The 116,492-nt window shown below is 35.1% G+C and overlaps 7 protein-coding genes and 2 long non-coding RNA genes across 11 annotated transcripts; 3 read left to right on the top strand and 6 right to left on the bottom strand.

Moving 5' to 3' along the window:
* Positions 1-605: 605 nt before the first annotated feature.
* On the bottom strand, positions 606-27,141 carry LOC136812837 (uncharacterized; the record flags this gene model as incomplete). Its single annotated transcript, XM_067069361.1, is given in 10 exon segments — positions 606-653; positions 3,388-3,497; positions 16,476-16,554; positions 18,122-18,214; positions 19,091-19,177; positions 19,767-19,831; positions 23,033-23,140; positions 24,072-24,163; positions 25,074-25,475; positions 25,814-27,141. Coding segments are annotated over 10 exon segments (2,402 nt in total), but the record flags the coding sequence as incomplete, so codon positions are not given.
* Positions 7,867-15,924, top strand: LOC136812832 (TNF receptor-associated factor family protein DDB_G0268444-like). Its single transcript, XM_067069356.1, has 7 exons — positions 7,867-8,106; positions 9,219-9,264; positions 10,554-10,661; positions 11,732-11,893; positions 13,026-13,103; positions 14,327-14,404; positions 14,646-15,924. The coding sequence occupies exons 1-7, from the start codon at positions 7,910-7,912 to the stop codon at positions 15,717-15,719; spliced, it is 1,743 nt and encodes a 580-aa protein (XP_066925457.1). The 5' UTR covers positions 7,867-7,909; the 3' UTR covers positions 15,720-15,924.
* Positions 27,142-35,844: 8,703 nt separating the features above from the next.
* Positions 35,845-42,212, top strand: LOC136812838 (putative GTP-binding protein 6). Its single transcript, XM_067069362.1, has 8 exons — positions 35,845-36,657; positions 37,360-37,415; positions 37,704-37,877; positions 38,611-38,703; positions 39,205-39,320; positions 39,899-40,041; positions 41,026-41,199; positions 41,984-42,212. The coding sequence occupies exons 1-8, from the start codon at positions 35,903-35,905 to the stop codon at positions 42,120-42,122; spliced, it is 1,650 nt and encodes a 549-aa protein (XP_066925463.1). The 5' UTR covers positions 35,845-35,902; the 3' UTR covers positions 42,123-42,212.
* Positions 42,213-44,366: 2,154 nt separating this feature from the next.
* On the bottom strand, positions 44,367-47,003 carry LOC136812833 (uncharacterized). Its single transcript, XM_067069357.1, has 3 exons — positions 46,860-47,003; positions 45,157-45,447; positions 44,367-44,771 (listed from the first exon to the last, which is right to left on the bottom strand). The coding sequence occupies exons 1-3, from the start codon at positions 46,985-46,987 to the stop codon at positions 44,621-44,623; spliced, it is 570 nt and encodes a 189-aa protein (XP_066925458.1). The 5' UTR covers positions 46,988-47,003; the 3' UTR covers positions 44,367-44,620.
* An 854-nt stretch (positions 47,004-47,857) lies between these two features.
* LOC136812835 (uncharacterized) lies at positions 47,858-51,196 on the bottom strand. The gene is made up of 4 exons (XM_067069360.1): positions 51,179-51,196; positions 49,692-49,831; positions 49,024-49,158; positions 47,858-48,437 (listed from the first exon to the last, which is right to left on the bottom strand). The coding sequence occupies exons 1-4, from the start codon at positions 51,194-51,196 to the stop codon at positions 47,858-47,860; spliced, it is 873 nt and encodes a 290-aa protein (XP_066925461.1).
* Positions 51,197-58,746: 7,550 nt separating this feature from the next.
* LOC136812839 (putative mediator of RNA polymerase II transcription subunit 29) lies at positions 58,747-63,121 on the bottom strand. 2 transcript variants are annotated; one of them, XM_067069363.1, is made up of 6 exons: positions 63,070-63,121; positions 62,234-62,296; positions 61,926-62,048; positions 60,696-60,854; positions 60,220-60,394; positions 58,747-59,828 (listed from the first exon to the last, which is right to left on the bottom strand). In XM_067069363.1, the coding sequence occupies exons 2-6, from the start codon at positions 62,249-62,251 to the stop codon at positions 58,819-58,821; spliced, it is 1,485 nt and encodes a 494-aa protein (XP_066925464.1). In that variant the 5' UTR covers positions 62,252-62,296; positions 63,070-63,121; the 3' UTR covers positions 58,747-58,818. The 2 variants fall into 2 exon arrangements, with proteins under 2 accessions (XP_066925464.1, XP_066925466.1); XM_067069365.1 differs by lacking the exons at positions 62,234-62,296; positions 63,070-63,121 and having other exon boundaries at positions 58,748-59,828; positions 60,696-61,252; positions 61,926-62,009.
* A 9,776-nt stretch (positions 63,122-72,897) lies between these two features.
* Positions 72,898-74,670, bottom strand: LOC136812841 (uncharacterized). Its single transcript, XR_010847403.1, has 2 exons — positions 74,584-74,670; positions 72,898-74,077 (listed from the first exon to the last, which is right to left on the bottom strand). It is a non-coding gene; the product is annotated as an uncharacterized lncRNA (long non-coding RNA).
* Positions 74,665-77,356, bottom strand: LOC136812840 (uncharacterized). The gene is made up of 5 exons (XR_010847402.1): positions 77,319-77,356; positions 76,719-76,809; positions 76,042-76,159; positions 75,068-75,248; positions 74,665-74,737 (listed from the first exon to the last, which is right to left on the bottom strand). It is a non-coding gene; the product is annotated as an uncharacterized lncRNA (long non-coding RNA).
* Positions 77,357-95,045: 17,689 nt separating this feature from the next.
* LOC136812834 (adipolin-like) lies at positions 95,046-106,884 on the top strand. 2 transcript variants are annotated; one of them, XM_067069358.1, is made up of 7 exons: positions 95,046-95,144; positions 98,682-98,798; positions 99,585-99,684; positions 101,029-101,186; positions 102,008-102,213; positions 103,160-103,235; positions 106,635-106,884. In XM_067069358.1, exons 1-7 carry the CDS (start codon positions 95,061-95,063, stop codon positions 106,728-106,730), a joined length of 837 nt encoding a protein of 278 aa, XP_066925459.1. In that variant the 5' UTR covers positions 95,046-95,060; the 3' UTR covers positions 106,731-106,884. The 2 variants fall into 2 exon arrangements, with proteins under 2 accessions (XP_066925459.1, XP_066925460.1); XM_067069359.1 differs by having other exon boundaries at positions 101,032-101,186.
* Positions 106,885-116,492: the final 9,608 nt, after the last annotated feature.

A 116,492-nucleotide genomic window follows, 5' to 3' on the forward strand; every position in this document is an offset into this window, starting at 1 on the left:
CCCAGACGGCACACAACGTCAAAACAAGGTCCATATAACATTCATAACGTCCAAATAACGTTATTAAACGTTAAAATAACGTTGTGTGCCAACTGGGAGTGGCAGTTAACGGGTTAAAAAGCCTAGAAGTGAGAAGTGAGAAGATTTTAGGTGTTCTTGGGAGTTTAGAATGTCAGGTAAGTTTTGGAATTGCAGATCACAATCAAAGGAACGATGGCCAAGTGGTCAAGGGCGTCAGCGATAGAAGCCAGAGGTTCACGGTTCGAATCTCCGTTCTTTGCAGTGTACCGTTCAGTTCAAAGATAGCCGGCTGACCATTGAGCCCGAAAGACTGCCTAAAAGTCCTAGATTACTGGGCTATCCACCTAAAATATCGACCCTATCAAATACACCTTTTCGACCGGAGCCGCCAATTGCCGCGCGGGCATTTTTATCACACTAAAACCGTCCAACTCCTTTTTTCGCACCTATAGCATAATAGAAAAATGTGTCAAAAAAGGACTGGGACGGTTTTAGTGGGATGAAGCGGACAAATAAATGCCCGCGCAGCAACTGGCAGCTACGATCGAAAAGGTGTATTTAGGATAGCTATCCAACACACTTACCATGGAGGTTTGCCCGTTGCCATCTCCATCACCGTGCATCCAACACTCCTGAAAATGATATGTTTAAGAGATAAGTATTTCTTCAGGTTTTTTACAGTGCCCGATGCATATGCAAAGCGATGTCATTCAAGAAGAATGTCGAAATCCTTTACACCTGACATCCCTCTACATGTGTTTAAAAGATATATGTTGAATTAAGTTTTATACTCTACCAAGCGAAGAGAATGTATAATTAAAAAAAACACACGGTAAGGTACTTGAAGTTTAGACCATGTTCACACGTTACTGTTCCGTTTCGCTCCAGTATGATTTTCGTTACGGATCGAGTGTGTTTATATTGGTTTCGGAACGTTTCGGAGCAAGAAAAAGGAGCAGTTACGTTCCGATGAAAAAAAGTGAAGCGAAACCGTTTCGATCTGTTTCGCTAATGTCTTCTTTTTTGACGTTTCGTTTCGGAACGGAACCGTAACGTCTGAACATGCTCTTAAAAAATGTTGTTGTAATCGTCAGATCTTTGGGGAGCGCCACCTCCCCCTCTTAATTCACGCAATTACGCATTTTTTTCGAAATTCACGCATTCACGCATTCTCGAGTTTCAAGCATACCCGATTTTTCAGAAAATCGGAAAATATTCTGGGAACATAGGGAAATTTGCACACAATTGATGTAAAAAAAATTTCACGTATTCACACACAAAATATCACAGATACACGATAACACCTTTCCCGAATTGTTTGGTATTTTTCGAAGGTCTTCAAGCCATATTCAAAACTATATATTTGTATTCCTCCTATAAAGACAAGCGCATGCTGAAAATTTGAGCTCAAAAGCTTTTTCCTATCAATTTTTATGACTGTTTTTGTTCACGGTAAAATCCCTCATAAAAATTAAAACCTACAGCCCGGCCTCGTTTCCATGTAATTCTATTGTTTATAAAGAAATTTCAAATCAAAATAACTCAAGAACCGGAAGTGCTTTTTTCATAATGCTTTTTTTATTTGTTGAGTTTTGCGACATACAATTTTATGAAACTAAATAGAAACATCCGAACACTAAAACTAAAAAATTCGAAAAGCCTAAATAACAATTCGAAAAAGGTGTATTCACGCAATCAAAAAGAAGATTTTCACGCTCACGACGCAAATTTTTCAATTGACGCATTCACGCATATCTATTGTTACTATTTTCACTCATTCACGCAACCGAAAAGACCCATTAAGACATTCACGCAAACCACTGGGGGGTCTGAAAATCAACAAGCAACATGCTGAATGGACCTACCTGTTGATCAAAATCAGAAAAAAATAGGACAAATAGCAAGGGAATAAGAAAGTGTAGTGAGCAGCTTGAATAGATACCGTGAGTATCAGAGCTCAAATTAGTCAAAAAAAGTCAAAAGAAAACAAACATTAGGCACTTTTCTACCCAAATTACCATTACATATTACCATTTTATATCACTATACAAAAAATAAGAAAAAAATACCAAGCCAATCTCGAGAAATGCTTATTTTCCCTAAATATGACAAAAGGGAATTTCCCCAAATAAGAAAATCCGATTTTTACGGCCAAAAATACACAAAGTCCAAAAATCCTTATTTTTAGGTAGTTTTTGGCCCAAATTTGCCCCCCAAATTTTTTTTTCAAAAATCGGGCTCCGTCACTTTTTAGGCATTGCTATTTTGTATCATTGTGCAAAAAAATTAAAAAAAACTAATGAGCCAATCCCGAGAAAAGCTGCTAACAGGAAAATGGTAAAAGGGAATTTCCCCAAAAAAAATTTTCCGAGAAAAATTACTTCTGCCACATTTTAGGGTACCTTTCACTCTATCTTTCTGCCAAAAATCAGGAAAAACTAATGAAGCAATTTTGCACCAAGTCCAAAAAACCTTATTTTTAGGTAGTTTTTGGCCCAAATTTGCGAAAATCCGTATTTGACGACGAAAAAAAAATTTTCCGAGAAAAATAACTTCAGCCACATTTTAGGGCACCTTGCACTCTATCTTTCTGCCATAAATCAGGAAAAACTAATGAAGCAATTTTGCACAAAGTCCAAAAAACCTTATTTTTAGGTAGTTTTTGGCCCAAATTTGCCCCCCAAAATTTTTTTTCAAAAATCGGGCTCCGTTACTTTTCAGGCATTGCTATTTTGTATCATTGTGCAAAAAATAAAAATAAACTAATGAGCCAATCCCGAGAAAAGCTTGTAACAGACGAACGGACAACGGTCAAATTAAAGGACCTCCCGGTAGGTCCAAAAAGAGTGGCATTCAAGCCGACTCTTAGATCTATTTACAATTCTGAAACACAAAACCCTTATCTGATATTCTGATATGTAATAGTTATCGGACAGTTGGGAGTACTATATGAGAAATATTTTACGAGTTCTGACATTTTTCCGTACAATATATACGATACCATAAAATATACGGAAAATCCAGAACGAGTAAAATATTTCCATATTGTACGAGCCAATGTCTGATAACTGGTTTATCGGTGACCCAAAAAATGCACTTTTTGTGTCGGAAATAAGCACTGTATACAACAGGGCACTTTTGTTTATAGCAAAGTGATATTAGATTGCTTCTACCGCTACAATGCAACAACATCTTTTCGTCAATTATTTTGTACAAATACAAGATATATTGTACTCTTTGTAACCAATCAGATTGCCGATATTCTTTGGATCGCCGATAAACACTTTTATTTAAAAACAAAACCTTTAAATGACCTGAACTAAGATTCCTGACTTTGATGAAATTGCAAGAAAGAGGACTTCTTACCAGATATCAGACTTGTGATTACATCCCGTTCCGCGAACTGTTTCAGGAGACATCCAGTACGGTGTCCCTTTGACTGACTTCAACAATACTGTTGATCCGACACTGATACTCTGTAATGGGAAAGAAAAAAATGAAATACTTTAAAATCTACGTCAAAATGTAAGTTGCTCGGATATAGTTCACTACATGACCCCCGGGTTGAAGTGGATTTTAATTGTGATACTGTAGATCTTTTGAATTTGTCAATAACCAAAATTTTTAATATACGTCAAAATATGTTGACAATTTTGGTTATTTCCACGTTTTTAGTAATTTTAAGGAAGTAAGTCTGCGACCGGAGTCGGAGGCGACCCGAAGGCTCCTCTTTCGATAGCTATCTACCCAAAGGTAAAGGGAGGGCGCCACACTTTCCCTGGATTACTCATCTTACCCGTGATCTTTCTGAGCATCAAGCAAAGAGGCATCAAGTACCATTTTGGGAATCTAAGATATGACCCGGCTGGGGGTTGAATCGACAACCTTGCGAACTGTAGCCGGATGCTCTACCATCGCACTACGGTCGCTAGAAATTTTAAGTTGGGGTGAGAAAGTCACGTTTGGGCTTTTTGTAAAATGTAATCGAATATTTCAATTTTGGAGGGGTTCATTGACTTCCAGGTTATATTCTGAGCCTTATTGTACAATTCTTGAACTTCTGGATCTTAAGTCTAATGTTAAAACTCAGAGTGAGAACTCTACGCTTTCAACCAAAGTTAGGGCGCTTCCAAATCGTTTGTGGCTATAACATTTCGTGGGAATTTCCCCTTTTTTTACTAAATATCTACCTTGATTGTAGTAGGAGTTTTTTTTCCGCTGTATTTTTCAAGAGCAAAAACCCTCTTACTGGCAAGACGGAAAATATAAATATACTTTTTTCGTTTTTATCAGTTTTAGTTATTTATATATCAATACTTTTCTACAATGAGAGATATTGCATATCTTCACTGTATAAATAAATAAAATTCTACAATCGCCTAAATCCTAAGCTTGGTCGGAATGGAACAGTCCCTCCAGCCACACAAGGCCTGCTCGTGTTCGCGAGAGACTATTCCATACCAGACCTTCCTCTTTCAAATTCATATTTTTGTTTCCAATCACTTGATCCAATAGAAATGTATTTATATTTAAACTGAACGGATTTCCATCTACATACGCAAAAGCTGATACGCTAACCCAGATGTCACACAACATTGTTTCAACGTTCATATAACGTTATATGGACGTTGTGAATGTTAGACGAACGTTGAAACAACATCGTGTGTCAGCTGGAAATATTGGGGAAAAGTAACAAATATAAATATTTCAAAAAAAGAAGTTTGAACGATCTTCAAAGACTCAGGGAGCAGAGTTAAAACTATTCCAAACTAATGCATTTCCCAATTGATACTGGTGTTAATCAAGCCCTTTTGGCTAGCCCTTGTGGTTAGACTGCAGTAAACAGCTTTGGATGGGTTCGGAAAGCACCCATAACCTCTTGGGAACTTGCTTTTGATCGATATTGAAGTATTTTGCAAATATTGCAGAAGTCTACAAACCTTTTTGTCCATGATTGTACGCTAAATACAGTTTTGGGGGAAAGTAACAAATATAAATATTTCAAAACGATTTTCAAAGACTCAGGGAGCAGTGTTAAAACTATTCCAAACTAATGCATTTCACAATAGTGAAAATGGCACAGACTGTCATAAACCCGTGCCACTGCTACCCCTGGCGATTCATCACTGCGAAACAGTGCAGTTTGCTATAAAATAAACCGTAGAACTACTCCCCTCCCTTTTTACCATAAAAAATTTAGCCCAAAACCCTGGGGGATAGGCATTTTTAAAGGTTGGGGGAATGTCAAGAAGGGGGGGTCATTTAAGAAGGGGGGATCAGACCCCTTTCCGCACTATGCCAATAGACTAGCGGTAAAAAGACCTAGTAAATGACCTACCGGGTGCACCAAAAAAAAGTATACAACTTTGTCGAGATATAGTGAGCTTCAGGATTTAATCTTTTTGTTCATTCTTTTTTTATCGTATAGAGGATGCTCTAACTTGAATTTTGAGCTATTATACATTAAATTTGAAAACGTAGTTCGAAAATTATTTTTAAAAAACTGACTTTTTTTTTAATGTCGAAATTTCAAAAAACCATCAAAAACAGCGAGCAAACTTTTCTCTTGACACTTACCTTGTTTACACATAAAAATACCAAAAAATACAACTTCATCAAAACTCGTCACGGAATTTAAGAATATGGTAAAACAACCTATTCCCATGTAAGATAATATTTTTGGAAAAGCTGAAAATTTTTTTTGGAAATCTCAAAGGTTTTGATGTTATGCTATGTGAGAAAATTTTTGAAAAAATAGATCACCATTCCTCGACCAGTTGTTCAAAGAACTTAGGTCTGCATTGAGTTTGATGGTGTTGGAAATGTTCATGACGTGCAAATAAGATGGGCAAACTGTTGGCAAAATATAAGATAAGAGAAAAAAGAATAAAAGAAACAATGAACTTGTTTTTTTATCATTTTGTCTTATTTATAGCGTGATTGCTGTTTTTAATGATTTTTTGAAATTTCAACATTGAAAAAAAGTTATTTTTTTGGAAATAACTTTCGAACTACTTTTTCAAATTTAATGTATAATAGCTCAAAATTCAAGTTAGAGCATCCTCTATACGATAAAAAAAGAATGAACAAAAAAATTAAATCCTGAAGCTCACTATATCTCGACAAAGTTGTATACTTTTTTTTGGTGCACCCGGTAGTTCTGCACTCTTGTATCCCGAATAGACGTCCCCCCCGTTTATTGTTTAGAGAAAAAGAATCCATCCCCCCGCTCTTATCAAGAACCCCCCCCCCCCCCCCGCTAATTGAATTCGAATAATTCAACATTTTATTACGGTATACATAACCCTTGAATTTGTTAAAATTTTCCGTTTTGGTTCTTATTTTACGTGTTCATATGTTAAAGTTTCTTTTTTGTTGTTGTTGAAATTGATTTAAGTTAAAAAAATCTGTCTTCAAATTACCCCCTCTTATTCCATCCCCCCGCTTATTAGAATTTAGAAAATTTTCCTACCCCCCCCCCGCGTCTATTGAGGTTGTTTTGATGTTTCTGTGCTAGCTCGGAATACAGGTATAAAGTGAAAAAAACGACATTGATGATTTTTTACAGGACACAACAACCACTGGGCTATAGAGGTTGTCCGGTAAAAAAGAAAATATTTCAAATAGATAAAAATCCCTAAATTCATTCATCTGTGGGACAATTTATTGATTCAATTTAAACCAATTAGGGCTTCAATTAGGGCTATATTTTTTGATATAGAAAGGATGCCTCTTAAGTTGTCCAAAAGTTTAAGAACGTGTTAAGAACATTTATAGACTTTGTAGACTCCATGCCATTTCATGAAAAATCGTACGTCTATGACTCAAAAACACTCAAAATTAAGAACATCTGAAGGCTTCAGAATATATTCTTATTAAAAATAGATAGGGAAGAAAAATGTAAGGTCAAATTCAGAAAAGATAAAAGGGTTGCCAAAAAGGAAGAAAAAATGTATTACGAAAGTTTTTTCAATAAGAACCAGTAAATTTAAGTTAAGGCTTGGCTGTTCTAAGTTTTCAGGCTTAAATGTTTTTACGATGTTCTTAATACGCTTAATCTTTTATTTAAAAACTTAAAATGGGTTTAATATTTATTAAAATCAGTACTTTCAAAGTGATCTCTGAAATCTGAGACTCAGGATTGTTCTTAATTTGTTCTTAGGTTTTGGCCAATCTTCAGCCTCTTATTTTTATAAAACTGTTCTTATAAAAAAGCGTGTCTTTCTGTAATCAGAAACTCTTTTAAATTGATGTTTATGTTGCCTCGAATTACTTGTTTGTTTTAAATCGTCAACACTTAAAAATCTTTGAAAAATTGATACAAAAACCTATCTATATGATGTTTTTTGTAATGCATGCATTAGTTTCATTTTAGCAGAGCTAGAAATTGGCTAGCGCTTACTCTTTTGTTCTTAATTGTAGTGGTGGGTGGAATGAGTAGGGTGGTTGGTACTCCGGAAGAAAATTCATAAAATTGGGGGTCCATTTTAAGTGATTTTGGAGTGATTTTTCCAAAAAACCCCTAGGGAAATGAAGGTTTTGACAGTTTTTCAGCAACATTTCATAAAATGTCGGGGCGGGGGGTCATTATAAAATGCTATTGGGGATGATTTTCCCGAAAATTTGCAAAGCAACCCCCCCCTTACAATTAAGCACAAAAGAGTATATTTTAAAAATCAACATCACATCAACTTCAGAAAACGTTCACGAATGTGTTAATTTTAATATTTCGACAAAAGAAACTTTCGCTAATTAGTTAAGCGCGGAACAAATTTTCGCGAATGTGCTTTGAATTCGCATAAATTGTAAATTCCCATCCTGTTATATGTTTCATTTTCTAGTTTAAGGTTACGAATAAAAGTAGATAACATAAAAAGCACGCATAAAAATGGCACAGAGGCAAGAAGAGCAACCAACCACAAAGCGAGGCTATGCATTTGATTTAGTAAAGAAAGATAATTCAACTGATCTAGAATGCACCATTTGTCAATTATTGTTACGTGATGCACACTCTACACCGTGTCATCACGCGTTTTGCCGTCTTTGTCTGACGCAATGGGAATCTGAGCTGGAGAAAAATAGCAGGTAAGTTCCCACTGATCTATATCAAAACTCTGGACTGGTTATATCCGCCATTTCTAATCGGAGTTTCTGTCAAATAGACCTTATCGGAGTTTTTGATTTTTCTAAAAAAGCGATGCACTGTGGAATTGTTTCGAGTGTATTACAATAGAATTCCCTCGAGGAATTCCTAAGAGATTTCTTTTGTAATACACTCGAAACAATTCTACAATGCATCGCTTTTTTGGAAAAGTCAAAAACTCCGATAAGGTCTATTCTTTTTCCGTCAGATTCGGGCAACATCAATATGGAGTGCTGCCACCATTAGAGTACACGTTTTTTTTAAGAAAAATAGTTTTACCAAGCAGCCTCAATGTTTCTTAAGAAATCGGCCTTTTGACCCTTAAATGTTTCTTACATGTTTCTAAACTTTTTGACATAACCAGTCTATTTTTCATGCAAAGAAAAAAAATTATTTTGATTTGGAAGGTTCTTAAAAAAAACCGAATTAACAAATGTTATTTTCTCATTCTCAGCCTCAGCATGTGTCATATATGTATCTTAGGTTTTATCTGAAAAAGCTAATTAAAATTCAGAAAACGCGTGTCAAACTAAAAATCAAAAACATTCAAACAGAGCGAGAAATCATTTTCACCAACTTAACTTAGGCATTCTGAGCCTCGTGTTTCTTAAAAGTGTGTTTCTTAAAAAAAACAAAAAACGTGTACCCTTTCAAAGGCTCCGATAAAAGACTTTGGTTACCTGGGAGAGAGTACCTCACAGAGAGTGAGTCCTAAAAAGCTGTCCCAGACGTTTGCCATAAGGGATGGAGGGTATTTTAGATGTTGTAAAGATTTTCTAAAGAACATCTCACGAGCCTCTATAGAACAATAGAACAAGAAAAAATACTGGCGAAAACAAATACCTATGGATTTGGTTAATCACCAAAATAGGATATTTATTTCGAGACAATTGACAAAAATGTCTTCATTATACAAATGTCGAGAAAAAGTTCTGAAATCAATAAAGGAAAGAACTAATTTCATTAAGAACATCCTAATACCTCACCCGTCAGCAATTATTTACTCCATAAATAAAGCTGTATCAATTGTATCATTTCATTTTATAATTTACAGACCGATAACATGCCCAAACTGCAATTCTGTATATGACCCGGAAAAGGTGAGGATTTATAGTTAGAGAATGAGACAAGTGATAAAAAACTCGTGTCTAACCTGTTAGAAGTAATTGGCTTTTCCAGAAAAAGATTTTATCCCCAATGTTGAGGATATTAATTTTTCGAAGTATTGAACCCCCTGAATATCCTACTTTATTAGTAAAGACCCCTGGATATCCGCTCTTAAAAATATGCTCAACCCCCTAGATATCCTCTCTTATAAAGATGCTTACCCCTGGATATCGTATTTTTTACTTGAAAAAAAAATACATTACCCCCTCGATATCCGCTCCCTTGTAGATATTTAACCCCCTGGATATCCACTTTTGAACAAAAATCGTTAAACCCCTGGATATCCGATATCCCCCGGGGGGGCAGCTGGGTAAAAGGACCGACAGGTATGTGCGGGCCCTAAGGGTACCTTTTCCAATATGTTTAAAATGCACTGTAAGGGTCGGAAAAACTAGAGATGCACTGTAAGGGTAGAAATTTCAGAAAATTCTTGAAAAATCTAGATATTTTGACCAAAAATGCTAAAATTTTGACCATTTTTTGCACGAAAGGGATCGAAAATTTGGGGGAAAATGCACTCTAAGGGTATGATTTTCACTGATTTTTGCTGCATTGTAGGGGTGCAATTTTAAAAGCCAATTTTTGGCCCGCACATACCGTCAGTCCGCAAACCCAGTGCCCCCCCGGGCGATATCCTCAACAGGGAGTGCACGGCTTATCCTTTGGATTATAGACAACCTCCTCGTTAAAAATTGCGTTCTGATTAAGATGTTTAATAAGGAGATTCTGGCAAATTTTTCTAAAGCTTTTACCTAGAATTTCACGAAATAACCTCATTGGCTACCTTGCGTATCACAGCCTAACCATGATATCACAGCGTAACCATGCTGTGAAAAAAAACAGCCATTCCATTTAACGCGCACTCAGCGAGACAACAAAAATAACCATGACACTTATCCAGGATCTTGGTTGAAGCCGTACCAATCAAATCATGAATAAGAAACGCAGATAAGATTCAGATAAGATTCACACTTTTTAATTTTAAGGCTTGGGGACGCGAGAAGTTTTTTTTCGCGTTGGTGCAATGCAACATGCTTCATCTTAAAAAAATTAAGCTTTATCGTAAAAAGGACCGATGCAAAATAGGGCAGACGTAAAGAGAGCCGACGTGAAAAGGGCCGATTAGGTATTTGATTCAAAGATTATTTCGAGGTTTAAATTACATTCTAACAGTCCTTCGTTCATTACGGAAAGCTTAACACCACTACTTCTAATTTTTCAGGTTTATTACATCGGAATGGTGGATAGGATGGTGAGAGCAAGCGTCGACGTAAAATGTAAACAACATGAAAGAGGATGTAAATGGGAAGGAAAAATCATCGACTATAAGGTACCACAGTCCTTATAAAAAGCAGTGGTCTCGAACCTTACTTATTGTTTGAATTTTTTCTTAGCTTTTCCTATGTTATTACCAAAAGATAAAAATCGATTTGCTCAGTTTTTGATCACATTACCAAGTACTAACAAATGTAAACAACATGAAATAGGATGTAAATGGGAAGGGAAAATCATCGACTATGAGGTACAGTTTTTACGTACCATATTACTACTCTCCGACCGTTTATTGAAAACTATGGTGTTCAAAAGGGGCGTTTATCCACCCCATTTTTCTTTTAATAACATTTGTGCTTCTCTCACTTTTAGGGGGAGGGGTGGGTCAAATAAAAAAGGGGAGATAACAACTTTTTGGTCTAAATATTTGTATTTTCTTTTACTGATTGAGACTGAAGATCACAATTATTTTTCAACTTTCAGAAATGGCAAAAAATCTGAGGTTTTTTAATTAGCATGATGCTTTTAGTATTAAATGGTTCCAGCCGTGAATCGCAGTAAATGGTGCGGGTTCACAACATTCTAAAAATAGGGGGATGGGTATATAGGGGGGGATTGAATAAAAATGGGGGGTGGGTTCAGACTGCACACTATGGTTACTTTAATACTACGTAAAATTCCAATAAAAAGACCCAAAACTCTAGATTTGAATAATATAATATAAGGGAAGTTTATACAGGCTAACTTGACTTACACGCTTTTTTTTCATAAGAATGGTGTAAATCCATTTTATCATGGATATTCTTAACTTTTTTGGGAAAATTATCCTAAAATATTCTTACAGCATTCTTAGGTTAGGATCCTAATTCAGACTAGATTTAACATTTAGTACATACGTTTCAAGCATAAAATGGCATTTTTGTGAAAGGAGTGAGCCTTACTTACAATTTATGAAAAATGCTCTAAAAAAAATGAAAAATGACATTCTTATAAACTTGAGTAGCAAAATTCCATGAAGGTTATATTCTTAGCGTATTCTTAATTTTTTGGTCATTTTCATCAAGGACATTCTTATAAAGTGTATTCTTATAAAAAAGGGCCGATAAGGTATTAATATCATTGTTTCAGGCCCATGAAGAAACATGTCAATATGTCATGGTGAAATGTAAAAATGATGGCTGCCATGAAGAAAGAATAAGAAAAAACATGAAAAGACATCAACAAAAATGCCAGTACATAATTAAGAACTGTGTCCATTGTGGAACTCAAAAGATGTTTATCGAGTTAAAGGTTTGATATGATGTAGACCATTTTTAAAATCTTATAATCTACGATTGAACCACACTCTTACAAGAAACCAGTGACCAACTTCGTCCCCGTGTATCCCGGGCTTTATTTACGTTACTGATTGACGCCAGAGAATACCCTGGTGTTGGCTGATGCGAGTTCCCCCTCTCAGAGGGGGAACTTCTCGAAACAATTCATGATATGCACCACTGCAATGACTTCACGAAATTATACAACTTTTCTGTTTTTGTTCCACCCAATACGTCACTTTTTCTATTGTTTAAGTGACGTATTGGGTGGAAAATTTAAAAAGTTTTCAGAAGACTCTCCAGTGGTGCACATCATAAATACGCCATAAAAAAATCTGACGTTACAAAACTACACTGCAATGCAATGGTTTCAAATCCGGGAACGAATGAAATCTAACGTTTTGTTTTTGAATTACGTAATCTTACGCGTTCGAAAACCAGCCAATGCCAGGGTATTATCTAGCGCTATCAGTAAGCATAAAAAAGCTGATAATACACAGGGAACCTCGAGGTTGAGCAGTGACCAGTATACTATTTTATCAGATCACCTTTTCCCTGATCTGTACAAGAGTGTATCTCACGTTTATCGCTTCGTATTACACTCTGTGCGCATTGTCTGTTTCATAGGAAAATTTCCCGTACGGAAACCTCTGCGACGAAGTATGATTTATATAAATAGTAAAACTTCTCTCGTCGTCTCCCTCTCTCATTAACACTCCATCGCAGCGGTCGGTTTAAAAAAATCTCAAATGAAAAAAGGCAATGACTGCCGTAGATACTGGGTTTGTGAAGAGACATCCCATTCCCAAGCATTGAACTCTTCTAAAGGATGGATTAAAACAAAGGTAGCGATCTGACGAGATTGTTCAGCCAATACACCTTTTCGATCGTAGTCGCGCGGTCAGACGCGTGCCACTTAACTATTTAATCATCCACCTAAACTTGATCCAATCCTTTTTTGACACATTTTTCTATTGTCTATAGGTGCGGAAAAAGGACTGGGACGGTATTAGTGGGATAAAGCGGACAAAAAAATACCCGCGCGGTAATTAGGGGCTATGGTCGAAAAGGCGTATTTATTCAAAATATTTTTCTCTTCTGTATAGGAGCATTATACAAATTGTCCAATGATGGAAATTACTTGTACAAATGACGAATGTGATGTTCAAGTACTTCGACACGAAGTAAGACATGTTATGTGATTAATTACCGAGTTTATGTATTTGCACTTTTGAGGACGGTAGAGTGACTGAAGCGATTTGGAAAAACCCGCAATTCCGCCCCGCAAAATCGAGGACGGTAAAAGTGCTGATTTACCGTCGTCCTCAGCTGGTCAGGATCTACTCAAATCAGAACCTTACCGTCTCCGTCGCTGAAAAACACACATACATAAACTCGCTATTCAGTCAAACAGGACTGCAGTATTGATTTCAAAGCCCCGAAGGGGCTAGATCCGAAAATCCTGGATGTGAAATGAAGCCACTTATTTCCCATCCTAAACACGTGACCCGTTTAGTTTTCACACGAAATGTTTAAATGCGGAGTAAATCTAAGGCTTCTCTTCTTCTTGCTTAAAATGTTGAGGTCAAAATTTCCTCTCTGGCACCTTAAGGGCTTCAAACTCAATGCTCAATAGCGTCTCTCATCATAGATAACATTTAAATTTAGAATAGTTTAAACGAACCAATCCTGTTGTCTTCCCTTAACCCTTTAATGGCCGATGACGAGATATATCGTCATCGCGTTCCATGCCAAAAATACTGATGCCGATGTAACTCGTCATTGCGTTCCTTGCCAAAAATACTGATGCCGATGTAACTCGTCATTGCGTTCCTTGCCAAAAATACTGATGCCGAGGTATATCGTCATCGCGTTCCGTATCAAAAATACTGATGAAGAGACATCTCGCATGTGCATTATGTTCCAAGTAGTCTCTCATCATAGAGAACATTTTAATTTAGAATAGTTTGAAGGAACCAATCCTGTTGTCTTCTCTTAACAAACATAGGCTGAAGAATGAATTGATAAAAAATATTTTTCTTTTTCTCAGAGCTCGTCTTTTAGACATGATTATCTGCAATTTCGGTCAAAATATATTGAGAATTTTGGTTAATTCCTCGTTTTTAGCAATTTAAAGTTCGGGCGAGAAAGTCGCTTTTGGTCTAATTGATAAATTTATTCAAATATTTCAATTCGGGAGGGGTTTATAGACTTCCAGGCTATATTCTGAGCCCTCTTGGACCATTCTTGGACTTTTGGATCCTCAGATACCTACCCTTCCAACCTAATTTAGAGCACTTCTAAATCGGGTTGTAAAATATCGTCGGAATTTCATTTTTTTCTCAAATATCATGGCCATGTGATTGTGATATGATTTAAAATATTATTTAAATCGGATATCTTTTAGATGCACATTCATCTTCGCCACCATTGTATTTTCCAAGAAATTCTTTGTGATTTCTCTGCAGTTGGTTGTCAACAAAAGGTAAAACCAAATTTCCATCAAACTATTTTTATGGCAGTTTAAAATTCAGCAACATTATTTCAAGAAAGTGAGATCAATCAATCTCGTTTGTTATTGAAATTATGAAGACATTCCTGTTAATTTTGATAAAAGAGAAAATACTTCGAACTTAATTTCACCAAACGAAGGGCTTCTTTTTACACTTAAAGCTGATAGGGCTTGTTTACGTTTTAAGTTAGAACTTGTTTTACCTACATTACAGGTGCCAAGGGGTCAAATGAAAGAGCACCTCAAAGAGAGTATACTCCAACACCAATTGTTAATGCTTGAAGACCACAAAAATGTCAAAGAAGAATTAGCTTCAAATGAGATTCAATCTAAGGAGCTAGAAACCATTTTGAAAGAAGAAAGAGATCGAAATAACACGATCAATCAGGAATTGCGTGAAGCTAATCGTAAAATTCAAAAATTAGAGGAGAAATTGAGCAAAATCGATGAAATAAAAATTGACCAAACTTTGAAAGGAGAAATAACGGAAAGAATCGTTGAAAGAGCTCATACATTCTGTAAAGTAATGTATAAGTATTCTTTTTCTTTGATTGATGTTTTGGCCTATTGGTTGAAACATGGATTCCAGAAAAAAGAAAACTCGCTTTCCTTTAAGCTTGCGGAGTTGGAGTTTGCACGCTTGATGAGCGAGCAAGAAAAGCTGATGCGCAAGAATGCCTTTGAGCCTGCTGAGAAAAAATATAAATTCATATCACATTATCACGAAATCTTCCATCGAGAAAGTCGGGTTAGTGATAGTGTAGCATTTAGAGAACACCATCACGACTTAGAAGCAATGTCAAAATATTTTATACGGTTCAAAGAAAACACATTGTATAAAGAAGGCAATGTATTTTACATGAAGTTCAGAGCGAATGAGCCCATCATGTATTTTGATGTCCATTGCGTTGATTTGGCAAAATTCGAAGACCAGAAAATAGAATCGAAAGATTATTATGACCAAAGCTGTGTCTTTGCCAGTGATAATGTTATTAACGTAGATGGAAGCATCTTTATGTACCATGAAAACATAAATCCAAAACATATGAGAATGACAGTTATCCATAAAGACCTCGTGCGGAATAGTCCACCTTTTATCAGTGTGGTTTCAAACTTCGAAGAAACTTGTACTGGAGTTCACAGTCATAAGTTGATGTATTTAGGCAGTGGTGATATCATAATTGCTTTATATCCCAAAGAAGAAAAGCCTGAAGACGACAAACCAAAAGCAAAATCTGCGCGGCAAGGTAGAATGAAAACAAACCCTCATAAAGGAGAGCTAATTTAACATGAGGTAGTTTTTAAGTAATTCACTTCTTTATGCATTGGTCTGATTACTCTAATGGAAGATTTATAATGTTTGAAAGCCCACATCAACGTGACATAACCTTGCTCTCATATAGTCTTCGAGCATTGCGCAGAACTCTATTTTATTATAACCATCAGTCTGTTTACTCCTAGAAGATTGTAAGTATTTAAGTATTTAACCTTTCCAGCGCGCAACTTTTTTGAAAAATGTGAAAATTTCTAACTTTTTTTTTTTAAATCAAAAATTTCAAATAGGCATAAACGCTTGTAGCTGGAGAGTTAGACAATGGTTTTGGTACCATCGAAAAGGTATTTTTGAACTCCTTCAGGAGTTAAAGCCCTAAGGCTATAAGACTCGGTACATTGACATACAGTAAACTCACTCTAGTTTCGCTCTGTTTGATACCTCTCTATTACTCGATTCTTTCTACAATTCGAACTAAAATATTGATCCCTTTAGCGGGAAAGTATTTTAAATTACTCTCCGCAATTCGAATCTTTCTCTAAATCGAAGAAAATATTTGGTCCCACAAAGATCGAATTAGAGAGAGCCAACTGTATTCAAATGCCTGCCGGGGTTGAAGGTCAAATGTCACTTATGTCAAGATTGCTCTAATGTTTTATTTAGATATTCCTGTGATTGGTTTTACATTTGTATATTAATTTTTATATTTCGTTTTTGTAATATTTTTATTTTTAAAGAATTGTTAAAACAAAACAAAAACAATAAACCTACCAATTCTTTTGCACACCCAAAATCGATGAGTTTGATATTTCCCTTCACTGTGATCAAAATATTTGCTCCCTTGATATCTCTGTAATGTAGGAAAAGAAACATGGTTTCCACACTGATATGAATTATTCAAGAAGACAGAAATTTTCGTAGAATTTGATAATTTTCGCGAAAATTACTCTTAATTCAAACCCGAATTTCGACCTAACAAAACATTAGGAGAACTAAAGAAGGTACAGACAACTTTCTCTAATTCGAACCTCTATTATTCGAATCTTTCCGTAATTCGAACTAAAATATTGATCCCCTCAGCTGGAAAGTGGTTTAAATCAGTCTCTGTAATTCGAATCATTCTCTAAATCGAAGAAAATTTTTGGTACTACAAAGATCAAATTAGACTTTATGTGACAAGACGAGGAGAGTTGTAATTTCGATGGATCATAGTCATTATAAAAACACTGGTCTAGAAGGCTTTTGTCACTTTTTATTGTTAAAAGATAGAGCTTACGTACTAAAATCGATTTATTTTGCAAATTTTTTGATCATGTGATTGGAAAATAGACCAATCCCAAGAGGAGATTTTGGTAACGTGATCAAAAAGTATGCAAATCGCAACTAACAAAAAGTAAAAACAATACATTGCCAGACGGGGTTTTTTTATAATGACTATGGATGGATTAGAAATCAGTGCCGTAGGAAGCATTTTGATATTAGGGGACATAAGTTCAACGACACCGTGAGGGGCAACCATGGTTTGGCCCGAGAGGGGGGATTTTGAAATCTAGAGCTCTAAATTGGCTAAAAACACACTCAAAAAACTAAAATATTTCGAATAAAGGCAAAATTTAAAGATAGAATACTCCATTTTATGAAAAAAAAACACGCTTAAAAAAATTATTGGGGGGCTAAGCACCCCCTAGTCCCCTGGTTACTACGGCACTGGAAATAAAAATTCTATCAATTACCCTGTAAACGACTGTATCATTTCAAACGTATCACAAAATACCATTGTGAGTTTATTCTGATTTTTGAAAAAAATAATTTTTTCTGCTCATTGACTATGGTCTCCCTAACGAAATCTTATTTCAAAACTCAGAGTTAAAACGCAGAGTTTAAAGTCAGAGTTAAAACCCAGAATTTAAACTCAGAGTTAAAAGTCATTATCATTTTAAACGTATCACAAAATAACATTGTGAGAAGTTCATTCTAATTTGTAAACTTTTTAAAAAAATTAACTTTTTCTGCTCAATGACTATACACCCCTATCTCACAGCCCCGGTGGAACTTTCTTCCTCAGTGGGGATAAAAATTCCTATTGAAATCCCAATGGGGATAGAAATTATATTGTTCAAAGGCTAAAAAATCAAGTGGGCAATTTTTAAACATATAACTTTGAGTGGGGATGAAATATGAGTCAATTTCCCAGTGGGGCTAAAATTCCAGGGTAGTTTCCTACCGGGACGAAATTTTTGCCAGATTTTCTAGTTGGGCTGGGGTCCCAGCAGTGGGTCTGTAATACACATGGGCGTGACTAAGGTCTCCTAACGACATCTTATTTCAAAACTCAGAGTTAAAATGAGTTAAAACCCAGAGTTTAAACTAAAGTAAGAGTCAAATCAAAAAATCAGAAAATTACAGTATGAACATACCGGTGAATGACACCAAACTTATGGAGATAATGAACTCCAGACATGATTTGTTGTGTGTATCGTTGGTAGATACTTTCGTTCAGTGCACCAAAACTGTAAACAGAAAAAAAAACAATAATGAAAAAGTTCCTTAAGGGAATTAATTTAGGCAATTTTGGGTGCCTACCGCAAAAATTAGCTCCACGAAATCCAATTTTTACTAAAAACCCTCAAAATCCCCTAGGAATATAAAAGAATTTCGACAAAAAGTTCGTGCAACCGAGAAAATTAGTTCCACAAAGTTGAACGAATTGATTTCCGTGAGCTTTAATTTTGCGAAATTTTCAGGATTTAGTATAAACAATAAAATGTTAACAATCATACTATTTTTATTTTTGTGAGTAACATTAGTTTTGTTTTATATCACATTGAGCCCATTTGTTTTCAAATTTCGAATTTTCAATCCCGAAAACTTAGTAGGGGAAATGTAATAAAATTTTTCAAAAGCTTGAACTTTTCTCGGGTAAAGATTAAAACCGGAGAAACATTTGCCTAAAGAAATGGCACCAAATTTCGGTATTCTTTAAAAATGCGTATTATTCCAATGAGTTATTTTTTTGACAGGAAAGGGTATTATTTATTGTCTCTCCTTGTGGTCTAAAAACGATACAGTACTATGATAACTATTTCTTCTATCAAAATTTAAGAAAAAGAATTTATAGCAATATTTTCCTGAAAAGGAAAAGAAACACTTACAGTTCACTCTCTCTTATTCGATTTTCAAGAAACCAAAAAGTTTTTTTCGAATTATAGAAAGATTCAAATTAGAATTACAGAGAATAATATGAACCGTTTTTCAACTGAGGGGACAAATATTTTAATTCAAGTTACAGAAAGATTCGAATAATAGAGGTTCGAATTAGAGAGAGTTGACAGTTCTATTGTACAATTGACTCTTAAAAGAACGAACGAATAAGAAAGCACACTTACTTCGATATAAGACCAGCAAGAGAACCACCAGCTATATATTCCATGAAAATATGAACGATATTATCATCTAACGATGTGCCAATGAACCTTTACATTGAGAAAGAAGTTTTGAAGACTACAGAGCATAATATATAATTAATTTAATACATCTATCCGCAGACACGTACTTTGTCTTTCCCAGGGCTCAGGTAAGCGAGAATAATCTGCTGTTGTCACCAGAGTGCTTAAAACACTAAGTGTTGTTGTTGAGCTTCGCATAATCGCTTGTGGTGAGCGGAGAAGCAGAGCTTGCTCCTCAACAGAGTCTATAGAGTGCTCAATTTGTTTAATATATTTACTGTATGAAATTCTAGTCTATTCCCTTTCTTTGTAAATACCATAAGGAAACCACTCTCAAGTAAATTATCTATGGTTGATTTCTCCACACGGTAACAAAAAAGAGTGAAAACTTAAAGCAAATAGATGTTTAAGTGGAAGTGCCTCCCCATCAAAACTAACTGTAACGCAGGGTTGTTTTGATTTCATTTTGAAATTATTATAAGAAAATTGACAAAGTTTGTAGTAAGTGAAGTAAATCTTTACAAATTTAATAAATTAAGAATTTTCCTAAGGTTTTCACAAACTTGGCATTTTAAACTGTGCTCCATAGTTTGTGAATGAATAAATGGTAACTTACTTTATAACATTAGGATGGCGAAGACTTTTCAAAATGTTAATTTCGTCCTGCAATTTCCTGAAGTTCTAGAGAAAGTAAAGGAAGCAATAGACATTTTCATAAATTACGTCATAAACATCACTTGCCTCGTATTCAAACAATTTAATGGTGATTATATCCCTTGAGACATTAAATGATTTTTCATATATAGAAAGTAGTTTTAATAAAGTCTGCTGGGAGTTAATCACCATGGCAATCATTTCAAAACGAGGCAAGTGATGTTCGTGACATAATATATGAAAAGGTCTATACGATCGGTATTAGTACCCATAGGCGTAGCGAGATACCCTGCAAAAGAGTGCAGACGTTTATGACATATTCATTATCTTTTGATGAAACAATGACAATAATTACATTGTCGTAAAAACCGCTTTCCCCGGGCCTCTCTCATCCATAAATTTTGCAGGCTATCTCGGTACGCCTATGAACCTGCTTCCACACAAGGACGTGTCGGTCGTGGTTGCAAAATAATAGCTAGTTTATGTATTTGTAGCTTTGAGGACGGTAAACTGGCAGAAGCGATTTGGAATAACCCGCAGTTCAGACCCACAAAAGCGAGGATGGTAAAAATGCTGTTCTACCGTCGTCCTCAGTAAGTCAGGATGTAGACAAACTAGAATCTTACCGTCTCCATCGCAGAAAAATATACGTACACAAACTAAAGTAAAGGGATCGAGAGAATTCACCAAGTCAGAATAAATTAGAATAATTCTAATAGTTTTTTTAACTACACCGAATTTTAATTTACATCGTTTTAAAAATCAACATAAAAGGGGTTGCGGAACGAGCGTTCTGTTTTCGCAAAGCGAAGAAATCTATCTCAAAATGTACTACTCCATTATTAATTAATGCAGAATTACAAAAAAAAGAAAAACTAATAGGACCTTACAATTCACGTTGAATTTATTGCCAGTGAGAATGTTTGAGAAATTAGAAATGTATGAAGACAGAGGTGTTCCAAAAGCACCTACCTGGGGGTATTTGAAAAGTCATTTGTACTCGATTTTGTGATACTTTTATAACAGCTTTAAAAAATCTTGCTGATCAAAATTACAAAAATATCTGCTCAATACAACTTTCCACAGGGTAAAATAACAAAAAATAATATCAAAAATAAAAACTAAAACTCTAAAAATCCGCATCATAGCTCATATTGAGAAGATTCTATACAAGGCTTTTGAACTAAAAATAATTTGATGTGTCTTAAAAAAAGCATCATGTAGTCTTTCTTTTGATTGTTTTGCCTTTGTAGTTTTTGAATATTCAAGGTTTAACAGTAAGTGAAAATACAGACCAGATATCAACCAGTCCCATGTTTCGACCAATCGTCCCAATTTAGAGCAGTTGACGGTATCAATAGTTTATACTGTAATTCAGTACATTTTCTAGTTTTCATACATTCATCAAATTCATGCAATCGAAAAAAACAAATCTTGCAATGACTTTTACCCATCTCTTGTATATAAACCTCTTGAAACATTATTAGATTGTAGTAAGGCAGCAATCATTGCATTCAAACATTCACAATTTACCCCTTTCTTGTGTTGCATTATACGTACATTATTATTGCATATCGAAATTGTATATATTGGACTAGGATCGAGAAAAAATACCATTATATGCTACAAATTTCCAACATGTTTCGGCCAGAGCTGTTTTCAAGGTATCAAATTGTATTTTATCGAATCTGGATGATGGGAATCGTGTAATGTGCTTGATCTCAAACCACAACAAAGTCCTTCTAACTTTATGTAGAATGATTAAAAAATCCTGAAAATATTGTGTCTCTTCGCCTCAACGAATATTACTGACCACAATCACCCAATATTCAATGTTCTTTGTAAAAGCATTACTCAAATTGTTAAACAACGGCAACGTGACAAAAAAATCATTGTTTGGCAACAATGCCCGCTGAATGTAAAATTTAACGATGACATTTCCAATAAAATTATAAAGTCTATAAAACGTTAAAATATTTCGAAATCCAAATGTTGTTTTAAATCTGACTTGACTGCTGTTTGGTTTGATTTGATCAAGTCATAAAAATAGTTTTTCGCTGAGATCAATTGATGTAATAGGAACGGTTACTCCAATCAAATTATCACAAAAATGTACCATGAAGTTTGAATGCCACAAGGTAAACAACCATCAGACCATTGTGACCATTTATCGAAAATTTTATTCAGCAGTTGACAGCCACCACATCAGCAAGTGGAGGGTAGGACAGATCTCACCTCCCAGAGGAAGTGGTAAAAAAACCTAGAATGATACTCGAGTAAAATTTCCAATAAGTGTGAACAGCAGCAACGTCATTTTACAAGCAAAGGATGCATCCAGTTGCTTAAAAAATTAGCAGGATTCTGCCTTGACAAAAATCGCCATCTTTGTTTATGTTTCGCAAGTGTGCAAAAGTTAGCAGCAACGACACAAAAACAGACATCTCGCACTTGATTGGATAGTCAAACTCGATATAATTTTAGTACTACTTTTACTTTTTTCAAAAGTATGTTTATTAAAAACAAAAAACTACAAAATCAGAACCAAAGTTTTAATAAATTTAATTTTCAATAAAATTACGAGGTAAATGCTTCTTTTCGCTGGCTAGACAGGTGCCATTCTTCAATACAGAGCAAAGTCCACATTTTTCGTTGGAGGTAGCAGTTTTGGGGACATGTTTTTGAACATATATACAAATTTACGCCCCGCGTACGCAGATCTTGCCAAAGGATGCTACACTCCCTATTCGGGCGCTTCGCGCCCTCAAAACGGTCGTTCCGCAAAAATGTTCTCATCGCTAACCGCACTTACGGTCAACAACCCAATAGTTGAAAAAAAAAACAATCAAAAGCGCAAAAATCCCAAAGATTCGGATAGTACAAAGCTGGCGTATAATCATCAGGGAAAAACCTTTTTGTTGATTATTTCACGCGGCCAGGTTCGTCTCTCGAGATTATTCGGAAATTTTCATTTTCAGCGCTAATGTTTTCATTTGATTGTTGAGGGAACTTTTGGACTGTTAGCCGAAGGTTTGGAATGCAGAACCGTCACTAGTAGGTCTAGGGCAAAGCTCTGGTGAGGGTTCAGAGGGAGAAAGCTCCAGAAAAGTTTTAGATATGTAGATGATATTAGTTATCCTGCTCGTGTCTTGTAAAGAACAAAAATTCAATCTTAGATTTAGTATTTTGGCCGGTTTACGGACAGTGGTTAGAAAAATCCCTGGTAACAACCTTTGCCGCATTTTTTGAATGATTGATGTCCACTTCTTTGACAGCAATCATTTGCCCAGTGTTGGTCAAACCTTGATAAACGATACCAAACGCACCACGATCGATGACCTAAATGTAAGAAAATAATAAGACGACTCTAAAAGCTGGTCTCCACTTTCATGCGGAATGGACGACAGTTTATTTCTTAACCTTTTTTGCCTAAAGAAAAGATTACATCATAAAAATATTTCGCGCGGACAAAAAAAAGTTGAAGGAAGTTCAACTTTTTTCAACCGTTACGTCAATTTTGACCAATGAAATTGCTTCATTTTTCTTTTGACCAATAGCGTCGAAGCTTTGCTCGAAAAAGTGCGATCGCAGCGCGCGTACGTATTCATGATATGCACCATTGCAATGTCTTCCATTCCACCCAATAGCTGATTGGTTGAAAGTGACGTATTGACTGATTTTACGTCACTTACAACCAATCAGCTATTGGGTCCGTGATGTAATGTCAGAAGACATTGCAGTGGTGCATATCATGAATAAGAGTGCTCTTTTCAAAAAAAAAAGATACCATTGCATTGATGTGATATAAAGTAACTATGTAACTTCACATGGAGTGTAATAAAAATAGAACATCACTCCACCACAGAGGCTAATAAAAAAACTGGTGAATAAATGTCTCAGACACAAAATGGTGCTAACCGTACCGTAACAAACCGTAATTCGAGATTTTTTCCAGCAAAGAAGAGTTCGGTACAGCATATCGAATACCTTATAAAACTAATACACAACTACTAAATTTGAGCCAATGTAATTTTCGTAAACCCTATCTTCTGCGATAGTAAATTGACGATTCTTTCTACCCGCGTTAATACTTGAGTAGCTGTATTCATGATATGCACCATTGCAATATCTTCCACGTACCCAACAGCTTTTTGGTTGCAAGTGACGTACTGACTAATTTTACGTCACTTGCAACCAATCATCTATTGGGTCCATGATGTAATCAGTAGTGCATATCATGAATAAGTGTAATAGGGTAAGCCGCTTTTACCTTTCCTTTTTGCCATTCTAGCACATTATCGACATCATCAGATCCATTAGATGAGCTACTATATAAACTCCTTGCTGTCGTCGGGGTTCTTCCTAAATAAAAAAATAAGGCATATATCATCATCGGTATGTTGATTAATAAGCTATTCGTTTTCTTTTATCTAAAAAATTTTAGGTGAAAACATGTATTCATGATATCTTAGCATGTTAAGCCTTCAGAGCCTCTAAAACAATAATTTTCTTAGAAAGTGCAGAGAGAAATACTCACAAAATGCTGAAAACAAAAGTATTAGGGGGGGATGTTAGGACTAATTTTTTAAGCCCATTTGTCAAAAGTTGCCATTGGGTATAAAAAGAAGAAAAATTCATGTAAAAACCCTGTGGAACTTTTTTCAAGGTTGCCACGGGTAGGGTGCCACCGCCGCTCCGCCAGCAAAATCGAAATTTCAAAAATTTTTAAAACATAGCGAAGTGACCCCTCATTTGAAAGGTATTTTCATGCTGATTAAGAAAATCAATATTGTAAGGGTGAAAGACACTCTCACAAGAAGTAACTTAAGAAAAACGATCAAAAAATTGCGTTTTTAGCAAAATCCTCAAAATTTTGCCAACTCTTGGAAATTACTTTTTGTGACAGTGTTATTCAACCTCATTATATTGATTTTCTTAACCAGCATGAAAATACCTTTCAAATGAGGGGTCACTTCACTATGTTTTGAAAATTTTTGAAATTTCGATTTTGCTGGCGGAGCCACAGAGGCACCCTGCCCGTGGCAACCTTGAAAAGGGTACCACAGGGTTTTAACATAATTTTTTCTTCTTTTTATACCCAAAGGCCATTTTTGCAAAATAACATCCCCCCCTAAAAGTATTTTAAGAAGACCATTTTTAGCCTTAAAATTCAAGTTAAGAACATCCTCGAAGGCTTCAAAAATTGCGGATGTTCTTATAAAAAAGATTTAAAGGTAAATTTTCAAGATAAAAAAAAATCCAATTTTCTAACCTAGAACACTTCTCACATATGGTCGATCCGTCAAAGTTCCATCTGAGGATGAACAAACAGTTGATTGGTTGATAGAGATTGATTCTAAGGAATTCAAACCACTGCCAGAACTGTTGGTCATTAAACCAGGTTGAAATGCAATATTGGTAATCTCTTGGAACTGGGAGTCTGAATCGTTATTGATTGTTGATTCAGTGTAGAAGACCGACTCTCCATCAGCTCCATTGGTGGAGTTATATTTTCGTTTGGTAGAATTGGTGGCTTGTGTTAGAAATATTGATTTTTCTTCAGATATGTGAGATAGGTCAGGTCTTAAACGTGCAATGCGGTTTGGAGCTGGGAATGATTCATTAGATTCGTCTATGGACAATGTATGATCCATGCTCTGAGCTAATTCATCCTCTAAAAAAATGTGATTTTTTTTGAAGGTAAACTTTTAAAGGAAATAACATTACGAGCCTTGCAAATAAAGTCAACATTACTAATAATAAATATTACAGTTATATTGAATTTTATTTAATTTCAACACGTAAAACTTTAATTCGATTGAAACGCCCAGTCAGTACACAGTATGAAGGATTGAATCATCTTTGCGAACACTTTTCCAATTTCTTCAACGTTTTAATCAAAAAAGTTGCTCGTAAAGAATTAACTTTGAAGCAATTACTAATTCTGAGGTGTATCAAGTTCTGCAAAACCTTAAGCTTACTTCTGGAATAATAATAAATACTTAGCCTTACCTACAAGGGAATCAGTAAATTTTGCATTTGTTATTTGATTAAAAGTATTGAACAGACCAACATTCTCTTTGGTGTGTCTAAGCTCTGCTAAAGCAGGAAATTGCAGATCTGTTGTGGGTGGTGGTTCAGCTTTCAAAACATTATCGTAAAACACTTCAATACTATCTTCCATGGAAAAATCACTATGTGATATATTGCTAGAAGTACCAGCTTGATTATTAGACTCTTTGTTTTGTTCATTAATAATACTATCGACATCTTTTAAAAGCATTTCAATATTATTATCTGAGATATCTGGTTCTTGATTTACATCGTCAGTAACCTTGTCTGCTGGTTCTGGTGGATCAATGTGTTTCTTCTTTCCTTTGTTTTTATTTTGTTTTGGTTGTTTAAGATTGTTATATGGTTTCTTGCTAGCTGAAACCTTCTTCTTATTTGGGTTTTTAGTTCTTGTAGGTTTATTTACAGTTGACTGTTTGTTACTAGTTTTAGTTTTGACTTTTTGTTTGGTAGCAAATTTATCATTGCATTTGGAAACAGTAGGAATCTTGTGTATAGGTGGTAAGCTTTTTGGTTCTATATTTTGCATGTGAGTCAAATTATTTGTTTTTTGATCTGCAAACATTTCTTCAATCTGACATTGATCAAAACTTGGTAGTTTTGGCAATCTGGCGTATGTACTACTCCAAACAGCATGAGGTGTTTGTTCTTTCTCTTTTTTATCATATTCAATTATAAGTTCTTTTAGTTCCTGGTGAGATTTATTGAAATGTGGAAACTTTGAAGCTGCAGAGATTAGATCAGGAGAACTGTATGATTTCTCTAGTTTCAAATTTTGTCGGTTTCTCAATAATAAGGCTGGTTTCGTTGAAGCGCTCTCTATTTTTGTAGCTGAAAATGGACGAGGTGAATTGAGACCCTTTGTAGCTCCTGTAGACACATTTTTAGAATTACACTTTTGCACGTTTGCATGATCTTTTTCAATGACCAGAGTAGAATCTTTTTGTTGATTTCTCAATTTTTGAAAATCCTCTTTAGTAAATGTTGCACTAAGGTCAGATTCCTTTTCATCTACTGCAGTTAATTTCCCTCTGGTAGAAGATGAGTCTTCAATTGAATTCGGCTGTTTGTTCTTTTCTGGTGAATCTGAAGCCTCGCATCCGTCCTTATCAAACAAGGGGATATAAATTGATGTTCCACCACTATGTTTCTTTTTCTCATATTTTTCCTTCTCCACTTTGGTTTCTTTGTTTATGATTTGCTCCAAATCGATAAAGAAAGCAGCTCCCTTTTCTGTTTTGAGAACGTTCTTTGACATTATTTCTATTTCTTCTGAAAAATTTATAGTTAAAATTTTCATAACAAGTGTAAAATTAAGCATAACTTTGACAAAATTGGAATTGTTAAGAATTGACTACCATAGCATTAACCCCCTAACATTTGGTGTAGTCATGTAGTTTGGAGGGTTACACCCAAAAAATTACGAACGAAACTGAACGAAAACTGGGAGCTAAAATACAGCCAAATATTTTGGGGGATCTGATATGTTTTTTTTCAGTTAAATTCAGTGACTTTTCAATTTGGTTTGGTGATCAAACACACCATCTGGCCTTTCAAATTTTTATATAAATAAAACTTTCTGCCCGCCGCCTAACCGCCTATCGCTTAATGGGATTAACAAATAATGAGTGTGTAACTTGCCGCGCGAGTGACTTCAAACGCTCCAATGTATTGCCACTAATTTGGTCTTCTTCGTTCCAGACATCCAGACGTTACTAATCGATAAAATTGATTATCGATTAAAATTGATAGCTTATCGATAATTAATCGATTGATTAAATATCGATTAAAAACGATATTTGATAGCTAATCAATACTCACAATTTTTTAGCACTCAATTAAATTATCACCATAGAATTTTTAATCAATAATATCAATTACAGTGTTAATAATTGCTAATATCGATCAATATTGATATAATCAATACCTCAACCCTATCAATTTTTAATCAATAATATCGAATGGATATCTAATTGATATAATCGATATCTTATATCATCTGATCGATATAATCGATACTCGATATAATGATTGATATAATTTTTTAGGTGCCAATTATTATTGATTGTTTTTAATCAATATTTAAAAGCCTACTCAGTGCAAAAGAGAAATCTTGTATTTTCTAATATGCAGTTCATTATCTCAAATCAAATGACTTTGGAGGTTCGGTGAAATGGTGGCCGAATAGACCTTTTTTCAAAGAGGCCACCCTGTTGAATAATTATGTAGTCCAGCAGAAAAACAATGATAAAACTATGCATAATTATTACAATATGCATGATACAGTAATTATGCATGGATCTATCATTGTTTTTATGGCTGGACTACATAATTATTCAACAGGACGTCCTCTTTGAAAAAAGGTCTATTGCCGTCCCATGTTTTGTCAGATACAGTCCCAAGTTTATAGTAGAGCAGTTGACAGTAGGTCAGAAGGTGGGTGTCTTTTTCAGTTTTAAAGGCAAAAGTCAGGAACAGCCAGCAGCGGAATTTTTCAAAATATATGTTCTATTTTTCCAGGCAGTTAGTCACACTAGGAAATTAAGCTTTCAGAAAAACAACATCAGTCATCTACAGGATACATTTCAACAACAAGGATGAGAGTTACCTGAATCAAGTTCGCAAGACAATATTAATTAAAACTTGAAAGTTGGAAACAAAATAAAACGTGCAGCAGCCAAAATCAACCAACCAAAATTTGTCATTCAATTCCCGAGACAGCGCTTTGATTTTTACAGTAAGTAAACAATTCCGCACATGTAAATGCCAGGTCATTGTTTGAGGTCCGGCAAAATTTCTGGGAGATAGCCTATCCGGCAGTGCGCGGATGTAGGTGGATTCCGCCTCCCCCGTAGATCTTTTTCTTGGGAAGTTGATCTTCAAATTAGTTTTCAAGGTTGGCTTGGCTCTAATTTTTTCATCTATGGCTCAAATTTAAGGCAATTTCCAGTATGGATTTCGTGTAACTAACGCCGAAGATCTTCGGCGTACAACTGAAACGTTTTTGGCGCATTGACGTAAGGGTACTTACAAAGATTGTTTGATTTTCAGTTGGCGTAAAGTAATAATTCCAGCTCGGCGTGAATGACTCCATAATCCATCGATTTTTAGCTTTCATTTGGCTAAATTTGCTTTCGCTTGTTTACGCTTGCGTCAATTTATTAATCATGTTGGTGCATGCACCTCTTTTCCCATCTTGCACCCCTATTGAAAAATTGAATGTTCGTACAAAAGAAATTTTGCTTGGCGTGAGGCTTGCTGTACGGAAAAATATCTTCGGCGCGAGATTTCGTGGAATCCATACTGGCAATTTCTCAAACATCAAAGTTTTTGAAAATGTTAATTTCATTAAAAAGCGCCGGGTTATTTTTTCATGAATCCCTTTAGAAGTTTTGCGGCTCATTTTTTTCCTTGAGACTGTTGAGAGTCAAGAAACGATATAGCGTTTTCGCAGCATTAATCTTTGATACTCATTTTGGGGGGACGCTATTAGTGTGACTAACTGCCAGGAGAGGAAATTTTGGAGTATAAAATCCAGGAAGCCAGCCTAGATAATCCAGGACCAAGTTTAACATAGAGCAGATGCTGCTTTCCAGAAAAATCTTGGCGTTCAATAAAATTACATAAGACTGTAAGAACAGATAATTTTTTCCAGTAGTCATGACTGATTTATAACCTAAGAACAGAATGTAAATTTCCAGGAGCCTGAATTTGTTCAAACTATAAAATCTATGTGCTTGTGCCTTTTAATAGGCCAGCACCATGCAGAATTACATTGGTCCTGTCTTTAAAAATAAAGGATCACCTCTGGATGTTTCTAACTACAGGCCTATATCTCTGCTTTCTAATATCGAAAAAATTTACGAGAAGGTAGCTTACTCTCGAGTAATAAATTTTCTAAATCGGTATAACCAGATTTACTCAAAACAATTTGGCTTTCGGAAAGCTCACTCAACCATTGATACCCTTATAAACATCACAGAGCGAATTAGAAACAAACTTGATAATAAAGAATTTGCCTGTGGCGTGTTTGTTGATCTCCAGAAGGCCTTTGACACTGTTGATCATGAAATTCTTCTTGCTAAATTAGATCACTACGGTATTCGTGGCATCGAAAATGCTTGGTTCAAGTCATATCTTTCTGACCGTTCTCAATTTGTCTCTCTATCTAATTCCAATTCTGAGCTTCTACCTATAAGACATGGTGTCCCTCAAGGCTCTGTCCTAGGGCCATTGCTCTTTCTACTCTACATCAATGATCTACATTCCTGTATTAAGACATCTGAAACCTACCACTTTGCAGACGACACTCATCTTCTTAACTTTTCTAGTACAGTATGGTCTTTGTGTGGACGAGTTAATGCAGATCTTAGGGTTTTGGTCAGCTGGCTCAAGGCCAACAAAATATCTCTCAATGCAAGTAAGACTGAATTTGTTATCTTTCGATCTCCTTGGAAGCGCCCTGATTGCATTCCCCGACTCAAGCTGGCCGGTCAAGTTCTAACACCCAGTAAGTGGGTTAAATATCTTGGAGTCTATCTTGATGAGCATCTTAACTGGAAGCAACATGTCTCGAACGTTGCTACTAAACTCCGCAGAGCAAACGGAGCTCTCTCAAAAATACGTCATTATGTTCCTACAAAAACCTTAGTCAATGTCTATCATGCAATTTTTGCCTCACATGCTAGATATGCTGCTCAAATCTGGGCTTTGCGTGACAATACAACAACCCACAGAATCCAAACTCTTCAAAATATTGCGGCCAGAATCATGACCTTCAATGGCCCTATGGTATCTGCCAATCCTCTTCTAGCTAATCTAGGACTTCTCAATATCTTTGATCAAGTCAAAGTTATGAACATTATGTATGTTCATAAATATTTCAACCAAAATCTTCCTCTGGAATCCCTAAACACTTTAAAATTCATGAAAACCCAACATGAGATTGGAACTAGAGATAAAATCATTGAATTAATTTTTCGACCCAATGTCAACACTAACTATGGATTGCACTCTTTCACAAGGATTTCCTCAAACCAATGGAATGAGCTTCAACGTATCTTTTCCGACGATAATCTTTCAGAACTTAAACTCAAAGAATTGAAAAATTTCTCTTTTGTTATCTGCATGAGCTTGTACGAGATTTAGAAATATTGTTATTATTATTATTATTATTATTATTTATTATTATTATTTTTTTTTTTTCTCAGATGTAACTGGTTTTATATTTATAAATCCTGTAGCTAATAAGGCTATTTTTTAAATGTAAATATCAAACAAAGTTTATAGTTTTTACGGTTATATATGTATATTTTTTCTTAGGTCGACCTCTGTATTTTTATTAGAATTAAGTTTCTAAAAGGGGTGTCCCTTCTACCTCACCTGGGTAGTAAATATATTCAAAATGTTCAAAATGTTCAAAATGTACAAGCATTTTCCTCGAGCAGACGACAGCAGCAGCCAGCGCGGTATTTTTTACCTGAATTTTCGAATCTTTCGAATGTTTACGTCTACCATCTTTGTTTGGGTAAGTTTCCAAGAATTTTCTAAAGCCGCGAGTACACTAGCTCATTGACCCACCATGGTTTTCAAGGCACTGGCTACACTTCAAAACTGTATACCGTACCGTACCCATAGACCTTTTTTCAAAGAGGCCACCCTGTTGAATAATTATGTAGTCCAGCAGAAAAACAATGGTAAAACCATGCATAATTATTACAATATGCATGATACAGTAATTATGCATGGCTCTAGCATTGTTTTTATGGCTGGACTACATAATTATTCAACAGGACGTCCTCTTTGAAAAAAGGTCTATTCTCCAAAGTCTAGTACCTACACTTTTTTGGTGATGCCACTTGTTTAAAGGTAATGTCTCTGTTTCTTCAAAAAATTTTCAGTAGAATTTCTCTTTTATGTGCGTACTGCTCTTCTAGCAGCTTGGCTTGGCAAAATTTTTCTCTTTTTTTTATGGGTATAAAATAAGCTCACATGTTCTTTTTTTTTAATGTCCCCTGCCAGAGGCAGGGGACAGACTGATGATCTGACAGCTGCTCTGACAGTTAGGCTAGGCTAGACTGCTTACCTCAGTTATAATATGTAAGTGCCGTAGTATAGTGGTAGTCGACCTTGCTTGGCTTCTGTGCAGGCGGCCAGGGTTCGATTCCCACTCACGGCAGTTCACTATATTTTAACATTTTTTATTATTTTTACTGTCTTACTGTCTTACTATTTATTACTATTCATTGTATAGCTATTTATTATTATATAATATTCTTCTTCCTTTTTATACTTTTTGGACCTACTTCCGGGTACCCCCGTGGAGGTCCTTTAAATTAACCCATGTCCGTCCGTCCGTTCGTTCATTCGTTCGTCTGTTGCCAGCTTTTCTCGGGATTGGCTCATTAGTTTATTCTGATTTTTTGCACAATGATGCAAAATGGCAATGCCCAAAATGTGACGGAGCCTGATTTTCGGAAAAAAAAATTTTCCTGCCGAAAATGCCGGAAATATGCCGGAAAAACTGGTTTTTTGGCACTTTCTCGAGATTTTATCATTAGTTTTTTCTGATTTTTTGCTCAAAGATGCGTATTAACAATGCCCAAAACATGGCCGAGTCCGATTTTTGAGAAAAAATTTTTTCCGGCCGAAAATATGCTGGAAATCGCCGTTTTTCTGGATTTTCATTGGACTTTTTCCTTATAATTGGTTGTTTTTTCATTCAAAATTATTATCAATAGCAATGCCCACCATCAAGCATGTTTCAATTTTCAATAAAATTGATTTTTGAAGCTGGAACTATTCAAAAATTGCCGGAACAACCTATTTTCGTCGGAAAGACAGTATTTCTTGAATTTCTTGAGCTGTACTTTATATTTTTTTATGAAATTTTGCACACTGATGCAAAATGACAATACCTAAAATGTGACGGAGCTCAATTTTCGAAAAACATTTTATTCCGGCCGAAAATGCCGGAAATATGCTGGAAAAACCGGTTTTTTGACATTTTCTCGAATTTTTATCCTGATTTTTTCTGATTTTTTGGAGAATGATGCGTATTCGCAATGCTCAAAACATGACCGAGTTCGACTTTTGAGAAAATGTTTTTTCCAGCCAAAAAAGCTGGAAATTTCCGTTTTTGCAGATTTTCCAGGGGGGGGTCAACATTTATAATACCAACCCATAGCCCAAAAACCTGACTTTTGGCCTTTTGAGCTAAGTTGACACCACCACCCCAAAATTGGTATCGATACCAACTTGAAAATCATAATTTTCAGAAAAAGGGGGGACCCACCCCCTTATTTTGGTATCGATACCAAGTTGAAAATCATAATTTTCAGAAAAAAGGGGGACCCACCCCCTTAAATTGGTATCGATACCAACATGACTTTTTGAATTTGACAAAATATCATGGGACCCACCCCATAATTTAGTACCAATACCAATCTGACAAATTTGAGTTTAAAGCTGTTTAAAGGGAACCCACCCCCTCCCACACAAACAGGGTACTAAGAGAAACTAAAAAAAAACTCATTTTTGAAATACTCTTTCTTCAACAAAACACAAGAAATGTCATATGCTAAAATAGAAAATGACTGAAAACTGACAATATAATAAAAACAAACCCAATGAAGCTAGCAAAATCAATCTGAATCAATATTATCTGAATATAATTGATGTGCAAAAACTAGGAGAAGCTATTATTAGTACATAGTTTTAGAACAGAATAGATTCACTCATTACCAAATGCTATCACAGAAAAAATGCTTTTGCTTCAGGCTTGATCAAAAATAAAACTTGAAAATATCGAAAAAGTCCAAAATAAACAAACTTCAAAGTCATTTAAACTTATTACTCATATACAGTCATTATACTCAAAAGCTAAAACAAATCCAATTGAAACCTGTTTAGACTGATATGTACCCCGGGGTATTTTCTAGCTATAAGGGCAAAAATTAGGAAAGTTTTGCTGTCATTTTGATATGGATACCAACTTTCTGAATCATATTATTTAAAAAAAGGGGTACCCACCCCCTATTTTGGTATCAATACCAACTGAGGATAACTCTTTTTCTAAAAAAAGGGGGACCCACCCCCATCAATACCAACTTGACTTTTCAGACTTTTAAAGGAAAAAAAGACACCACCACCCGGCTATGGGTCTGGTATCTGGATGTTGACCCCCCCCTGGATTTTCATGGGATTTTTCGTTTCATGTCTTTGCCAACAAAAACATCATTTATATATAAGAATGTCCACGATTAAGCATGGTTCAATTTTCAATGAATCTGATTTTGGTACAGGAACTTTCTAAAAATCGCCAGAACAGCCGAGAATCGCCAGATTCCATGAATTTTTAACATTGCGATAGCTTCTTTGATTTATACGCAGGCCCGGCGGAAGCGGGGAGACTGGGGAGACTTCAGCATCCCCATTTTTAAGCACATAAAGCCGGGCCTGTTACGGGTACCACTTTCAAAAAATCTCCAATCAAAGATGGTGGATATAGCTTTGTCCAGGAATATATATAAAAAGGTCAGTAGGTGATCGACAAAAAACTTTATACTAAATATACTCCATACGGAGCCATGGACATGTAATGACAGAATTTGTATGAATTGATAAACTTGATGGAATTATCAAAACAAATTTGTTGTCAAAGAGATTTAACAGTAAATGAAAATATAGGCTATCAATTTTCAGTCCCAGTCTGGAAATGGTGCACAATACGCATAGCTGTCAACTTCTCCTCACAAAAATGTGGGTGAGCTCCAAGTTGTAAAAATTTTCCCCACCAATTTTTCCAAATCAGAAAATAGGGAAATGTGGGAAATTTTTCCTGCGAAATCTGATCTTATCGGAAATTCTTTTCGGGAAATTGGGGAAAATCGGGAATGCGAATGGATGATTTTTATTGTTTTTTCCTTTTTTTGAAAGAAACTCTGAAATCACAGATGATTCTCCATCTGTTTGATCTTACTCTTATATAAAATTGATGATGTTGTTTAGTAATTTTTTTAAAGCAATAATAGAATTCATGGTCTTTCGACCGTAAAGTTTTTCAAAACAAAGTTTATTTTTTTAATTTGTTTTTATTTATTTATAGTCTACAACAAACCAATAAAATTTTTAAAAAGAAAAAAACTATATAACAACACAAACTCACAATCACAATGGTCTGCAGAATATAATACCCCAGAACATTGGTCTGCATTGTAGACAATTTTGAATTGAATTCTCAAACCTTAACCCTGGCCCTGAAACCTGAAACCTGTAACCTAAACCTGCATTTTGTACTAGCCGGACTTACCTCCTTTCTCTTTCCTATTTCAACAATCCAATGCCTTTCATAGTTGACATCTAAAACCTACAGAAGTATTCCCCATATATACAATGTTTATATCGAAATCTGTGATAAAAAGGTCTTTCTGCTCAGTGACTTCTATAGGTTCTCCATCAGAAGTCTTTTTTTTAATTTCATCCAATAAGATTGCCGCGTATGATGAAGGTTATTGACTGGCTCTAATTTGTAGTGGAAATGGCTTATCTGGCATTAATCTTATCTTATTTCAAACAATAGTGGGGAATTTGATGTGTGTGTAAGATTTTTAAATGATTGGGTGAAAGCACTTTACCTTCATTTGATTGGATACTTTTTTTTAACAATCACTCAGCAATCTTTTGATTGGACAAAATAAAACAAATCAATATTGCAGTGATTGGATGACAAAATATTTGACACTCACATGTGTCTGCAATCAATAGAGGGAGAGGTGTTTATTCGAAGCAGGCGTATTTATTTGAGGGGGCGTTTATTCATAGTAATACGGTATGCTTCTAACTTGTTTTACTTTTTTATTATGCAAACTTTGGTAGGCAGCTAAAAATGCTTCTCTTATAAGAAAAGGCTTAAAGAGTTGTTAATAAATGGGATCAATTTAACATTACTGAATAAGTTCTGATTCTTTAATTTTAGAAAAATCTTAAACTTGAAAAGCAAAAAGAAAATTGACAAAACTTTCTACTATAATGAGCACTTTGAGGCTATTTAAGCCCACTATCATGTTGCATGGCCAGCTCTGGCTGCGAACTTCTGTTACTATCAACCAACGATGTTGGATATCAATTTCAAAGCAATGTCTGAAAAAGCATAAACAACAGAAAAAGACACCTCCCAGTGTGGCTCACTTGAAAAGAGAAGCACCCTTTGTGTTCAGTGTTGTCAAGAAATTTCAAGGTAAAAATATAATGCAAATTGATGAGGAACCGATGCTGTTTCAACCTTTGTCTCGGGATATCAATCAAGACGATCTAATTGACAACCGATCGCAGCTTTTGAACGACTTGAAGATCAAACCAACGCATAAGAAAGAGACAGCTTTTATCATTCAACCTAATTTCAAATGGGGTAAAGGACGCTTCTTCACTAAGCTTTCAGATTCACGTTTATCAGAGGCTAAAGCTTTAGTTGAGAGCATCCAAAGCTGGGGGGTCCATGATTCATGTATAGAATCTGTTCACGAAAACAACCCAAAATTATTTTTTGGTTCTGGTAAAATTATTGAACTTTCCAAGAGAATCAGGACAATGATCAACGAAAATAATGTCACCATGGTCTTTTTGAATACTGGTAAACTTTCACAACGTCAAATCAAAGAACTAGAAGCAGCATGGGGATGTAAAGTCTTTGACCGATATCGTGTGGTGCTTGAATTGTTTAAAGAACGTGCATCAACAAGAGAAGCTAAATTGCAAGTACAACTTGCTGAAGTCCAATACCTTCGGTATGATGTTTCCAAAGTCATTTATCTTAGATTGGGGTTATTATAAGAATTCAGATTTTATTAAGTTATATTTCAAAAATCACCATGTAAAATACAATGTGTGTATTTTACATGTTGATTTTTGTAAACTTTGTGAATTTGCTCTACGAAGAGTATTGAGCACTCTTTGCTCAACAAACACATTAAAATTCAGATTTAGAAAGCTTCCATGTGTATTTCTGTTCTTTTACACTTTTTTCCTGTATAGTTCTCTTACTTATTTTTTTACCCTTTCTAGACAGTTCCAGGTATTAGGTCTTTTTCTTGGGTCACTAGGCTTTCCGATTCGCTACTGTCACTAGATACAAGAAGAAGCTGTAAAAGCGATTTTCTAAGAAAAATTAACAAGATAGGGTAGGTTCAGGAAGTGATATCCTCAGCTAATTGCCTTATTTTCAGTTATTTTATTCCTACCGGAAATTTGGGCATTTTGTGGCAAAATTTTAAATTTTGAATGGGAAAGCAACTTTCAACAAGAAAATCTCTTAAAAGAAGGCCTTTGAAGGCTTTCTTTTTGTATACTGCAGAAATATGGCATAAAAAATCGACACCTATACTCTTGTAAAAAGAATACATTAAAAGACTAACATCCTTGTTGCATTAGGTTTGCTGATCTATCGTTCCTCTTTTATATGCAAATGCAATGTCCTTTTCTCTTTTTAGGACTCATTTATCATCCAGTGATTTTGACTATGACCAGCAACGTGGTGGTGGCAAAGGTTAGTTGATACACCCTGGTAATAATTACATTAGAATCCCAAAATGCTACCATTTTTCATCTCTTCGAACCTCAACTTTGATTTCAAATATGGCTGAAGAAAATGAAAAAAAGTCGTCTGACCAAGTCTTACTGGTGATTTGAAAACATAATTCGCACTTTGCTTTTCATAATAATTCACAAAACTTACTTTTTGAAAAAGTGTCAGGTGACTTGTTCGGTGACCCTGTTTTTGTTATTTTCGACGTCTAGGCAGAAAAGTGAATGGCGTTATTTCTTATTTCCTTAGGCATGATGGGGAGTGGTCAAACTTACATGGAGAAAGCAAGGCGACAACTAACTGAAGCCGAAACTAAAATCAAGAAAGCGTTAGGCCACATCAAGCAACAAAGAAATCAAACCAAAACAGAGCGTGTGAGAAAAAGTATACCACAGATTGCTCTGGTTGGTTACACAAATGCAGGTAAAATTCGTAAATGTCTAAATAATACGTGTTACCCTCTGTCGGGGCGGAGATGGAAGTTTTACAAGCTCTTATTTGGTTTGGTTGGTTGTTAACCAGTAATAAAACAATTTGACTTTTTCTAAAGAACGCGTCATTTTTATTACTTCAAATGACCAATTATTAAAGTATCTTATAAAAACTCCATCTCATCTGCCTCTGTCGTTTGTTCCAATGGTTTAAAAGTCGCTCACTCGACATCTATTCTACTAAGAACCTAAGACAATTTATCTCTTTTTGAAAGTAGTTCGTTTTAATAATTCGATCTAACTGAATTTAATAGACGATTTTTTTTATTTTTTTTTCTTTTAAGAAACACACTTTTAAGAAACATGAGGCTCAGAATGCCTAAAAACTAAGAAACATCTAAGAAACATGCTGAGGCTGCAAAAAAAGTTTAGAAACAACATGTAAGAAACATTTAAAAGGCTCAAAAAGCCGATTTGTTTTAAGAAACATTGACTGAAGCTGCTTGATAACAACTAGTTTCTTAAAAAAAAAACGTGTAAATGACCAATCAAAATTTAAGTATATATTTCTTCTTTCCAATGAAAAAGGAACGGCTCTTTTGAAATCTTCAGACTTCGAGAAAATAAACTTTAAAGAAAGAGAGAAACTGTGGCGCACCCGGTATAAAAATGAATGTTTTTATTTGTTTGCTCGAAAGTTATTTATTTTGAATTTTTTATTCAAGGAAAGACAACGCTGGCAAAACTTTTATCCAAAGACGCTAAGATGCAGCCAGAAAATAGATTGTTTGCCACACTGGACACAACGGCTCATCAAGGTATGCCCACAAAACTACTCTGGTCTGAGTCCTTCCAAATAGTATCATTTATATTGTCTATTTTGCAAATTTACGCAATATTGGATGAGAAAGAAGTTTGGGTAATCTACCTTCTAAACTAGGAAAGAATTCGTTTGTGTTCTAATGGGATGCTTAAACACTATAAGCAAAATCTGCAACTAAATACTCTAATAGATATCATTTCCGTACAACTATTGGGGTGCATCAAAAACATGGGAGACTTTTTCAGGCTTAGAGCTGACTAGTCCGCCATTTTCTTTTCAATTCGGGTCGTTAACAGCGCGATTCGAATGTCTTAAAATTCGAATGTTTTTAAATCTAAGGTAAAATAGAAAACAACATAGTGGACTTGTGGACTCTAAAACAGGACACGCTGTCACGGAAAATTTGTGAGCAGTTAACTATCTAGTCTGTAAAATAATATGATATCTGTGACATTGTCTCAGTTCTTCCTCATTCTTGTTTGCTTTTTCTCCCCAGGAAAACTACCGAGCGGTATGAACGCTTTGTTTATCGATACCGTCGGTTTCATTTCTGACTTGCCACATGAATTGGTTGAGTCATTCGCTACAACTCTGGAAGACGTCAAAACGTCGGTGAGTTTTTAGTGGCTCTCAAGTGCATAATATCATGTTAATTTTGCCCAGTGATCTACGAAAAACTTTACACTCTCTAAAAAAGCGAATTTTGGGTCCAATTTGAAAAATAATAATCTCAAATTTAAAGTTAGAATGTATCTACATTGTAGATCTAAAAATTCCTACGTAATAGTAATGAGAATTTTGTTAAGACTGAAGATTTTAAAAGCTGTCCCAATTTTCTCGTGGGACTTCCGATATTTTGTATGCACCTGTATTACGTAACGCCCTCTCGTAATACTCTTTTTACTAGTTTTGTGATTTACGTCAATATATGCGTTGCTTGCGGTTTAAGGCGTTTTAAGCAAAAAACGTAAAAACGCGACCTTTTAAGGGAGTGAGCTTCAGCTACTTCCAAGTTTTTTTCGCAGGCGAGAGGGGATTTCAATAGCGACCAATCTGATTTGCTTGATATTGTTGTTGTTGTTGTTGCATGCTAATTTTACGCAAAAATAGGTTTCCAGAGGTTGAAGTCGTTTGACTGAGTGCACCCTCGTGTTGTGTGTCTGGTCTGATTAATATTTTTCTCTGTTCAGGATTTGATAATACACGTGTCAGATTGTTCACACCCAGAATTTGAGTTGCAGAAGAATACGGTGGAAGATGTACTGAAGAAGCTGAAATTATCTGAACACTTGCAAGATAATATGATCCACGTTCTGAACAAAGCTGATTTGAGGTATAGATCATATATAATCTGATGCAATAGGGTTTTTTTCCAGCCATCTTTTTCAAACTTGCTCAGAAATATAATTTAGGGGAGCAGCTATTTTCAACCTTCTTCCAAGATTTTCACGGAAATAATATATCCACGCCTTCTCGTTTTTGTCATTAAAGAGACTAGAATCTTTCATCTTCTAATGTCCTGGTATACTGTAAAATGGTTTTCTTTGTATCAAAATACAATCTACACAGGAAAAAATCCGTGAATCACATGCGTGTGAAAACCAATTTCCGAGCATGTGATCTTGCAAAAAATCACATGCGTGTGAAAATGTAATTCACAATCCATCTTTTCTCACTTGTTAAATTGAATAGAAGTGAGTTACTTTTAGGGTATTAAACCTCTCTCTCTAAGAAAGACAAACAATCCTATTTGTGATTTTAGATCTAGTCAGACACTCCATTTAAGTTGAGAAAAGATGGCTTGTGAATTGCATTTTCACACGCATGTGATTTTTTGTAAGATCACATGCTCGGAAATTGGTTTTCACACGCATGTGATTTCCATTCTTTTTCCTGTGCTAATTTAACCATATAATATCTTCATACAAAACGGCCGATAAAAAATTGCAATGCACCTATCAACCCTTAGCCGCGCGGTCGTTTTTTTAGCGTAATTAATTTATTATAAGGGAGTTTGACGTTAACTATATTGACGTTACTTTATCGCTTCAATAATAAGAAATTATCTTACATTTTTTACAAGAGCGCCCCTAAGTCTGTGTTTTCTTTTCCTTCTGTGTTTTGATACCGTCATTGGAAAGAATTTTCCATGCATTTTTGTTACCAGTCCCTGACCGCTTCGCTTAGGGTTGATAAGTGCTAGATCAATTTTTTGATCAATCTAAACAGGATCTGAAGCTAACCTTTTTAGGCAACTTATTTATCTCTGGAATTAATATCATTTTACCTTTCTATTACTTAACCTTTATCTCTGCAGAACAGCCGAGCAAGAATCATCCACCCTTGAGACAGACGATCGCCATCTCCTCCTCTCCGCCACCAGCGGTGAAGGTGCACCACAACTTCTAGATGCTATTCAACAAGGTTTATTGAAATCCACTGGACGTGGTCAATACCAAATCAACATTGACCAATCAGGTGAAGAGTTAAGGTGAGTTAGATTATTCAATCACTATATGAGTTTTTTATATGAGTCTTTGGAGTTCTTTTGTGTTAAGTTCTTCATGCGTCTCTGCGATGTATATAAAGTGACTTTCTGCATAATTATTCACCAACGTTTCAAGAATGTGTGCTAGATGTGTAAAATCCATTTGATTGGTATGTAGCTAGAAATCAAGTATTTCAGATTTAGTGTCCTTTGCCAGTTTGTAGTATACTCATTCACGAAATCTGGTGACTAAAATGTTTCGGCTAAATTCTTTAACATAACCATTTTGAAAGCTGGTTGACTGACTTTTCATTATCGGTCACTCAAACCGAACTCAGAATCTAGGCTGCACGCATTCCCTCTGATATATTTTGATATAGGGGATGCTTATCGTGTATAAAATTCCCGTCCTAAATTTGGGGTAGGCTGTTCCAATTTTTTTATACGGTTTAGAAATGCAATGATTGTATTAACCTCTAGCTATTCAAAACATTAATTCGAATTTAATGAAGTTTCAAGATCTCTCATATAAAACTTACTAATCAAGCTAATCAAGTTTCTAAAAGAACTCTATATCAAAAACATATCAGTGGGGATATTATTTTTTTTTTTTTTTTTTTTTTTTTAACATCTCTTTCATCACCAAAGATTTGGTATGACCTGTGATATGTGCAACCTAGAGCTAATCCTAATCAGGCACTGGAATAAATAAAATGTATTCTTTGGATATTGGTACAGACTTTCTCACAAAAATCTCAATTTTTGTCTCCCTTTTCCATCCTTTTAGCTTTCTCTACCGCCACGGAACTGTAGTCAGCGCAAAAGGACTGGATGACGGTACACTTGATGTGGTGACCATCTTGGATCAACCCAATCGTGGTCGATTTGAAAAGCATTTTCACGTTAAGCTGAAGAATGCAAATTGAGAGAGTAATTGAGATCAATACTGAACAATGTTCATTTTAAACTAACATTTAACAGCCTTTTTTCAGATGGATTCTGAAGAGGTCTGATGCTAGGAATAAATTTAGCAAATCGGTAATAAAATTGTCCTGGAATTGTCTGTAGAGTATAAAGTAGAGACATCTAGAGTAGACATCTATTAGTGGCCGTAGTGCAGTGGTGGAGCACCCGGCTACAGTGTCTACCCAGCTTCTAGGTCATGGGTTCAACCCTCGACAATGTTATACAAAAGACTTCGTACTTAGTACAAACTTGCTTCCTATGGAGCCACCTGGTGAAGAGAAGAATGGAGAGTAAGTGGGAGCAATCTAGGGAGAAAGAGTTGCGCCCAACTCTACCTTTGGGTAGATTAGCTATCGAAAGAGTCGGGTCGCCTCCGACTGCGGTCTCAGATTTTCTTACCAGAGACATCTATATCGGGCTTTTCCAGAAAAAAATCGTGCACGGATTTTCGTCTGTTGAGGAGGTCCGGTTTGGAATGCAGTGGAATTCCATAGGCGTAGACGAAAATCCGTCAAAAATAAGCGGAATTCCAAGGGGGTAATGATTGGAAATTTGTAAAAATTCGGAATTCCAGAGGGGTATGATCCTAAAATTATTTATTCCAAGGGGATAGGTCACAAAAGGTTGGACCTCCTCAACAGGGGGTGCACGGGTTTTTTTCTGGAAAAGCCCATTCCTGCATGTAAACAGATCCCATGTCTACGGAAATTTTCAAAATTCATTGCCGTCCTGCGCTACGTCATACGTAAGATACACTCGTGTACAAAGTACATCTATTCGTACAGTTGTACAGTTTTGAAGAAATCGCTAAATCGGTACATCTAGAGCCCATTTACATAAAGGACGGATAAACTTAAATGTTACCGAAATCAATGTATACCAAGTGTTTTGGTGGTAAAAGAGATTTCAACAAAAAAAAACTTTTCTGCAGTGAGACGTGCACAATAACGGGTTTCCCTCGAAGCCTTAAAAGGTCTTTAAAAACAAATTTTTCATGTAAATTTTGTAAATATTTTTGTATCTATAGAAATTATTTTTATCGAATTTTTACTCATATTTTTAAGCAACAGTGTTGAAGGAATATGCATCTTTTGGCTATGCTAACCGCATTCATATATTACAAACATCTTAGTAGGAAAAAAGAAACACATTTTTCAAAAATTGCATCATTGTTCACAGCATCTTAAAAAACCGGCCTCAAATTCTCTTACAGTTTGACTCATATAAACTTTGTTGAAATCAGGCACCCCTCATCCAGCCTCACCCCCAAAAGAGTTCACGTATAATTTTTAATAGAAACATCATTTGCAATACATTAGTTAAAGGTTTTTTTTTACATAAGTGTTCCCGTTTCATATCAGACACATATTTCATATCAGGACAGTGTCTTCTAATTGTTATATTGTGCTGACATAAACAAAAAATACTTTTCTCTTCCTATTTCTGACCAATCTTGCTCCACATATGTGTCAATTCAATGTGAAAAACATTGTGAATTAAAATTGATGAGTAAGCAAACGATATCACTCTTATTTAAAAACAAAACCTTTAACCCTTTAATAACTGAATAATTTTTTTTTTAGTAAAAAGAATATCAGAAATTAGATTATGAAGCAACAAATCGAACACGTACAAGACAGATCGGACGTGGCATAAAAACATTTCACCGAACCATGGTAAAACGCCATTGTTAACGACATAATGTGTACTGCTGCTGAAAGGTATGATTCACTCTTTATATTGCCTTTCCGTGTGTATTTTTTTTATTTAAAGGGCGTTATCACAAGGTTTAGCCCCAAAAAAGGCTAAAATTTCTCTTTTATCAAAAGTTTTATTTTTTCATTTTTTTATTTTTAATTACTTGAAAGGCCTACAAGTAATTTAAAAGATACTGAAGTTGAGTCAGTAGTTTAATTTCTCTACCACTAACTATAGTATTTATTGTCTAATGCTCGTCTAGCACAACGAAAAAGCCAGTCCCTAGGACTTAAAAAGTGGTACTCCTACCAATGTAGAGATGAGTCAGTTTCAGTGAAGAAACTCTGGTGAAGAAGAGAACCCCTGCTTTCGGGTAGTCAGCTATAAGAAGGGAAGATTTTAAAAGAAAGAGAGATGTGGTGATATTTTTGTTTTTTGGGTGGTTTTATATTTTATGTTAAAAAAGATATACTAAAACGTATATTATACTATTTACAATAGTCCAGATGAATTTAAAAATATTTATTTATTTACAAAATTTATAATATGTCAAATGTAAGGCATTCGTCAACAAAGTATGCATTACGAAAAAATAAAATCAGTCAGAAAAACAGTATATACAGTTCAAAAATTAAAATCCACGTGATAAAAATCATTTTTGTAAAAAAGTTTAAAAATCCATAAATAATTTGAAAAATATATCTAATTTGAAATTTCCATTTTAAAATGAAAATTTGTATACGTATAATAGATGGTCATTCTATAATAGATAGTCATACGAGATTGACCCAATAACAAGCAGAATGAGGTAAATCATCACAAAGATGTCGGTCCCAGTTAAAGGTGTTGATTCTGGAACAGTTCCTTGGGTTGGTCCTGGGACAGGTGGCGTTGTTGTGATCGATGTTACTCTGTAAAGGGTAAATAGAATTCATAAAAATCCATGTGTATCGATAATTTAAATCTGTACATAATTCAATGTTTGTACATAATCGAGCTTAAAAATTATTTTTCAATTCAAAATTCAAAATTCTTAAACTTTGCTGAACTTATATACACCTTAACTGCCATTAACTTAAATCCTAACTAGGATCGGCTCTGAGTCCATAGACTTTTGAAATTTCAAAAATCTGATACACCGTTCGTACATTGCAGCGAGAACCAATACTAGAATATTTTCAGGATTAAATTGGCTAATGCGCTTTATTATGTAAAAATACTGTTAAAAAAATCTTGCGACTCGTTTACAGACAACGTAAAGAAAAATTATAAAATTAAGTTATTAATCATAATTACCCATTATAGAAGTATTGAAACATCATATAACCAGAAGTCATCGCCAAAACCGTAGCAATTACCATGGAAACTCCAACCATGGCGTATTTCGCATATGTGCTACATAGGTGGTCTTTCGTTTTTAATTTCATATAAATGAGAGCAACAACTGTTGTCATAAAACATGTAACAGCGACACCAATCAGCACATTTAGAGTAAGCGGAAAAGCGTTGAGTGCAGGTTTTGGTAGAACTTTTGGTTGTACAGGTCTTGGATACCGTACGTAAGCTGAAATGTAGACCCATTCAAGCCTGAAAAATAGTAAAATAGATTTAATCGTTATTTTGAGACTATCAAGAATTGCAAAACAACTTTGTATTCATTACAGGAATGTTAAGTGGTGGAAAAACAGCTTTTCTGATTACTCAAAATTCAACGATAACTTCTATTGTTAAAACGTTGATTAAATGAAAGTCCAGAAAAGACGGCTTGCCATATTATAAATCGGACGGTTTCTTCATGATTTTACGATATAAGTGAAAATTTGATTTTCCTTTTTCGCCGATTACTAGTTCAATTTTTAAGAGTGATGAGAAATTTTTTTTCCAATGTACAGTATAGCAAAAGAAATTCTTAACGCAATGATATTAAATTGATTTTTGTAAAACTGTCAGAAATCGAGTAAAATCAAGATGAAGTTATAATTTTCTCGAGCTCTAGCTTTCGATGTAATGGTGCGGTCATGATGCGGTTATATCAGTAGAATCGCTAGGAAAGGTACCTTTTTGTATAGGTGAGGTGTACCCATAATATAAGCCCTAAAAGTTTGCGCATAATCAGGCCTGAAACAAAAGAACACGCTAATTATGTAGATATTTTAAAGCGACAACAAGGAGAAAACCTTTTAACTCGACATAAACTTTCATAAGGGCAAGAGACCTGGTATATGGTGAACCGTTTTTCCATTGTTTTCAAGAAACTGTTTTTCCATCTCTTTACATTCCTCTGGATTCATAATCTACTAACATTGAATTGAGGAGACCAATTTCTCTGATTTGAAGACAATTTAAGAAACACCATAACGCCCACATGGTTTTACCACCACACCACCACGCCCAATTAAAATAATTGACCAACTTAAAGTCCGTTAGAACTTTGGATAGCATTGTAGAGATCTCTTTCGATTAAATCTGACGTCATTTTATTTCAATTCAAGGACCACAGATATCAAATTTCGCTATACAAGTAGTTGATAGATCAGTGTGGGGGCCATATTAGTTGTAAAATGTTACGATACACCTTTTCCTACCCCTTGCACCATTGAGTTTAGAGAAGTTCCGACCCTTAAACTAAACGGACTGATTTTTCCACCCCTTACTGTACCAAAAAGGCACCTCTCTCTCCGTGGTTCTTATACTGTATGTTGTTTTTATCATCGAGTTCAAGCCCGAAGGGCTAGAGGTGAAACTTTCACCCATCTAAGGCAAGAGAAATTGAAGTCACTTATTTCCTATCCAAAACGCGCCGTAATCATGACGACAGATTGTACCTAGCGGTTTCTTTGTTTTGGAGAACTGCATTTTTTGAAATCTAGCTATAGATTTTAGTTTCAATCCGGCGTTAGTGTAAAAATTACGCGCGGGCGTTCTGGATGGGAAATAAGTGGTTTCATTTCCCATACTGGAGTATCACATCTAGCCCCTTGAAACTCAATGTTTCTTACCTCATTTCAATATATCCTGAATACAGGTAGACACATGTCACAACACTGGCAACCATAACTGCAGCAAGTAGAAAATCCATTCGACTTTTTTGAAGGTATTGGTAAAGTCTTTTTGATTCATCGCTCATTGCCTTTCTTGGAGAATTTCTATAAGATAAAATAGGAACTCAAATCACACACATAAGTCATTTTACCCACCTTGATTTTAATTTATTTTTTTTAATGGAAAATATTTCGCATAACACTTGCAAATATCTTTTCAACAATCACTAAATAGACCTTATCGGAGTTTTTAATTTTTCTAAAACAGCGATGCATTGTGGGATTGTTTATGGAGTTATTACAATAGAATTCCCTCGAAGAATTCCTAAGAGATTTCTATTGTAATACCCTCGAAACAATCCCACGATGCATCGCATTTTTTAGAAAAATTAAAAAGTCCGATAAGATCTATTGTTACAAAGTGAATTCTACCCATGTCATTTTTTTAATATTTTTTTATCAGGGAACAGCGCCTAAACATCTTACGTCACAGTGTGTCCCAGAAAAGCGGACAAATATTTATATAAAATAGAATCCTCATAATTAATGCCAAATTTTATGACTTGTATACTTTAAATCTCAAAAACCTACTCAATCATCTTGGGAATTGTGCGTCTATTGATTGAACGGACAATTGTAATCTTATTTCAATAGTCCTTTTCATAAATTACGTCACGAACATCACTTGCCTCGGTTTGAAATTATTGCCATGGTGATTTACTCCCAATGGATTTTATGACAACTACTTTCTATTCATAAAAAAATCATTTAATGTCTTAAGGGATATAATCACCATGGTAATTGTTTGAATACTGTACGAGGCTAGTGATGTTCGTGACGTAATTTTTGAAAAGGTCTATAATTCTCAGCCGAATTCAGATAATAACTTTGAGCAGTCAAACTTTATATAAAAATATGCAACCTGCATTATTTCTGGGGCACACTGTATATTGTTCTTACCTTATAGTCACTGCCGAAAACACACCATTATACAACATTGTTAACACCAAATAACCAAGAGCTCCAGGATAGAGAATGTAGTTAATTACAAACCACAGGATAACATTGACAATCGATGAAATGACCTCGAAGGCTTCACTGATTGTACTGGAAATGTTGTTGGATGTGTCTCCAATATGGTTTGATGTGTATTCCAATACTGACTCCTTTTTTGGTTCTGGTTGGTTGTGTCCAATGAGATTTGAAAAGAAGTGATCAATGATACTTTGATCAGGTTTTTGTTCTTGAGATGGTTTAATAGTTCCCAAGATCCAAGTGTAACCATTGGAAACAGAATCAAAAATGCTCTCTCCTTTTTCCAAATCAGCTTCTGGGGTTGCGATTGGATAAGTTTTGTGGTGGTCGCAAGCGGGAAAACCACAAAAGAGACAGTCCTCCGTCGGCGTTAAAACCTCCCACAAGATAGTCATCAGGGTGGAAGTATTTTGTTTCTCCTCGTGTTTTTGGATGAAGCTTCCTCGGTTTTCATTAATCGACGTGGATTCCACAGACATTGGAGACTTGGTTGGCCCGAAACTAAAAAGGGTTTACATACAGTATTTATAGCTGAGAAAAATATTTTCTTACTTGCCCAATGAATAGATCTAGAGAAGAATGTCTCGAAACCTTAGCCAAACATGATACCTGCAGTCCATGTAATGTTAAACTTCTAAGTCTTTAGGTCACTCGTTCATTTTTGGACACACGGGCAAGTCCTTGGGTATCCCAGCTGACACACAACGTTGTTTCAACGTTTATGTGATGTTCATAACGTCCATATAGGCCAATCTCCATAACTCGAAGAAATTCGCGTTCCCTGCGCATCTTCGAGTTATGGACACCCTAGGCGCAGTGGTATAGTGGTCATTGACCTTGGTTGCTGCACAGGTGACTGAGGTTCGATTCCCACTCGCAGTGGTTCACGGTGCAAGTAAATGAACCTTCGCCCGTCACTTCACTCATGCCATGTGAGGGCTTCTATTGGGTAGTCAGTCCAAGGTGCTGACGGGGCGCTCATTGAAAGTGGCTATAGTTAGGTAAATAGGCGTCAGAGCTTCCTGCAATTCCACCAAATAGAAATAGAAAACGTAAAAATAGTACAAATTTTAAACCCTCTACTCACCCAGAGTCTTGTCCATTTGCATTGGAACTGTCCAATGTTGCAGTGAAGGCGAGGTAACTCACAACACCAATCAAACATAAAGCAACCAAAACCAGCAAAATTGTTTGCAAAACTTTGTTGCCACTAAAGAAGCCCCTGAAAAGAAAAGATAAGGTTACATGATCTAAGCTAACGTACTTAACCCTTAGACGGCGAAAGGCGTATACATACGTCTTAAAAAAGGTCATTTTACCGATACAGTCTTTTGGTCATAACTCCTGACCACTTGAGATTCAGAGAAAAAAATCGCAACTTTTTGAAGCTGAGAGAAAGAGCTTTCCAACGATATCAGAGTTGATACCTGAATCATTTGTCCTGGTCAAGAAATGGCCTTTGAAAGAATAAATTTCCAGAAAAAAATGATAAACTTTTTGGCCTTTTTCAAAAAAATTAGCGGCCTGGAAAGGTTAATAATAAGTAAGTAAGTCTGCGACCGCAGTCGGACGCGATCCGAGATCCGAAGGCTCCTCTTTCGATGTTCGATAGCTATCTATCCGAAGGTAGGGAAGGCCGCCATTCTTTCTCCATTCTCCTTCTCTACCCCCCCCCCCTGACAATATATCCTCCACCCCACCCATTTACGGACATTCGATGCTAGAGACTGACTAACAGGTAAGAGGTTTAGTTACCTTGGCTTTGGTTCACAACCAACAGTGATATTTTTTAGAATCCCTGTACAATCACCATCATCTCCAGTGAGATGTCCATCTGCCTCCTTGGGTGGGATGACGTGCTCGCTGGCTTGGATAGAATTTGTTTGAATCAGATTCTAAATGAATAAAAGACATTTGTTTGAATCATTGCAACAAAACACCCCCAGCTGACACACAACGTTATTTCAATGTTCATCTAACGTTATATGGACGTTATGAACGTTAAATCCCGGGGGGGTACTAGGGCAAGATGGGTTACGGGGATGCTCCGCTGGTCAGGGTACCTTTTTTAACCTCCACGAGTCCCAGGTAGGGTCGCAAAAACACCAAAATAGAAAAATCAGTCCCTCGTAGGGTGCCTATTTTTGGAAAAATTTGGGGGAAAAGTAGAAAATTTGAGAACATTTTGGAATTTCAGTCCCATTCAGGGCCACTTTTTTCGCAAATTTCGAGTCCCCCGTAGGGTCCATTTTTCGAACCTCAGCGGAGCACCCCCGCCGGTCGACAAGGGTAGTACCCCCCCCCCCGGGCGTTAAATAAACGTTGAAACAACGTTGTGTGCCAGCTGGGCACCTGTTTTTCAGATTTCTTTTCAAATGTTTCCTCTTATATGATATCCCACTCCTTCTTATCTTTTCAACGACTGCAAAGCCGTAATTTCATTCGAATTATATCAAAATTGATTGCCCTTTTTGTCTCTGATTCAGATAATATTGAGACAGACAGATTAACTTACTTTTGGGACGCAGATTTAACTCTGTTACAAAAATTAAAAACATTCCAAATTAATACTGTAAAATATGGCCTAAAAGCAAGTCCATATCTTTAAAAAGAAGAATAAAGAGAGAAGGCTAGAATCGCTATTCTCGGCCGAATTTTAGACTCTAAAACACTAGAAATCTGTATATATTTTGAATAACACTATACTTTTACTTAAACTACTACAGATTACCGTATATGAAAGCTTACATGCTAAACTGAAAAACCTTTTTGGAGATTTTAGAAGCGTACACCAAGCTGGCACACAACGTTGTTTTAACGTTTATCTAACGTTCACAACATCCATATAACGTTAAATGAACGTTGAAACAATGTTGTGTGCCAGCTGGACAGAGATTATTTTTTACAATCTTCCACCGATATGTTACTTTGAATAACCGAAAAAATTTGAATGACAGAAAGCTCAAATTAAAGAATGTTGCCTTTGAAATAACCTATTCATACTTAACTGACCTTGAAGTGCATTTTGAAATTATTCAATTTAACCCAACTTATTTGCATTACATTACAAATTTATTACCATAATGAACTGCTAACATGATAAGTCGGACGACGAAGATAAATAACAAACAAGAAATTGTCGATACTTTTTTGTAAAACGAATGAAAGAATTGACGTCAAATAATTTTTGGAAATTATGTATTTGACGTCAATTTTAAACATCACTTTCTGAGATTAAATACGTCACCTGTCGTTGCCATAATTAAAAAACCATGCCTCAAAATTATTTCTTGTTCAGCTGGCACACAACGTTGTTTCAACATTACAAAGTTACAACGTTTTGTGCCAGCTGGTTGAGGAATAGGTGGTTTCTTGGTGTAGATAGGTGTTAAAAAAGTTATCCCGTCTTAGACGCATTTCCGTCATAGCGAACTATATAAAGACGCTTTTTTGTCTCAAAACTCTGCATAACATCCAAAGTTTTTCCGTCTCAGATGAAAACCTTACTTTGACCACCAATTTGTGCTTATTTGAATGATTCTAGATTAATTTCATTAGGTTTGGGTTATTATTTTCCAAAGTTTAGCTTATTTTGAATAGATTGAAGCTCATTTGATCGCGCATACCCTGAATATGTTAAGCGTTCTTATCGTAAAGACAGACTTTTTGCTTACTTTCGCCTTTATCATCGATAATTTTGTTCTTAATCAGGGCGTTGCTTCGTCTGGATATCAAGGCTTTAAACTTGTGTTACTTTAAGGGCAGAAACTTTCGCGGGCAGAAAGTTTCGCGTTTTTCGCGTTTTTTGCATTTTTTTGCGAAAGTTTCTGCCAGGTACAAAATTAAACAAGAAATTCGCGAAAGTTAATTTCGCGAAAAATGAAATTTTCCTAAAAATTTTCCAACGGTTCTGGTGGCTTGTCAGAAGACAACATGAGAGCGACTGTATTCACTTCATCGTAATTTTTTATTCACTTTCCCTAGCCATTCGCGAAAGTTACTGCTACTGAAATTGAACATTCACAAAAAACCGCGAAAGTTTCTTCCGTAAATTTTCTTCAAAAAGTAAAAATCACGAAACTTAAATCCGCGAAATTTCGCGACATTTCGGTCTCACGAAACTTTCTGCCCGCAAAAGTTTCTGCCCTTAAAGTATATTTTGATGATTTACCCTTTAACCCATATAAAATGTTGAATTTTAGTCCAACTTGACTCAACATTGTAGAGAGGGGATAGGGAGAGACGTGCCAGAAAAACAGTAGAATATGCAGAATTCCATTAAGTTTTGACCAGGGTTATACAATCAGTCACAAAATACTTGGCACAAAAGGGAAATTCACCGGGGTGTTTTGAAACCACAATCGATTTGTAAGTGCTCTAAAGTAGGTTCGAAGGGTAGAATTTTAAACTCTGAGTTTTAACGCTAGACTTAAGACTTAGGAGCTTAGGATGTGAGGATCCAAAAGTTCAAAAATGGTCCAGTAGGGCTTGAAATATAGCCTAGAAACCAATAAATCCCTCCCAGATCGAAATAATCGATGAAATCAAGTTGAAGGCCTGAAATTGACATTCTCGCTCGAACTTCAATTTTCGAAAAATCGTAAATTAGCCAAAAGTGCAGATATATTACGGCACTGATTGTAGGTAGACCAGGCCGTATAAACCAGAAACTATAAAATAAGAAAATAACTTACAGCTTGGATATCTAGGCTAGTCACTACCTGCCGGTACTAAGATGGGTATCCCTTTGTAATTTTTCGGTATTGGGAGTTCTCATAACTTGTGCATTTTCAATTTATGGAGACTCCACTATTTGGTTATTTACTAAAATCAGACCTACACAAGAGGTCGAGTATTTTTGCCATGTTAATCTTTTTGACCTATGTTTAAAAAGTTCTTAGCTTAGTGACTATAATTGATGAAATCTTGCTGGATTCGTTTACAAGAACCTTTTTAGTATTGGCGAACGCTCGTAGTATTTTTGTAGTATGATAGAAAAAATCCGTGAGAACTGTCTTGAAAAATTACGAAAAGTGCACAGTGAGTGTAAAGCAGTGTCGTAGGCAAGTTCTTTTAATAAGTAGCCTATAGCAGAAGAGATGACTTTTTTACGAGAATACTGGGTATGTAAAAAAGATATCTTGTCCTCGGGGCTTGGAAATTATCGAAAACGTTTTAAAATTATTTTTCTTGTTAGTGAAATTCCACGCGTAATTGATACGGTCTTCATCAACATTTCGTTAATCTGATATTGGGTCCGTCCCCCGAATTTCCTTTATTTTCGGAAAGTCAAAATTTTACTCAATTACAATCATAATCGAAGTTCAAATAGATATTAGATTTCAAAATTTGATTGTTTTTCTAATATTTTGATCCCTTTAAAGCCCTTGTTGACTCATCCGGAATAATTTTTTTGAGTGTATGTTAATTTAAGCCGTGTCTCCCCAAAAAATTGGATATCCGATACACACAGCATATTTTTTTAAATATTCTATTTTTTGAAAAATTACTTGAATAGGAATATTTTTTAGGCATATCTCAATAAAGTTATTTTGTGTTTTCAGCTTTTCACTAAACGAATATTTTTAGGGTTTTGTATTATGACGTCATATAAGTAATATCTCCCGCCATGTATTAGTCTCTGGAAAAAATTACTGAACCTTGAATTGAGCTCCAACAAATTATTGGTTAATCCATTGTATGGATACCATAAATTCTAAGTATTACTCAGCAGCTAAATTTCCTCCATTAATGAACAATTCTTTCGTCCGTTAGTAATTTTAACTGAGGACCTAGTTTAAAAAGATTTCGCAAGGCTAAAAAGATAGAACTTCCCAACAAACCTGAACATGGACTATTTTTGCGTTTTCACCTAAAAGCCGAGAATTGTGTTTGAAGGTGGCGCACGGTGGTTCTGAAAACATATCCTTAAATTTAAGTTTGCGACAGTATCGAAGTTATATCCTTGAGCAGTCTATACGTTATTTTTATAACAACATCCAAAAATTTTGAAGCCTTCGGATGCTCTTAACTTTTTGAGTTTCAAGCCTAAAAATGTTCTTATTATTTTCCCCATTTTTAATGTATTTTTGTCCATTTTCCTAAGAAATTGACTGTTCTTAACATTGTGGCCATCAAAACCTTATGTTCTTATATAGTTTATTCTTATAAAAACAATGTGTAGACGACTAATTCAGACATAGTAGAAATAAAGCAAAAAGTAATGGAGGGAACAAATTTAAGTTTATAGTTTAGTTCATACAGTTCATACAATTCCGTAACAATCATATAGGAAAATTTTGCGATTTTTATGACCCTAATTGGGACTGATTTTGACCAAATTTTGATCTTTCATGGAGAAAAAGGTTGAAATTTTTCTCTTTTACCGACCCTTAGTTGGACTGAAATTTAATTTTCTGTTTTTTCCAACCCTTACAGGGACTTTCAGGTCCCAAAAAGGCACCTTTACGGCACATACCCGTACCCTTCACTTGCCTAAGTACAATTTTTGGCCTCGAACTTCAAATAGGGATGGAATCAAAGTCAATTTTCCGATACTGTAAAAAAAAATTTTCACTGGAGACGAAATTTTGACCAAATATTCCAACTGAGCGCGGGGGTCACAGCGTACCGTTGACCAATGAGACAATCAAATGACTGTCTAAAAGCCCTAAATTGTTAGACTATCCACCTAGAAACACTCCCTTCTCACAGACCCGGTGGGATTCTTTCAACCAGTGGCTGTGGTATATAAAAATAACAGAATGAAACTCGATGGGGATTGATTTTCTCAAATATTTTAATGAATGAGGATTTCAATTCTTTTGTTTTCAAGTCAGAAAATTTAGTGCATAGTGGGGATGGAAAGAATAGTAAATATTTTGCAGTGAGGATTTGTTTATTTTCAGTGGAGAGAAGATAATTGGAGGTTAATTTTCCACCAGGGACGATATATTGGCCAATTTTTTAAGTGGGAAGGATTCCCAGTGGGTCTGTGGATCTGTGAGAAGGGGGTGTCTAGAACACCCACTCTGATTAGAGACACCTTAGTAATGACGAAGGAAGCTATCGGTCAACAAAGTTACAGTGGGTGTGAAAAAAAAACAATAAGACATGATTTGAAGAATGAAGAAATCTTTTAGTTGAAATGACGACTCTAATTTTTCATTCTACAATATTATTCTTATTTTTCTGTTCATGCCCTTAAAATACAATATAAATTAGACCCCATGCTCGATTCTCTGATGTTAATTCGTAATTTTTTTTGTAAAAGGTGTGAAAAATATTTTCCCGTGCATGTTTTTTAAATGTTTTCTTTAGGAGAATATCTTTACCACTAGATTGTTCATCGAGTTGGTTGAGTTTTTGTGTGGTCCAATACCCTTCAATGAAGCATTTCAAGAACAATTTCAAATTTCCGAGAAAAAAGTCTAATATAAAGTGCTATAAAACGAGCATATGACAGAATGCGATTGAGAAAAGCTTTAATTTTTTGTTTACTCCAGTCTACTTTGAATCGTTCAATCGTACGACCCAAACATTTATTTAAATTGCCAATAGCCGCACGGGCATTTTTTGTCCGTTTTACCACCCTAAAACCCTCGCAATCTTTTTTTCGCACCTAAAGACAATAGAAAAAAGTTTTCACTTTCATGTCGTGGGCCCTGAAGTCTAGAATTGAAAGACATGACGAGGCTTTGACCAATGACCGGAATTTCAGACCATCCTCGGCCCTTTTTTCAATATACTGCATTGAAAGCTAATTTCCCGTGTTTTCAATATACTGCATTGAAATAACATTAAGGCGGGATTACCATTGAAGTTTCAATATGTGACATTGAAATCCAATTTTCAATACACTACATTGAAATTGTAAGAAAGCGGGAATATGAATACTGTTATGATTTCAATATGTTGCATTGAAATCTAAACTTCAATATCTTACATTGAAACGATGGAAATGCGGAAACTACCAGGGCTCTGACCATAGTGAAAAAATCAGTTTTAAAATTTTATTGAAATATGTTTGTCTTTTGAACCTGGACATTTTCAACAAAAGGATTTATCATCAAAATACATTTTGATTAATTACCCAATGAATGTAATAAGGGTTTTAATGACAACAAACCCATTAAAAGACACAAAAACAACGTTGTTAAAACGTTAATTGCCTAATACGCACAAAAGTTGTTCCAAAATTTCAATACCAATAGTTTTTTCTTCGAATTTTTAGAAATGTGCTTAAATAGATAGTAGTAGATTAGTAGTAATTAATAGTAGATTAGGTCCAGCCGAGGGTCCAGCTATTTTTTTCTCAACGTAACTCGAGAAAAACGGTGCCAAAGTGACGTTTTCTCAGCAATGTTTGACATTGATTTTCTCAAGTTAGGTTAGGTTGAGAAATCGACCATATCCGTTTAAGTGGAGTATTTGTGTTTTAGCGACTTTAAAATTTCGTCAAATTTTGGGTCAATGCTTGTGACGTCAGTCTTTTCCCCATGAAAAAATTGCCTGACCTAATTTTTTTACTCCCTCTCAAAAAAGTTTCTAAATATACAGTATACATTCTTCTTTCGAATGAGCAAAAAAAATTCCACTCCGGAAATTGTTGTCACGGGTTTTAAAGAATGGCCCCCTGCTAAATATGAGCTATTCAAAACTTTTTGTAGAATTTTTCTGCGATGAGCTATTCAAAATTCTTTGTTTTTTTGCGATTCTTAAATTAAGATACTAATATTCACGCGGAGCCCATGTTTTGTCACTGGGTAAAATGCCCCTGAGAGGACCTTCGGCCCTATATTGTGACCATCGAGTCCAACACTGACCCTAACTGATAATAACCGAACCCCCTTATTAAACCTCATTAAAAAGATAAAGGTGACTTTTGGCGATCCGATATAACTTTGTCCCAAAATAATTACGCGCAATGTTTGAAGCTGCGTGAAAATTAGTACTGAATTTCTGAATGTCTTTCTCAGAGACGAGGCGTTCTTTCAAAGGGGGGATTTGTTTAAGGCGGACGTTTATTGAATCATTTTCACTTTGCGTGGGAAGTAGTGTTCATTTGAAGGGCATATTTAAAGTCGACTGTAACATTGTTTCTATAGGCATAACGCTTATATCATCCAGGGTCAAATTTTGAAAATTCTTAAGCATTGACTGTACATATACCTAATCAATACACAAATGCCCCGTGATTTCTTGTCATTTTAAGATCTGCCAGAAAAAAATTTACAGTTAATCAAAGTTTTGGAATATTTCCTTTACTTTCAGAAGAATAAGAAAATGAGGTGAGAGAAATAGTGCAGCAATGGTTATCAAGCGGACATTGTAAATTACCTTATCGGTCCTTTCTACGCCGGCCCTTACTACGCCACAGCCTCATTTTGGGCTCTATGCCAATTAAGGCCGTGAATAACGCCAGAACTTGTAGAAATCACTATTTAGACTCCAAAACAGTGAATATTGACTGAATTTGATATTAAAATGTCATTTTTCGGTAGTAAATTGTTGAAAATTTCATTGAAAATCACTGTTTTTCTTGAAATTTTGGACATGGAGTAAAAGAATGGATAATTTCTATCTTCTAATCATACCTAAATACCTTTAAATCGAGAAAAATTGGTCAAAAGTTAACGCCGCCTTTAAGTAAAAATTGCAAAGTTTTGGCCCTTTTGGCGCCGGCCCTTATTACGCCACGAGCCAAAAAATAACGCCAATAAAGGCCGGCGTAAAAAGGGCCGATAAGGTAGCGTGTACAAATGATAGATGATACATACTTATGTGGAAGGAAAAAGCAAAAAAAACTCTTTTCGTTGCAGCAAATTATTCGGATCAAAAAAATATTTACCACAATATTAAAAGTTTACAAGCACTAGAATGTTGATATAATAATATACTATACACTCCTAAACCAAAAATTATCTAGCCAAGGTTCTAAGCTAATAGTATTTAAAAGACGTATACTATCAGCTTAGTTGCAAAAAAACTCGGTAAAAACATGCTCGCCTTTGCCGAAGACTTTTCTTATTCCCAAGGCATTAAAAATGTTTTGTTATCAAAGTCCAAAATAACTACTCTTAGGTTCCAAATAAACGGGGGGCTAATTTCCGGGGGGGTTGGAAATTGTACTTCTGAAACCAAAAATAAGGTAAAATTAGGCTAAAATCAGGCTATTTAGAACATAATAAGGGGCCTTTTCTTTGAAAGCTGAAAATATTCTTAGAGATTAATAAACGGGGGGGGAGGGGGTGTTCTTATAAGGTCCGGGGGGGTTGGAAAATTTTTGAAAATACCAAAAGCATAAATTTTTCTTATGGACACCTTGTATAATATTTTTCTAGGTAAATTTACACCCAAGCGGTTAAGTTAAATCCCTGTGATTAATATTATCATAACAGACACAATAACAACATCATAGTGACGGGCGACCGTTGTTATTATTTAGTAATCTACGTAGAGTATCGTTAAAAAAGGGCCAGCATTTTTTTTATAAAACTAGTCTCTCAACTCTTTAAAACGATCTGCAAAATTTTAGTGGTTATTTTTTAGAACGTATAAATATTTCTTTCTTTGTTCTTGACCAATTTTGGTAGTTTTACAGCATACACGCCAGTACTCTTCAACTCTTTATTTGGACCGAAAGGGTGTTTAATTCTCCTCTTAGTTCTGTTCTTAAAATTTAGGCAAATTTGACCAATATATTCTTACAGATCAAACTCTATAAAAAAAGCTTGTAGGTAGCAAATGAGAGGTACCAAGGCCTAAAATCAACGACGATTAATTAAATCCGACATGTAGTTATTTTTACCAAATAACAATGGGTTATTTCTCGCTTTATTTCTAAAATATTTCTAAAATATTATTTTCCTTTGTTTCAATCTCAACGAGAGGACTGAGCACACTGCTCGAGTCTGGCCATCAAGGCAAGATGATCGATTAAAGGCACTTGGTGTCCCTCTTTAGACTTCTCCAGTTGGAAAAAAAAGAAGTCGTTTTGCTCTACTCCTCTTCTAACGATACTCGCATAGAACTGGTGTTGGCCGTCACTATAATGTCGATAAAGCCTATTTTCTCTATCGAAGCATTCGAAAAATTTACCATGAACACACTTTGTAGAGACCTTCTCCACACCAAAAACCCAATATTCATATGGGTTTTCCGTGTAGAGACCTACACACTTGCCAGCAAGGGACTTACGGTCACATACAGGAGCTGCTATAACTAATTCTACGTCTTCGTCTACTTTCTCCAAACCCGCCTGATTCTTCTTCTTCTTCCTCTTAGGATAATTCTTCTTGTTATTTTCCGGTTGTTTTTTTCGTTTCTTATCCGTTTCGCTTTCAATCTCGTTGTTTGCTGTCTCGTTAATTGGTGTTTCGTTGTTGGTAATCTCAATCCCGCTGTTTACTGTCCCGTTAATTGCTGTTTCGTTGCTGGTAATCTCTATCTCGTTGTTTGCTGTCTCGTTAATTGCTGTTTCGTTGCTGATAATCTCAATCTCGTTGTTTGCTGTCTCGTTAATTGCTGTTTCGTTGCTGGTAATCTCTATCTCGTTGTTTGCTGTCTCGTTAATTGCTGTTTCGTTGCTGATAATCTTAATCTCGTTGTTTGCTGTCTCGTTAATTGTTGTTTCGTTGCTGGTAATCTCAATCTCGTTGTTTGTTGTCTCGTTAATTGCTGTTTCGTTGCTGGTAATCTCAATCCCGCTGTTTGCTGTCCCGTTAATTGCTGTTTCGTTGCTGGTAATCTCAATCTCGTTGTTTGCTGTCTCGTTAATTGCTGTTTCGTTGCTGGTAATCTCAATCTCGTTAATTGCTGTTTCGTTGCTGGTAATCTCAATCTCGTTGTTTGCTGTCCCGTTGTTGGTTACTGTTTGTTGAGACTTGGACCCTAGAAATTCAATTAAAGGTATCAAGTAATTACCGTGCATCCCACCATCTCTTATCTAAACCGAAAGGAATTATAGCTAGTCTTACTGTAAAAATTTGACTTGTATGTTATTGCCATTTTTTCTGAAGTCATCTTTGTGAAAAATAAATTTCTCAGTTGTATAGAGCCCAAAATTATGAACACAAGACGTACTTCAAAGACTTTGATTATGAAAGACTAAGATTATGAAAATCGAAAACTAAATTTTGCACATATTAAACCATATAGAATTGCTCTTACCAGAGCCATGAGTAGAGTTTGACATCTGAAAAAGATATCACGGAACTCAAGGCTTGGTCCCTACTATATATAATATTATATATATATGTGATAGCAATAAAGAATAACTCACATTCAACAAAACGATCTTTTAGATAGGGAAGAAATTTTTTTCCTTCATTGTCTTCCTTCAAAAACCAGGAAAAGAAAGCGCCCTCTTCATTATGGTCGATCGAGTGACCGTTTCCATTCTTGGAAAGATAAACCACTAATCCATTTTGGTGGTGCTGTTCTTCTAAACCCATAAGCTATGAAAATAAATACCAATTATTACTATTTATTCTTCACCGATTAGCCCAGAACTAGTTAGATACCCTTGCGATGTTTGTAATTTGACGCCTGCCTCGCGTACATTAGTATATATAATCGCCTTATATCTCGTGATTTTTCAATCAATTTAATTAAAAACAAAAAAAATCACTCGTGCAATTATTTTCGAATTGCACTCGTTATCATGCGATTACATATATTAATGTACGCGAGGCAGGCTGAAACAAAAGTTGTTCAGAATTCATTAAAGCTTCATTAAAACATAATTTTTCTTCTTACCCTGCCATGAATTTTGTACCTCTCCGTTGTAAGACAGATCTTACCAACAGGCTTGTAATCGATGGCTGTTTTGCCAACTTTTTTCTGTTTCTTGCCACATTCATGGCACGTCATTTGGTTGCAAAATAGACTCGCACTGCAATCCTCATTTTGACATTCCTAAAAATAGAATTGAGTCTTTTTAATAAGGGTTACAAACAACAAACCGACAACAGTCCTCTTCGTATTTCTGAGACAAAAATGGAAAAAATTCCAAAAGATTTGAAAATTCTATAAAAAAACACCAAGAAAAAGTTTCAGAAATCAATGACATTTTTATTTAGCATCCCTTCAGTTTGGTACCCAGTCCTGTCAATTCAGGTCGGCATTAAACAGTGTAAAACTTAAAGCCGAACTAAAATGAAAAATTGGTCAGTCGGTCTGTCGGTCAATCAGTGAGTCAGTCAGTCAGTCATTCAACAAATAAACCAATCAATTCCTCATTCAGTCAGTCAGTCATTCAGTTCCATGCCATGCGTTTTAAGTTCAGTCCGTTGTTTGTCCGGATTAAGTGCAACCTAAGAAAAAATTAGCGACCAAAACTTTATATTTTATGAATCAGCTAGTACACGCTTTTTTATGAGAATAACTTCTGTAAGAATATCAGGGTGAAAATTGGCAAATCGAAAGAATATTCTGAGAAGTTTCACAGATTTTGATAATAATAAAGTCGTTTAAATATGGTAACAAAGATAAATGGTTTTTTATTCGATTTAAGCTGAAGGTTTAATAGGGTACAAATATAATTTTAGCACTCAATGTGCACTAAAAAGTTCCAAACTGTCAAAAAAGTCACTTCTCATGTTTTATACTACCTAATAAGTGTACCCCTCCCCTAATTAAACTTTCTTATTCCAACCCCCATCCGCTTATTACGTGTTGAGATTCTTTCCAACAAAAAAAGCGTGTAATCAATGAAAGCTTCTTGAACAAAATAAAAAACAAATTTCAAAACTTATTCTATTGTAGTACTTTGATTTTTATGCTGACAATCGTCATAAATGATTGAAATTGTCTCCTAATCCAAACACATGAACAACGACTAAATTATGTGATAGCCTCCAAAATGATTTGAAAATATCTCAAAATATCGAATCGAATATTTACTCCTTATTTCTTAGTCCTACGACGAAAATTGTCAACATAGCAGCTCAGCCAGCCCCAGCCAGACGATATATATTATAATTTAACCTTTTTTCGCACAGTGTACTCTACTGCAAGTTTTTTCTTTTCCTTTTGCTGCTTGAAGTTACAGCCAGGACACACAGCTTGGTTGGCTGACAAAAGCCGTATGCAGTCTTCATTTTGACATTTCTAAACATAAGTACAGTAGCTATGAATTCTTTGACCGTAAAATATATTTTAATTCGTTAAACGATTTCCCCTCCTTTAAAAAAGTTAAAAGGCCTTCAAATTTCTATAAAGGCTGAAATCTGTAATAGGTTTAAAACAAATATTAAAATCACTCTTGTAAGTGGAATATAAGTACAAAGACATACCTCTTTTTTGCCTGCCATTTTCTTCCGAATGATTTTAATATTTGTATCTGTTATTAGTTATTGCTAAAAGAAAAGAAAATAATAATGAATCATGTTTTTTGAAGATATTGCAATTTACTTTCTACCTTAAGGGGACTATTTTTTGCGCCCGGGGGGGGGGGCAGTCAGGCAAATTGACCAACGGGTATGTGCGGCGGTTAAGGGTATGTTTTTCAAAATATCAGAAATGCACTGTAAGGGTGGACTTTTGATAAATGCACTGTAAGGGTGGAAATTTAAGCAAATCTGAGAAAAATTGCAAATCTTTGCTCGAAAATCTTGGTTTTTTTTGCTAAAATTTGAAAAAATGCACTGTAAGGGTATGACTTTCACCGATTTTTTTTCTGCACTGTAAGGGTGCGATTCTTAAAGCCAATTTTTTCGCCGCACATACCGTCAGTTGGTAAACCCACTGCCCCCCCCCCCGGGTTTTTGCGGGAACTAAATTTTGCGGTTTTGGCGGATTTAGGCCCAAACCGTAAAATTAAGTTCCTGCAAAAAAATTCGAAAAACAAAGGTCCAATAATTCACAGTACGGCTCTAATTTTCTTTCAAGTGAGAAATCTGCAAAACTAAGTTCCCGCAAATATTAAATATTAAAACTTGAACCTGCTTGAACTGCGAACCGCAAAAATTAGTTCCCGCAAAAAAATAGTTCCCTTAAGGTATCTGAAAGCAAAATCGACGGTGACTGGATATCTGACTATTGTAATATCGTAAAAAGTGGATTATTTTGGCTTAGACTTTTTTCATTCACGAATCAATAATTTAGATTTTTCGCATAATAATACCCATACCTGTCTTTGCTAGCGATTTTAGATTTCCGTCTATCTTTTTCCGGGGGACATGCTTTAGACTCGCATCAATACTTTTTTCCTAAAACATGAGATTTTTGGTGTTTCTTGCCCCTGATTAGAACTCATGGCTAATATAAAATAACTAAATTTTAGCTTCTCGATGTGCACTAAGAAGTGTGTCAAACTCTCAAAAAGGTCATTTCTCATGGTTCTTATATTTGTATTAATGGCTCAACTCTGAAAATGTAAATAATATACGTTAAGGATATTTCACCCTCAATTTCGGCATTTTCTTACTGATACACAAAGTTAAAATTATGATCATATACTATCATGATGATGCATCCTTGACAAGTTTCTTAAGTCCACGATAGAAGGTCTTGTGTAAGGATTTACGTGGGTGCAACTTTGCAGTGCAGAAAAGAGGGCCTTATTTTTTTGTACAATGCTCTCTTGGTTGATTGAAATGACTTTTTTACCAGTGTAACCTATACCATATAGATCACTGAAACTGCTTCTCTAGGGTATCCATGAAATACCTCAGGTGGTGTATGTTTAACACATTGGATCAGCAAAGAAACAGATTGGGCCTCCCTTGTTTCAATACCCCTGTAGATCTTGTTTTCATTGCCAGTTATAAGAGAGCTGCATCCGAAATCAATCAACTTAAAGTTGAAATTCTGTTCCTAGATAGAACTAATAATATGTTATTTGGTTTGATATCCCCATGAAAAACATTGTTGTCATGGAGAAAGGAAACTGCATTAAGCAACTTATCTATGATTAAAAATGTGTTGGCATAGGAGATATCTTTCTTTCTTACATGATAGTCCAAAGTGTTTTTAGCAGCAAACTCTGACCCAAAGAAACTCGTAACAAGTCTGTGTGGTATTTCCATACAAACTCCCACCATGAAACAGAGATACAGAGATAATATTTAATTTGTACCCTTTATGTCAAACATTATATCCCTTATATCTAGGGGGGGCATTTTAAAAAACTTTTACACTCTCTATTACAAAGAAATGTAGAAGATTTGTGAAGTCTAGCATTGACTACAAAAAACAACATTGGCATTGTCTGATAAAAACATTGTTAGCAAGAGGGGGTTTTAATTTTATTCAGATTTTTAAAGGGATCATCATTTTCTGCACTTCTTATTAAAAAAAGAAGCAGGTCACATTAAAAAAAATCTCCTTAAAAGGTCAAAACTGAAAGTGTTCTGAAGCTAAATATTTTGAACCCAAATTTTTCCTGATTGGATTTCTTTGTTTAAAAAAAGATTTTCCATTTGATAAATTATATGTAGAACACTAGCTTTATGACCAAACGGATCATCATTTTGTTCATCTGTGAAAATTCCAGGACGTAAAAGAGTTTAACGCATTTTGTCAATTTTCTTTATTAAATCCAATAGTCAAAAGTAGGCAGATTTAGGGGGAAGGTCGTCCTAATTTTATTCAAACAAATGCTACTTTTTACAATGCTATTATCATAACTCTTTTCGAAAAGACCAGATGAATATTTTTTGTTTCTTGTTTCATGATCATAAAAATAAATTTCATAAATCAGAGAAATATAATAGAGTGGTGCTTTCTTGTGTGTCATTTTGGATTATATTTTCATCAAAAGATCCCAAAAAACCTATCTGAAGGCCTACATTTATGCCAACTACACATTTTTTATAAGCATAACACCTATAAGCATATCCAGGCTCAAATCTTGCAAAAACTTAGGTATTGCCTAAGCATATGCTAAGCCTCCCATTTTACAAAATTTCAAAGCATTTATTATCCCTCAAATTACAAAAAAACACCAATAATGCGCAAATAGCATAGGCATATTGGAGGCTCAAAAAAATAATTTTGCTAAGCATGAGGCATGCAAAAATTTACCCTATGCTTATAAAAAAATGTGTATCATTAGAGATTTAATAATAGTAGGGGCCACTATGTCGCGAAAAAGCTTCCCGTGTGCAGCAGCTTGTGCAAAGGGATTTTATGATTGAATATTGTTCCTTTAATGTAGAAGATCAAAATTTGAGAGGTGGGGCCGGGTGTTACCACCCGTTGCCATGGAAACTGACGTCATTGGTTACTATGGCAACCAAAATAAAAGGTCGTCAAAATTGAAAAATTTTTGTTTCATTCGAAAGAGCATGAAATACTGATAAAGAAAAAGGTCACAACCTATATCTGAAAATGAATATATCAGGAGATATAAAGGAAATAAGGTAAAATGACGTCATAAAACGATGACGTCATCGAAAAATAAAAATTTGCCAAAATTCAAAAAATTTTGGTTTTTTGGAAAGAATACCTTCCAGTGAACAAAAAATATTATTATGAAAAAGTCTGAAAATCCTTTTTAAGAAGTCTATGAGCAAAAATTGATATTTTTAAATTTTGCCTGTAATGTGCTTGGGCAAGCTCCAACCTTCGACAGGCAAAAAATGAAATTGTCAATTTTTGATCAATAGACTTTTTTTAACGAATTTTCAAACTTTTTCGTAATAATATTTTATGTTCACTGGAGGGCCTTCTTTTCAAAAAAACAAAAAATTTCGAATTTTGGCAAATTTTGATTTTTCGATGACGTCATCGTTTTATGACGTCATTTTGCCTTATTTCCTTTATATTTCCTAATATATTCATTTTCAGATATAGGTTGTGACCTTTTTCTTCATCAGTTTTTCATGCTCTTTCGAATGAAACAAAAATTTTTCAATTTTGACAACTTTTTATTTTGGTTGCCATAGTAACCAATGACGTCAGTTTCCATGGCAACGAGTAGTCACACCCGGCCCCACCTCTCAAATTTTGATCTTCTACATTCAAGGAACAATATTCAATCATAAAATCCCTTTGCACAAGCTGCTGCACACGGGAAGACATAGTGGCCTCTACTATAATCTTAACCTGGGATTTTCAGATATACAGATGATCTAACTTATATCTATAGATATAAAAATCAACTGGTAGTGTAGGAAACCAACCTTTATTTGAACGTTTCTTTAAATTGGTCTAATAAGCAGAACTATTTGAGTTTTTCTTCTCGATTTGTGGAAAAGCTTGTCTGACCAAAGACCCAAATGCTTTCGAAGATGTTTTTGGGAAAGTTTTGATAAAATCATTGTATATTTCGCTAATTTTCATCCTTGGTGAAGACAGGTCAATTTCGTAGTTATCTTTGTAAGCTAAAAAAAAACTTGAAAAGAATTCTTTTCACGACCACGAGGGCTTCTTTCCTTATAAATTAAAGTAACATAGTGAACAGCAAGTAAATCTTGTTGACAATAATAGTGTGGAAAACTTGAAAAGTGCATTAGTTAGTTAAAGGCTGAAAACCTCTTCCTTAGAAAATGTTTTATTAGTGGATGAATTTATACTTTCAAAAAGGGTAATTTTCATAACCTTACATGTTCTCTTTTTATTAGCATATAAAAATCCAAAAAATGTTACTTACAAAGAAGTGAATCAGGCTTAAAACTTGCTCAAATTTGCATATCAGAATTCTTGGCTAAGTTATAAAAATGAAACTAGGGAAAGAGGGAGTTAGTCAGAAAAAAACACACAGAAAAAACAAAATATCCCTACTAAAAATAAACTTAGGGTTGAGGTAATGCTTAGGATATGCTTAAATTTCCCATATCTGAACCTAGATGCTTATAATTGCAATGCTTATAAAGGAAAAAAATATGTAAATGAAAATTACACTCAGAATGTGAAAGTTCTTTTTCATGATAGTAAACAATATGCCTGATTTCTTAGTTACGAGTATGCTTACAATTTAAGTTCCAAATTTGAAACAGGACTGCCTTTATCTTCCCAGTAAAATGTGGCCATTTTTCATGCATGTTAGCATGGTGGGAGTCACATGGCCACTTAATAGCAAAATCTATACTGGAGCTGTCTATATTTGTAGACTATAGACCTTTTTTCAAAGAGGCCACCCTGTTGAATAATTATGTAGTCCAGCAGAAAACAATGATACACCAATGCATAATTATTACAATAAGCATGAAACAGTAATTATGCATTGTTTAGCATTGTTTGTATGGCTGGACTACATAATTATTCAACAGGGTTGCCTCTTTGAAAAAAGGTTTATTTACCGTGAGATTGGGTAACTTGCATCAGTCAGTCAGGCACATCCTGGAAAATGAACGGGGTATTTTTCACTTGTGATTGGTGGCAAATGCAAGGGGTCGAAAACAAAAGTGATGTAATAGTGCTGAATACCCCACGCAATTGAACCGGGTTTGAAATATTTTGCTTCATTTTAAAGAACTGCATAGATGAAATTTTTTTTCCATGGGTCAATTTTGTCTTCGAAGATTGAAGAAACTTTTAACGAAAAAATAAAGTTCCCAGTTTTCTTCCTTTTTTCCCATTTTCAGTTTGAAGTTCATTTTTATTCATTTTTACGCTTTTAGCCTGAGACGTCCTATCTCATTTACACTGGGTGACGAATACCCCATGCAAATGCTCACCCCGTTCATTTGCCAGGATGTGCCCGACTGTCAGTGGAGGCTAACATGCATAGCCCTCAAATGAATGACCTGGCTGGTCATTAAAATACAACTCGCAGCTCTACTCTACCATTTTTGTTTTGATATAACTTTGTATTTTAATGACAAGCCAGGTCTTTCATTTGAGCTATGCATGTTGGTTGGCAAGCGATATCATACTCCAGGGTGCATCGTCTCTTATTTTCCCCCTATTTTCTACTTTCCTATCTTCTATCCTGATTTTCTATCTTTCTGAAGTGTTTCTAACTGTTTTCTAAGTATTTTTCTGAAATTTGCCCGTATCGGTGAAACAGGTCTCCGACCCCAGCTCGAACCACCAAATGCAAGCAACCTTGATTTACAAACCCAATGCCTAATTGCTTGCGCCATCGAGGCACGACAGGAAGTTGTCATTCATTCACAATATAGCGTGTAATTTACAGACCTTAATTAAGAAAGTTCCAAACCCTACTGGCAGTTACATCAATATGCCTTCTTACCTGTCTTTAAAAATATAAATAAAAGTAATCACGGAAAAGGACGCGAAAAAAAAAGACATAAGTGTGAGAACAGAGTAATCAAACTCGTTAGAAAAAGTACCATTAGAAGTCATAAAAAATCAACCTGAATAAATGCAATCGAAATTCCAGAGAACTTCGTAATTCCCCAAACAATATTACATTACTATGTCAAACTCCCATCACATAAATTTTACAATTACGTCAGAGTAGACTACGCACGCCACCGAAGAGGTTTATTTGGAAAGGGTAATTATATTTTATTGTTCGCTTCTTTTTTAAAGATTCGCCGGGTTGGAAAAGTATGAATTTCTTTGTACATATTTTACCTACCCCAAATATTTAGGAGGCTGAGTTTTAAACGAATGGTCAAGTTGAATCGAACGATAAATGTATCAAGGTCTGTTTTATTTACCCCCTGGTGACTTAACAAAAGAGACTTAACTCAATGTTACAATCCAATTATTGAAAGTTTGTCTCGGCCTTTTTATAATGAGCGAGACATACGTTCTCTGATTACGAAATTTTCATATTGACATTTTCGAGGCATTTTGATGTAACTGACTGGTGCCCCTACAAGGATCCCTATGGGATCAAAACCAAAAAGGGGGCCTGCAAGCCTACAAGCCACTGGCCAAAATTCTACTTTTAACTGCCCAGCCCCCAGCCCAGGCCAGCCCAGCCTTGGCTTGCTTGGCCTACTACCCTACCTACCTGTACCCACCACACTACTGTTCAGACCCCCTTGAAAAGTTGGTCAATTCCCCTTTTTGTTTGGTTTAAAATTAGAATAGCCCAGAATATACCAATATTCCATAGACCAGCCACATTTCATCAGTACCTATGACCTATAACCAGGAAAACCATACCATACCAAACTGCCAACCACATGGACTTCGTTCGAAACGGCAAGTTTTGTAGACTAGGTACAAGTTTTGTCGACCTTTTGGAAAAAGGCCGATAAAGATTCCAAAAGGAAAATTAACTTCATATTAATTAAAAAAAAGAGTGCTGTATTCCAAGCTAGAACAGTATCGATTAAGTATCGGTCATATCGAGTGCAGTATCGATAAAGTATCGGTCAAAGGTCTACAGACCCGATGGAAGTCGCTCTGACTGCTGACACACCTCAAAATCAGTCGGCCTCAACTGTTGAAGCTCCGTATTTTGGAACATTGGAACCGACTTTTTATAGCATGAAAACGACTGGCTGCTACACCCCGGGGCTTCGGGGGGCAGGGGTTTCCCTAGACTTACCGACCTATCTATGCAAATGGAGGGTGGTAAAATCGTAGATCACTCTAAAAGGGTTTTTTGTAAAAAGCAGCTCAAATTCCATACCCTTTACGGCCCTTTACCTTGGCCACAGCCTAAACTTTTAGTTAAATAGTCCCATAAAAGGGTCACAAAATTTTTTTTAAATGTGATTTTTTTTTTCATTTCATCATTCCCTATCATTCTCTAAGGTCCCGAAAAAATTATTTATTATTATTGCTTGGATTTGGATGGCATGCATGCGTTATATATTAGAAAAAAATTAGTTCTCTTTGATGAAATTCGCTGCAATAAGATAAGATCGGTCAGGGGCAATAGTTTCCCGACCCCCGGGGGGTTACTTAACATTAACAAGCAAAATGGGTGCCGGGTATGTGCGAGCCATAAGGGTACCTTTTTTCGTGCCTCAAAAGTCTGTCAAAGGGGTTAAATTCATAAGTTAGTCTCTGAAAGGGTCCCAAAATCACGAAAACACGAAAATCGAAAATTTTTCTCTCAAAGGGTCACGAATCCCAGAAATTTTGACCAAAATTTAGTGAAAATGAAACTGAAAATGAAATGAAAATTTGGAAAAAATCTACCAAAATTAAGGAAAAAGTCTCTCAAAGGGTCCCAAAATCATCAAAATTTTGTCTCTCAAATAAAGTGTCGATTTTTGATTTTCGGCTCGGACATACCCCCGTCACCTCGCAACCCTAGTACCCCCCTCCCCGGGTCCTGACCTCTCCAGAGCGTTGCGTGTATCAGAAGAAAATTTCCACACGTTTTTGCCAAGAAAAGTATCATATTGTTGCATTGATTTAATGGAAGGTGCAGAGTCATATAGGCAGTACATAATTTTTTTCTATATGCCACTGCAGTAATTAATTTTATTGTAAATCACAAAAACATCGATAATAGAAAACAGTTCTTAAATATCCAAGTCATTTAGGATGAATTGATTACAAAATTTAGTTTTTCTCAAAGTTTTTATTGAAGGGAAATCTGTACTGATTTGTGCATCTTTCCCCTGTATGTAAATTGAATAGAAAAGAGCATATAGCAGAGTTAATGGGTAGGGCTTATTGTCCCCCTACACAATCTTGCGTGTGTTTTTGATTCTGCTTGAGTGGATGTTCATTCTTGTGTTTAAGGATTCTTAACTCCTGATGTAGATTAGACTAGAGTACTCTTTGAAATATTTTTACAACTTTTTAATGGGAGAACATCTTTCTTAATTGCATCTATAATTGCTTAGTTAATATTATCTCGGAGAAATTAAAATTCCATTAAATAAATCAAGGAAATCAAATAAAGAAGTTTGAGAAAATACCGTACAATCTTTTTCCGAGTCGTGCTTTTAGTTCTTCGCTACATAGGGCCATTTTCAAGTTCTTGAATGATTCGCCGATAGCGCTCTATATAGGAAGACAATATTTCGACGATTTCCATCGGGACTTAAATTTCGTGGATGACATGGATGACATCCGTGAAATCTGCGAAATTTATAATCCCCGCGCGGAAATTTATCCCATTTAAGTATGTGTCCAGGGTAAAAAGCAAGGTAGAGAGTTGATTTTCGTTACTTTTCGGCGCATAGTTCTATGTAGATGGTCCCATGAGCAGTTCAGTATTTTCTGCAAATACAGTTAGAGAAAATCTCGGAGAAAAAATGATAGAATTAACTAGTGTTTATCTAAGACAGCCCGTAGAAAAGTACAGTACAGTGGGAGTAGAGTCTCCGGCATAACTAACTCAAATAACCAGAGGGAAAAGGAAATTGTTCGAGTTAAAGAGACATTTCGAGTTTTAGAGGAGGTTTGTAAAATTCACATAATCTCCCCATTATTTGAAGACCCTGAGAAAAAAAAAACGTAAAAGTTGTCTCTCATCTCATGGCAAACAGTTGATCAATTTATGGAGGGTTTGAGTTATCACGGTTCCCAGCGAATTTTGTTCGAAAGAAGGAGGCATTCGAGTTATACAAACTTTTAGCTCTGTAATAAAAATCGGGAAGGACAAATAAATGATAAAGAAATGACTGGTGATGTCATTAAAAGGAATATCTACAGATCTAACGTTGGGGGGGATTGCGCTCTTCTAGAAAAAATTTGTTCATGGAGGATATTTCAGTTCGGGCGAGAACAGTGATTTCAGCCTTTCTACGTTAATTCATTGGCTATTTCCATAGTTCGAATCCCCTCTTTTTAGGGGGATGACACCTTCCAAAAAAATGAAGAAAGGATGAGGATCAGAAATTTTCATTCAAAAGCCCACCGTATTGTAGGTTATTTTCCAGAACTGTTACCTTATTTTCACTAAAACTCAAAGGTTGGAGGGATGCCAAGAAGGGGGGAATCAGACCACTTTCCGCACTATGATTTTGATTTGGACAAGTTTAATGGCTTCCAGGCTATATCAGCGTCATCATAAATCATCAAAAAGCAAAGTTCAGTCAGTAGTAGACTCTAGTCTAATTCTACCATTGTTGAGATCCTAGGTTGTAATATTTTATGCGAGGGCAATACCGTAAAATATTGACCAATGTCAAAAAGTATTGTCCCGAGCTTGCAAGGGCAATATGTTTGACAGAGCTCATATATTTTATGGTATTGTTCGGACAAACAGTATAATTGATTACGAGTTTATCCTTTTTGTTTATAAGTAACCGCCTTTTAAATTCACGACAATAAAAGTGGAAACTACTTCCTTTTCCAGGGAGTTTCTAAACATCGACCACGACCGGCGACTAGATAAATTTGGATTATCGAGTTTGTCTGCTCCTTCCACCGTAGACAACGTTTAAATAGAGTCCTCAGAATACCAAAAATGACCTTTGAAGTAACCAGTCATTTTCTTGACAAAGTGACACTATTTGACAAAAATATTGACAGGGTTATTAAGTATGATGTTTAAGCTTTGTTGCCAAAATATTTTAATTATGCTGAAATGAGATGCCTTTAGTATAAATAGATAGAACTTGTCGGTAGGAAAAAATTGGGAAGGCCTGTTTTAGAGATATAAATCTAATCAATTATTCTATTGTCTTTATGCTGACAAAATGATTAATTTCGACAGAAATAATAATCTGATGATGAAATGCAAAGCTTTTCAAACCAATTTCAAAATATTTTGTTCCATTAATTATTTTGATGCTGATAATTCAAAAGGATAGAAATTGACACCATAATCAAGCTCGTCAAAATGGTTGTTTTACGTATTTGGCATTTTGTTTTAAATAGATGAGACAGGGTCGAGCTTATGTACTCTTCAATATATATTCAAATGATTAGGAGAGACACTCTATGTTGGAGAAAGGAAAAACTTGATAACCCAAATTTATCTGGTCGCCGGTCGTGGTCGTCATTTCTTGTCGACGTTTAGAAACTCCCCCTTTCCATGCCTTTTTACTTAGAACAACGCAAACATTGACGTCACAGTCTGTCTACACCACAGATATCTTAAAACATTAGATAGAGTTTCGGTTTTCTGTGTATTATATAAGATATTTGGGGTCTATACCGTGGAATACAAATGACTCAAATGTTAAAGCTCAAGAGTTAAAACTATATATTTCAAACCATAAGTTACAGCAAATTCAAATTATTTGTGCTTTGCAAATTTGTATCAAATATTATGTCCACCATTATGTTAAAAGAAAATTACTGTATTTTCGGTACAGGGTATAAAATAATTGAAAAATTCATAATACAAAAACCATGAAAAACTTATTGGGGGATGCTTGTGGTATGTAAATGTTAGATTGCATCATTTTTCCTAAAGGCAACACCCGTTTGTGAGGGCAAATTTCGGTGTTCTTCATTTCGTTTCACAAAACTTTAGCAATTGTGCTTAAAGGTATGCCTAGCAGTCATGATCGATTTAAGTTTCAGCTTAATTATGCTTATAAAAGTTTCCTTACGAAAAAGAAAATGAGCACAGAAATAAATCAAGATTTAAATAAATTCTTGTTTTCTACTAAAAATCGATTAAAAAACCTGGATTAAGTCATACGCACACAAAAAGATCAAAATAATTATTTGCAAAAGGTTCTAAACCAGAAAGTTTGGATGAATTTACTATATTATGTAAAAATAAAGAAGTTATTGACATGTGAAGACTCCAATATTCACATATTGTTCCTTAAAGATTTCTCTCATAAATTCATCGAAGTGTTCAACCGGTACCATATAAACACATGCACCGTTAGGTGGGCTCGCGTGGGAATCGAAAAAAAAAAATCTTCATTACTTTCTCTGATGAATGCATAAGATTTCATTTGAAATCAAGACAAAAGTTAAAACTTTATCAGTGACACTTTGAGCTCGTCTCATAATAACCAGTTAAAGTGAAATCACGGTACATGCAGAGCTTCCGTTTCGACCACCGATTGCTCCTTGACTGAGATCGAAGGGCTACTAACATTTCCATCAATACTCATCAAACAATCATCTATGTTGAAATTGCTAGAGACCTCTACTGCCAGGTCTTTCAACATATCATGACTCAGCAGCGGAATTACCAAATCTTCTTGAGGAACAAAAGTTTCTTCTTCCACTTGTTGATTTTCATCGTCTTCAAAATTAATTCGAAATTCTATCGGAATCGAATGTCCGGCGTTAAAAATTGTGGAAAAATACTGAACACCGTCAGCGAGTTGATGTTGTGCAAAACTCAAGCGTCTTTTTGCCATAATAATTTCAACTGCATTATTCGATTCGGTCTCCTGGGGAAATATAAATTAGGAGGAAAAATGAATTACATACGATTAGTAGAGTCGATAAGGGTCGAATGGTTCAAATTGTGAATATTCTACCAAACAGATGTCATCCACCATTAGAAGATATGATTTAAAAGTGGTGCCAAAAACTTGGCGGCCCTAGTGACGTCATAGCAACGATTTTTGCGGTTTCCAAGCTAAATTTCCAACCCCAGGAAAACGTGAAATTCAAAGTCGCTAAAGCCTAAACACTTATACCATTCGAAAGCTCTCAAAAAAATATATAGAAGACTTTTCAGCGGATATCACCGAATTCTTGATGTAACTCGAGTAATTTGACGTTTCAAAGATCGATAAATCCATCACTTTCTACTTGGAATTTGACGTCAATTGACATAAAGTCACGTCTTTGACTTTAAGTTAGACTACCCTTTTTTTAATAAAAGTAACCTTGAACAAGATTAATTTAGAAGATATACATCCCCTATCACAAGACAAATTCTGATACTTACTATGATATATTCCAGTTCAGTAATTTTTGTTCGATAAAACGACAAATATCTATTCATGTCTCGTTTCAGCAGATCGAGTTCTTCTTCAGATCGAGTTCTTCTTCAGATCGTTTTATCTTCATGTACAGTTCAGCGAGTAATCTTTTATCTTCGGCTTCAAAAATCAAAAAAAGAAAATAATCACTGCTCTTAAAACATTGCTGTAAAAAACGTTTTACTGTAGATGATAAATGACTTTGATGCTTAAAAAAAGAAGTACTTCTTCCAAAATACTGAGATTTTCGAAATGAAATAACACTGAACACACTGAATGAATTACAATGAATAAACCCGTCTCTAAAATCGATCTCCCTATAGGTTAGATTCCAACACTTTAATCGGTAGAACTGATAGGCTGATAGTGAAGGTTTCCCAATTTACCGTATAGAGGCGTAGTAATAAATTGTTTAAGGAAGTTATCTTAAGTAACTCCTTAAAGTTTTACCTTGTAACCTTTAGTTGGTTTGATTGTAGATCCACGGAAAACTTCTTTGGTATATTTTAAGTTTTTCATTTTCATTGATCTTACTTCCTCTGGTGCATTCAAGTAGGACCAAATTCTTTTTGATAGCATTGGTGCACTTGCCAATTATGCATACGGTAAACGGATCTTCTTTTACATTTATCTAAAATGAAAGTAACATATCCTCATCACTCCCTGCTTTCTCGCTGGATAATTTCAAAATGGTCCCAGCCTAGTTTATTTCCAATATTGTTGACACTCTTATTACAATTTTCCACTAGCATGAGTTGGAGATTTTGAGTATGAATTGATACTCAATTTGCTTTGACCAGAAGCTCATCATAATTAAGATGGAGAAGATTTTGTTTAGCCCTAAGGGCTCTGTAATGAGTTCATTGAAAAGATTGTGGGTCATCTTACTGCAAAATATCCAAATGAGAGGGCAATACTTAAAAGTAGATAATATAAAACTATTAAATATTAAGTCTGCCTGCTCTTGGTTCAAATATGATCTAATTCTGAGAATAGTTTTAGTTTTTAAGAGGGTTTGTTAAACGGTTTAATACCTCCACGCTTTTTCAAAGTCGCTGACCAAAAGACTTTATCAAAAAAGTGCTTTTGGATTTCAGATTGAATTCTCGGAATGATTCTTTCAGTGATGGTCAAGGAGATACTTTGTTCAATATCTACATATGCAATTTTGGCCAATCTTTCCAAAAGAGATTCTTTTGCCTTTAATGTTCCAGGAATAATTTTCAATTCATCGAACCCTTCGAGCCCATTACACACGTATTTTGTAAAGAACTTGCTGGTATCGAGTTGATTGAATTCGATTTTAGAGACTTCAGATCCATAAAGACCAACACGAACTGTTCATCTTCCTTGAGTGCTTCAAATTGGATTATAACTCAGTTATATTCAAACTGGGAACTCAATTATATCCAAAAATATGTTACCTGGAAGTGCAGCAGCTTTGATATCTTCCACGATAGCTGGCATGTTGTTTGTATTGATTCTCGTCTTTTTAGCATGAGTTGAAAAATCTTCCCGAGCATTTTCCCATTCTCTTTCTACCTGAAAACCAAATTATAGATATAAATTATGCCAAAACGATAGTTAAGATCGAGAGCAACAAATATTTATAGTATTAAAGGGAATATTCTTTATGATATAGAGATGAAATATGTTGGAACAGATCTAACAATAGATTTGAGGAGCGTGCCGTATTCGGAAAAAATGTTAAAATCCCAGGCCTTGTTTTTTTTCGCGGCCGCAAATGACCACTTCCTAAACCTGAACAAAAATCACAGGCTTGGAAACTGGTCTTTTCCGGCCCCGAAAAAAACTGAGGCCTGGAAAATGGCTAAGGTTGTTCCATTTTCCCATACCAAACCCAGGCCTGTACTTTTAACATTTTTTTCCTGTGGTAAGTGCAGGAGAGTTAATTGTTGTTTCTTTTGTTTTAAAAGGCTGAGTACGCAAATAATAGAATATACATATATATTTTTAAGAAGGTTAGTCCAAAATTACCGATTGCTGACCAATCAAAAATGATCAAATGAAAGTAAGATGTCGGGAATAAGAAGGCGACAAATCATTTGGAACATCAAGAAATTACATTGACAAGCGTTACCCCTTTGAATTTTTCACAAGACTTTGCACTAGAGATTCAATTTTAATCCGATTCCAATGTATCGCATGCTCTGTAATTGTTTCCTCTCGTCCTAATAGCATAAAATAAAAATATTATAAAGTTTAAATATTTATTTGGTATTAGCTTCATCATTCATTCAATCTCGTTTTAGCTGTACTAAAATTTTGCGGATAGTAAATCTTTCGTCTTACGAACTCGGACAAATTACAGTTTTCTCATTGTTACTCGTGATTACCTTAAGAGAATAATTTAATTCAAGAATTGATAAATGCGGAATAAATTAATGCGAATGACACCCCATAAATTTAAATTGGCATTAATTAGTTCCGCTTTAATTATTTCTTGCATTAATTTATTCCCTTAATGTAATCGTTAATTGTACGACTGAATGTGCAATAATAGGTAAAAATCAACACTTTACAAAAGCATCAAACAACGTGAAAAAGAGGGTATTAAATTTGAGCAATTCTATTCAGAAAAATATCAATGAAAGTACTTAATTTCTCCAAAAATCACACTGTCCTGGCCGCACCACGTTGCCAAACTCTCATACTTTTTCGTGGTTCACCCGGTACTTACTTTCAGGAAATTGATATTTGGTTGTATTTCGACATCTAAACTAAAGAATTGCTCAGTTTCTTCTCCTGTCGACCTGCCTGTTCCTTCTATCCATAACCCATCCCAATTTACCTACAAAAAGCAAGAAAAAAGAATGTTAACCTAAACAATGTTTTTCACCGAAGTAGGTTTTTGGGAAATTTTGCTCACTTTCTTTTAAGAATATTCAAAATTTTCTTATTGAAGGTTTTAAAGAAGAAATATTTTTGAAACTATTTGAATAAATATTTAATAAGGGAGTCGTACAAACCCTTCTTTATGAGTACAGACTCTTCACTTTCATGTTAGTTAGTATGTAAAATACAATATATCATAAAATGAAAATAAAAACCTGGCATTGTATGCTATGTCCTTTAGCATGCATTGTTGATAAGGCTGGCTTCATTAATTTACATATATCCGGATCAATCCTTTGAGCAAACTTCCACAACTTACACATGACATCTGCCCAGCAATATTCTACTTTCCACTTAACCATGTAATGTTTCATGAGATAAAGTGCATACCCATATTGTTCACCTTTTAAAAAAAATAAATATTGATAAAAATATGATTTTTCAGTAAAGCGATACCAATATACGAAACAAAAAGTGAAAACGATAAAAATAGAACAGTTATTTTTATTCAGAAATCACCTTGTTTCATATTTATTGCTTTCTGTGCGATTACATGTCGACACGTGGCTACTTCCAGCCCTGTCTCGTCAAGTGATTTCTTCTTTCTTCCAACATTCTTGGCAGCAGTCCATGAACCACCACAAATATTGTCATTCTCCTGAAGATCATAAATCAGCAACAAACGAATATTGAATAATAAATGTACTAAAATAAAAATTTCTTGTGCCTTGTATCATTATATTGAAAACATATTATTTTGAATATAATACTTTATATTCATCTTACAAAATTAACCATACTTGTTTGTATTTAGTTTTGGAGTGATAGATCTTTTCGATGAAAGTCTTTACATCTTTGTCATCCACAATAAACATATCACCATACAGAGATTGACTATGGCTTCTGTGGAAAAAGGGAGCCATTTATTTTTAAGTTTACAGTTGCCATCAACATGGCAACTGTGTTGAGCAACGCTACAACAAGGACACTCAAACCAGCGTATGTGCTGTAAACGTATCATATTCTGCTTGCACATTAAACCACTCTCGGAAAACAATGTCAAATGGATGAGAATAAATTGAACCAACCTAAAACGTGATGAAAGTGACATGGTAAAAATATTCTGCAGATTCTTTAAAATAAACTTTTTGTAGGATAACAATCTAATGCAAATCCTGCTGTTAAAGAAAAAAAACTGAAACCAATACAGTATTTTAAAAAAAACTCTCAGAAAATGTATTCTCACTCGTCCAAAATGACTTGTCAAATCATTCAATGAATCCAAAAACGATTTCTGTGAGCTGCCTGGCATCCTTTTTCTGTACACATCCCAATTGAGAAAGACTTCTTCTTTAATAATATAGGAAGAACTCAAGATGACAAGGCCATCAGTACCCACATGATATCAATGTTGAAACATTAAATGGGTCGAATGTGAAATTACATAGGGAGCATAGACAAAGTAATTTCTGTAACTCGTATCGACCTGAAACAAGAACATGACATGGTTTCAAAACAATAAGCCTTTTCATACATTATTTTGTATGACTGGCTTGTTTTGAAAGTGCCAAACGTACAACAGATTAATTTCTCTGGCAATCAGTTATCATAGGAATAACGAGGCAAGTGTTGTTTGTTCAGGACGTAATTTATGAAAAAGCCTACTTATTACACAAAAAGTCTAAATTACTGAGCTGCACAGAACTATATTAAAAATTTTCATAGTTTTCATAGTTTACTGACCTTTGTTTGTAACAACTATGCATGTTTCGTTGACATCTAACATTTCGAAGTTATAAGTTGCAGTGTTGCATGCTGTGCATTTAGAAATGACTAATGGTACACGTCTAGCTATAATTATAAAAATTAATAATATTGTACTAAAATCATTGATTTCAACTCAGAAAATAGAGTGAGGTTTTCATTTAATCATTTTTGACTTCAATTCAAAAAGGAAAAATTGATAAAAAAACTATTTCGCCATTTTACTTACTCCCTATCTGTATACCATCGTCGGCTATATACTCATTTGGAGAAATTGGCTTGAAAAATCCATTCAATAATGCTTTCCGATTGTGAAAAGTATGCTTTGAATGTAAATTCACATCACACAAAGAACAAAAAAAAGACCAGCAATCTCCACAAAAGATCAATGCGTTCAAAGTATTGCATTTCGAACAAGAATTTTTCACAAATTCTCTCTCTAGATAACTTTGAGTCCAATAGTCTTTTGCTCGTTCCAAGCCTCCTGATTTTCATATTGTCTCGATTTGCCTCTTTTCAATTTCACCCATTGAAAGTCTTTTAGAAAATTGAAGCTTTCCGCAACCTCAGAAAAGAATTTCTCCGATATCTATTCACACTACTTAGGCAAAATGGGTGTCGGATATGTGCGAGCCATAAGGGTACATTTTTTAAATGCCTCAAATTTCTCAAAGGGGTACAAATTTTTAAGGGTCCCAAACTGTCCCAAAATCACAAATATCAAAAAAAATTTCTCTCAAAGGGTCACAATTTCCAGAAATTTTGACTAAAATTTGGGGAAAATCAAACCAAAAGTTGTAAACACTATCCTTCCTCTTTCCAATGCAAAATTATTGATTGTTACAAATTCATAGGACTTTAGAAAATTCACTTCAAAGAGCAGAACTTTTTTCTGGGACACCCGGTACAATAAAAATATCTTCTTTAAAATGTGTAAAACTTTTACCTTCAATTTCACTGTCATCACAAGTTACAGTATCAAGGTCGGAATATTCAGCTGATTTGAAGAAATTGCAAAAAATGTTCTTTATTAATAAATCATTTGACAAATACATCAAAAACACAACAAAGAAATTATAGAAGCGAAGGAAATTTTCAGGTTATTCATATACAATAATTGCATTACTACCCTGAAGGAATGTGACTTATTAAGAGACAGCTCTAGCACACGAGGGTTGGTTAGAAAATTAAAAAATTCACAATTTGGGGGGGGGGTTGGCATGAATATTACTTAATAGTGTGTAATATCAAGTATCCTTTTTATTATATAATGATAATCTGCTCACAAGGTGGAACCTGGAACCCTATGCTTTTGTTAATATAAAAAAGCCTACTGATCCTACATGGCAGAATATCTTTTTCCACAGTCCTGGTAATAATGAAAAGTAAACTTCTGAAAGTTTGAGAATGTCTGTTGCCATGACCACCAGCTGAAAGATGAGGGAACATCGGGTGGCAAACTAAAAAATCAAAAATTCAATCACAAACGGGCTCATTTTGAGGATTTGATGTACCTTGGTTTCTTCTTTTATAGCGTTTATTATTTTTGTACACTCTTCTTCCCTTCATGATCTCTTTCATAAACAATTACCAATGGACGTCTTTTTTTTCTTTTCTTTTTCTCACCAGCTTGAAGAAGAAAAGATCCAAATGATGCAGCAGTAACCTTTGATTTTTTAGTATTCATCCTTAAAAAATGAAAAATTAAATTCAGAAGGGAAAACTGAGTACAAAAAATTGTACATATTATTTTTCAAAATTCAATCCTATTTTAAATTAATTTTCAATGATAAGCATAAATTGCTTTCATCTATTGCCTACCAAAAAAATCCATGGTTACAGTAGTTAGAAATCAAATGTTTTACACCTTTAATACATCTTTTTTTTTATAAGAATACCTTCTTTAAGAATATCAGGGTGAAAATTGGCCAAATCGTAAGAATACCCCTAAGAATACCTCCAGGGTGAGTTTCACAGATTTTGGTAAGAAAAATAACTGGGTTTTTTGTTCAACTTAAATTGACACTTAAAGGTAGAAATGCAATTTTAGCTTCAAATGTGCGCTAAATGACAAGAAACTCTCAAATAGGTCATTTCTTATGTATGTCAAGTCTGAAAAAGTAAGAATACGTTGAGAATATTTCACCCTCAATTTCAGTAATTTCTAAAGAATACTTGACCCTCAGCCAAATTTCATCTGGTATTAGATAGTTTCAAGTCAGCATTGTAATTTTTTAGAATATCATTACACAGAAATCAAGTTAAAACTTTACTTGAAGACAGCTTAGGTGAGATAAGCAGTTAAAATTCATTAAAATAAAATGGGCAATTTTACCCCCTGCTTTATCCAGTTGCACCCTGAATGTAGAAGCTTCAGGTCGACATTGTAATTTTCTAGTGTATATTACACAAAAACAAGTTAAAACTAATTTCGAATACATTTTAGACAAGTTAAGCAGTGAAGCCCCGAACATTAGTATTTTCCTTAACAAATCCTTACAAAGGGTAAAAAGTACCCCCTAAACTTGGGCAATGTACAAAAAATTGATGATGGAAGAATGAAGTTTTGCGACCAACCATTTCTTAAACTAGGATAGTTGAGGACTCCAAGAATATATAGTTTATACTGTAGAACCTTGGGTTTTCAGGTTTGGCACTGTTTATTACAACCCAACGTCTAGCATTTTCGTTCCAAATATATTTAAAGTCTTATTTTTAAGTAGCTAATTATTTGAATTTCAACTGTTTTTTCAACTGGGAAATTTGGACCAATTTTTTTCTTCAAAAAATTATTGTTACAGATACGTGTGAATCTTGATATTCTACATGGCTTGAATGTATATTTGATGTCTATTTTAATTTGCTAAGCTTTACTTAATTTATTTGAGTCCATTTAAAGCACAAAAAGAGTGTTTTGTACGGTAAAATTGACAAAGTCACAATATGCCCAAACCCAAATTTTTTTACTGCTCAATTCTTGTGCCCGGCAGACTTAGGGTTAGTTACCTAATAGGTGATGGATTTTTTTGAGTCATAAAAAATAATAAAATTGTGAATTTTTTTCACAATAATTGCTTAAATTTTTTGAGCAAAAAACAAAATCCCTTGTTTTAAAGGGATTCCGGCATGAAAAATGAAACTTATAATCCAGGCATTACTATTATGAAAAATATTTGAAAAATAGTTGTAGTTAACAGTGATTCCATCCCAAAGAGGAGAATTTTATCGATTTTTGGTGGCTAACTTTAATAAGGGTAGATGGTGGGGGGGGGTTCTTGTACTTAGCGTTAGATTGAGGCTATAGTCATGGGAAAAATTGATAAATGTGAGTGGCCCCTTAAAAGTATGGTGACCTTTCAGTCAAAGGTTGTAGTTAAAGTTTGTAACTTGAAACCATGCTACAGTAAACACGCATTCATATCTTGTTTTGACTGGCTGTTGATGGAGGTCAAACAAGAAAACCCAAACAAAGTTTTTTGAACCAACCGACTGACTGATCAACTCACTTTTTAGTAAAATAATGGTATTTGTGACTGCCTTCTTAAAGATAACATACTTCATGATATACAGACAAAGCGCGTCGCCTATGCTGATACAGCAGATTTAACAAAAGAATGTGCTCCCGCCCCACACGCGCAGAGGAAAAAATTGTTGGTTTCTTTTGTTTTAAAAGGCTGAGTAAGCAAATGACAGGAGATACGTACAAATATTATCTTTAAATAATCACCTAAACGCCATAGAAAGTATCTGTAGAAGGCAAAATTTCAAAAACTATCTCTGATTATCCCTAAAATAAAACCTGGAAACCTTGAAAAAGAAAGATTGACGTTGAATGTTTAAAAACAAAATTGAATGATTTCATCTAATAGACAATTCTAAGTTTTATTTGTTTCATAAACATCTTCAAATTGATTGGTTTGTTGCCTACTTTTCTGGGTTGGTCTAAAAAGCAGGGTAGCCAATGGGGTACCTCTTTTTGCCTAAACTTTTGAAATCTGAAACCTGTATAATGTGGAAATAACTATTACAACATCTTGTTAATGATTCCATGTAATAAAATTTAAGATTCCTTTCGAACTTCAGCCACAATAATAGCCTTTTTTCCAAAGGTACTGAGCTTTGTTACTTCTCAAGAGACCTGGCGACATTTTGTCTTCCTTCTTGGCTTCGTTTGAAAATTTACAGACCCGAATAAAAAATATATACAAAACAGTTTTTAATATTTTAGATTTAGATTTTATTTATGTTTTTAATTGTTATTTCCGTGAAGCTGTAATTCGATGATAATAGCTTTGGAATCGCCTTTGGGCCATATGATCTCTAATCTTGTCATATCTTAACAATCCTTTGTTATTGAATCTATTATTTAATTTAAATCATGTTTAGATGTTTCAAACAATTAATTCCTTTCAAAATTTTTAAATATGGCAGCTTATAATAGGTACAAAAGGTCTTTTGAAATAGTTCTATTATAATGAAGCTCTATTTCTTACTCCTCGTGCATTAACACGTGGTAATTTATATCTTTGTTTATCTTTGGAATCATACATGTTCAATCTAAGTATCAATCAGATTCATGCTCCCCGGTCAGTAAAATGTGGTTTTATGCATTTTCGGTATTTCTATTCTGGTCTGTAAAATATTTAGGTACCCCACAACCTAGCCCAATTGGCTACCCCAATTGGCTATCCTGCTTTTTAGACCAACCCTACTTTTCTTGATCTTGCACTCTATCTGAGAACAATGAAAATGCTAGACCACACCGTGACCTGAGATCGGGTAACTTGCATCAGTGGAGGCTATTTTCTATTTGGTTGAGTTGCAGGGAGGCTTTAGAGGCCTATTCTCACAACTATAGACGCCTACTAATGAGCGTCCCATCAGCACCTTGAACTGACTCCAATTCCCTTCACATAGGGGTTAATCCGGGCTAAGGAACGTTCACTTGCCAAGTGAACTGCAGTGAGTGGGAATCGAACCCTGGCCCCCTGCACAGAAGCCAAGGTTGACTACCACTATACCACGGCACCTATGTCTGGTGTCAAAAAGTATCTTTTTGCTACACCGGAGTCCGCTAGTCCGGTGTCCGTTAAAATTGTTAAATGCCAGGGAGCTCTAGGCACCAGACATGTGTTGGGAAAAAAATTAATGTGCACCGGACACATCAAACTTTGTTTGGACTTCTGACTTCCATAAGTCCGGTGTCGGGGTTGTTGGATGGTAAAAAGTATTCTTATCCTACACCAGACATCCACTACTATGCCCGGTGCCATCGAGGCTGGTGCACCATCGGCAGGGTCGTTCAAACAACCTGGCTGATCATTAAAATACAAAGATAACAAACCTGAGTTACAGAATGAGAATATTTCCGAATTAAAAGTATATCCAAATTAATATTCATTTGCAGTGAATGCCATCATCTGAAGTCTTTCCAACATTACATTATGATTACATGATTATTGAGCAGGGTGAGTCTTTGTTCCTTCATTCCCGTCTGCTCTGTCCTGTCTGTCACTCACTCTTATCTTCCACAGGCTAGAACTTTGCATCGAACAGGCTAGTGCTGGCAAATTTCAAACTGACAGCCAAGTTTCAATGTACTCCATCAAAAGTAAAAGTTTCAATGCGTTGCATTGAAATCCCATCGTAATATAAACCTTGGACGATTTCAATGATCCACATTGAAATCGTATGTTATTAGCTTTCAATGTTGTATATAGAAATCATTTCCGAGGATATGTTGGGAATTTGAGAGAAACTTTCAACATATTTTTTGGATTATGAGTAAATCCTAATCGTCTAGGTTTTTCCAAAATTTGTCCCGGTCTGTTTTTCTATTAAATTATAATTAACAAATCCTTGAAGAAAAAAATTCACAGGAAAATTTTAAAAATGTAAAGAATTAAAGGAATCAGAAATATTACCGAGTCTGATTAATTTCGTCTGTGGCGGTAGGAACGTTTAAAAGATGTCTTTAAGATGTAATATTCTTACTTTCGGATGTCTGGGGTGTCTTTTGGATGTAGAAAAGACCGGTTTCATTGGCGCTTAATTGGTCAATTCTTTTTGGGGACTTTTTTTCAGAAAAAAAATTAACATAGGATTTTGCGAAGAAGTCAATAATATATTTAGAATTAATCATCATAAGATGTTGGTTAATTAAAATGAAAAAACAATTTCGAATATATAGGGAGAATTTTCGTTCTTCTCTTTTCAAATTCTGTTTAGGACCAATTAAAGATTTTGTAAAGGGAAACTTCAGTAAAAAAGGATGAAGACCAAACAAGGGAGTCTTATTTCCTGCATGATTAGACTCGATTCGCCAACTAAATTCACCTGTTATTTTTCGCTTCAAATTTCATTGCAGACAAATTTTCTCATTTTCTTGACTTTTTTTCATGCGTTCTCTTAAGTTTTTCCGTTAACTCATTTTTTTACAAAAGAAATGCTCCTCTCACACTACACGTTTTTTATAAGAACAAACTATATATAAGAACATAAGGCTTCGATGGCCAAAGTACTAAGAACAAGGTAAAAATATTTTGAGACTTTGGGGACTCAAAAACAACCGATTTTCTAGGAAAATTGGCAAAAGTACTCATAAAATGGGAGAAATAAGAACTCCTTAATGTTAAGAACATTTTAGGTTTAAAACTCATATATTTAAGAACATCCGAAGGTTTCAAAAATTTTGGATGTTCTTATAAAAAAACGTGTACTCCTGTCTTACACTACTACGTTTAATGTTTGAAAAACACCCGTTTCTAAGGGAACAACCACTTTTAACACCAAGATCAAGTTCAGCGAATTTTTTCCTACCCGGGGACGTTTCATCAGCTAATTTTTCTAAGTGAGTCTTGCATTATAAAATCATTGTAAAGGAAAAATCAACACTAAGAAATTTAAACAAGCACAAAATGGCTGGGTTGAAAGAACTCAAAAATTAATGAGGTGCCTCGAATGCCTTCACAATATTTCAGTGAAATCTTTTTAGAAATCAATGAAAAAGTACATCAAGATAATACTGTGAAAATTTCAAGCCAGCACCTTCAAAATTGATCATTTAAACTTTAAACTGACAGGAAAGTTGTCATCTTGAATATAGTTCTTATAATTTCAATTTTAGCGAAAAACTATTGTTTCCACAAAATACCCCTAAAATATGTCCAAAATTAGTTCAAAGTGTTCTATTGGGTACAAATTCAAAGATATCTAGCAACAAAAAAACTTTTTGTGAAGGTATGCTTACACTGTTTCAGATTTTCTATCATTGGGAAAAAGTAAATTGGATGAGTAAAGTCTCGATACCATATAATCGGGCGCTAACGCTTCACAACGTGTTGTTTCCATGGCGACCATCTGGCGTTAGACGAACATTGAAACAACGTTTGTTGTGAAACGTCAGTATGCTCGCGATCATATGGCTCGATAAAATGAAAAACTGAGGAAGATTTCTTATAAAAAATAAATGTCAAAATCGCATCCACATTTTGATAAAACTTGCTTTTTGTTAAATCCAGAATCTCTTTATCCTTTTTCACAAAAAGGACAAGCAGATAGGGAGTAGGCAATTCATTTAGAAACACCTAAATTCTCTTTGTATCTTTATGTTTAGCAGAACTCTTCTGTCCCCCTTTCCCTTCATTTTCTCCTTTTAGACGGGGGAAGATTCGGATGAAAATTCTCTTTGCTTGTTAGGCTCCATTTCGTTTTTGTTTGTGACTATAAACCGCGCGGGAATTTACAATCAAAATCAGTTATTAATTATTGTCCCTTTGTAGCCTGTACCAAACCAAAAGACAAAAAAAAAATCGAAAAATTTATATCACGATTTTTTTTATAAGAAATCAGTTTCATAAGAAGACAGACAGATTTCGAACGGCCGATTTCGTTTGCTTTACTTCTCCATTTTTTTTACTTGGTCTCTTTCCATTATTGTTAAATCGTCTGTGATGCTCATGTTGGCGTACTTATCGTACTGCTTCAATTCTCTTAAGTTTCTCAAAATTTGTATTTTACATACCCGTAATTAAATACAACTTTGATTGGTCGTGTAAGATTTGATTTTTTACCAATACGGGAGACGCAAGTTGGCTCTATGTTTATTTTAACGTCGTTTAAGAGTTCGTTTATGAAATCATTGTCATCTCTTTTACCATCCTCTTCCACTCCATGAATGATGATGTTAGCTTCCCTTGATTGCTTTCTTCGTTCTTCCATTTGTTCTTCGACCTTTTCGCTGCGAAGTATTTGTTTCATGCTAGATACATTTAACTCGTCACCGGTTTTCGTGATTTCGGTAAAACTTTTCTTTGAATGTGTTTTCGTTTTGTTATCTATAGGTTTCGCATTCATTGTCTCTTCGATTTTAGTTGTCAGTTTAGTTTCCAGCGCTAAAAATTGAGCTTGAATTGTATCAGCAACATGGTTCCTTTCTTTAAAGTATCCCTGACATCTAGCTTGTAATTCTTTGAAACCGCAACATTTAACTTCCTTTCATTCTCATTTGTCACCTTGATAATATTTTCGCACGCTTGAATTTCTATAATTTTCTTTCGCACGCTTTAATTTCTAATATAGGGGATAATATATTAGCCTGTGGTATGGTGCAGTTTAGAATTGAGCTGTACACGCTAGATAGAGTTAATGTCTTGTGTGGATAGCCTAGTATTCAAGGACTTTTTGACAATCTCTCTCAATTGTGTTCGGTCAGCAAACTATCTATAAACTGAACAGAACATCGGAAGGAGCGGGAATTCGAACCGCGAACCCCTGGTTTGTAACGCTGACGCCTTCGACTGTTTGGCCATCGCTCACTCGCGCTCTATCTTTTGTGTTCTCATAAAAAAGTGTATTTTTCTCTATTGCAAAATCTGTTTAGTATGGTACAGTCTATTGTCCTCTTCTTTTTCTTTCATTGTGTTCCAGCGCTAATGAACTGAATGTAATATATTAGAGAATAAAGAGATAAAAAAGTGATAAAACCTTAGAAGAAGAAACAAAAGCCAATAAACATCGAACAATAAAAAACTGAAGAATCATTTTTTTCTTTGAAGTTCAATAAAAAGAGCATTTGAAGGGGATAAAAGTAATTAATCTTGAGCCAAAATTAATTTGGTCAAGTCGCGTTCTGAAGTAAAAGCTCTGGGACCAAAACTGTAAATTGGGCCCGACGTGGAAAAAAAGACTTCGATAGACATTGGGTTTAAAACTTTTCTTGTGGCTTGAAAGGCATCGTATTAGAGCATTATGGTATCGCTTATCACAGTCAAATTGTTATTTTTATTGGTGATATGCGCATGCGTTGTATATTCAGTCGATACCACAAGTGATGCAAAAGCTCTGGAAGAGTTGAACAAAAAGGACATTGAAAGTGAGATCAAGAGAAGTTTGAAAAGTTTGATCACTCTAGCAAAAGAAAAGAAGTCAGTTGACGCCGAAGGCAGCAAAGAAAAAAAATCAATCGAAGTGGAAGCTACCAAAAAGGAGGCTGCTGCTGCAAAAGATGAGAAGGCTTCTAGCAATAGTGCGGAAGGAGCAGGCATCACCCTAGATGAAGCTAAACGACGTCTGGCAACCGCCCTGATCAAGGAAGCACGCAAAGAAGTATCTTCCAGGATCCCATTTTTCTCCTCAAAAAAATCCATGCCGTTACTCCACAAGAAATCCGATGTTCCATATTTCCATAGTCGTGAGGCTGCTGATATCCCTTTCTTTCATAAACGAAGAAGCATTCCATATTTTTCCAAGAAGAGCACCATTCCTTACTTCCAACGCAGCGCAGCGATGCCGTATTTTTCCAAGAAAAACACTATCCCATATTTTCAAAGAAGTATCGAAGAAATTCCATATTTTGCTTCAAGACGTGATAAAATTCCATATTTTGCTTCCAAAAAGGACATTCCGTATTTCAGCAAACGTGATATCCCATATTACGTAAGAAATGCAGCTATCCCGTATTTCCAACGCCGGTCCATCCCGTATTACGCCAAACGAGACACCATCCCATTCTACCATAAGCGGGAGACCATACCTTACTTTCAACGCAGTGCTACCATCCCATACTACAGTAGGAAGGAGCTCCCATTCCATTTGGCAAGACGAGCAACTAAAGAAGATTCTATCCCTTACTTTGCAAATAAAAAGGACAGTATCCCGTATTTTGCGAACAAAAAGTCAGAAATTCCCTATTTCTCCAAAAAGAATTCGATTCCTTACTTCGCCAGCAAAAGAACGACATCAGAGGAAATTCCCTACTTCTCCAAAAAAGATTCCATCCCTTATTTTACAAGCAAGAAAAGCGCAGAGGAGATACCGTTTTTCGCAAATAAAAAATCCGCCAGCGACGAAGAAATACCGTACTTTGCCAACAAGAAATCTGCTGCGATTCCTTATTTTGCAAACAAAAAAAACGCTATTCCCTACTTTGCTAGCAAGAAAAATGTCGCTGAAATTCCATATTTCGCGAGTAAAAAATCCGCCGAAATTCCATACTTCGCCAACCGAAGATCAGCCGAGATTCCGTACTTTGCAAATAAAAAAGACAGCATACCTTACTTTGCAAATCGGAGGGATGCTGCAATTCCTTACTTCGCCAGCAAAAGAACGGCATCAGAGGAAATTCCCTATTTCTCCAAAAAGAATCTGATTCCATATTTTGCTAACAAAAAGGATTCGATTCCTTATTTTGCAAGCAAGAAAAGCGCAGAGGAGATACCATATTTCGCAAAGAAAAAATCTACATCGGAAGAAAATATCCCATATTTTGCAAGCAAGAGATCCACATCAGCCTCTATTCCCTACTTTTCGAGCAAAAAAGATATCCCATTCTTCCAGAGCACCCTTAATGATGATGATGCTACCTACTTCATGGATGCTAACCTCCAGGAATCATCAGATGCCTCCAAGAGGGAGACGGTTACCATCCCCTTCTTCCAAGACCAGAAGAGGGCTACAGACAATGAAGAGTTCAACTCGATCCCTTATTTTCAATAGCGGAGAATAAAATGGTGTTTAAAAATTAAAGTATTAACTGTTAACTATTGAGCTAAACCAAAGTTATGTTGGACAGTCCCTTGTAGATGTGCAATTGAGCATCTTATACTTAGACAGAAAAAACTTGAATATGGGGATTTAAAGCGATATTTATAACGCTGCAAAAATATGAATTGACTTTGCTATACTTTGAAGAAATGAATTAGAAAAATGTGAACATTTTTATCTTACATAGAAAAATATGACACATTTTTAGTAAATTTATCCCAATATTATAATATTATAACAATTTTTTTGATAAGGTTTCCTGAAAAAAACATCTAGTATGATTTAAATTCTATCTATATGCTAATTCTAGCCAGTCAAAGATCGAATTGCGTAATAGTTTATCAAACCTTCAAACCAAACAGGCGTGTACAAACGTTCTCACAAACTCTAGCCAGCCCAATATCTCATTGGTAATTAGCTTGACTTCTTCTTTATAATATCAGAAGATTGGTTAAGGAAGACTTTAGATTATTTTTTTCCTGTCGTGCTACTCTCGTTATCAATACACATGTTGCAAATTAAAGTCTGAAGACAAATCACGCTTTTACTCGAAATTTTTATGTGCTTGTTACATGACATTTACTTCTGATTGGTTCGAATTGATTGACACTAATAAAGTTATCAGCTGTAAATTGTAAAGCAAGTAACATGGGAATAAAATCACGTGAACTTTTCCGAGTAATCACATGTTTGGACTGCATTGATATAATTTTGCAACATGTGTATGGCATCGTAGAATACTTTAATTTTATTCGTAAATACTGCGTCAATGCATTAAAGCTCCATGTATATTTTAAATTTTATTAATTTTAATTATATTATAGTCCAAAACATCAAAAGTAAAATTCGTATTATAAATCTCAATAACTTCTTTTGGCTGATCTTTTGTAACTTCTAAAATCTTCGCCCCGGAGATGTACTTAGTCAAAATATGGGAGCCTTTGGATGTTCTTAACTTTTTTTTCTTTTTTTTTTTTCTTAACATGTTCTTATTTTCACCATTTTGTGAGTAATTTTGTCCACTTTCTTTAAAATTTGAAAATTATTGTCGCGAAAAAAGAAAAAATATTGACGCGAAAAGTTTATAATTGTTGAAGCGAAAAAACAAAGAAATACTGACGCGAAAAAGCAAAAAATATTGAAGCGAAAAGTTTATAATTTTTGAAGCGAAAAATCTGAAATTATTGACGCGAAAAAAGGGGAAAGTATCCCGTTTTCTTTCCCGCCCTTATTTTTGCAACGCCCGGCACGTCATATTGAAGCGTTACGTTCTCCTATAGTTTGTTCTTATAAAAAACGTGTATATACAAAGCTATAGTATAAGATAATGTTTCCTTTTAGTTGTAATATCCTAAAAAGAGTTCCTTAAAAAGCTTTATAAATTCGTAAAAAAAACATTTCAGTCTCTGTAAGAATTCCAAAATTGGAAATTTAACTCCTTCAAATGGTAAAAAAAAATTGAAACTTTGACGAAAATTGAATATAACTTTTGCTAACACCCTGTATAAACAGCCATGTACACGCTTTTTTTTATAAGAATGGTGTAAATCCATTTCATCATGGATATTCTTAACTTTTTTGGGATAATCATCCTAAAATATTCTTACGGCACATTCTTAGGTTAGGATCCTAATTCATACTAGATTTAACATTTAGTACATACGTCTCAAGCATAAAATGGCACTTTTGTAAAAGGAGTGAGCCTAACTTGGGGGTAATTGACAATTTATAATTGAAAATGCTCTAAAAATGGAATTCTTAGCTTGAGTAGAAAATTCCATGATGGTGATATTCTTAGAATATTCTTAGTTTTTTGGCTTTTTTCATCATGGACATTCTTATAAAGTGTATTCTTATAAAAAAAAAGCGTGTATGCGGAAGATCTTTTTTGAATTTGGGCTTAAAGTTTTTCGGACTCGCCAAAATATTGTTAGTATATTGGTTACACGTTTTTTTATAAGAATAGTATACTTTGGATGAGGGTCAAGTATTCTTAAGAAATTGACCAAATTGAGGGTGAAATATTACACCCCTGTCTCAGTGCCCCGGTGGAACCTTTTCCCTCAGTGGGGATCAAAATTTCTATCGAAATCCCAATGGGGATAAAAAATATATTGTTTCCTGCTCAAAAATTCCAGTAGGGATGGTTTTAGAGTCCAATTTTTTCCATTCAATTTTCAATGGGGATAGGATCATAGGGCAATTTCCCAGTGGGGTTGAAAATGTAGGGTATTTTTTCCACCGGGGACAATCTTTTGGCCTATTTTTCCACCGGGGCGGGGGGTCCACCGGGTTGTGATACAGGGGTGTAATATTCTTAACATATTTTTACTTTTTTATAGTCAGAATTGACTTTCATGAAAACATGAGAAATAATCAATTTTAGAGTTTGAGACTTTTGAGTGCACATTGGGAGCTAAAATTATATTTCCGCCTCAAAGTTTTAGTCTAACAAAAAAAAAAGTTTTTTCTGTTCACCAAATATAAAATGACTGTATTCTTATCAAAATCTGTGAAACCCGTCCTAGAGGGTATTCTTACGATTTGGCCAATATTCACCCTGATATTCTAAAAGAAGAAATTCTTATTTAAAAAAATACGTTTCAGGGCCCATCTCTTGAGTTGAGGACCCTAAACCTTTGAGGTATTATGTCTATTTTTATGTGTATTTAATTGGGCGAATTCAACCTAAGACCGGGATGAGAGATTATTTGCTGGAAAAAGATTTTCGAGGTAAAGATAAAGAATAATGACTTTATCATTTTTTGCTTTTGCTGCTTTCACATAAATCATATGATGTACGCTTCATATATAAAATGACAAGCGCTAAGTTTGATCGGAAATTTGAACAGGATAGAAAAATGCCAAACAGCTCATTTTTAAATATTTTTGACAAGATGTATCTTTATAAAATCCAATACATTTTTATACTTCACTACGATAGTTTTAAATGTTATACCTTATTTGGCCCTCTTTAGAGTAATGTTTATAAATCGGGGAAATCTAAAGTCTATTTTTGCAAAAAGTGCTGTAAAAGTTCTTAAAAGGACCCAATTCTTTGGGTGAATAAAGCCCTAGTATGTACAATTTTAACACAAAACTTTTTTTTTAAGATAGTTGTTCAAAATCGGATAATTTTGGAAATTTTTACTTTCAGCTCCCTCAATATCCCGTCACATCCCGCGTGAGCTCCCTCAAAATCGGAATTGGAATTATTCCGGATTGGAAAGGAGTAGAACTTTGAAATTTTCACTGTATATTCGCTTTTTAGTTCTTCATCAGATAAAGGAAAAATCACGTCTTTAGACATCATCGATTTTTCTTTATGACCAAAATTGAACATTTTTGAATCCGATTTAAGATCGCCGTGTTTTACGCTGGCCCTTATTACGCCACGAGCCCAATAAAAATCCAAATAAGGACCAGTCTGCATCTGAACACAGACCCAGTAGGATTTTTTCAGTCGATATTTCAATATTTTTGGGTGTATGGCTTGCTATTTAATTTCCATTGTTCTAAGTCAAAACATTCAATGGAGATTGGAAATATAACATAATATTTTGCAGTGAAGATTGGTTTATTTGATTATTTTCAGTGGGGACAGAAATTGAAGGATAATCTTTCACTGGATACGATGTTTTAGCCAATCGGAAATGGTCCATGTGAGAAGGGGTGTATCTGAGTTCCCTTGAAAGAAAGGGTGACCAAGATAATGGCTTCCTTTACATTTGATTTTTGCATGTTGAAAAATTCCATCTGAGATCGTTTGAAAGAAAGGATTGCCAAAATAATGAAATGGTTTACATTTAGGGTGAGGAATGACCACAAGGGTTTGTAATTAGATTGTATTAAGAAAAAAAGAGCATCGCATGAGAAAAAAATCCTTCTTTTTCCTCGGGATGGTTGATTTTCAAGCGCCTTCAGAGGTTTATCGTGCACGTCATCTGTTATTATGTGAGGCACCCAGATGCAGAAATTTTCATCCGACAAGCTAAAGCTCTGAAGTTCGGGAAAATTTTCAACATCTGGAAGGTTTAGATTACGGAATTTTGCAAGACCGTGTCAAGAATTTTGCAGCGGGATGTCTGGTAACCCAACCCTCGTCCAACTGAATATTTTCTAGCTTTACCCGCAAGTGTAGTTGAATCCGACTGGGGATGCGGCACATCAAAGGCTGACTATCATTCTTCTCCGATGGGAAATTGGCCAATCCTTTAGAGCTTTAGCGTGGGCGGCCACTAATCCGCCATCGGAATATCAGATAATAGGTAAGGGTGAGGTTGTATGTGTAGACGACAATTTTTTTTCAAAAGGAATGTATAGATGAATTTTTAAGCAGACCACCTTTGCATTCCGTAATAAAATTTGAACCGATGACAAAACTTAAAGAGAATCAATCAAAACTATGTACCGGCCTGCTAGTATTCATCGAAGCAATTTCCGGTATTTCTTTACGGACCCCCCCTCCCCAAACATAAACAGTCATAAATCAAATTGTCATAAATATAAAAGTGAAAGATTTCAAAACTTCAAAGAATACCTTCTAAAAAACAACTTGTCACCTATCACAGCAGTCGATTCGATATTCATTTATCCAAAGCGAGTTTCAAAGTATGACCTTATTTACTTAGGAATTAAGGAAATTACAATTTTTCTATTCGTTAAATATAGAGCAGGGTGGCGGGCTGATTTCTGCGTTGGAAAGATACATAGAGTTCATCAGTTTTGGGATTTAGATTTTGGAGCAGATTCACATAAGCGTTTTACGCTTCATACAACAATGACGAAGTTTGGTTTGATATTGATAGTTTTCTTTTGCAAATTTTTTCATATTTTTGGACAAAAAGAATTTAGGTTGTCTAAGGTAAGAAATATTTTTTATTGGCTACAATATTTTCACTGTTGAATCTGTTTTGCCTTTATTTCTTATGCTACCGGGTGTCCCAGAAAAAAGGTTGAATTTTCTTGCGTTCAATGAACTTTTAAAGAATCAATCCTATTTTGCATTGGAAGAAGGAACAAGAAGCCGAAGCGGCACGAAGGCCCAGCGACATAGCAATAGACGAATGTTTGTTCGCAACGCGTGCACTTCGTACCAGAAATCAAAGTTTTGAACGTGCAGTAATTTTCGCGAGGCAATTTGTTTCAGAAGTAATTTAATTTTAGCGGGACTTATTTTCGCGAGCATGAAAAATGTAAATTTTCGCGAGGATTAATTTTCACGACTTTCGCGAGAAGAACGTATTTCTTTCGAATCATTCATAACAAATACCAAAGGAAAGAACGGAAAACCTATAAATATTCAGGCTATATTCATGATATTCATGACGTAATCTTTTGTACAGAGGCACCCTAAAAAGCCGGTTGTTTGCCACCAATTTTGAAATTATAACAATTAAACTAGAGTCTTAGAATCCTAATGCACATTTTCGGCAGAGATTTAAATACGGAACATTCAAAAAGTTAAAAAAGTTCGAAAATTGGCTGAATGAAAAAAAAAGGAAAGAAACCAGCTGCGCTGGAAGGTCAGGGGAAGGTCAGCAATGATAAATGATACGCAATATATGTATATAATAGATTTGCTTTATGTTTTTGTTACTAGTATGAAAGAAAAAATCGGTTTAAATAAATTCACAAACTTCAAATGTCAAATGTTGACCGTCAAAGTTCAGAAATATCGATTTAACCCGTAGCATCATGAAAAACATTCCAAACTTATTCAAATTTACACATGAGCTGTATTTTAGTATCCTTTAATGAATTACTGGTCGTGTTTATCCTTTAATGAAATACTGGTCGTGTTTTGCAAGGTCCAGTACACTTTTACACAGCCTTCGGTGTTGCAACCTATGCAAGTTTTGCTCATTCTATCTTACGCTCTGTCGTGATTCAATCTCACTGAGTTCTTAGATCTATTTTGTCGCTTACTTTACCTCTAGCCACCAATAGTACTTGAACCTTAGCCTAGTCTAGCTTATAACATTATGTTAGTATTTTTTTTAAATATACTCGTTAATTTTTTATAATAGCACACATTGCGATGGCCTCAGCTAGCATACTCAGATACTCGGATTTTTTTAGGTTTTAGTCTAGCTCTATCACTATTCACATTTTACCCCTCATACTTTTTAATCCTAATCATTTTATTTCATCATACTAGCCCACCGCTTTACAGAATTTTCAGGTGAAGAGCCAAATGTAAATTTTGGAAATGCCAGAAATATATCATTATTATTATTATTATTATTATTATTACAACATAAGTTTACTTGAAAAAATTCTCTGTCAGGTTTGAAAAATCCAGCCACCGACCGTTTAGAGCGATAGATAAAAAATTGTCCATTTTCACGGGTTGCACCATGAAAAACATTCCAAACTTATTCAAAATGAGCTGCATTTTATTATCATTTAATGAATTACAACATAAGTTTACTTGAGAAAATTCTCTGTCAGGTTTGAAAAATCCAGCCACCGACCGTTTAGAGCGGTAAATCCAAAACTGACCATCTTCAAAGGGTAGCATAATGAAAAACATTCCAAACTTATTCAAATTTACACATGAGCTGCATTTTAGTATCATTTAATGAATTACAACATAAGTTTACTTGAAAGACTTCTCTGTCAAGCTTGAAATATAAAACTCTAACATCCAAATGCTCCCACTTGCTCCCCTCCCTGACCTGACTCCATCCATCTTGAAAACCTTAAAAAATACTTTGCCATAAAGAGAATGAAATTTGACTTTACTACCAATTCTATCCAATATAAGAGTAGGTCAAACATCGTGCGGGTAGGCGAGGCAAAAATTCTAAATCGGCCGCTGGTTTAGCCTGGACTACTGGACTTGTTAATTTATTGCGCGCACAGGCTCCGACAAAACCAAAATCTTTTCGTTCAGTTGCTTTTTAAAGGCCCACTTGCGCTGCGCGGCTGGGCCAAAAATAAACTTGGAAAGTTTGAAGGGTCATTTGTCAAATTTGGTTTACTAGATAAAAGGTTACTAATGGCCTAAATGCTAAAACATTACTTTTCGAAAAAAAATCTTAAAATCTGAAAAACGAATTTGTAGATAGAGACATCATCGGACGGGGTTTCTAGCCTTCTTTCGCACTAGGGAATTTGTCTACAAGCTAACCCGAAGGCAAGCAGACAGAGAAAGCGAAACTTATCTTTGTATTGTTAACTATTTGAATTGGGCTTCCAGCATCTCTTCGATTTGTTTTGTTATAGATAAGGGATAAAAATTCTGGTTAGACGGGATTTTGAAACTGCTTCCAGAGTTTGTATAAAGTTCAGTGAATGAGAATCGTCCTCTAAAAACACAGTCGCTGAGTAGTTTTTCGCTCAGCAAGTTTTTAAGGAATCGTTAATGTCATTCAGCAATGACGGAGGTTATGAGCCTATTTAAATTTGGAGTCAAATGTTAGAAAACAAAGGTTTTCCCAACAAAAAAAACTTGCTTAGAAAAGAATTGCCAAAGATAATAGTTTTTCAAGTCTGATTTTCATCCCTTACAACAGACATTAGCGGGTTTATGTATTCGAGATAAATCGAAGGAGACGGTATAAAGCAAAGATGACATATCGCAAAAAATCGCCGCTCACTTTGCTCGACGACGGTAAAGACACCAAAATCCGTGTCGGCTGTTTAGGTGAGTAAATACGATATAGAGCCGTACATCAACTACAGTATCGACTTAGTTTTGTATCGGCTTCACTTACCGTCGTCCTCGATATCCTCCTTTATTAACTCGCTACTAGTTCAGGAGTGCAGGTAGTCTAGGTTAGAATATTTAAAAGTGTCATTACGCAAACAAAGATTACAGAAACCCTTATAAGTTCCTCCTTTTGTGAAATATTCATCGATAAATGACTTAACTAATAAATTTTCTAGTGGAGATCCTTATAGATTTTAGCATCCACTAACGTATGCGTGCTCCTCATAGACCTATATACTACATGGGGTTTTGTAGAGGTCTGCGATTCAGACTAGAGGGGCTCGGGAGGAAATTAAATTAGCCCCACCAGCAGCCCTTTTTGGGGGAGCGCAAAAAGACAAGAGCCCCGCAAAAAAAGCTGGGGGGTGGAAAAAATCTGATTACGAATTTCGGCACCCCTTTGCTTTTTTAAACCGTAAAATTAACAGTTTTCAGCAAAAAGAGAAACAAATACCCAACTAATTTTTTCTCGCTCTCTTCAGTCACGTATTTTTTACAGAGAACATATTTTACTTTCAAAAGGGGAAAACGAAATGTTACCTTTGAAAACTTGCCTTCCTAGTATGCCCAATATTGGTCGATATACCACGCTGCTGATATATTTTTTACTGACTACATTCTTCTCACTGTTGAGCTTCTTTTGCTACGACGCTACTGATAAAAAAATTTTGATTTTTCTCATAGGATGACGATCTTGTACCTGGGTTCGACGATAGCTCTGTCGGAAGAGATTTGATTCGAAAAGCATGGATACATATTCTGAGACAATCTAAGGAAAAGATGGATCAAGATGTATCTCTGGTAAGCCATAAACATTTCTGTCGATTTAAAAACAACCTTATCTGCGGTCCAAAATTAGACCTTTGAAATCTAGGCCGAGTGCAGAATAAATCTGCTCACGTTTGAGGAAATTTTCTTTGTCCTTTTGAAGGCAAAAAATGGTCAGATTTTTCAAAATGTTGTCCGATAAACATCTTTTTTGCTCACTTTTTTTTCACCCTTTGAGTGCACTTTCACTCATCTTCGCTCATTCTGACCCTTAGAGTGCACTTCAAGGAGACTAAAAAACGCATAAGCAAAAAACCAAACCTATAACATATTGACAAACTTTAGTCAAAAGTGATCAGACATTGCAACATTCCAACTTTTTGGCAAATAAACCAGCTTTAATAAAGCCTTGAATAGTTCTTATTTTGTTCTCAATTTGAAGGTAATTTTCAGGATTTTTTTAATTCCTCTTTTCAGAGTTAACCATCTTTATACGAGGCTTATAGGGGTGGTTCAAAACTAGGGGGGCTGTTCCTGTACCACCCTTTAACTTTTGATCTAGTGGGTCTTTGTCTTTTTGAATGAAATTTGGAGGTAACTTTTGACAAAATCTTTCACTCATCATGCCTAAAGTGAGCAAAAACCCGAAAATTTCTTTGCTAAAAATTCATATCAATCCCAGGTTGAGGAGTGTTCTTACATTGTTCCTATTTCTTGATGTCTTTTAGCCTTATTGTTCTTATAAAATTACTCTTACATAATAAAAAGAGTAAAGAGCTATTTAATGTCAATATATGTTTTTTTTTCTTCCCACTACAGATAGAACCAAGTACTGAGAAATCTTTACATCTTTCAAGCACAATTAACCCAATTAAATCGATGTCTCGGCAGAAAATATTGTTGGCTGCACTCTTGCGACGTACGTGTTCATTCCCAACTGGCACACAACATTGTTTTAACGTTTATCTAACGTTCACAACGTCCATTTAACGTTAGATTAACGTTGAAACAACGTTGTGTGCCAGCTTAATTAAGTCTTCATTTGAAATCGGATTTTCTAACACTTTTTATGAAATATCTCTGTGAAAACCAAACCGAAATACTGGGTGGGTAAAAAAAAAGTACTCTGAAATCTAAAAGTCCTGGGTACTTGCTGAAGGATTTGGAGAAAGATAATGTTTTTTTGGAAAGTTATAGCATTTTTAAGATGACATTTGAGTTATGCAAAAAGAATTTCCTGCAAAATTATAAAAACCGCAAGTAGTTTTTGAGTGCCTTGACTTATACTCCCTCCTCACTCACTCACTCTCAGGTCCCTCTAACTTAGAGTTGGAAAGTACTCGTCCGAACTGTAAACTCTGTAAAACGCTTAAATACCCAAAATGCCAGAAACCAAAAGCAAGACTCCAAGTTTTTGGTCTTTAAACAATAAAACGGGTGGCGAACGCCCAGACTATTTTGGGATCTTCCGTAGAAAACATATGATGATATACTAGTAGACCTTTTCATAAATTACGTCACTTGCCTCGTATTCAAACAATTACAGTGGTAATTCTGTTCCTTGAGACATTAACTGATTTTTAAAACCCTATTCGGCCTAGGGGGGGCTCTTTCTGTTCGGAGGTCAAACTATTGGTAATAGTTTTTGAAATAATAAAGCTATTGCCGTGAAATTTTCTGTAAATTCCTAACTTTTATTTAGCTTCAAAATAAAAAAAAATTTGACACCTAAATATTTTCACACCTTGAGCATGATGACATTTTTGACAGTAAGGTGTCACAAAAATTGACACTTTTCTAATACAAATTCATTTTTGATGTCAAATATATCATTTAAACCGTAATATATTGAATATTTAGGATAAAATAGGCATTTTAAACTCAGACAACTTTTCTCTAAAGCCTTTGTTAGAGTACAATAGCTATTTATAAGAACAAAGGAAATTTTCGGTTTTTGCTCACTTTGGGCATGCTGAGTGACGTCATCGAAAAATTTTTTTGTCAAAAGTTACCTTACGTGACAAGGATCTTGTGTGCCAAATTTCATCCAAAAAGACCTACTAGATCAAAAGTTAAGGGGTGGTACAGGAAAAGCCCCCCCTAGTTCTGAACCGCCCCTAAAAGCCTAGGTTGAATAGGGTTAATGAATAGAAAGCAGTTTTAATAAAATCCGTTGGGAGTTAATCACCATGGCAATAATTTCAAAACGAGGCAAGTCATGTTTGTTACGTAATTTATGAAAAGGTCTGTTGCTTTTTACTAGAAGAACAATCAAAGCCAATCCTCGATGACAATACACGTCGCCAGCGTGCCGCATTTCTTGCTCCAATCGTCCCTCAAGCGTTATCTGGCTTCACGGTGACTTTGAAGAAATCAATATTGATACCGAAGAAGAGATTCACATTCCTAAGCGAGTTTACGGTAAGTTTTTGTTGTTTCAAAAATAACGACTGTACAATCTGGTTCGAAATATATTGGGAATTTTGGTTATTTCTTTGTTTTCTTTTAATTTGAAGTTCGGGCGAGAAAGTCAATTTTGGGCTATCTGTCAAATGTTATCGGATAATTTCAATTTGGGAGGGGTTTATAGACTTCCAGGCTATATTCTGAGCCTTACTGGACCATTTTTGAACTTAAGGATCCTCAGATCCTAAGGTCCAAAGTCTTTCTAATTGTTTGTAGCTATAAAATTTCGTGGGGATTTCCCTTTTTTCTCAAATTTCATGAACTTGATTGTAGTGCAAATGTGTAGCGGTCGGCAACGGTACGCAAGGGCGTGGGCTCCATCCATGGTCGGGTTACACCAAAGACATCGTACTGCTTGATGTTTAGAAGAGAAGGATCAAAGAGAAGTTATGTAATCAAGTGAGAAAGAGTGGCAACCTCCTTTATCTTTGAGTAGATAAAGCTATCGAAACAGGAGTCTCAGGTTGCCTCCGACTGTGGGTGCAGATTTCAAATTTTTAAAATTATAGATAAGTTTACAAGCTAACGTTTTACAAATACGGATGCATGTTTTGAAAATGTTGTATATTTTCTTTGTTTATGTTCTAAATTTAAGCAAGCTTTGCTTCTCTGCTCACCAACAGCGATTGCGCAAAGCTGAACACTCAGTGTGACGGCTGCAGCCTATACTCGCTTATTCGAGCTGCACTGATGAGTCCCGGGAAAGGACAAAACGCGTGTCTGCGGATAGACGTATTCTAAATATATAATGATACATGGCCATAATTACATTTTAGGCCTCAAGTCCAGAATCCTTTGTTCGTGGAACTGGCCTTGATATGCGACTCGGTCGATTCACAGTGCCTTATACTGCGATGTATAATTTCAACGCAAATTTGAACATCCATCGTCCGTTAAAGATGAAGAAGGGCGGAGTGGGCGGACAATTATCGGACGGTGTGACTGCAAGGTTGTGTATCGATGGAGAATGTTTTAGTAACATGTAAGTTAATTTCCTTGTCACGAGTCCCCGAGGAAATTCGGATATTATGCAATTTTCTAACAAGCTAATCTCCAAGCACATTCTGATTTAATTTTCTTACCGAGCTAATCTTTGAGAGGATTCTGAAAGATACTTTATGATTTTCTCAATCAGCAAATTTTTGTGCAGCTTCGAATACTTAATAATTTTCTTGCACAATTAATTCTCGAGAGGATTCTGAAAGATACTTAATTTATAATTTTCTCAATCAGCAAATTTTTGAGTAGATTCGAATACTTAATAATTTTCTTATCGAGCTAGCATCCGAGCAGATTCTAATTGCATGGCTATAAACTATAAAGGCCATGGCTCCGTAAAAAAATCTGCCCAGGTTGGCGGACCGCTTTGATCATTTTCCATCTATATCTAGGAGTTTATATGATTCTTTTAGCATTTGGGTTTTGATAACTTTTTATGTAATACATTTGTATGGCTGCAACGTTGTTTCAACGTTCATCTAACGTCATATGGACGTTTTGAACATTAGATAAACGTTGAAACAACGTTGTGTGCCAATTGGGACATTTGTATGGCTGCAATAATGAGCATTTTAACACCCCCTTCTCACAGAACCGGTAGGATTTTTTCCGCCAGTAGGGATAAAAATAATGAACTAAAACTCGACGGGGACTGATATTCCCATATTTTTATGAATGAGAATTTCCATTCTTTTGATTTCAAGGCAGAAAATTTCAGTGGGGATGGCAAAATAACATAATATTTTTTGCAGTGAGGATTGGTTTATTTGATTATTTTCAGTGGTGACAAAAATTGCATGATAATTTTCCACCGGGGACGGTATTTTGGCCAACTCTTCCAGTGAGAAGGGGATGTATTTCAGTGAACAATTTTATCCATGGTATGTCCATGCTAAGGGCTAACATTTTTTTACATTTACTTTTTTTAGAATGAAATTTCGATTATCTACATCCTCCAATGCAAAATCATTGACCATCAATTTTTCAGGGACTTTGAAATTGAAGGTATGAAAGCTTTTAAATCTAAAGGGTTTTGTTTTATAAATAAGATTAATATCGTTTGCTTACTCATCAATTTTGATTTAGAAGCTTTTTGATATTGAATTGACACGGATGTGGAGCAAGATTGATCAGAAAAAGGAAAAGCTTATATCAGCATAATATAACAATAAATAGGCAGACACTGTCCTGATATGAAACATTATGTCTGATATGAAACGGGAACAGTTATGTAAAAAGAAAACATTTAGAGAATTAGCATTTTAATAGGTTTAAAATGCTTAAGATTTTTTCAAAATTCTCATGTTCAAATTTCTTATGCTTTTCTTCTAACAGCAGCCGTATTTTCTTTTTATGACTATTTTTCAATATTAAGCCACGGATTATTCTTATGTTGTTCTCAGGTATTTTCTTTAAGACAACGATGTATGAGGTTTCCATCTTTACTATAAGCAAAAATTTATTATACACTAGATAAACGACTCATAAAACGATGGAGAGCGATCATTGTATTTCCTTTGTTTCAGAAAACAATTGATGTTCTAGCTTTGTCCGCAAAGGACAACTGTCATGGTAGACTAGAGTCTACTTCTGGCTGAACTTTGCTTTTTGATAATTTTTTTATGACGCTAAGTCCAGTGAAGTAGACTAGGAGCGTTTGGCGAGGTCGCCATTTTGAGAGAAAATGTTATAAATCCAAATAACAATAAAACTACTTGTAGTTGAAAGATATAATCACAAATGAGAAACAAACATTAATAACAGATTTGCAACCCCTTATTCTCGAATAAAAACATTGCTCCATACTGTTTTTACCTTCCAAAAACAACTATAATCTGGCGGACTGTTTTACAGTCCGCCTAAGCAAAAGAATATTACCATATACTACCGGGCCACTTAATCGCGCCATCCAGTCTATCAAAAAGCTTTAAGTGAACCCCGGGCTACTGTCATGGCGGCTCGAAGATGTCTGATTTTTAAAAATGTTTATCAGTCTTATTTTTAAAAAGTTCTCTAGCTCTTTCTTTTTGACACCCCTGTCTCAGTGCCCCGGTGGCATGATTTCAGTACATGATTTTTTTCAGTACATGGTTTCAGTACATGATTTTTTCCTACGTCACTGCAGTAATCAAATTTTTATTGCACTCATTTGTGAATTGAGATATAAATTGAATAAAGACAGCGATAATAAAAAACAGTTCTTGAATTCCCAAGCCATTTAGGATGATTACAAATGAGTGCAATAAAAATTTGATTACTGCAGTGACGTAGGAAAAAATCATGTACTGAAACCATGTACTGAAAAATATCATGTACTGAAATCATGCCACCGGGGCACTGAGACAGGGGTGTTTTTTGTACATTTGCAGAAAAAAAAGTTTGAAAGTAAGGCTAGCATTCCAAGCCGGATACATTTGTGAAATCTAATGTGAGAAAAACATCATTAGACGAGAAATTCAGACAAAATGCTTATAGTGACACAAAATTTTCAATTGGAAATATCTTTCCAAGACTGTCCCCAGAAGAGCTGAAATTAACATACATAAGACTTTGAGTGTCTTGGCTCCACTGTGGTATGAAAATCCTTTGGAGGCACGTGGTGGCAAGGTGCCTTTTTTGAGGTTGAAGTTTGCAAATTTCCGGTGTCAACATTATATTTCTTATACACAACACGTCTTTTGCATCTTTCTCACAGCTTGAAACGTCATAACGACTTATAATTATCAATTAAGTGGAAGAATCTAACTCTCACAGGAATGTTTTAAGTCTCTTTTGGGAATTGAATGAGTGATTTTCGATAAGAAATGCAATAAAAATGCTTCGAAAAATCATTTAATGAGGGAAGGAGAGTGAACAACAATATCATTACTGCGGACATAGCTAGTACACGAGAAATCGGCAAAAATCTGTTACTTGTATATCCAGTGTATAATAAATCCTTGCTATAAGAAACCACAAATATAAAGCTCGACATCCTGTTTCAATCCCTTGTTTGCATTACGGGTATAGAATACTGAAGATTATAATACGAGGCCCCCTTGTTGGTAATTCTCAACTTCAGTTGAGTTAGAATCTGAGAATGTGTGTGTGTCTGTCTGTCTGTATGTCCCAAAACTTTGGGGCAGCCTGGAGACTTCAAAAATTATTCGATTTGGCTGAAATTTTGCACACTTGTTCCTTGGGTGAATATCGGGGAGTTTTTTTCATTTTTTGAAAATTTTTATTTTTGGGGCCTGGGCAAGAGTTTTTCGCCAAAACGAGGCTAAAACTTTGGGGCAGCCTGGAGACTACAAAAATTGTTCGATTTGGCTGAAATTTTGCACACTTGTTCCTTGGGTGAATATCGGGGAGTTTTTTTCATTTTTTGAAAATTTTTATTTTTGGGGCCTGGGCAAGAGTTTTTCGCCAAAACGAGGCTAAAACTTTGGGGCAGCCTGGAGACTTCAAAAATTGTCCGATTTGGCTGAAATTTTGCACACTTGTTCCTTGGGTGAATATCTGGGGGTGCTTTTTGCATTTTTCAAAAATTTTGATTTTTGGGGCCTGGGAACGAGTTTTTTGCCAAAACGAGGCTAAAGCTTTGGAGCAGTCTACAAGCCTCCAAAATGATCGGATTTGGTTGAGATTTGGCACACTTGTTCATTGGGTGAATATCTGGGGGTCTACAATTGGGCCTATGCATGATTTGAAGCCACTGAAGTTGAGCCCAGTGCGTTGCGCACGTTCGACTATTGAAAATAGAAAAAAGATTAACTCCTTAACGTTCTCAAAAAGCTTATAATCGCATTTTTAAGATCTTTCAATGCTTAAATTATGAATCGAATTATCTCGGCTATGACGATAGCTAAACCCATAATGTTGGTACCGTTTGAAAGCTCTTTCAATGCCCTACTCTTTCAGCGTACTTTTTCAGATTTCATAAATTAGGTCCTCAATCAAAACTACCGACAGCCGAAAACATCGTTCCTGAGAGAACAAATCTTCGCTGATGGGGCGTCAAGAAATTAAATTTTCCAGTGGGATAGAAAAGGGTTTATTTCACTAACCCAATAGTTAACAATATTGAGGGTGTAGGAAGTAACAAAACCTCGGAAATATTTAATATAATATATCTCATAATTTAAAGGAGTATATGTTTTTCTTTTCATAAGAACATCCAAAAGTTTTAAAGCATTCGGTTATTCTTAACTTTTTGAGTTTAAGTACAAAAGGTTCTTAGTGTGTTCTTAATTTCACCATTTTGTAAGTTTTTTGGGCCATTATCCTAAGAAATTGGGTGTTTCAGAATCCACAAAGGCTTAAATTGTTCATAACATGTTCTCATATATTGTCAACCGAAGCCTTAGATTATTATATAGTTTGTTCTTACAAAAAAACATGTATTTTCTTGTTTTGTTTTTTTAGAAAGACGAATATATTGAGATAGTGGTGGAGAACGCTTTATCAACCAGGATTATCATCACGGAAGCATTGTTCAGTGGTTATCTTGTGGGTTCGTGATTTATCAATTTATCAAAGCTTATCTGTATAATACACGGATTGCAAAATTAAAAACTGTCTGAAGACAAATCACGCTTTTACTCAAAATTTTTATGTGCTCGTTACATGACATTTATTTCTGGTTGTTTCGAATTTATCGACATTAACCCAGCTGGTGCACTACTTTGTTTCAATGTTAATCTAACGTTAAATGGATGTTGTGAATATTAAATTGACGTTGAAATAACGTAATGTGCCAGTTATCAGATGTAAGTTGTAAAGCAAGTAACATGGGAATAAAATCACGTGAACCTTTTCGAGTAATCAGTTGTTTTGACTGCACTGCTATAATTTTGCAACCCGGGTATTCACGAGAAATGATAACTCGATATATTTAACATTTTAAGACTATTTGGGTTATTGATTTAATTCATGTGGGATCATGAGTTATCAACTCGGCTTATTTCAGCAAATTCTTATTTCCATATTTATGAAATGAAAAGGCTATTTCTGCTCAATCAATGAATTGATGCCTACCCTGGGGGTTATCCAATGAAGTATAAGCCCGGAGGGCTAGAAGCGAATCTTGGTAAGATTTGAAGCCAATAAAATCCTACCAAAGTTCCACGGCCTAGCCTGACTCGCCTAGCGGTTTTTGCACAAATGCTAGATTGGAACTGAAATTTACCACTAGATTTCGAAAAAAAATATCACTCGAAAACAAAGGAATCGCTAGATTCAATCCGTCGTCAAAAATACGGCGCATTTTTCTTGCCTGAGAAAGGTTAAAGATTCACTTCCAGCCCTTCATCGAGCTTATACTTCATTGGGTGATACAGTTCGAATATGTTGGGTATGTGCGGACCGGGCTTGAAAATTGACTTTTAGAAGAACTAAATTTTTTTCCAAAAAGTTATCCTTGACAGCTTTCTAAATATTTTCTAACTAGAGACATATTTTATTGATATTTCATGGTTTTAGTAAACTAAGAGAGACCTAAAAAGGGGAAATCCCGACCCGAGAGAGACATTTCGACTTTTTTGTTTTTGAAAGACTTGATGAAAAAATTGTCCACATATACCAGTACCTAATTTTGCCTAAATATCATCCGGATTCATATTCACAAAAAGCATTGAAGTGTTAATCGCTCAAAGTCATGAAATTGTCTGATTTCTTCTGTAGGGGGTAGTTTGTTAGTTTTGTTGTTTTGTTTTTAGTTTTCAAAATTGTATATAGATGTTAAAATTTCTTTTATCAAAATAATACGTTTTTGTACGAGAAGAATCTTCACTTTTTTAAATCACAAATTATTCCCGCTAGAGACAGACCAAGAAAACGTGTTTAGGTAGCAGCTTTAATAGCCTCCCCTCTGATATGTTTTTGTATAGGGGATGGCGTACCGTGTAAAATATTCCCGTTCTAGAGTTACCCAAAATTAACATATGTATCAATTTTCATTGGTTTAGCAATCCAATGATTGTATTAATATATATCCATTCAGATTTTTAATTCAAATTTAATGAAATTTAAAGATATAAAACTCACTATCCAAGCCAGTCAAGTTTCTAAGATTCAGTGAGTAAACTCTCGGACGGGAATTTTATACACGATATGCATCCCCTATATATAAGAACATATCAGAGGGAAAGCGTGTTCAAGACAGCTTCTAATGCATGCAGGAATCCTGCAACTCGCAAGTTCTATTTTGTGTCAGCAATGTGAAATGAAACCTTTTATTTTTTAAATCAAAAATATTGCGTGATTCATTTTAAGATTGTTTTATACTGTCTATAATGATGGTCGAAATATATTGACATTTTACGTATTTCAACGTTTTTCAGTATTTAAAGTTCGGGCAAGAGGGGCGGGAATTGCTATTTTAGCACTTCAACTTTGTTTATCGAATATTTTGATTTTGGAGGGGTTCCGCAACCTTCCCAAGGTAAGTGAAAAGCGACACTTCAAAAGCTTGGCGTCGTATTTTTTCGTTGACGTATTACATGTAGCGCTTTCTTTTCAATGTAAATAAACCTTCAAAATTGTAAAAAAAAGAATAAAATTTACTTAACTTGAAGTAAATTTGGGTATTCTTGACAATAAAGTTCTTCTTGAGACTTCAAATCTTAAGTTCAATTGGAACTCTCCGCCATCTTGCTTACCGCCAAATTTAAGAAGACTGCTTTGTGGTTTTTGTGCGTTTAATAAAGTCAAAAAAGGAGCTGGAACCAAGTAAGGGCGGATGCGAATGCTTTTCTCTGAACGGCTGGGAGTGTAGGGATATCCACAGAGTATAAAATGGTATCAGAACACAGTTTACGTAGAATGGGTTATCCGAAAAGAATATACCGTAACCGGAAATATAAATCTTAATAATATGTTTACGGGAAAATTTATACTCCATTGAAAAATAACGCGAGCAAGCACAATTTTTTTGGGTATTTTCTCTCTTTTTGGCCGAAAACTGCCATATCCAAGGTGTAAAAGAGCAAAGGAGCGCCGAAATTAGTAATTAGAGGTGTCCTTTTACATCCTTTGTATTGGTGCCCCTTTGTAAAACCTCCGCTGGGGGGGGGCAACTGCCCCCCTGCCACCACGCTACTGGCTAGAAGACACTCCTTCTCAATGACTTTGTTGGCTAAAACATTGACCTCAGTGGAATATGATACTATCCAATTCCCCCTGGAAATGATAAAATAAGGAAATCCTTACTGCAAAATATACAGGGTGTCCCTAATAAAAGTATCGAGTTTGAACATGCGATTGAGTAAAAAGTTTTAAGTGTGTATTCACAAAATTGTATTTTAAGCTCTCCCTCTTTTTTCTTTGTCATTACGTAACAATAAAAACATACTCTGCCTGTTTACAAATGCAACGAAATTACGATCATGAGAAAAACGCAACAATTAGCTAATTTTTACTACCCCGAGAGAATTTGAATTTTTATTAATTTTGATTTTTAAAGACGTACATTTATGCAACAGGGGAATAGTAAAAAGGGCTATTGATTAATTTATACGTTGTAACTACCTTTTGTAATGAGCCTATGTGATGGAGAACGTTCTTATATTTTAGCGATAACACACACAAACTTTTTTACTTAATCGCATGTTCAAACTCGATACTTTTATTAGGGACACCCTACAGTGCTATTTTTTCCACCCCCGATGAATTTTCTGACTGGCTGAAAAAAGTTCTACCACGTCTTAGAGAAGGGAGTGCAGATAGGGTTAAAGAATTATAACAATTATTGTTCGTGCATAGGACATGATTCAATGGGGATGAGCTGGAGTTTTTATAAAATACTTCACTAATTGGTCATTTAAAGTGATAGAGATGACGCGTTCTTTAGAAAAAATAATGAGATTCTTTTATTACATCTTAACGACCAACCAAATCAAATGAGAGCTTGTAAAGACTCCAGCTTGTCCCATTCAATGATGACGATGTTATGATAATTGAGCAAATTATAACACTTAGCTTTGATATTGAATCAGACTGATAATATGATAATTTGGTGTTTAAAATTTGAGTAAACTGTCAATTTTGATTTGAGACAAATTCATTAAAATTCATAAAAAAGAAAGATCTTATAAAGGATATTAAAAACTCAAGTTGCAGCTCGAAAGACATCTGGCTACGAAAACCCGTTTTCAGAGTTCGTGACCTTTCTAGCTTTTCTTGTGATGGTGGCTTTAGTAACGAGCTAGGTGACGAACCATTTTGATTGGTTTATAAATCTCCAAACAGCAATAGTTTTACGCGTATGGCTATTGGGAATTCTCATTATAAACCTTTCAGAGATGAAAGGCAGTGTATTTTTTGTGAATTCAATATTGCTCAAATAGCTAAAAAATGCCGACCCTGGGCTTACAAGGGGGTAGGTAGACAATAGCAGAAAAAAAAACAATTAACGGCATGGATATCCAGGCATGTGTTATAGGCTCTTATATAAGAAAACATTTTCAATTTTTTAAATTCTTCTTTATTTGTTTATAGTTATAAAGCTTATTCAAGCTATAAAAAATCAGTCAAATTTTGAAATTGGAACTAATAGTATCCAAATTGTTAGTACCAAAGTCATGCGACGGTGTCAAAAGAAAATTTTTTGGAAATACCACATTGTTTTATAGAAACTGTACTAAAAGCCACCAGAGTTCTCTTTTGGATATAGAGCTTTATAAAAAGTATACCTGAAGTTACCAAAGAAAAACAAACCCGAGTGAGTAACGAAATTCGAAATTCAATGAAAAATTCTAAAACACGAAAAGTTTCAAAGGAGCCCAACTTTACATCTATCCGCAGATTTCGTTTTTCGTCATTCCGAGGACTCACCAAGTGTGGCTCGCTTACCCGGGAACATAGACTGCTGCTGTCAACAGAGTGCTTAAAACACAAAGTGTCGATCTCAGCGAATCCGGCCAACGAACAAAGACTTCTGTTGTCACAAGAGTGCTCTAAATACAATTTGTTAAGCTCTGTATTTAATCACTTGTGATGAACAAAGGCTTGCTCCTTCAGATAGAAGAAACCAAATCGAAAAATAACAAAGATTCAAAAATCGAAAACGCAGGAAAAGTTTAGGCGGACTCAAACGGCGGATATCGTGTTTATTAAACCTTCTCTGTTAGTTGGATATTGGAAACATCATGATTCGTTTAATACTACTTTTTATTTTATGCTTTATTGGAATGCAATATTATTACCAACAAACAGAACAAATTTATGCAGATATGCTGAACAGAGAGAAGATAGCTAGCCAAGTTTCGGTCCGATTCGGAACATATTTTCCCGAAAATCACACATTGGTAAAACGGGATGATAATGGTTGGATCGAATATGTGAAGTCTGAGGTAATAAATTACTTTGCCAACAAAACATTAGCTGCTTCCGAAACTGCCTTTGGTATTGAGAATAAACAAAAAAAAACTGAAAATGAAGTTATTGCCACCGCAGGAAGCCTAAAGCTTCCGAGGATGGCATTCATAGCTTCACGCATAAGGAAGTTGGGCAAACATCTCATAATTTTGCGCGCGTTTTTCAGTATTTTAGTTCCGGTTAAATGGTGTACCGGTAACATTCTTAGCTTGACTGTATTTCTATTGTTTTATCATCATTAAAAACACTTTTCCGGATTTGTTTTGATCTGATACCATTTTCAAAGTCTATGTCTTTTTTTACCTCAGGGAGTCGAATTAAGGGAATTCCTTTTGTTGGGAATTCTATTAAAACACAAGTTATTAACCCTCTGAGCAACGCAAATTAGAAATTTGTATCCTTAAAACTTTCGTGTGACTATTCTAAAAGCAGTTAGTACAGTAGCGTTTGGGAAGAGAAACAAGCCATATTTCTATATTTGTAATAAAAGAAGATGACAAAAAAAAAACAGATAAAAATTTTTATCTCTATAGAAATATCTATGAGATGACACAATGCTAATATTTGTAGACAAATTTTGCTTCAGAGAGAGCAATCCTACAAAAGTAACGCTCAGTAACATTCTTTCCAAATTTCAAAATATTGTCGTTCTTCGAGTGGCACTTTAATGAATTATGCTAGTAAGGTAATAGCAGCAATTATGCTACCGAATAACTCGGATCAGACTCGTGAGAATTACCCATTCCTCCTGGGGAGGGGGAGTAGACGAGCTATCGTCCCATAATATATTATTATGATATAACATAGTTTGTATATTATAAAACGTAATATGTTTCGCGGCGGATAGAGTCTGTGTTTACAACAGCTACCCCCGAAAAAATTCCCGTCTTCACGTTTGTTCCTCTTAGATGAAACTCGTCTTAGACTATAGCATAGTCTAGAGGGGGAGTACCTAAGCAAAATGGGTGCTGGGTATGTGCGACCCAAAAGGGTCCCTTTTTCACACCTCAAAAGTCTCTCAAAGGGGTAAGGGTCCCTGCATGGGTCCAAAATTAATGAAAATCGAAATTTCTTCTCTAAAGGCTCTCTAAATTTTCTCTCTGAGGGCCCATTTTCGATTTTTGGCTCGGACATACCCGTCACCTCGCAAACCTAGTACCCCCAGGGCCCATTCCCTACTGGAAAGCTTTACAATAAAATCGTCCACAGTGGGATAAAATACCTAGCCATCCCCAAGTCATCTCCGACCCATCCCCATTGGGAATTTTCTCCCAAAAATGCTCCCTTATTTGAATTTAAAAATTTGACCACACATGGTCAAAAAATGAGCAAACAACCTAGTTCCTCAATGCAGCTTAAAGTTAAACTAGTCATAGCTGTCACTCAATGCCCCCACAAAAAGATCATTCGTGCACTTATACAGCTTTTAATGCTTTAAAGATTAAAGCATTAAAAATAATCAGGATTGATTGATTGATTGATTGATTGATTGATTGAGGCATTTGCTTGAAAATGACTGTCTGTGTACCTAGTCTAACCACCGTTAAAAGCCTTCGGGAAGGTCCATCCTAACTTGGAAAGCCAGAATTTGAGCTATTTCACCAAACCACTGGAGCGTAAGTTATTTAGGCTATCACAACTGCATGAAAGTTGAACGTGCGCATGGAAAGTTAGTTTTCAGGTTTTTAAAATAGATTTACCACACTGAACAAACAGTGAAAACACTCTAAGTGAGGTAAATCTATTTTTAAGACTAAAAGAAATAATTTGTTTACATTGATTGACATTCATTCAACCACTTTTGGATTCAACTTTACATATGCGTACATTCAACTTTTTTGTACTTTGCCGGTATCTTGTTTTACCAAGTCAAGAAGGACTTTCTCGAGTTACGACCATATGATGGTCTTAAAGCTCAAGAAGCTCTATAAACAATAAAGGTAGTTATTAAAAAAATTACAGACAAACATATAAATTAGTCTACAGTTTGAACAAAAATATCAAATGTACATTTGAAAACTTGAGAAAACTTCTTTAAAGATTCCTGAAAAATAATTGAAATCATTGCTGAAATGAACTTCTGACTAAATTACAGTAGTTAGTATTCAGTTTCAAAGACAAGAAACAAAATTTGACATACAAAACACTTTTTCCAGTCAACGAATCAGCTCATCATCATAACCAGTTTGTTTGTTTTGATTTGCACAAGTAATATTGTAATTCGTGTTATATCATACACTGTTATAATTTGCATTTAAAACACTCGCTTCAGCTTTTCAAAGCTAAATCAAAACTAATAAATTGTAAATATGTAATAATGGTAATAGCATATAACGAAATATGAAAATATTACAAAAACCGAACATTTACGGAAGAGACTAACTACGGGGATGCTTGTGCGACAAAACAAAAAAACGCAACAAAATTTCGAGATTCCAGTCCAATATCTATGCGTGAAGCTATGAGTGCCTCCTCGTCACTACGCTCCTGCGGAGGCAAAAATCAAAGGAAAAAACAGTTCCAGGCCAGGTTATTTACAGTCTGGGGCACTGAGACAGGAGTGTGCTCAGTTTTTAAGAATTCAATTAATGCCACGTTTTTGGAACCCTTAATGGAATTTTTCCCCAAAATCTTTGCTGATTTTTACTCATTTTTAGTCCAAATCGTGACCTTTTAGGGACGAGGGGAATTTTGAACCCTTTCAGAGTGTGGATTGGTATTTTGTAACCCTTAGAGTGACTTTCGAGGGTGTGAAAATTTTGTCACATTAGTCTTGAAAATAGTAACTTTAGCTTTTACATTTGAATATTAGTTTTTGTAAGTAAACTGTTAAGTATGTAATTTTAAGTTATACATGTTTTTGCAAAGACACTATTTCAAATTTGACTTTACTTTTCTTTTTTCTTGTTTGATCATCGAAGAATGTTATATATATTTTTTTAACATTAGCCCGGAAACCTGGCGACAAAAATCCGTTTGCTTAATCCGATATTTTTTTAATTTTACCATTGAGTTTGAAGCCCCGAAAGAGCTAGAGGTGAATTTTCAACCCTTTCAAGAAAAAGTGAAGCCTTAACCCTATTATTATCAGGCTTTTTCGGGTTTTGTATTCTCAAGGGGGGGGGGGTGTTTTCCACCAGCCTTGCATAACTTTTGATCTAGAAAAGATATCGAATTGAAACTTGGAAGAAATGTTCTCTACCATAAAAGAAGTTCATAGAAAATAAATTTGGGTTGATAACGTCATCATAAAGGTGATGGCGTCATCACAAAGTTTCACAATTATCGCTGACCAATGAAAAAGTACTATTCAATAAAATAGCAATTAAAGTTGAACTAATGAAGATTTTTCAATTCTGTTTTGATTTTCTAAAAGCAAAAAAGAATATCTTTAACATATTTGCCGGTTTTAAGCATAAATTGACGTTTAAAATCCATGCATAAAATGAGAAAATTTTTTCAAAAAACAATGACGTCGTTTTTGATGACATCAGTTTTTGAAAATTTTTAAAATATTTTTAAAAATTTATTATTGATACCTAAAACCTGTCAAAATTTGAAGTCAGTTGGATGCCTAGATTAAAAGTTATGTTAAATTTAAGATTTTGGGATTTTACAAGGTTTTAGCTGGATTTTATGATATGCCTGCACAAAAAAAGTCATAAAACCTACTGATCTGGTCGGTGTATAATTGTAAAATTTGATATACATGCTGCTAATAAGATTATATTAAAAGTATCAGAAATTTTCAGAGTGTTAAAAAAATTTTCAGTGAACTATTAGCAAAAGAGTGCCAGCCTGGTGAAAACACCCCCTTATAAAAATAGGGTTAAGTTTGCCCTGCATTTAGAAAATATCGGTGGAAAATCGGGAAAATTCACGTATTCACGCAGAAAATAGCCCAAATTCACGCATTCACGCAACCGAAAATGCCCATTCATGCATTCACGCTAACCGCTAGGGTGGGGCCCATAAAAAATGTCATGTTTTTAGTAGAAGTAAAAACTGGTGCCAAATCCCGTACCCAGAGCCACATTTTTATTTCACTGGTGACGAAGTGGAATACTATCAGAATCATAAAAAAGTGAACTAACAAACTGGGCATGAGTTAGGAAAAATACTATCGTGTTTCAGGATGAAAGGTCCTGTAGGAGCTGTCCCCCTTGGGTTTTAACCCCCCCCCTGTAAGTCAAAAATTTCATAGATTTTCTGAAATAATTTTCCAATATGGAAGTTTTCCGGTTTACACCAAAATTTTTATTTCCCCTTGATTTACCAAAGTAATATCCCAATCCTTTAAGCTTATGTACCAAAAATAAGTCCCGCTCAGATGCTCAGTTCAGTGAAATGGACATAGACATAGCTCAATCCAGTGAAATGGAAATAGACATACCTCAATCCAGTGAAATGGAAATGGAAATAGCTCAATCCAGTGAAATGGAAATAGACATAAATGGTCATGAATACCAGAGATTTGGGAAAAGAGGATAAGAATCGCCGCTGCCGCTCGCTGTTTTCTCATTGTTGATCATTGAATTCGGCGTCGTCTGAAGTCGCTAGGCTAGGGAACAATTTGGCCAAGAAGGTACTGCGAAAAAAATGGCGTTATGTGCAGTATTATAACAGTTCAAGAAAAACTGTCTGAATTTACTCCTTTGGAGGAGTTTCCTACTTATATAAACAACTGAAAAGCAAATAACGATCTTTTGGGGTTTCCACTGACAAAAAAATCTGCTGTTGCATGCTTTATTTTTTGAGAAAAATGGCGAGCAGGCAGCTAAAATGGATGTAAATGGGACCTTTTTATTTTTAGCTAGTTTGCCTTACTGGAAGTCTTTCAGAGTCAAAATATAGTGGTTGGGTGGCAAAAGGTTGTAGGTGACTAGCCTAGATTTTGGTTTTTATTGG

The sequence above is a fragment of the Clytia hemisphaerica genome, unplaced genomic scaffold, assembly GCF_902728285.1.
Source record: "Clytia hemisphaerica strain Z4C2 unplaced genomic scaffold, Clytia hemisphaerica genome assembly, whole genome shotgun sequence".
Lineage (NCBI taxonomy): Eukaryota > Metazoa > Cnidaria > Hydrozoa > Leptothecata > Clytiidae > Clytia > Clytia hemisphaerica.

Bases quoted from the DNA above. Each gene is read 5' to 3' on its own strand.
- LOC136812835 (XM_067069360.1), bottom strand. The intron at 49,159-49,691 runs GTAACTAAACCT...TTTTCTTTTCAG, and splicing joins GGTTGTGAACCAAAGCCAAG to GGGCTTCTTTAGTGGCAACA. The intron at 48,438-49,023 runs GTGAGTAGAGGG...AACCCTTTTTAG, and splicing joins GCAAATGGACAAGACTCTGG to TTTCGGGCCAACCAAGTCTC.
- LOC136812838 (XM_067069362.1), top strand. From the start codon at position 35,903: ATGAGCACTTTGAGGCTATTTAAGCCCACTATCATGTTGCATGGCCAG. The intron at 36,658-37,359 runs GTATGATGTTTC...TTCTCTTTTTAG, and splicing joins GCTGAAGTCCAATACCTTCG to GACTCATTTATCATCCAGTG. The intron at 38,704-39,204 runs GTATGCCCACAA...TTTTCTCCCCAG, and splicing joins GGACACAACGGCTCATCAAG to GAAAACTACCGAGCGGTATG.
- LOC136812832 (XM_067069356.1), top strand. From the start codon at position 7,910: ATGGCACAGAGGCAAGAAGAGCAACCAACCACAAAGCGAGGCTATGCA. The intron at 9,265-10,553 runs GTGAGGATTTAT...CTAATTTTTCAG, and splicing joins CTGTATATGACCCGGAAAAG to GTTTATTACATCGGAATGGT. The intron at 13,104-14,326 runs GTAAGACATGTT...GATATCTTTTAG, and splicing joins TTCAAGTACTTCGACACGAA to ATGCACATTCATCTTCGCCA.
- LOC136812834 (XM_067069358.1), top strand. From the start codon at position 95,061: ATGACGAAGTTTGGTTTGATATTGATAGTTTTCTTTTGCAAATTTTTT. The intron at 99,685-101,028 runs GTACGTGTTCAT...GCTTTTTACTAG, and splicing joins GTTGGCTGCACTCTTGCGAC to AAGAACAATCAAAGCCAATC. The intron at 103,236-106,634 runs GTATGAAAGCTT...TTGTTTTTTTAG, and splicing joins CAGGGACTTTGAAATTGAAG to AAAGACGAATATATTGAGAT.
- LOC136812839 (XM_067069363.1), bottom strand. The intron at 60,855-61,925 runs GTTAAATTATAA...TTCTATTTTTAG, and splicing joins AGTACACTGTGCGAAAAAAG to GAATGTCAAAATGAGGATTG. The intron at 59,829-60,219 runs GTGAGTTATTCT...TTGAATTTCTAG, and splicing joins AAAAGATCGTTTTGTTGAAT to GGTCCAAGTCTCAACAAACA.
- LOC136812833 (XM_067069357.1), bottom strand. From the start codon at position 46,987: ATGAGCGATGAATCAAAAAGACTTTACCAATACCTTCAAAAAAGTCGA. The intron at 45,448-46,859 runs GTAAGAAACATT...ACTATTTTTCAG, and splicing joins TCAGGATATATTGAAATGAG to GCTTGAATGGGTCTACATTT. The intron at 44,772-45,156 runs GTAATTATGATT...TACCCTTTACAG, and splicing joins TTTCAATACTTCTATAATGG to AGTAACATCGATCACAACAA.